General features: G+C 48.5%; 6 protein-coding genes, 12 non-coding genes and 1 pseudogene across 18 annotated transcripts; 9 read left to right on the top strand and 10 right to left on the bottom strand.

Annotated features, from left to right (window-relative positions):
• Positions 1-14239: 14239 nt before the first annotated feature.
• Positions 14240-14411, bottom strand: LOC137309396 (U2 spliceosomal RNA; annotated as a pseudogene).
• An 8964-nt stretch (positions 14412-23375) lies between these two features.
• Positions 23376-24347, bottom strand: LOC137309369 (probable G-protein coupled receptor 139; the record flags this gene model as incomplete). Its single annotated transcript, XM_067977618.1, has 1 exon — positions 23376-24347. A coding segment is annotated over one exon (972 nt), but the record flags the coding sequence as incomplete, so codon positions are not given.
• A 15405-nt stretch (positions 24348-39752) lies between these two features.
• trnad-guc (transfer RNA aspartic acid (anticodon GUC)) lies at positions 39753-39824 on the top strand. Its single transcript has one exon. It is a non-coding gene; the product is annotated as a tRNA-Asp (tRNA).
• A 1001-nt stretch (positions 39825-40825) lies between these two features.
• On the bottom strand, positions 40826-40897 carry trnad-guc (transfer RNA aspartic acid (anticodon GUC)). The gene has a single exon. It is a non-coding gene; the product is annotated as a tRNA-Asp (tRNA).
• A 972-nt stretch (positions 40898-41869) lies between these two features.
• trnad-guc (transfer RNA aspartic acid (anticodon GUC)) lies at positions 41870-41941 on the top strand. Its single transcript has one exon. It is a non-coding gene; the product is annotated as a tRNA-Asp (tRNA).
• A 1001-nt stretch (positions 41942-42942) lies between these two features.
• Positions 42943-43014, bottom strand: trnad-guc (transfer RNA aspartic acid (anticodon GUC)). Its single transcript has one exon. It is a non-coding gene; the product is annotated as a tRNA-Asp (tRNA).
• Positions 43015-43986: 972 nt separating this feature from the next.
• Positions 43987-44058, top strand: trnad-guc (transfer RNA aspartic acid (anticodon GUC)). The gene has a single exon. It is a non-coding gene; the product is annotated as a tRNA-Asp (tRNA).
• A 2045-nt stretch (positions 44059-46103) lies between these two features.
• trnad-guc (transfer RNA aspartic acid (anticodon GUC)) lies at positions 46104-46175 on the top strand. Its single transcript has one exon. It is a non-coding gene; the product is annotated as a tRNA-Asp (tRNA).
• Positions 46176-47176: 1001 nt separating this feature from the next.
• On the bottom strand, positions 47177-47248 carry trnad-guc (transfer RNA aspartic acid (anticodon GUC)). The gene has a single exon. It is a non-coding gene; the product is annotated as a tRNA-Asp (tRNA).
• Positions 47249-48220: 972 nt separating this feature from the next.
• Positions 48221-48292, top strand: trnad-guc (transfer RNA aspartic acid (anticodon GUC)). The gene has a single exon. It is a non-coding gene; the product is annotated as a tRNA-Asp (tRNA).
• Positions 48293-49293: 1001 nt separating this feature from the next.
• Positions 49294-49365, bottom strand: trnad-guc (transfer RNA aspartic acid (anticodon GUC)). The gene has a single exon. It is a non-coding gene; the product is annotated as a tRNA-Asp (tRNA).
• Positions 49366-50337: 972 nt separating this feature from the next.
• Positions 50338-50409, top strand: trnad-guc (transfer RNA aspartic acid (anticodon GUC)). The gene has a single exon. It is a non-coding gene; the product is annotated as a tRNA-Asp (tRNA).
• Positions 50410-51410: 1001 nt separating this feature from the next.
• trnad-guc (transfer RNA aspartic acid (anticodon GUC)) lies at positions 51411-51482 on the bottom strand. Its single transcript has one exon. It is a non-coding gene; the product is annotated as a tRNA-Asp (tRNA).
• A 972-nt stretch (positions 51483-52454) lies between these two features.
• Positions 52455-52526, top strand: trnad-guc (transfer RNA aspartic acid (anticodon GUC)). Its single transcript has one exon. It is a non-coding gene; the product is annotated as a tRNA-Asp (tRNA).
• A 10905-nt stretch (positions 52527-63431) lies between these two features.
• On the bottom strand, positions 63432-66090 carry LOC137309370 (zona pellucida sperm-binding protein 3-like). Its single transcript, XM_067977619.1, has 8 exons — positions 65916-66090; positions 64920-65017; positions 64729-64832; positions 64460-64637; positions 64247-64373; positions 64087-64166; positions 63679-64005; positions 63432-63600 (listed from the first exon to the last, which is right to left on the bottom strand). The coding sequence occupies exons 2-7, from the start codon at positions 65015-65017 to the stop codon at positions 63822-63824; spliced, it is 771 nt and encodes a 256-aa protein (XP_067833720.1). The 5' UTR covers positions 65916-66090; the 3' UTR covers positions 63432-63600; positions 63679-63821.
• Positions 66091-70336: 4246 nt separating this feature from the next.
• Positions 70337-73729, bottom strand: LOC137309359 (ferritin heavy chain B-like). The gene is made up of 4 exons (XM_067977610.1): positions 73597-73729; positions 72191-72337; positions 71653-71778; positions 70337-71299 (listed from the first exon to the last, which is right to left on the bottom strand). Exons 1-4 carry the CDS (start codon positions 73696-73698, stop codon positions 71144-71146), a joined length of 531 nt encoding a protein of 176 aa, XP_067833711.1. The 5' UTR covers positions 73699-73729; the 3' UTR covers positions 70337-71143.
• Positions 73730-76381: 2652 nt separating this feature from the next.
• Positions 76382-79653, bottom strand: LOC137309355 (ferritin heavy chain B-like). The gene is made up of 4 exons (XM_067977607.1): positions 79497-79653; positions 77859-78005; positions 77121-77246; positions 76382-76690 (listed from the first exon to the last, which is right to left on the bottom strand). The coding sequence occupies exons 1-4, from the start codon at positions 79650-79652 to the stop codon at positions 76538-76540; spliced, it is 582 nt and encodes a 193-aa protein (XP_067833708.1). The 5' UTR covers position 79653; the 3' UTR covers positions 76382-76537.
• Positions 79654-101454: 21801 nt separating this feature from the next.
• Positions 101455-105029, top strand: LOC137309374 (zona pellucida sperm-binding protein 3-like). Its single transcript, XM_067977622.1, has 9 exons — positions 101455-101844; positions 102736-102851; positions 102939-103042; positions 103134-103311; positions 103397-103523; positions 103605-103684; positions 103767-103888; positions 103960-104094; positions 104181-105029. The coding sequence occupies exons 1-9, from the start codon at positions 101554-101556 to the stop codon at positions 104297-104299; spliced, it is 1272 nt and encodes a 423-aa protein (XP_067833723.1). The 5' UTR covers positions 101455-101553; the 3' UTR covers positions 104300-105029.
• Positions 105030-109850: 4821 nt separating this feature from the next.
• Positions 109851-114309, top strand: LOC137309377 (probable G-protein coupled receptor 139). Its single transcript, XM_067977627.1, has 2 exons — positions 109851-109920; positions 113402-114309. Exons 1-2 carry the CDS (start codon positions 109851-109853, stop codon positions 114307-114309), a joined length of 978 nt encoding a protein of 325 aa, XP_067833728.1.
• The last annotated feature ends 8429 nt before the right edge of the window (positions 114310-122738 follow it).

The following is a 122738-nucleotide window of genomic DNA, read 5'->3' as shown; positions in this document are numbered from 1 at the left end:
TGGACAGCACTGGGGCATCGGTCCGACGGACCCTGACAGTCACTGGGCACGGTCCGACGGACCCTGACAGTCACTGGGGCACGGTCCGACGGACCCTGACAGTCACTGGGCACGGTCCGACGGACCCTGACAGTCACTGGGGCACGGTCCGACTTGTGGACCCTGACAGTCACCTGGGGGCCGACGGTCCGACGCTGACCCCTGACAGTCACTGGGGCACGGTCCGACGGACCCTGACAGTCACTGGGGCACGGTCCGACGGACCCTGACAGTCACTGGGGCACGGTCCGACGGACCCTGACAGTCACTGGGGCACGGTCCGACGGACCCTGACAGTCACTGGGGCACGGTCCGACGGACCCTGACAGTCACTGGGGCACGGTCCGACGGACCCTGACAGTCACTGGGGCACGGTCCGACGGACCCTGACAGTCACTGGGGCACGGTCCGACGGACCCTGACAGTCACTGGGGCACGGTCCGACGGACCCTGACAGTCACTGGGGCACGGTCCGACGGACCCTGACAGTCACTGGGGCACGGTCCGACGGACCCTGACAGTCACTGGGGCACGGTCCGACGGACCCTGACAGTCACTGGGGCACGGTCCGACGGACCCTGACAGTCACTGGGGCACGGTCCGACGGACCCTGACAGTCACTGGGGCACGGTCCGACGGACCCTGACAGTCACTGGGGCACGGTCCGACGGACCCTGACAGTCACTGGGGCACGGTCCGACGGACCCTGACAGTCACTGGGGCACGGTCCGACGGACCCTGACAGTCACTGGGGCAACGGTCCGACGGACCCTGACAGTCACTGGGGCACGGTCCGACGGACCCTGACAGTCACTGGGGCACGGTCCGACGGACCCTGACAGTCACTGGGGCACGGTCCGACGGACCCTGACAGTCACTGGGGCACGGTCCGACGGACCCTGACAGTCACTGGGGCACGGTCCGACGGACCCTGACAGTCACTGGGGCACGGTCCGACGGACCCTGACAGTCACTGGGGCACGGTCCGACGGACCCTGACAGTCACTGGGGCACGGTCCGACGGACCCTGACAGTCACTGGGGCACGGTCCGACGGACCCTGACAGTCACTGGGGCACGGTCCGACGGACCCTGACAGTCACTGGGGCACGGTCCGACGGACCCTGACAGTCACTGGGGCACGGTCGACGGACCTGACAGTCACTGGGGCACGGTCCGACGGACCCTGACAGTCACTGGGGCACGGTCCGACGGACCCTGACAGTCACTGGGGCACGGTCCGACGGACCCTGACAGTCACTGGGGCACGGTCCGACGGACCCTGACAGTCACTGGGGCACGGTCCGACGGACCCTGACAGTCACTGGGGCACGGTCCGACGGACCCTGACAGTCACTGGGGCACGGTCCGACGGACCCTGACAGTCACTGGGGCACGGTCCGACGGACCCTGACAGTCACTGGGGCACGGTCCGACGGACCCTGACAGTCACTGGGGCACGGTCCGACGGACCCTGACAGTCACTGGGGCACGGTCCGACGGACCCTGACAGTCACTGGGGCACGGTCCGACGGACCCTGACAGTCACTGGGGCACGGTCCGACGGACCCTGACAGTCACTGGGGCACGGTCCGACGGACCCTGACAGTCACTGGGGCACGGTCCGACGGACCCTGACAGTCACTGGGGCACGGTCCGACGGACCCTGACAGTCACTGGGGCACGGTCCGACGGACCCTGACAGTCACTGGGGCACGGTCCGACGGACCCTGACAGTCACTGGGGCACGGTCCGACGGACCCTGACAGTCACTGGGGCACGGTCCGACGGACCCTGACAGTCACTGGGGCACGGTCCGACGGACCCTGACAGTCACTGGGGCACGGTCCGACGGACCCTGACAGTCACTGGGGCACGGTCCGACGGACCCTGACAGTCACTGGGGCACGGTCCGACGGACCCTGACAGTCACTGGGGCACGGTCCGACGGACCCTGACAGTCACTGGGGCACGGTCCGACGGACCCTGACAGTCACTGGGGCACGGTCCGACGGACCCTGACAGTCACTGGGGCACGGTCCGACGGACCCTGACAGTCACTGGGGCACGGTCCGACGGACCCTGACAGTCACTGGGGCACGGTCCGACGGACCCTGACAGTCACTGGGGCACGGTCCGACGGACCCTGACAGTCACTGGGGCACGGTCCGACGGACCCTGACAGTCACTGGGGCACGGTCCGACGGACCCTGACAGTCACTGGGGCACGGTCCGACGGACCCTGACAGTCACTGGGGCACGGTCCGACGGACCCTGACAGTCACTGGGGCACGGTCCGACGGACCCTGACAGTCACTGGGGCACGGTCCGACGGACCCTGACAGTCACTGGGGCACGGTCCGACGGACCCTGACAGTCACTGGGGCACGGTCCGACGGACCCTGACAGTCACTGGGGCACGGTCCGACGGACCCTGACAGTCACTGGGGCACGGTCCGACGGACCCTGACAGTCACTGGGGCACGGTCCGACGGACCCTGACAGTCACTGGGGCACGGTCCGACGGACCCTGACAGTCACTGGGGCACGGTCCGACGGACCCTGACAGTCACTGGGGCACGGTCCGACGGACCCTGACAGTCACTGGGGCACGGTCCGACGGACCCTGACAGTCACTGGGGCACGGTCCGACGGACCCTGACAGTCACTGGGGCACGGTCCGACGGACCCTGACAGTCACTGGGGCACGGTCCGACGGACCCTGACAGTCACTGGGGCACGGTCCGACGGACCCTGACAGTCACTGGGGCACGGTCCGACGGACCCTGACAGTCACTGGGGCACGGTCCGACGGACCCTGACAGTCACTGGGGCACGGTCCGACGGACCCTGACAGTCACTGGGGCACGGTCCGACGGACCCTGACAGTCACTGGGGCACGGTCCGACGGACCCTGACAGTCACTGGGGCACGGTCCGACGGACCCTGACAGTCACTGGGGCACGGTCCGACGGACCCTGACAGTCACTGGGGCACGGTCCGACGGACCCTGACAGTCACTGGGGCACGGTCCGACGGACCCTGACAGTCACTGGGGCACGGTCCGACGGACCCTGACAGTCACTGGGGCACGGTCCGACGGACCCTGACAGTCACTGGGGCACGGTCCGACGGACCCTGACAGTCACTGGGGCACGGTCCGACGGACCCTGACAGTCACTGGGGCACGGTCCGACGGACCCTGACAGTCACTGGGGCACGGTCCGACGGACCCTGACAGTCACTGGGGCACGGTCCGACGGACCCTGACAGTCACTGGGGCACGGTCCGACGGACCCTGACAGTCACTGGGGCACGGTCCGACGGACCCTGACAGTCACTGGGGCACGGTCCGACGGACCCTGACAGTCACTGGGGCACGGTCCGACGGACCCTGACAGTCACTGGGGCACGGTCCGACGGACCCTGACAGTCACTGGGGCACGGTCCGACGGACCCTGACAGTCACTGGGGCACGGTCCGACGGACCCTGACAGTCACTGGGGCACGGTCCGACGGACCCTGACAGTCACTGGGGCACGGTCCGACGGACCCTGACAGTCACTGGGGCACGGTCCGACGGACCCTGACAGTCACTGGGGCACGGTCCGACGGACCCTGACAGTCACTGGGGCACGGTCCGACGGACCCTGACAGTCACTGGGGCACGGTCCGACGGACCCTGACAGTCACTGGGGCACGGTCCGACGGACCCTGACAGTCACTGGGGCACGGTCCGACGGACCCTGACAGTCACTGGGGCACGGTCCGACGGACCCTGACAGTCACTGGGGCACGGTCCGACGGACCCTGACAGTCACTGGGGCACGGTCCGACGGACCCTGACAGTCACTGGGGCACGGTCCGACGGACCCTGACAGTCACTGGGGCACGGTCCGACGGACCCTGACAGTCACTGGGGCACGGTCCGACGGACCCTGACAGTCACTGGGGCACGGTCCGACGGACCCTGACAGTCACTGGGGCACGGTCCGACGGACCCTGACAGTCACTGGGGCACGGTCCGACGGACCCTGACAGTCACTGGGGCACGGTCCGACGGACCCTGACAGTCACTGGGGCACGGTCCGACGGACCCTGACAGTCACTGGGGCACGGTCCGACGGACCCTGACAGTCACTGGGGCACGGTCCGACGGACCCTGACAGTCACTGGGGCACGGTCCGACGGACCCTGACAGTCACTGGGGCACGGTCCGACGGACCCTGACAGTCACTGGGGCACGGTCCGACGGACCCTGACAGTCACTGGGGCACGGTCCGACGGACCCTGACAGTCACTGGGGCACGGTCCGACGGACCCTGACAGTCACTGGGGCACGGTCCGACGGACCCTGACAGTCACTGGGGCACGGTCCGACGGACCCTGACAGTCACTGGGGCACGGTCCGACGGACCCTGACAGTCACTGGGGCACGGTCCGACGGACCCTGACAGTCACTGGGGCACGGTCCGACGGACCCTGACAGTCACTGGGGCACGGTCCGACGGACCCTGACAGTCACTGGGGCACGGTCCGACGGACCCTGACAGTCACTGGGGCACGGTCCGACGGACCCTGACAGTCACTGGGGCACGGTCCGACGGACCCTGACAGTCACTGGGGCACGGTCCGACGGACCCTGACAGTCACTGGGGCACGGTCCGACGGACCCTGACAGTCACTGGGGCACGGTCCGACGGACCCTGACAGTCACTGGGGCACGGTCCGACGGACCCTGACAGTCACTGGGGCACGGTCCGACGGACCCTGACAGTCACTGGGGCACGGTCCGACGGACCCTGACAGTCACTGGGGCACGGTCCGACGGACCCTGACAGTCACTGGGGCACGGTCCGACGGACCCTGACAGTCACTGGGGCACGGTCCGACGGACCCTGACAGTCACTGGGGCACGGTCCGACGGACCCTGACAGTCACTGGGGCACGGTCCGACGGACCCTGACAGTCACTGGGGCACGGTCCGACGGACCCTGACAGTCACTGGGGCACGGTCCGACGGACCCTGACAGTCACTGGGGCACGGTCCGACGGACCCTGACAGTCACTGGGGCACGGTCCGACGGACCCTGACAGTCACTGGGGCACGGTCCGACGGACCCTGACAGTCACTGGGGCACGGTCCGACGGACCCTGACAGTCACTGGGGCACGGTCCGACGGACCCTGACAGTCACTGGGGCACGGTCCGACGGACCCTGACAGTCACTGGGGCACGGTCCGACGGACCCTGACAGTCACTGGGGCACGGTCCGACGGACCCTGACAGTCACTGGGGCACGGTCCGACGGACCCTGACAGTCACTGGGGCACGGTCCGACGGACCCTGACAGTCACTGGGGCACGGTCCGACGGACCCTGACAGTCACTGGGGCACGGTCCGACGGACCCTGACAGTCACTGGGGCACGGTCCGACGGACCCTGACAGTCACTGGGGCACGGTCCGACGGACCCTGACAGTCACTGGGGCACGGTCCGACGGACCCTGACAGTCACTGGGGCACGGTCCGACGGACCCTGACAGTCACTGGGGCACGGTCCGACGGACCCTGACAGTCACTGGGGCACGGTCCGACGGACCCTGACAGTCACTGGGGCACGGTCCGACGGACCCTGACAGTCACTGGGGCACGGTCCGACGGACCCTGACAGTCACTGGGGCACGGTCCGACGGACCCTGACAGTCACTGGGGCACGGTCCGACGGACCCTGACAGTCACTGGGGCACGGTCCGACGGACCCTGACAGTCACTGGGGCACGGTCCGACGGACCCTGACAGTCACTGGGGCACGGTCCGACGGACCCTGACAGTCACTGGGGCACGGTCCGACGGACCCTGACAGTCACTGGGGCACGGTCCGACGGACCCTGACAGTCACTGGGGCACGGTCCGACGGACCCTGACAGTCACTGGGGCACGGTCCGACGGACCCTGACAGTCACTGGGGCACGGTCCGACGGACCCTGACAGTCACTGGGGCACGGTCCGACGGACCCTGACAGTCACTGGGGCACGGTCCGACGGACCCTGACAGTCACTGGGGCACGGTCCGACGGACCCTGACAGTCACTGGGGCACGGTCCGACGGACCCTGACAGTCACTGGGGCACGGTCCGACGGACCCTGACAGTCACTGGGGCACGGTCCGACGGACCCTGACAGTCACTGGGGCACGGTCCGACGGACCCTGACAGTCACTGGGGCACGGTCCGACGGACCCTGACAGTCACTGGGGCACGGTCCGACGGACCCTGACAGTCACTGGGGCACGGTCCGACGGACCCTGACAGTCACTGGGGCACGGTCCGACGGACCCTGACAGTCACTGGGGCACGGTCCGACGGACCCTGACAGTCACTGGGGCACGGTCCGACGGACCCTGACAGTCACTGGGGCACGGTCCGACGGACCCTGACAGTCACTGGGGCACGGTCCGACGGACCCTGACAGTCACTGGGGCACGGTCCGACGGACCCTGACAGTCACTGGGGCACGGTCCGACGGACCCTGACAGTCACTGGGGCACGGTCCGACGGACCCTGACAGTCACTGGGGCACGGTCCGACGGACCCTGACAGTCACTGGGGCACGGTCCGACGGACCCTGACAGTCACTGGGGCACGGTCCGACGGACCCTGACAGTCACTGGGGCACGGTCCGACGGACCCTGACAGTCACTGGGGCACGGTCCGACGGACCCTGACAGTCACTGGGGCACGGTCCGACGGACCCTGACAGTCACTGGGGCACGGTCCGACGGACCCTGACAGTCACTGGGGCACGGTCCGACGGACCCTGACAGTCACTGGGGCACGGTCCGACGGACCCTGACAGTCACTGGGGCACGGTCCGACGGACCCTGACAGTCACTGGCGCACGGTCCGACGGACCCTGACAGTCACTGGGCACGGTCCGACGGACCCTGACAGTCACTGGGGCACGGTCCGACGGACCCTGACAGTCACTGGGGCACGGTCCGACGGACCCTGACAGTCACTGGGGCACGGTCCGACGGACCCTGACAGTCACTGGGGCACGGTCCGACGGACCCTGACAGTCACTGGGGCACGGTCCGACGGACCCTGACAGTCACTGGGGCACGGTCCGACGGACCCTGACAGTCACTGGGGCACGGTCCGACGGACCCTGACAGTCACTGGGGCACGGTCCGACGGACCCTGACAGTCACTGGGGCACGGTCCGACGGACCCTGACAGTCACTGGGGCACGGTCCGACGGACCCTGACAGTCACTGGGGCACGGTCCGACGGACCCTGACAGTCACTGGGGCACGGTCCGACGGACCCTGACAGTCACTGGGGCACGGTCCGACGGACCCTGACAGTCACTGGGGCACGGTCCGACGGACCCTGACAGTCACTGGGGCACGGTCCGACGGACCCTGACAGTCACTGGGGCACGGTCCGACGGACCCTGACAGTCACTGGGGCACGGTCCGACGGACCCTGACAGTCACTGGGGCACGGTCCGACGGACCCTGACAGTCACTGGGGCACGGTCCGACGGACCCTGACAGTCACTGGGGCACGGTCCGACGGACCCTGACAGTCACTGGGGCACGGTCCGACGGACCCTGACAGTCACTGGGGCACGGTCCGACGGACCCTGACAGTCACTGGGGCACGGTCCGACGGACCCTGACAGTCACTGGGGCACGGTCCGACGGACCCTGACAGTCACTGGGGCACGGTCCGACGGACCCTGACAGTCACTGGGGCACGGTCCGACGGACCCTGACAGTCACTGGGGCACGGTCCGACGGACCCTGACAGTCACTGGGGCACGGTCCGACGGACCCTGACAGTCACTGGGGCACGGTCCGACGGACCCTGACAGTCACTGGGGCACGGTCCGACGGACCCTGACAGTCACTGGGGCACGGTCCGACGGACCCTGACAGTCACTGGGGCACGGTCCGACGGACCCTGACAGTCACTGGGGCACGGTCCGACGGACCCTGACAGTCACTGGGGCACGGTCCGACGGACCCTGACAGTCACTGGGGCACGGTCCGACGGACCCTGACAGTCACTGGGGCACGGTCCGACGGACCCTGACAGTCACTGGGGCACGGTCCGACGGACCCTGACAGTCACTGGGGCACGGTCCGACGGACCCTGACAGTCACTGGGGCACGGTCCGACGGACCCTGACAGTCACTGGGGCACGGTCCGACGGACCCTGACAGTCACTGGCGCACGGTCCGACGGACCCTGACAGTCACTGGCGCACGGTCCGACGGACCCTGACAGTCACTGGCGCACGGTCCGACGGACCCTGACAGTCACTGGGGCACGGTCCGACGGACCCTGACAGTCACTGGGGCACGGTCCGACGGACCCTGACAGTCACTGGGGCACGGTCCGACGGACCCTGACAGTCACTGGGGCACGGTCCGACGGACCCTGACAGTCACTGGGGCACGGTCCGACGGACCCTGACAGTCACTGGGGCACGGTCCGACGGACCCTGACAGTCACTGGGGCACGGTCCGACGGACCCTGACAGTCACTGGGGCACGGTCCGACGGACCCTGACAGTCACTGGCGCACGGTCCGACGGACCCTGACAGTCACTGGCGCACGGTCCGACGGACCCTGACAGTCACTGGCGCACGGTCCGACGGACCCTGACAGTCACTGGCGCACGGTCCGACGGACCCTGACAGTCACTGGCGCACGGTCCGACGGACCCTGACAGTCACTGGCGCACGGTCCGACGGACCCTGACAGTCACTGGCGCACGGTCCGACGGACCCTGACAGTCACTGGCGCACGGTCCGACGGACCCTGACAGTCACTGGCGCACGGTCCGACGGACCCTGACAGTCACTGGCGCACGGTCCGACGGACCCTGACAGTCACTGGCGCACGGTCCGACGGACCCTGACAGTCACTGGCGCACGGTCCGACGGACCCTGACAGTCACTGGCGCACGGTCCGACGGACCCTGACAGTCACTGGCGCACGGTCCGACGGACCCTGACAGTCACTGGCGCACGGTCCGACGGACCCTGACAGTCACTGGCGCACGGTCCGACGGACCCTGACAGTCACTGGCGCACGGTCCGACGGACCCTGACAGTCACTGGCGCACGGTCCGACGGACCCTGACAGTCACTGGCGCACGGTCCGACGGACCCTGACAGTCACTGGCGCACGGTCCGACGGACCCTGACAGTCACTGGCGCACGGTCCGACGGACCCTGACAGTCACTGGCGCACGGTCCGACGGACCCTGACAGTCACTGGCGCACGGTCCGACGGACCCTGACAGTCACTGGCGCACGGTCCGACGGACCCTAAAGAAGAGGTTGACAAAAGGGAATACGAAGCGGTTAGGAAATAAGTAAAAAAAAACAATTAAGAAGGCAAAGAGGAATTACAAAATTAAATTATTAAAAAATATTTTTTAAAAAGTGAAGTATTCTACAGACACATAAATAACAAAAGGAAAATCATGATAGGGGTAGGGACACTAAGGGATGCACAAGGTAAACTAACAGGTAATGGCAGAAATGTTGAATCATTACTTTACATCAATATTTACCAGGGACACTAACAAGATGGATACGACATTGGAAGCAGAAATCAAAAAAAGATATAAAGACATTTATGATAGAAAAGGGGAGATAATTGATAAATGAGTCAAAAGTAGAAAAGATAAAACCCCTGGTCCAGGTAGATTGCGTCCATGCATATTAAAAGAAGTGTTGGAAGAAATAGCAGAGGCACTATTACATATATATATAATCAATTCATTGGAGAAGGGAATGCTGCCAGAGGCCTGGCGGACAGCTAATGTTATTCCTATGTTTAAAATAGACGATGCAGCGACTATAAAGAACTATACCCCAGTTCGCTTAAATTCGGTGGTAGGAAAGATAATTGAATCTTTCCTCACAGATGTAATGGAAATACATCTAGCAACTGAAAATATAATAAAGAATTGTCAGCACAGATTTCAAAAGGGAAGGTCATGCTTGACAAGCCTTATTGAATTCTTTGAAGAAGTAACAGAAAGAGTAGATAAGGGATTTTCAAAAGGCCTTTGATAAGGTACCACATAGTAGAATCATGACTGTGGGTAGAGCAGGTGGAGTCAGGGAACAAGTAGCAGAATGGATAGCAAACTGGCTACAAAACAGAGAACAGAGAGTAGTGGTTAAAGGTGTTTACTCAGACTGACAGAAGGTGGGAAACAGTGTTCCACAGGGATCGATGCTGGGACCACTGTTGTTTATCATTTACATAAATGATTTGGACTCGGGAATCCAAAGTACAATTTCAAAATTTGTGGATGACACTAAATTTGGGGGCATCGTTAATACTGAAGAAAACTGTGATAAAATTCAAGAAGACTTTAATAAACTTGCAGAATGGGTGTGTAAATGGTTAGTGAATTTCAATGTAGATAAGTGTGAGGTGGTGCATTTTGGTAGGAGGAATAAAGAGGCCACATAATCCTCGGGAAATAAGAGTCGAAATGGGTAGAGGAGCAAAGGGATCTCGGCATACAGATTCACAAATCATTCAAACTAATAACGCAGGTTAACAAGATCGTACAAATGTAAACAAAGCAGTGGGTTCATTTCTTGAAGACTAGAATTGAAAAGCCGAGCAGATATATTAAACTTGTACAGAACCTTGTATAGAGCACACTTAGAGTACCATGCACAGTTCTGGTCTACATATTACCAGAAGGATATAGAGGCACTGGGGAAGGTGCAAACAAGATTTCCAAGAATAATGTGAGAACTAAGAAATTTTAACTATTGGGAAAGACTGAACAGGATTGCTGTATTTTGTCTAGATAAGAGAAGGCAGAGGGGTGATCTAATAGAGATCTTTAAAATTATGAAGGGTTTTGATAGGGTAGAGTTTGAGAAGGTGTTACCGCTTTTGAAGAGTCCAAAACGAGGCAACATAAATATAAGTTAGTCACTAAAAATCAATAAAGAATTCAGGAGAAACTTCTTTACCTAGACACGGGTTAGAATGTAGAACTTACTATTATTTGCAGTAGTTGAGGCGAATAGCATAGATGCAATTAAGGGGAAGCTAGATAAATACATAAGGAAGAAAGGGTTAGATGAAGTACCTGAACTATCTCCTCCTTGAAGGCCTCCCTTTGCTCTTTAACTGTTTTACCTGATAATCTTTGTTCCCATTCCACAAGGGACAGATCCCTTTTCAACTCACTGAAATTAACCCTCTTCCAGTTAAGTATCTTCAACTTTCATTGTCCTTGTACTTTTCCATAATTACTCTAAACCTAATCATATTGTGATCACTGTTTCCAAAACACTCTCCCATTGAAACTTGCCCCACTTCATTCCCCAGAATGAGATCCAGCACTGCTTCCTTCCTCGTTAGGCTGGAAACATGCTGATCAAGAACCTCAGACATTTACAAAAGCTGAAACTATCCCAGCAGCTCAATCTAATACAGCACCTCCAACTAACGCAGTAATTTAAGCTGAAACTGCACTTGCAGTAAATAGATTACCTCAAACTAAAGCTGCCGCCCTGAGTAATCCAGCACCTCAACATAATCTAATACCTCAAGAAAAAACAGCACCTCAAAAAGGCAGTACCTCAGACCAGCCCTGAACCTCAAAATAACCTAATACTTCAAAATAATACAGCCTCCAAACTAATCCAACACCTCAAGCTAACCTAGCACCTCAAGTTAGTCCAGCACCTTAACCTAACCTAGCTCTTCAAGTAGTACAGTACCTCTAACTGGCCCAGCACCTCCAGCTAATACAGCACCTCAAGCTTAAGACCATGTATCTCTGAAACTGACTCTGGCACTGCAAACTGGGTTCAGGGACCATAACTGAGGCAGTGTTCAATGACTGACTATCCCATCTCCCCAAATGAGTCAGCATCCTAAAGCTGTCCACAATACGCCCCAAACCGATCACATCATCCGCAAAAAAACACAATACCCAGAAACTGACCCAGTCCCCACACACTTACCTCACCATCCACACATTGATCAAACACCCAAAGCTAACGATGGCATCACACGATGGGCTTCTGCATCCTGTAAAATGATAACTGCACTTTCACAGCAAACCACAGCATCTGTAAACGGACCTTAAACAGTGCACATTACCCCAATACTGAGCAGAGAAACCCCAAACCACAACACCCACGAACTGACACAGAACAACAAACATAGACAACGATCTCTGATGATTCAACACGCCCAGACTGATGCCAACACTGAGGGATTGTAGAAACCCCTGACGCTCAGCCTTCGGTGTCAGCCTCGTCATGTGGGTTCATTCTGGGTTTGAGATATGTTTCGTGCATTGAGTATTTTTAGGCTTATGAATCGGTGCAAGACTTGGATTCAGTCTTGGATTCTGGGCTTGTTTTGAGTTTCAACACAAATTTGGGTTCTTGGCTTTTCTTTATGTTTATAATTCATTTTACATTAGTTGGTCACTTTAGAATTGGGATTGGTTAGTGGTCCCAGTTCAGTTTTATATTCTGGGTCAGTTTGGTCAATTTGAGATTCTGTGTTGTTTTGAGTTTCTGGCTCAGTATCTGGTTGCAACATACTCCACACAAACTGACCACAAGAGCTCCAATTAACTCAGGACCCTCAAGACTAACATTCTCCACGCATCCAAAAACACCCAGCACTGCAAAATATTCCACAGGACCCCAGCAAAGACTGATCCTCACAGACTGATCTCAATGACCCCTAACATACATCATACCTAAAAACAGCAGAAGAGCCTTAAACAAACTACAGAACTAACAAGTGAACCAGTGGAGTCAGCGAGGGTTCTGGGCCAGGTCGGGTTTCCAGGTCTGCTTGGTGTTTCGGGTCTGTTTCGGGTTTGCCATATTTTAATATTCTGAGTCCGTTTAGGATAATGGATCAGTTTAGGGTTTAGATCAGCTTGTGATTCTGAGTTGGTTGCAGTTTTGCTTTGGTTCCGGGTTCCAGGTCGGTTGAGGATTCTGGAACAGTTGAACGTTCTTCCGCTCCGAGAGGGGAAACTAGAGGGCCGGAGCTCTTGGATTGACTCGGGTTCCTTTGGAGCTTTAACAATTTAGGCCACGGAAAGTGTCAGTATGAGGGTCTGGGTCAGTTTATGTTTCTGTACAGGTTTAGAGTTTTATGTCGATTTAGGGCTCTGGATCACTCTGTTTTGGGATGTTTTGGGTATCCAGTCATTTCAATTTACATTTTCATTTGGGACTTAATGTGAGTTTGGAATTGTGGGTTACTTTGTAGTTATGTTGAGTGTAAGATTCTGGGTCAATTTAAGGTTCTGACTCAGTATTCCGTTGATGGTCAGTTTAGGGTACCTGTCACTTTTGGGATTCTGGATCAGTTTAGGGTTCCAGGTCAGTTTAAGTTTCTGGGTCACTCGGGATTTGTGAGCTGATTTAGGGTTTTGTGCAGCTTAGTGTTTTTGGTCTCTAAAGTACTTTGGATCAGAGGGTCTCAAGAAGGGCAGAGGGCTCTTGTTCATAGAGAGTTCTGTGTATGTTCAGGATTCCAGGGCACTTTTAAGTTCCAGATCAGGTTGAGGTTGTTCAGAAGTTTGGGTGTTCATGTTCAGTTCAGTTCAGTTTGGGTTCAGGTAGGGTTTGTGTCTCTGGGTCATTTTACAGTTCCTGGTTTATTTGAGGTTTGTATGTGAGTTTAGGGTCTTCCAGTGTTGGGCTCCGTGTTGTTAAGGTTTGAGGATCAGATTGAGAGTTGTTGCTTGTTTTGTTCAGTCATTGTTGGGTTCTGGTTAAGTTTAGGTTTGTGACTCGCTCTGGTTCTGCTTCAGTTTGCGGAAATGGTTCAGTGTCTGATTAAGGGTTAGTTTGGGGATTTAAGTCAATTTATGTTTCAGTGTCAGTTTTGGATTGTAACATTGTGTGTTTGCCTTGTCGTGCAAGTGTCTGCAGGAGATTGGGGTTCTGGGTCACTTTGTAATTCTGGTCAGTTTAGGTTTCAGGTTCAGTTTGGAAATCTTCAATATCATTTCCACCTCAATATTTATCTAATTAATCTTCACAGCTTTAATTGAGGATTTATTCCACATTTTTTTAAGTGCAATATATCAACTTTATTCTCAGTAATAATACATACCGAGACACTGGAAAAACCTGTTTTTCATTTTGAATATCTCCCCACAGGGAGGTGCACCGTTCCCAGAGACACTGCAATACTGGGTCGATGCGTGGAGTGGACGGAGCAAGCCCCTATTCCATCTCCCTGTTCCAAAAATCAAATTAATATACGGTCCCCAGATAAGGGACGTATCAGATATTAAACTGATAAGAACAGATTTTTTTTTCAAAAAATATACTTTATTCATAAAATTTGTAACAATACATACAATACAGTTGTCATCACATTTCAAACATACACAATACAGATTATACAATTTAAGATACATGATGTACAGTTCAAATATGATTCCAACAATACAGGTACACATTGTACATAATTACAGTTCATGACACTCTCGGGTGCCTCATTGCATTACAATCAATAAGCTTATTGATTACAGATTATTTCACCGAGTTGATGATCTTCCAGCAGCAGTTGATATCTGTCTCAGAGTGGGTCCCTGGGAACAGCCCGTACAGCACAGAGTCCTGTGTTACGGAACTGCTTGGGATGAATCTGGACAGATACCACTGCATCTCTCTCCAAACCTTCTTTGCAAAGGCACATTCCAGAAGGAGATGGGTGACTGTCTCATCTCCACCGCAATTTCCTCGGGGGCAGCGCGCGGCGGCACCGAGACTTCAGGAGTGCATGAAGGATCTGGCGGGAAGGGCCCTTCTCACCACCAGCCAAGCTATGTCTTCGTGCTTGTTTAAAAGCTCTGGCGATGAGGTGTTCTGCCAGATGACTTTGGCAGAAAGCCTCATTGCTGCACAATGGGGAAATCCTTCCACTCGAACACGAAGGATTGTTAATGTTGTATCCACGTTACGTACTTCTGTTCCCCAATAGTTTGTTGTGACACACAATCCATTTCTCTTGTATTTTATACTATTACTGTGTGAGTTTCTGTCCTTATGGAGGTGTCTGTGGGTTCCTGTGGGCTAGATGTTGGTAATTTCAGCCTCTAATGCCTGTGTTTGGACACAGCCCACACTGACAGGAGGCAAATCTGTTCCACCTGCTGCTTGTAAGGATCCCACATTAAACAGTCTGGACAGCATCAATCCATTATTTACTGGGAATGGGCCCACTGCAAATATTGTGTTTAATTAATGATCTCACTCAGATAAGATCAGAGCAGGTGGAGTCGGGACAAAGAGCAGAATTAATAGCAAGCTGGGTACAAAACAGAAAACAGAGAGTAAGTGTTAAAGGTAGTTACTCGGACTGGCAAAAGGTCTGAGTGGTGAATCACAGGGATTGGTGCTGGGACCACTGTTCTTCACCATTTATATAAATTATTTGGACTTGGGAATTGGAAGTATAATTTCAAAATTTGCGGACAACACTAAACACGGAGGTATAGTTAATACTGAGGAGGCAGGGGGTTGGGAACCTGAGCAGGGAGAGAGAGGAAAGCGTAACAGGAAGGGACAGAAGGTATGGAGTAATAGGTAAAGTGTTAAAAAAGGAAAAAGCAGGAACTAAGCGTCACAAAACAGATTTGAAAGTTCTTTATCTGAATGCACGTAGCATTCGTAATAAAATGGACGAGTTAACGGCACAAATAACTACGTATGGGTATGATCTTGTGGCCATTACAGAAACATGGCTGCAGGGTGACAACGACTGGGAATTAAATATGCCAGGGTATTTAACAATCAGGAAGGACAGGCAGGAAGGAAGGGGAGGTGGGGTGGCTATGTTAATAAAGGAAGGAATCACTGTAATACAGAGAAATGATATTGGGACAAAGCATCAAGATAATGAAACAGTTTGGGTGGAGATAAGGAATAATAAGGGAAAAAAAACATTAGTGGGCGTAGTATATAGGCCTCCTAATAGTTGCAACTCTGCTGGAAGAAGTATTAATCAGGAGATAGTCGGGGCATGTAATAAGGGAACAGCCATAATTATGGGGGATTTTAATTATCATATTAACTGGACAAATCAAATTGGGCAGAGCAGCCTTGAGGACGAGTTCATTGAGTGCATCAGGGATGGATTTCTTGAGCAGTATGTAACTGATCCAACAAGGGGGCAGGCAACCTTGGACCTGGTCCTGTGTAATGAGTCAGGATTAATTAATAATGTCCTAGTTAAGGATCCCCTTGGAACGAGCGACCACAACATGGTTGAATTCCATATCCAATTAGAGGGTGAGAAGGTTGATTCTCAAACAAGCGTACTGAGCTTGAATAAAGGAGACTATGATGGTATGAGAGCGGAATTGATTAAAGTGGACTGGGAAAATAGATTAAAGGGTAAGACGGTACATGAGCAGTGGTGTTCATTTAGGGAGTTATTTTACAACTTTCAAAATAAATATATTCCACTGAGGAAAAAAGGGTGTAAAAGAAATGACAGCCACCCGTGGCTAAGTAAAGAAATCAAGGATAGTATCCGACTAAAAACAAGGACATATAAGGTAGCCAAACTTAGTGGGAGGATAGAAGATTGGGAATTCTTCAAAAGACAGCAAAAAGTAACTAAAGGATTGATTAAGAAAGGGAAGTTAGATTATGAAAAGAAATTAGCAAAAAATATAAAAACAGATAGCAAGAGTTTCTATAGTTATATAAAAAGAAAAAGGGTGGCTAAGGCAAACATAGGTCCCTTAGAGGATGAGACCGGGAAATTAATGGTGGGAAACATGGAGATGGCAAAAATGCTGAACAAATATTTTGTTTCAGTCTTCACAGTAGAGGACACTAAGAATATCCCAACACTGGACAAACAGGGGACTCTCGGGGGGGAGGAGCTAAATACGATTAAAATCACTCAAGAGATGGTACTCAGTAAAATAATGGGACTCAAGGCGGATAAATCCCCTGGACCTGATGGCTTCCATCCTAGGGTCTTGAGGGAAGTGGCAGTAGGGATTGTGGATGCTTTGGTGATAGTTTTCCAAAATTCCCTGGACTCAGGAGAGGTCCCGGCAGATTGGAAAACTGCTAATGTAACACCGTTATTTAAAAAGGGTAGTAGGCAGAAGGCTGGAAATTATAGGCCAGTTAGCTTAACATCTGTGGTGGGTAAAATTTTGGAGTCTATTATTAAGGAGACAGTAACGGAACATTTAGATAAGCATAATTTAATAGGACAAAGTCAGCATGGCTTTATGAAGGGGAAGTCATGTCTGACAAATTTGCTTGAGTTCTTCGAGGATATAACGTATAGGGTGGATAAAGGGGAACCAGTGGACGTAGTGTATTTAGACTTCCAGAAGGCATTCGACAAGGTGCCACATAAAAGATTATTACTTAAGATAAAAAATCACGGGATTGGGGGTAATATTCTGGCATGGGTGGAGGATTGGTTATCAAACAGGAAGCAGAGAGTTGGGATAAATGGTTCATTTTCGGACTGGCAACCAGTAACCAGTGGTGTTCCACAGGGGTCGGTGCTGGGTCCCCAACTCTTTACAATCTATATTAACGATTTGGAGGAGGGGACCGAGTGCAACATATCAAAATTTGCAGATGATACAAAGATGGGAGGGAAAGTAGAGAGTGAGGAGGACATAAAAAACCTGCAAGGGGATATAGACAGGCTGGGTGAGTGGGCGGAGATTTGGCAGATGCAATATAATATTGGAAAATGTGAGGTTATGCACTTTGGCAGGAAAAATCAGAGAGCAAGTTATTTTCTTAATGGCGAGAGACTGGAAAGTACTGCAGTACAAAGGGATCTGGGGGTCCTCGTGCAAGAAAATCAAAAAGTTGGTATGCAGGTGCAGCAGGTGATCAAGAAAGCCAACGGAATGTTGGCTTTTATTGCTAGTGGGATAGAATATAAAAACAAGGAGGTATTGCTGCAGTTATATAAGGTATTGGTGAGACCGCACCTGGAATACTGCATACAGTTTTGGTCTCCATACTTAAGAAAAGACATACTTGCTCTCGAGGCAGTACAAAGAAGGTTCACTCGGTTAATCCCGGGGATGAGGGGGCGGACATATGAGGAGAGGTTGAGTAGATTGGGACTCTACTCATTGGAGTTCAGAAGAATGAGAGGCGATCTTATTGAAACATATAAGATTGTGAAGGGTCTTGATCGGGTGGATGCAGTAAGGATGTTCCCAAAGATGGGTGAAACTAGAACTAGGGGGCATAATCTTAGAATAAGGGGCTGCTCTTTCAAAACTGAGATGAGGAGAAACTTCTTCACTCAGAGGGTGGTAGGTCTGTGGAATTTGCTGCCCCAGGAAGCTGTGGAAGCTACATCATCAGATAAATTTAAAACAGAAATAGACAGTTTCCTAGAAGTAAAGGGAATTAGGGGTTATGGGGAGCGGGCAGGAAATTGGACATGAAGCTGAGTTCGGATCGGTCAATGCCCTGTGGGTGGCGGAGAGGGCCCAGGGGCTATGTGGCCGGGTCCTGCTCCGACTTCTTGTGTTCTTTAGATTTGTGGTTGGGATCAGATCAGCCATGATCTTATTGAATGGCGGAGCAGGCTCGAGGGGCCGATTGGCCTACTCCTGCTCCAATTTCTTATGTTCTTATGTTCTTATGTTGACTGCGACAAAATACAGGAAGATATAAATAAATTTGCACAATGGGCGTGTAATTGGCAAATGAATCTCAATATAGATAAGTGTGAGGTTTTAAATTATGATGGGAAGAATAAGTGGGCCACTGCTTCAATAATGGGGTAAAGGAGCAGAGGCGTCTCGGGGTACAGATACACAAATCACTAAAAGTAGCGACACAGGTTAATAAGGCCATTTTAAAAAAGCAAACCAGCACTGGGGTTCATTTCCAGAGGGATAGAATTGAAAAGCAGAGAAGTTGTGTTAAACTTGTGCAGAACCTTGGTTAGACCACACTTGGAGTACTGTGAACAGTTCTGGTCTCCATATTATAAAAAGAATATAGAGGCACTCTATAGAGTAGGTGAAAAAAAGATTTACGAGGATGATACCAAAACCGAGAGGTTATACTTAACAGGAAAGATTGAACAGGCTGGGGCTCTTTTCTCTGGACTGAGAGGTGACCCGATAGAGATCTTTAAGATTATGAGAGGGTTTGATAGAGGAGTCGTAAAGAAGATATTTCCACTTGCGGGGGAGACCAGAACTAGGGGCCATAAATATAAGATAGTCACTAATAAATCTAATCGGGAATTCAGGAGAAACTTATTTACTCAGAGAGTGATCAGAATGTGGAACTCGCTACCACAAGGAGTAGTTGAGGTGACTAGCAGAGATGCATTTAAGGAGAAGCTAGATAAGTAGATGAGGGAGAGAAGAATAGAAGAATATGCTGATAGGGTTAGATGAAGCAGGGAGGGAGGGGGCTTGTGTGGAGCATAAACACCGGCATGGACCTGTTGTGGGGAATGGCCTATTTCTGTGCCGTACATTCTATGTAAGATAGGCTACACCATGGCTGGTGTTAAAAGTGAATAAGTGTCAAACTGGTGAAAATGTCGGGGCTACTGGGGTGTTGGGGCCGCATCACCTTCCTTAGAATTAATAATAATAGTAACAAAACTTCACTCATTTAATCTTCTAATATGCAGAGCATATCTTTGCTTAGTTCGTGAATAATGAACCTAGGCCCTGTGAGTACAATTACAACTGACTGTGCACTAAGTTTAACGGAAACTGAGCAACTTGTGTTGATGTATCACCAGCCTGAAAATATAGGGCTCGATTTTAAAAGTAAAGAACAGGTGGGTTGGGGGCGGGGGTGCATTGAAAATTGCCACCATTTCAGACCTGCCTCCAACCCGCCCATTTCCCGTTTTCACGGGGCCGGACGACCAACCTGCTCCCAGGGGGCGGGTCGGGCCTCATAACCTTTCAAGGAGGCTTCAGGCATCCATTTTTTACTAATTCCCGATTTCCACCCTGGGTGGCCAGGATTCCTGGGCCTTCTGTTTTACTCCTCGTGAAAGGAGGTGAGAAGGCCCGAGAGTAACAGGTAGGTGCCTAGAAAGGCACAGCTTGTGGGCCCGGAGGAGCAGGAGTGCTTCCCCCAGGCCCAACAAGCCTACCTGCACCGACACCCCTCCCACGATCCTGGACCCCCGACTCCGATCGTTTCCCTCCAACCCCGATCGTCCCCCTCCGACCCCGATCGTCCCCCTCCGACCCCCGACCTTCCCCCTCAACGATCGCTGACCCCTGCAATGACCCCTGATCCCAGCCCCCCATGACTGACCCCCGATCCCATCCCACATGACTTGCGACCCCCGTGCCCACCTATGCCCATCCATGCCCCGTGCTCACCCGTGCCCCCCATCCATGCAAACAAAGACTTACCTGAAGACGTCCTCTCCCTGGCTGGTTTCCCGTCCCACTGGGGTCAGTCAGACGGGAAACAAAAAAAATAAAAGATGTCCTTACGTCAAAATCTTAAGGACGTCCAGGAAACCCGTACTAATGGGTTTCCTGACCTCAAATTGACCCCCGCCCCTTTCCCGCCCCCATTTTAAAATCACCCTCATAATCTCTGAACATCAACCACGGAGTGGAGTGAACAAATAGGTGGCAGCTGCAGTTAAAGGCAGAGAAATGGAATATATAGAGAGAGATGGGTAGGGAGAGGGAGGGATGTGGAGAGAGAGTAAAGGAAATTCAGAAAGAGGGAGGGTGAATAAAGAAGGGGAGCGACTTAAACAGAGAGGGGTGGACGGCAGACAGAGAGATCCAGGAACGGGGCAAAATGAGGGGTTGTGTCGAAAACGGGTCTGCAAAATTGCAGAGAATAGAGCCAGGCACAGAGAGAAAGTGGATAGGGACAGAGTGGGAGGGAAGAGAGAGGGTAAAGAGTGATTGATGGGGATGATAGAGAGGGATGAAAATGAAGTGAGAGAGTGAGGGGTAGGGAAACAGTGAGGTGGACTCAGAGGTGAGAACTCGGTTGGGAGAGAATGGGAGATGGGGAGCAAGGTCGGGAGGGGTGCGGATCGAGTGAAAGGGACAGGGAGGAAGAGAGATACACTAGTGTGCAAGGAGTTGGAGGCAAATACGCAGGGGAACAGGAATAGTGAGATAGGCAATGGGAGATAGAGAGGGATGAAGACAGATACAGACCGTGTCAGAGAGAGAGAGAGAGAGATACGAACGGGAAGGTGGGAGACAGAGAGACAGGCCCACGGACAGCTGTGTTCATGCTGCAGGTCAGCCATTCTTTAAGATGATCTCAGCTATTTAGATTCACAGATTATTCATTTAATGGAGATTTCTTACAGTAAAGAGAGAGCAGGTCCCCAGTGACACCAGGACCAGAGTTTTATTAACACAGCACATGGAGATTCCTGACAAAGTCCAACCCCTTACCGGCAAAGTCACACATTGTACAAAAGGGATCCAACAAACTCCTGAAATTTGTCACTTAGTTACAAAGAGGGTTATTCATATATCAGTGATGACGCCCTGTGTGCAACTTGCTGTCTGCAGGAACTGAGCTAACTAGAGCCATGTTTACTTTTAAAATTCTGTGTCCGACCCTGTCTCCCTGTGTGTCCCTGACATTGTGACCCTGACCCTGTCTCCCTGTGTGTCCCTCACCCTGTATTTGGCGTTTTCCCCTTTCACTGTCTCTTTCTTTGACTGAAACTTGGCTGATGAGTGGTAACACTGTCAAACAAGTTACTTCTGAATCCTCACTGCCTGTCTGTACAATTCACCTTCTCCCCCTAACCTCTGTGGTGTTGCCGTGGATTTCTTCCAAACACACATTGGCCTCACCGCTTCCTGCTTTGTCAACGTCTCTTCCTTTGAGCATTATTTCTGGACTCCACCTCTTCAATCACCTCCCTGCCGATCTCCATACCCCGCCCTCCCATTCCTCCATTTGTCAGATCTCATAGGTAATATGTTGAGGGACAGGAAACAAATCAGTCCCTCCAAGGTTTGCCCTGTCCGACCTCTGCAAACGCCTCCATCTCCATGTCCCACACTCTTTGGCCCTCCAACACTGGCCTTCTGTGCATTCACTCGTTCCTCGGTTCCCCTTCTGCGGCAGTGCCTGCAGCTAACCCGGCTTTACTCTCTGTTAAACCCTTCCGCCTGGCGGCCTCTCTCCTCCCATTATAGAAAATAAATATACTGACTAACGGAAACTGCATCTCCTCCTGTGAAATTCCTCTATCGACTATTCTAACTGAGTCATCAGCCTGATAATTTTGTTTAAAAGACTTAACGGCCGTTTTAAAACAGCAACGGACCTTCTGCGACCTGGAGGAGTCCGTGTTTCATGTCTACAAGGAGTGTGAGAGGTTGCAGCCCCTGTTCCACTATTTAAAGGGGCTGCTCCTCAACTTCTGGCTGCGCTTCAGTCCCACGCTCCTCGTCTTTGGCCACCGACTGAGGAGGAGGGCGGGTCAGTCGAAAGATCTCCTCCTGGGTCTGGCCAAGGTGGCCATCCACAGGTCCAGGTTAGACCTGGCCCGAGGGGGTGGTAGCTCCGACTGCCGGCCTCTCTTCCGTGGCCTTGTCCGCCCCGGGTGGCCCTGGAGAAGGAGCACTCGGTGTCCGCCGGTTGCTGGAGGCTTTCCGAGACCGGTGGGCACCGCAGGGGCTGGACCGTACAGTCGACATCAGCAACAACTTAATGATTTAATTAAATAAGTTTCTTTTGTCCTTCTTTGTACGATTTGGGTTTAATTAGTTGTGCCCCTTAAAAAGAACAGCGACTGAATGTGGAAACATTCCTTCACTGTGATCAACACCAGTCATTCCCAGACTATTGAGGACCAACGGCTGTTAAAATATCACAGACACGGAATTACAGGAATGTTTTAAGGGGGCCCAGAAATAGTTAAGAGTGAATTAACCCCACAGATGCTGTAGGCGGGGCTCGATTATTAGTCCGGTCCGGTGGAAACTAATATCCAGTCGCTAATTCACAGCCCTTCCTCCGGACAATTACATTTCGGGTCAGACTCCCTGAGGACGTGTTTAAAAAATTATCTGAATACAGGAACATGTTTTGATGATGTTACTGTCTGTTGCTTTTGCTCATTTTATGTCGGGTGCTGTCAAATTTAACTTTGATCTAACTTTTGACAACAAATGTCTTGAAAGGAGATATCGTTAACCCTGTTGCTGAGTCCCTGTGGTAAATTGAGGTGATAATTGTGATCTGGAATTGAGTTGTGATGTTGGGAAGTCAGTTCCCGCTTCACTTCAACCGTTTTCCTCATTTGACCAATTCACCAATTAGAGTAAACGGATATTTAATCGCATTGAGCAGCTCCTCTCTGAACTTACTCTGGGTCACTGTGTAAATGGCCGTGTTCGTGCAGGAACTCAGAAGCTGAAGCATAATTCCCGCTTGTTCGAAGGTTGCAAAAGGGTTAAACAAAGATCGGCGGTTAAAGACACCTGAAATTCGATAATATAAAAAATATACCACCGTTGTCATCCAGAGCAGGATAAAACTTCCGGATATGGCAAAAAGTAAAACGATGGACCTTCTGCGGTTCTTCATCTCAGGGTCCTTGTCATTCTCACTATTGCTGAGGTCCCGGAGGCTCCTTCGGGCCCGACTGGCCACTAAAATGCGTCTGACGGTGAGAGCATTAAACAATAAAATCAAACAGAATGGAAGCAACGGGGTTAACAGCTGTTCAATCCAGGAAAATGCGATCCATGCGGGTCGAATATAAAACTGTGATGATACACGACAACCCCACGGTATATTGTTAATTGTTACATACGCATACGGAACATACACGAAGAGCCGGGGAATGTTCTTTAAACCAAACAGCGCGCTCAAAGTCACGATAATCACAAGTGAACTTTTCTCAGTGCAATATTTTGTTTTCAGCTTCTGACAACTAATGGCTACAAAACGATCAAAGGTAAAAGCGACCGTTAACCAAACAGAACTGTCTGTGGCAGTAGGAGCCAGGAAGAGAATGAATCTGCAAACACGAGTGTAGAGCAGGAAAGTGTCCCCCCAATAAAGATGAGCAATCCGATATAAGATCACATTACAGACAATCACCAGGAGATCCGCCGTCGCCATGGCCACCAGGTAGCGAGTGATACATTTGGAGAGACCGCACTTTCCACGGGACAGGATCACAATCGCCAGCAAGTTCACTGAGAGAAAGAGAGAAACAGAAACAGTGAAATCACTAACCGGGCTGATCAATGAGCTCTCAGTTTAACCGATGTACATGGGCTATGATTGTGTTTATTTATTGGTTTTTCCCCTTGGCTTCTGCCTCCTGTTCCGAAGGAGCAGCTGATTCTGGGAGGTTCCTTTCGGGTGACGGTGGCCCCGGGATCCCTCACCCAACAGCTGAGTCCTCACTTGTGATCCTTGAGATTAAGTTTATTCAGTCGATTCCGACACTGGGAGGTCCGCGGGGCAGGACGTCAACAAATTTGAAAGCAAATGCGACAAGATAATTTCCCGTAAATTAGGCAGACAGGCTGGTGGAATGGGCGGGACATGGCAGATGAAATTTAATGCAGAGAATTGCGAAGTGATACATTTTGGCAGGAAGCATAAGGAGAGGAAATATAAGCTAAATGGTACAATTCTAAAGGTGGTGCAGGAACGGAGAGATCTGGGGATATATGTGCACAATTCTTTCAAAAAGGAATTGGATAAATACTTGAAAGGAAAGAAAATTGCAGGGCTGCGGGGAAATGGGACTAACTGGATTGCTCTGACAAAGAGCCGGCACCGGCTCGATGGGCCGAATGGCCGCCTCTGTGCTGTAACTACTCTATGATTCTAAGAGATGGATCCCAGAAGCCGCGCTATATAAGAACAAATGACCGCCAACTCTCATTCATGTTCTCCAGCTGAACCCCTCTTGAATTAATGCCAAGTCTAGTTTCCCCCACTCTCCACAATAACATGCATGGGCAGCAGCATGCAGTCATTAGTACATAAGAACATAAGAACATAAGCAATAGAAGCAGGAGTAGGCCATCCAGCCCCTTGATCCTGCTCCGACATTCAATAAGATCATGGCTGATCTTCGACCTCAACTCCACTTTCCCGCCCGGTTCATTCTCTTGGAATCTAAAAATCTATCGATCTCAGTTTTGAATATATTCAATGACTCAGCATCCACAGCCTACTGGGGTAGAGAATTCCAAAGATTCACAACCCTTGGAGTGAAGAAATTCCTCCTCATCTCAGTCTTAAATGTCTGACTCCTTATCCTGAGACAATTCTCTCTAGTTCTAGACTCTTCAGCCAGGGGAAACAGCCTCTCAGCATCTACCCTGTCAAGCCCTCTCAGAATCTTACATATTTCAATGAGATCACCTCTCAATCTTCTAAACTCCAGAGAGTATAGGTCCATTCTACTCAATCGCTCCTCACAACCCTCTGATCCCAGGAATTAATCGAGCGAACCTTCTATTTATAAGCTGTAGTTCAGTTGGTCGCACTCTCGCCTCTGAGTCAAATGGTGGTGGGTTCAAAGCCCCATTCCACGAAAGTTGCACCAACAATCTGGGCCGATCTTCCAGTGTCGGACTGAGGGTGTTGCTCTGTCAGTAGATACTGTCTTTCAACCAACATCACTAAAAAATCAAATCATTTGGTGATTATCACATGGCTATTTGTGGGACTGTACTATGAGTAAATGAGCTGCTGTAGTTCCTACATTACAACAGCAACGACACTTCAAAAGTACTTTATTGGTTGTAAAGCGCTTTGGCAGGTCGGGAAAGGCGTTAGGTAAATGCAAGACTTTCTTTCTTTTCTTCATTGCATCCCCTCGAAGACAAGTATATCCTTCCTTAGGTAAGGAGACCAAAACTGTACACAGTATCCAGGTGTGGTCTCACCAAAGCCTTGCACAATTGCAGCAAGACTTCCTTACTCTTGTACTCCAACCCCTTGCAATAAAGGCCAACATTCCATTTGCCTTCCCAATTGCTTGCTGTAACTGCATGTTAACTTTCTGTGTTTTGTGTACAAGGACACACAAATCTCTCTGAACATCTACATTTAATAGTTTCTTATCATTTAAAAAAAATCTGTTTTTCTATTCTTCCTACCAAAGTGAATAACCTCACATTTCCCCACATTATACTCCATCTACCACCTTCTTGCCCACTCACTTAACCTGTCCATCTCCCTTTGCTCACTCTTTGTGTCCTCCTCACAGCTTACTTTCCCACCTAGCTTTGTATCGTCAGCAAACTTGGATACATTACACTCGGTCCCTTTATCTAAGTCATTCAAATAGATTGAAAATAGCTGTGGCCCAAGCACTGATCCTTGTGACACCCTACAAGTTACAGCCTGCTAACCTGAGAATGATCCGTTTATTCCTGCAGTCACCTTTTTTCAACTAGCCCTTACAATACTTTAAACATCAAATGCATAAAAATCCTGTAAAGTCATTGCAGGAATATAATTATGAACTGAGAGGAACATTTGACGGGAACACAAGATTGTACCTTCGAGTGAGGAGGACAGTTTCTGTCACATGTTTTATTTATCTGATGCGTATTCCATTTGTTCCCTGTCCTTCTATCCTGAAGACACTGACTCATGCCGGGATACACAGCCGCAATCTGCTCTCCGGAACCCCAGGCGATCGGTCCTCGGGAAACACGACAATCTCACCCGGTCCTTCCTCACCCGATCTCCACAACAGGCGCGCTTTCCTCCAGGAGGCAGTGGATTACACTCAGGACTGTGCGCCCTGCCTGTTTTACCCCTGCCTGGCCAGGGAGCACCAAGGACACATTTAGACCTCAGACTCGACAGTTCAGCACAGAGCGAGGGTGAGTTACTCGGTGCATTGACCAATGGGATAAGAATGAAAGTTTTAGCTGTATCACAAAACTTTGCAAAATAACATTCTATGTTTACCAGACTCAGCATTGAAATAGTTCAATGTTCTGTTACTTACACCATACGTGCTGATAATGACCTACCAGGTAACCCAATTGCTGCGAGAATAGGGTAATAAACTGCTTCTGTCTCCGCAATTGCAGGCACATGCATTTCTCTGTGGAGACGATTAATTTCGATGCTGTCAAGAGGTATGCGGACTTCAATGTCAGGTAACGAAGTTAAAGCAGCGAGATACTTATAGTTCAAGTAAACCTCTCATGAGACAATTAGATCGCATATCTGCTGATATTACTTACAGACTCTTGAACAAACAGGTTTTGGTCCCATCTGACCTTTGACTATCACAATCATTAAGGTGACGGAACATTACACATCGACCAGCTGAGTAACCTTTTGGAACAATGAATTGTACAAAGGCAGAGCCACAATTTCTAAGTTAAATATATTAAATGAAGATTGAAACCACAAGCACACCGTGCAAGAAATATCGAAACTCAGTTCACCAATGTGAAAGTTCTACTTGAATTTTCTGCACTCCCATTGCCAGCCTGGTCCGACTATTCCCTCTATCGCCACCGGTAGTTTGTGAATTGTAATTCAGTTTAAATGGAAAAAAACAAAATTAACCTGGAACAAAAAGTGACCACGAAGCTGTCAGGTTATCCTAAGTGGTTCACTATTGTCGTTTAAGGCAGGAAACCTGCCGTGCTTACCGGTCTGGCCTATACGTGATGATGAACTGCCCTCTGAAATGGCCAAGCAAGACACTCAGTTGAATCAAACCGCTATAAAAAAGGTTAAGGAGAATAAAATCGGACGGACCACTTGGCTGCCTCCCAAGCATCGAATTCGGACATGACAAAGGCACACCCAGCCCAGTCGACCATGAAAACTCTTCCAACATCTGGGGACTGGCGCCAAAGTTGGGACAGCAGTCCCACATTCTAGTCAATCTTACAGAATCAAAGCTATCAGCAAAAGTCCCACCATCATCCTTGGGTACATCCTCTCCCACCGGCAGGCCTGACCCACCAGAAGTGGATATACAGTGTGGTGCGAGTGACCCTGGAATTCTTCAACATTGACTCTGGACCACATGAAGTCTCAAGGCCTCAGGTCAAACATGGGCAAGGAAACCTCTTGCTGATTATCACCTATCACCTCGCCTCAACTGATGAATCAGTTCTCCTCCATGTTGAACACCACTTGGAGGAAGCACAGAATATACTTTGGGTGGGGATTTCAATGTCAGTCACCAAAAGTGGCTCAGTAAAACCACCATTGACAGAGCTGGCAGAATCCTGAAGGATATAGCTACTAGACTGGGCTTGTGACAGATAGTGACAGAAACAACATAAGGTAACAATCTACTTGACACCGTCCTCACCAATCCACCTGTCGCCAATGCATCTGTTCATGACAGTATTGGTGGGAGTGACCACCGCACAGTCCTTGTGGAGACCAGGTCCCAACGAGGAAGCCCTCTATCGTGTCATGTGACATTCTCAACTTGCTAAATAGGAAAGATTAAGAACAGATCTAGCAGCTCATAACTGGGCATTCACGAGGCACTGTTTTGCCATTGGCAGCAGCAGAATTTTAATCCACCACAATCCGTAACCTCATGTCCCGGCATATCTCTCACTCCTCCATCACCATCAAGCCAACCCTGGTTCAATGAGTAGTGTAGAAGTGCATCTCTGGATCAGCATCAGGTGTAGCTGAAAATGAGATGTCAACCTGGTGAAGCTTCAACACAGGACTACATGCTAAACAGCGGAATCAGTAGGCGATAGACAGAGCTAAATGATCCCATAACCAACGTATCTGGTCCAAATTCTGCAGTCCTGCCATATCCAGTCAAAAATGGTGGCGGAGAATTAAGAAATTAACGGGACGCAGAGGCTCCCTGAACATCCCCATCCTCAAAGGTGGTGGAGCGCAGTATGTGAGTGCAAAAGACAAGGCTGAAGTGTTCGCAGCCATCTTCAGCAAGAAGCACCAAAGGGATGATCCTTCTCGGCCTCCTCCTGAGGTCCCCACCATCACAAATGCCAGTCTTCAGCCAATTCGATTCACTCAACAAGATATCAAGTCACGGATGAACGCACTAGACACAGTAAAACTATGTGCCCCAACAACATCCCAGCTGTAGTGCTGAAAACATATGTTGCAGAACCAGCCAAGCTGTTCCACTACATCGACAACACTGGCATCTACCAGTAGGAAGAATAAGGAGGCCTCACACTACTTGGATAATAAAAGTCCAAATTGGATGGAGGACCAAATGGTCTAGGGGTACAGATACACAAATGACTAAAAGTAGCGACGCAGATTAATAAGGCCATAAAAAGGCAAATCAAGCACTGGGGTTCATCTCTAGAGGGAAAGAATTCAAAAGCTGAGAAGTTATGTTAAACGCTTATAGAACACATGGAGTACTGGTCACAGTTCTGGTCTCCATATTATAGAAAGGATATAGAGGCATTGGAGAGGATGCAAAAAAGATTCACAAGTATGATACCAGAACTGAAAGAATATATGATGTGGAGATGCCGGTGATGGACTGGGGTGGACAAATGTAAGGAATCTTACAACACCAGGTTATAGTCCAACAGTTTTAATTGAATATCACAAGCTTTCGGAGCTTTCCTCCTTCGTCAGGTGTGTGAAGGTTTCCATAAAAGCTCCGCATATATAGTAACAGAACAATGCCTGGTGATTACAGATAATCTTTCCAACTGCCTGTTATCACACCTCTGCATGGATGGTGTTCAGACAGGGGAACATTGCACCCAAGACCACTGAATACGCAAGCGGTCAGATTACAAAGACATAAGAACATAAGAAATAGGAGCAGGAGTAGGCCAATCGGCCCCTCGAGCCTGCTCCGCCATTCAATAAGATCATGGCTGATCTGATCCTAACCTCAAATCTAAATTCATATCCAATTTCCTGTCCGCTCCCCATAACCCCTAATTCCCTTTACTTCTAGGAAACCCTCCATTTCTGTTTTAAATTTATTTAATGATGTAGCTTCCACAGCTTCCTGGGGCAGCAAATTCCACAGACCTACTACCCTCTGAGTGAAGAAGTTTCTCCTCATCTCAGTTTTGAAAGAGCAGCCCCTGATGCTAAGATTGTGCCCCCTCGTTCTAGTTTCACCCATCCTTGGGAACATCCCTACCGCATCCACCCGATCAAGCCCCTTCACAATCTTATATGTTTCAATAAGATCGCCTCTCATTCTTCTGAACTCCAATGAGTAGAGTCCCAATCTACTCAACCTCTCCTCATATGTCCGCCCCCTCATCCCCGGGAAAAAAAGAGACAGAGAGAGAGACAAAGAATGGCCAGTTGTATTAAAAACAGATAAGTTTTTTTTTTTCTCTCCGCCCCCCCCCCCGCCGCGGTGGGGTTACATGTAGCGCGACATGAACCCAAGATCCCGGTTGAGGCCGTCCTCATGGGTGCGGAACTTGGCTATCAATTTCTGCTCGACGATTTTGCGTTGTCGTGTGTCTCGAAGGCCGCCTTGGAGTACGCTTACCCGAAGATCGGAGGCTGAATGTCCTTGACTGCTGAAGTGTTCCCCGACTGGGAGGGAACCCTCCTGTCTGGCGATTGTTGTGCGGTGTCCGTTCATCCGTTGTCGCAGTGTCTGCATGGTCTCGCCAATGTACCATGCTCCGGGGCATCCTTTCCTGCAACATATGAGGTAGACAGGCACCTTAGCCAGTGCGTGCAGTTTCTCCTTATTTACTCTATCAAAACCCCTCTTAATTTTGAACACGTGGATTACTTCTACCCTTAACCTTCATTGCTCGAAGCAGAACAATCCCAGGTTCTCGATTCTCTCCACACAACTAAACCCCATCCCTGGTATAATTCTGAAAATCTCCTCTCCATCCTCTCCAAGACCTTGACCTCCTTAATAAATTATAGTGAGATGAACTAACATATCACAGGCCGGGGATCCAACTTGCCCTGTGGGGCTCAGTACCACACGGGTGAATCCAGGTAACTTAGCTCAGGCCGAGGACTGAGCCTCGGCTTTTCTTGCTCCGGGGCTCAGTAGCACACCTCGTGAGATCAGCTAACTCAGTACAGGCTGGAGATTGAACATGTGCCCATCCTGCTTTGTGTGGGACTCAGTACCACACCAGTTGAGATCAGCTCACTCAGTACAGGCCGGGATGGCGGAGAGAGACAGAGACACGGGTTGTGGTCTGTAACTTTTTATAAACACTTCAGTTTATTTCACTCCGTGTCCAACACCGTGCGATCTCCCCTGGTGTGTCAGCTTTCTGTGTTCATACAGTGTAATGTATTGAATTGTCTCTTGGATCACACGGGGTGGTAGACGGGGGTCTGTGTTCAGGGGGTGAGCTCTGATTCCCGCCCTCTTCTGGATTGAAAGGAGAAAAGAATGAATGAGAGAGAGAAGCGATGTGGGAGAAGGGATGATGGAAGAATTTGTCCGTGAACCTGATTAAAGTGGCCCAAAAACAAGATAATATTAAGATATCATCAGCAGAACATTAATACAAGCTGCAAAACAAAAGCAAAATGCTGCAGATGCTGGAAATCTGAAGTAAAAACAGAAAATGCTGGAAATACTCAGCAGGTCAGGCAGCATCTGTGGAGAGAGTTCTGATGAAAGGTCATCGGCCTGAAAGGATGTTTCTCTCTCCACAGATGCTGCCTGAGCTGCTGAGTGTTTCCCGCATTTTCTGTTTTTATTATTAATATAACCTGAGCTCTCTCGAGCGTTTGTTGGTCGATTCACTGATAAAGCTGGGAATTGAGGGGAAGCTGGTTCATGGCGAACCCCAGCTCTGAATCCCCCCGGCAGAGAGTTCAAGGAATGTTTAATATAAATGAGATTCACCGACAGGATCAGAAAATCTCTCCTTGATGGTCGGTCTCATTCTCCCGAAGTGAGGAATGAGCGGGAGGGGCAATTCCACCCGGGGTTATATTTTATTCCAAGAGAATGACCCAAAGTCTAGCTTTCTGGGGGGCCGAAATAGTTCAGTTGGGAGAGCGAATCTAAAGGTTCCTGGTTCGATCCCGGGTTTCAGTAGTTTTGGGTTATTTTGTTTCTTCTTCTTTGGGCCGATTCTCGAACATTTATTTGCACTGACATTTTTACCCGACACTGAACGGTTGGGGATGGAACAGAGAGACATCAAGGATGTCTGTATTTAGCTTTTATTTCTCTATTTCCTTCCGACTTTCTCTTTGGTTTTTGTCTCTCTCGGTGCTCGATGAGCATTTGATTTGATGCCTTTGTCCTAAACTGATGCCTTTTCCACATCTCAGGCGGTCAGACACGCTCTGTCTGTCTGTTACTGCTTGTGACCATTAACGGGAACAGGCCGCGAGTTGAACATTTATCAGCAAACCGCCAGAGAGATAACACAGCGGGAATAAAACACATTGCCTCACATTGTTAGACACCGAGTGACACAGATTGTAATGTGTGTCAGTAAACAGACCCGGAAAACAAAGTCCGAGAAAGGAAAGAAATAGAGAGATAGAAAAGAGTGATAAAAAGAAAGAAAACCCTTTCTCCACCCCAACAACAACAACAACTTGCATTTATATCGCGCCTTTAACGGAGTAAAACGTCCCAAGGCGTTTCACAGGAGCGATTATCAAACAAAATGTGACACGGAGCCACATAAGGAGATATTGGGACAGGTGAGGTAGGTTTTAAGTGTCTTAAGGGAGGAGAGAGAGGTCGAGAGGCGGGAGGTTTAGGGAGGGAAATCCAGAGCTTTGGGCCCAGTCGGTTGAAGGCACGGCCGCCAATGGTGGAGCGATGAAAATCGTGGATGCGCAAGAGGCCTGAATTGGAGGAGCTCAGAGATCTCAGAGGGTTGTCGGGGTGGAGGAGGTTTCAGAGATCGGGAGGGGCGAGGTCATGGAAGGATTTGAACACGAGGATGAGAATTTAAAATTTGAGATGTTGGTGGACTGGGAGCCAATGTCGGTCAGCGAGCAGAGGGGTTCTCCTCCTGAACGGTGGTTTGAATGTTCGGGGGGCGGGGCTGTGATAAATATCTTGATTTAATATAATGATCCCACTTTTCATCTACCCCGAATTATTACAATGCTGACCTGGAACAATCTTGAACATACCGCAAAACAAGACATTAAGATCAATGGTCACTTTAGCAAGGAGTTTAGAAGATTCTTCGAAGAAGGAGAAGGCTCAAGAAATGGACTGTGACCATTTCATGACGGCCTATTTATTTGTGTCCAGGGAGAGGGATGAGGCACATGAAATGTTTCACACATTTCAAATCTCCGCGGTCAGACTGCCGATTGTTTATTGATCAGGAAGATGGCTGGTAATAATCTGAGACCCAGTGAAGAGGTGAGAACAGAGCAGCAGGGAATGATCCCAGAACAATAGGAGCCAGCAGCTCACCGTCTGGTCCCTGTGTCAGGGACAATACACAACACCTCAGCTCCAGACCAGGAACAGAGAGCTGCTGTTAACGTGGCCCAGCCCTCGCTAACTGCTGGAACTGTGGGATGGAAATCAGACTTTGGGTCTCGGAGGCTGCTTTAGGGGCTCAGTGGCTCATCGAAAGAATGATTTCTATTAAAGAGCAGGGCTCTGCTCCATCACAGACTGATACTGTACAGTACATGGCAGAGTAAAGCTCCCTCTACACTGTGCCATCAAACACTCCGGGGGCAGGTGCATCAAGGGTTAGATCAAGATTAAATCTCCCTCTACACAGTCACAGAGGATGTCATTTGTGACTTTGACAAGGGCCGTTTCAGTACTGTGGCAGGAGTGGAAACCTGATTGGAGGGATTCAAACATGGTGTTGTGGGAAAGATGGACATGGATTTGGGAGGCGACAACACTTTGGAGAGGAAAGGGAGGTGGGAGATGGGGTGGTAGTTTGCAAGGACACAGGGGTCAAGGGTGGGTCTTTTATGAAAGGAGGGTGATAATGGATGATTTGATGGGGAGGGGGACAGTACCTGAGGAGAGGAGACCATTAACAATGTCAGCTAACATGCGGCCAGGAAGGGAGGTTGGGTGGTCAGCAGTTTGGTGGGAATAGGGTCGAGGGAGCAGGAGTTGGGTCTCATGGTCAAGAGAGCTCAGAGAGGGCATGAGGGGAGATAGGAGAGAAACTTGGTGGGCTAGGGGAATGGAGGGGAGCGGCAGAGGCAGCTGAATGGATGGTCTCAATCTTAGTCACATCCCCCCATGACTGTCTTTCAATTGATCTGAAATCTTTCTCTTCTGGTTATTAACCCTTCCATCACTGGAAACAATTTCTCCTTACATACTCTGTCAAAACCTTTCATAATTGTGAATACCTCCTTTGAATCGTCTGTTAACTTTCCGGTTGTAGTCTCAGTGCCCTTCCTGCTAGTTTGTTTTTCAGTTCCCATATGGTTTTGCGATGAGGATTCCTGGTTTTCACCCAGGTGGCCCGGGTTCGACTCCCGGTGTGGGAATAGTAAACTTGCGTCCCAGCCTCCCAATTTGCTTGCAGTCCGGGCTGTGGCTGCTCCTTCTGAGTTTGCACCACAGCCACACTGAGAAAGGAGGCAAACCACAGCACTTAAAGGGACAGTGCACCAAAAACCCAGTCCCACAAGCTGAAGGGAAACAAGCAACAATGTCCCGACAGGTCACTCAGCAGCTCATGGCCAAGTGTTTGACTACAATCAATTTATCGTTTACTGCAAAACCCGAGTCTGAATGAAACACTCACAGAACATTCTGGAAATACTCAGCGGGTCGGGCCCCATCTGTGGAGAGAACGGACCAATTAACTGAGAGTCTCAATGAGACGAGGAAAGAGACACGGCCCACTGTTTTGCACCTTGCACATCCTCAGGACATCCCAACGCACTTCACTAGAAGTTCAGTCACGATCGTTTTATAAGAGAACGTAGCAGCCAAGTTGTGCACAGCAAGATCCCACAAACAGTGATGATATATTGAGCAGACCTCCTGTTTGTTGGGTGCTGATGGTTGTGGAAAGAATATTGGCCAGGACACCGGGAGAACTCCCTGCTCTTCACAAATTGCCACGGGACATTAAAAACCTCGGAGCAGAAAGAAGGGACCCCCATTAAACACCTCATTCAAAGGACAGCACCTCTCACGATGCAGCTCCCTCTCAGAACGACACAGTCAGTCTGGATCATGTGTCCCAGTCCTGGAACGGGAGCTGGAACCCACACCCTTCTAAACACCAGCCTGACTCCCTGTGGTTACTCTCACCCTTGGCTGGTGATGAAACAGACTGTGCCACTCCCAGAGTAACTGATGACCACAGCCTCAGCCCTGGGTTCCGGTCTGCATCATAACCGCAGCCTGTTACATCTCATAGAAAGTGGCGTGGGATTCCTGAGTTCATTCTGTGATCTGCATTGGGGGAGTGGGACTACATGGATTGATCTTGCATAGAGCCGGTAAGGACTCGATGGGCCGAATGGCCTCCTTCCGTGCTGTACCTTTCTATGATTCCAGGATTCGATGTGGGTGGAGAGGGATATAAGGAAGTGATCAGAGATGGCCTTATCCATGATTGACACAATCGGGAGTAAAGAGGCCACGTGAGATGGCAAGGTCGAGGGGGTGGCCATGAATATGGGTCGGGGAGTTTTTATGCAGGGAGAGATTAAGGGAGGATAAAGTATCACACAATAGACTTGTTGGCAAAATTGAAGCCCATTGGATTAAATGGACAATGGCAGCGTGGATCCAAATTTGGCCAAGGGGCAGAAAACAGAAGTGAACGGTTGTTTTTCAGACTGGAGGCAAGTTTTTTTTTATTTGTTCACGGGATGTGGGCATCACTGGCAAGGCTGGCATTTATTGCCCATCCCAAAGAGGGCAATTAAGAATCAACCACCTTGCTGTGGGTCTGGAGTCACATATGAGCCAGACCAGGTAAGGACAGCAGGTTTCCTTCCTGAAAGGGCATTAGTGAACCAGATGGGTTTTTACAACAATCTGGTAGTTTCATGGTTATCATTACTGATACTAGTATTCTAATTCCAGATTTTTTATTTAATTAATTGAATTGTTAAATTCACCAGCTGCTGTGGTGAGATTTGAACTTGTGACTCTGGATTTTAGTCCAGGCCTCTGGATTATTAGCCGAGTAACATAACCACTACGCTACCGTACCCTGTATACAGGGGTGTCCCCCAGGGCTCGGTATTAGGACCACTGCTCTTTTTGATATATATTAATGATTGGGACTTGGGAGTACAGGGTATAATTTCAAAGTTTGCACATGACACGAAACTCGAAAATGTAATTAACAATGTGGAGGATAGTAACAGACTTCAGGAGGACATAGACAGACTGGTGAAATGGGCAGAAACATGGCAGATAAAATTTAATGCAGAGAATTGTGAAGTGATACATTTGGTAGGAAGATTGAGGAGAGACAATATAAACTAAATGGTGCAATTTTAAAGGGAGTGGATGAATAGAGAGACCTGGGGGTGTCGTTACACAAATCTTTGAAGGTGCAGGATAAGTTGAGAAGGCTGTTTAAAAAAGCAAATGGGGCCCTTGGCTTTATTAATTGAGGCACAGAATACAAAAGCAAGGAATTGATACGAAACCTTTATAAAACACTGGTTGGGCCTCAGCTGGAGTATTGTGTTCAATTCTGGACACCAAACATTGGGAAGGATGTCAAGGCCTTAGAGAGGGTGCAGAGGAGATTTACTAGAATGGTGCCATGGATGAGGGACTTCAGTTCTGTGGAGAGACTGATTAAAGTTCACTCTGAACTGCCCCATCAAACACTCCCAAGACAGGTACAGCACGGGTTATATGCAGAATGAAGCTCCCTCTACACTGTCAAATCAAACATTCCCAGGGCAGGTACAACACGGGTTAGATACACAGTAATGCTTCCTCTACTCTGTGCAGTTTAGATCTCGCCTCAGATTTCAGATAAAAGGTTGCTTTGCTGCGCAGTCTGCTGGTGTCTCTCTCTTTGTACTCAGTTACACAGCTCTCTACCTCCCTCTGCTGGTGTCTCTTTGTATCTCTGTACTCAGTTACACCGCTCTCTACCTCCCTCTGCTGGTGTCTCTCTCTTTCTCTGAACTCAGTTACACCGCTCTCTACCTCCCTCTGCTGGTGTCTCTCTGTCTCTCTGTACTCAGTTACACCGCTCTCTACCTCCCTCTGCTGGTGTCTCTCTGTATCTCTATACTAAGTTACACCGCTCTCTACCTCCCTCTGCTGGTGTCTCTCTGTATCTCTGTACCCAGTTACACCGCTCTCTACCTCCCTCTGCTGGTGTCTCTCTGTATCTCTGTACTCAGTTACACCGCTCTCTACCTCCCTCTGCTGGTGTCTCTCTGTATCTCTATACTAAGTTACACCGTTCTCTACCTCCCTCTGCTGGTGTCTCTCTGTATCTCTGTACTCAGTTACACCGCTCTCTACCTCCCTCTGCTGGTGTCTCTCTGTATCACTGTACACAGTTGCACCGCTCTCTACCTCCCTCCTCTGGTGTCTCTCTGTATCTCTGTGCTCAGTTGCACCGCTCAGTCTGTCCCCGCAGCTCCTTCGGGAGTTTCATGATTTTGGAATGAAGACTTTTTCCTGTGTGACTTGTGAAGTTTTGATCAGTGAAATGTTTGTGAAAGAGAAGGATTGTGAGCTTGTAGTGTGGGACAGATGTTGTTTAACAGAGAAGCCACACGATGCCATAAATTGCGCAATGGTTTCTGTCGTGCAGCGATTGTCACATTTATCTCACACGCGAAAAGTCCCCGGTTCGATCTTGGGTGGGAACGTTATTTGGGAATTTCCTCCGCTTGAATCTCCAGGTTGAGCTTTTTCTTCTGTGGAAAGCGGGCGATAATTCGCTTTTCCTGTTCAATTTGGCCACGGCTGCACCACATTCCTTCGGGGAAGAAGCGATTTGGGAGAAGGGATGATGGAAGAAAGTGCCCATGAACCTGATTAAATGAGGCCAAACACAAGATAAAATTAAGATATCATCAGCTGAACATGAACATAACCTGAGCTCCGGGATCTGAGCGGGTCCCATTCCCCCAGAGGGAGGAATGAGCGGGAGGGGAAATTCCACCCGGTTTATATTTTCCTCCAAGGTGATGTCACAAAGTCCAATTTCCAGTGGAGCCGAAATAGTTGAGTTTGGAGAGCGTGAGATTGAAGATCTGAAGGTCTCTGGGTTTGATTCTGTGTTCGGTGATTTTTGTTGCTTTGTTCTCGTTCTTTGAGTCGATTGTCGCATTTATTTACACTGAAATTTTAACCGGCACAGAAAGGTTGGGGAAGAAATAGACAGGCATCAAGAATGGGAAATATTGATAGTGTCTTTATTGAGCTTTTATTTCTCTTTTCTCTTCTGCCTTTTTCTCTGGAATTTGTCTCTCTCGGTGCCGGGAGACCATTTGATTTGAGGCATTTGTCCTGAACTGATGTCTTTTCCACATCTCGGGGCGGTCAGACCCGCTCTGTCTGTTACTACTTGTGATCATTGACGGGAACAGGCCGCGAGTTAAACGTTTATCAGCAAACCGACAGAGAGAAAACACAACGGGAATCAAACTCATTGGGCATGATTCTATCGGAGGGTCATGGGAGGTCGTCAGGGGTCATGGGTGGGTCAATCATCGGAGGGAGGGCTCAGTCATCGGGGTTGGGGGCCATCGCGGGGGTCGGAGATCATGGGGTTCGTAGCTCGTGCAGGGGTGTCGGTGATTTGGAGGGGGTCGTCCGATCGCCTGTGTGGGATCACGGCAGGTTGGCTTGTTGGGCCAGGGGGAAGCACTCCTGCTCCTTCGGGCCCACAAGCTGTGCAATAAAGGCACTTAACTGCTGTTTCGGGCCTTCTCGCCTCCTCTCATGTGGTGTGAAGGAGAAGGCCCAGGAATCCTGGCCCCAAGAGTTTAAAATAAAATAGCTGTAAAAATGGAGGCCCACATGCCAGCTACATAAACACTCACACACAGACATATACACACAAACATACACACACCAATAACATAAAGTACTTGACAAACAGTGGAAGCAGCATGCTGCAGATGGAGCTCAGCGATCCTACAAAAAACGGACCCGATCAAAGCTCTGCAGTCCTGCCGCACCCATTTGTGAATGATGGTGGATAATTAAGAGACAATTTGAGGACTGGATGCAGAGCAATTGTGATTTTTACTAACTGGTGGTTAAGGTGACAGATTAGAAATTCATTCATTTCCCCCGCGCAGGTTCAAATCTGACAGACTTCAGATCCCGTCATTCATCAACCTGTTTCATCTCTGCGTTTCAAAATTCAAATTCAAATTCCCCAGCATTGAGTACCTCGAGTTTTATGCTTATTTTAATTGATCTGCAAGATTTCACGAAATCTACGACAGAAATGGAACAAAAATCAGCCAAATTATCCATATTCTGACTCTCAGTATTTCTGAGTCAATCCATGTGTATGTGTGTCTGTGTCTGTCTGTCTGTGTATGTGCCTCATATTTTCTATATTTTCCTGAGAAGATCTGTCTCTTTCTGTCTCACTCTCTCCCGCGTTACCCACATCATGATCCAACATGTGATGCAAAAGTGGTCGGTAATTTTTCTTTCAACAGTGGTTCGTGGAAAGTGAAACAAACTGTCATCAAATGAACAGTTCAAACAGATTCACTGAAAAGTGAAGCATCTTTGGTGAATATACGGTAAATGTCTGTACCAATTCCTCGTTAGTATAGTGGTGAGTATCCCCGCCTGTCACGCGGGAGACCGGGGTTCAATTCCCCGACGAGGAGGTTATTGCTGCTTTCGAAGCTTCACTTTCATTTATCTGAAATATTGGATGTTGAAAATACAATGAAAAACTGACTCGGCCTTTCCCACTTCTGCAATTTGATTTCACAGCGATTTTAAATATCTGCTCTCTGCCTCACGCTTCAGCTCGATGTGAGAACCACAATGATGGGCAAGAAATAAAATGCAGAATCGCGCTGTCACCAGCCCGAAACAGAGAGAGACAGGTCTTGGAACAGGCGCAGACATGAAAGATCTTACATACAGCAATGAAAAGGATGCACGTTTCAGTGAATCTATTTTAACGACTTCTTTGATGACAATTTGTTTAACTTTCCACATGCCACTGTTGAAAGAAGACTTACTTTCTATCTCTTTATTAGTCAAGGTCCAGAGAAAAATTATTTGGGGAGCAGGGAAAAAGTGACAGATAGAAAGAAAGAGAGAGACACTCAGAAACGCATATAACAAGTGAGACAGACATAGTCATATTCACACATACACAAACACACACATTCCTAGCTACATAAACACACCAATAACCTGAAAGTAACACAGGACTACTTGACAAACAGTGGAAGCAGCATGCTGTTGAGAGAGCTTAGCGATCCCACAAACAACGGATCAGATCAAAGCTCTGCAGTCCTGCCACACCCATTTGTGAATGATGGTGGATAATTAAACAACTAACGGGAAGAGGCTCTATGAACATCCCCATCCTCAATGATGGTAAAGCCCAGCACGTGAGTGCAAAGTTTTAGAAACCGTCTTCAGCCAGAAGTGCCGAGTGGATGATCCATCTCGACCTCCTCCCGAAATCCCCACCATCACAGAAGCCAGTCGAACATCGAGGTGAAGAGTGACGCTGAGAGCAGATTTTAAAACCGCTGGAAAATCAGTGAAATTAAATTGGGGAAAGTGGGAAACTCCGAGTCAGTTTTTCACTGTATATTCCGCATCCAATATTGGAGATAAAAGCTTTTGAAGGCGGCGAAAATTTAATCTCCTCGTCGGGGAATTGAACCCCGGTCTCCCGCGTGACAGGCGGGGATACTCACCACTATACTAACGAGGAGCTGCTACATTGACCGTGCACTCATCCCAGATGGCGTTAGACATGCTTCATGTATCAGTGCATTTCTTTTAACTATTTATTTGATGATAGTTTGCTTCATTTTCCACGGGCCACTCTTGAAAGAACCTTTTACATTTCCTTCTCTTTGTTAGACAACGACAACTGACTCTGTCTTTCTTTCATTCTTTCTTTCTCTCTTATCGTGGTGAGTTGCCCCGCCTTAGTCCGGGGTTTCATTCCCCGACGGGGAGGAAGCATTTATCAGACGCCAACTTTTAATTTTATGTCTTCGCCGAGCTTCTTCCTGAACAAAAACTGCAGAGCAACAAAACAGGTGATTGTCACTTTCAGAATATTATTGTACGGAGACTATTTGAGGACTGGATGCAGAGCAATTGTGATTTTTACTAACTGGTGATTAAGGTGACAGATTAGAAATTCATTCATTGGTTCAAATCTGACAGACTTCAGATCCCGTCATTCATCAACCTGTTTCATCTCTGCGTTTCAAAATTCAACAAGTTTCTTGTAGAATTAATAATTCTTAAGTGAATTAAAATTCCACAGCATTGAGTACCTCGAGTTTTATGCTCATTTTAATTGATCTGCAAGATTTCACGAAATCTACGACAGAAATAGAACAAAAATCAGCCAAATTATCCATATTCTGACTCTCAGTATTTCTGAGTCAATCCATGTGCATGTGTGTCTGTTTCTGCGTGTCTGTCTGTCTGTCTGTGTATGTGCCTCATATTTTCTATATTTTCCTGAGAAGATCTGTCTCTTTCTGTCTCACTCTCTCCCGCGTTACCCACATCATGATCCAACATGTGATGCAAAAGTGGTCGGTAATTTTTCTTTCAACAGTGGTTCGTGGAAAGTGAAACAAACTGTCATCAAATGAACAGTTCAAACAGATTCACTGAAAAGTGAAGCATCTTTGGTGAATATACGGTAAATGTCTGTACCAATTCCTCGTTAGTATAGTGGTGAGTATCCCCGCCTGTCACGCGGGAGACCGGGGTTCAATTCCCCGACGAGGAGGTTATTGCTGCTTTCGAAGCTTCACTTTCATTTATCTGAAATATTGGATGTTGAAAATACAATGAAAAACTGACTCGGCCTTTCCCACTTCTGCAATTTGATTTCACAGCGATTTTAAATATCTGCTCTCTGCCTCACGCTTCAGCTCGATGTGAGAACCACAATGATGGGCAAGAAATAAAACGCAGAATCGCGCTGTCACCAGCCCGAAACAGAGAGAGACAGGTCTTGGAACAGGCGCAGACATGAAAGATCTTACATACAGCAATGAAAAGGATGCACGTTTCAGTGAATCTATTTTAACGACTTCTTTGATGACAATTTGTTTAACTTTCCACATGCCACTGTTGAAAGAAGACTTACTTTCTATCTCTTTATTAGTCAAGGTCCAGAGAAAAATTATTTGGGGAGCAGGGAAAAAGTGACAGATAGAAAGAAAGAGAGAGACACTCAGAAACGCATATAACAAGTGAGACAGACATAGTCATATTCACACATACACAAACACACACATTCCTAGCTACATAAACACACCAATAACCTGAAAGTAACACAGGACTACTTGACAAACAGTGGAAGCAGCATGCTGTTGAGAGAGCTTAGCGATCCCACAAACAACGGATCAGATCAAAGCTCTGCAGTCCTGCCACACCCATTTGTGAATGATGGTGGATAATTAAACAACTAACGGGAAGAGGCTCTATGAACATCCCCATCCTCAATGATGGTAAAGCCCAGCACGTGAGTGCAAAGTTTTAGAAACCGTCTTCAGCCAGAAGTGCCGAGTGGATGATCCATCTCGACCTCCTCCCGAAATCCCCACCATCACAGAAGCCAGTCGAACATCGAGGTGAAGAGTGACGCTGAGAGCAGATTTTAAAACCGCTGGAAAATCAGTGAAATTAAATTGGGGAAAGTGGGAAACTCCGAGTCAGTTTTTCACTGTATATTCCGCATCCAATATTGGAGATAAAAGCTTTTGAAGGCGGCGAAAATTTAATCTCCTCGTCGGGGAATTGAACCCCGGTCTCCCGCGTGACAGGCGGGGATACTCACCACTATACTAACGAGGAGCTGCTACATTGACCGTGCACTCATCCCAGATGGCGTTAGACATGCTTCATGTATCAGTGCATTTCTTTTAACTATTTATTTGATGATAGTTTGCTTCATTTTCCACGGGCCACTCTTGAAAGAACCTTTTACATTTCCTTCTCTTTGTTAGACAACGACAACTGACTCAGTCTTTCTTTCGTTCTTTCTTTCTCTCTTATCGTGGTGAGTTGCCCCGCCTTAGTCCGGGGTTTCATTCCCCGACGGGGAGGAAGCATTTATCAGACGCCAACTTTTAATTTTATGTCTTCGCCGAGCTTCTTCCTGAACAAAAACTGCAGAGCAACAAAACAGGTGATTGTCACTTTCAGAATATTATTGTATGGAGACTATTTGAGGACTGGATGCAGAGCAATTGTGATTTTTACTAACTGGTGATTAAGGTGACAGATTAGAAATTCATTCATTGGTTCAAATCTGACAGACTTCAGATCCCGTCATTCATCAACCTGTTTCATCTCTGCGTTTCAAAATTCAACAAGTTTCTTGTAGAATTAATAATTCTTAAGTGAATTAAAATTCCACAGCATTGAGTACCTCGAGTTTTATGCTCATTTTAATTGATCTGCAAGATTTCACGAAATCTACGACAGAAATAGAACAAAAATCAGCCAAATTATCCATATTCTGACTCTCAGTATTTCTGAGTCAATCCATGTGCATGTGTGTCTGTTTCTGCGTGTCTGTCTGTCTGTCTGTGTATGTGCCTCATATTTTCTATATTTTCCTGAGAAGATCTGTCTCTTTCTGTCTCACTCTCTCCCGCGTTACCCACATCATGATCCAACATGTGATGCAAAAGTGGTCGGTAATTTTTCTTTCAACAGTGGTTCGTGGAAAGTGAAACAAACTGTCATCAAATGAACAGTTCAAACAGATTCACTGAAAAGTGAAGCATCTTTGGTGAATATACGGTAAATGTCTGTACCAATTCCTCGTTAGTATAGTGGTGAGTATCCCCGCCTGTCACGCGGGAGACCGGGGTTCAATTCCCCGACGAGGAGGTTATTGCTGCTTTCGAAGCTTCACTTTCATTTATCTGAAATATTGGATGTTGAAAATACAATGAAAAACTGACTCGGCCTTTCCCACTTCTGCAATTTGATTTCACAGCGATTTTAAATATCTGCTCTCTGCCTCACGCTTCAGCTCGATGTGAGAACCACAATGATGGGCAAGAAATAAAACGCAGAATCGCGCTGTCACCAGCCCGAAACAGAGAGAGACAGGTCTCGGAACAGGCGCAGACATGAAAGATCTTACATACAGCAATGAAAAGGATGCACGTTTCAGTGAATCTATTTTAACGACTTCTTTGATGACAATTTGTTTAACTTTCCACATGCCACTGTTGAAAGAAGACTTACTTTCTATCTCTTTATTAGTCAAGGTCCAGAGAAAAATTATTTGGGGAGCAGGGAAAAAGTGACAGATAGAAAGAAAGAGAGAGACACTCAGAAACGCATATAACAAGTGAGACAGACATAGTCATATTCACACATACACAAACACACACATTCCTAGCTACATAAACACACCAATAACCTGAAAGTAACACAGGACTACTTGACAAACAGTGGAAGCAGCATGCTGTTGAGAGAGCTTAGCGATCCCACAAACAACGGATCAGATCAAAGCTCTGCAGTCCTGCCACACCCATTTGTGAATGATGGTGGATAATTAAACAACTAACGGGAAGAGGCTCTATGAACATCCCCATCCTCAATGATGGTAAAGCCCAGCACGTGAGTGCAAAGTTTTAGAAACCGTCTTCAGCCAGAAGTGCCGAGTGGATGATCCATCTCGACCTCCTCCCGAAATCCCCACCATCACAGAAGCCAGTCGAACATCGAGGTGAAGAGTGACGCTGAGAGCAGATTTTAAAACCGCTGGAAAATCAGTGAAATTAAATTGGGGAAAGTGGGAAACTCCGAGTCAGTTTTTCACTGTATATTCCGCATCCAATATTGGAGATAAAAGCTTTTGAAGGCGGCGAAAATTTAATCTCCTCGCCGGGGAATTGAACCCCGGTCTCCCGCGTGACAGGCGGGGATACTCACCACTATACTAACGAGGAGCTGCTACATTGACCGTGCACTCATCCCAGATGGCGTTAGACATGCTTCATGTATCAGTGCATTTCTTTTAACTATTTATTTGATGATAGTTTGTTTCATTTTCCACGGGCCACTCTTGAAAGAACCTTTTACATTTCCTTCTCTTTGTTAGACAACGACAACTGACTCTGTCTTTCTTTCGTTCTTTCTTTCTCTCTTATCGTGGTGAGTTGCCCCGCCTTAGTCCGGGGTTTCATTCCCCGACGGGGAGGAAGCATTTATCAGACGCCAACTTTTAATTTTATGTCTTCGCCGAGCTTCTTCCTGAACAAAAACTGCAGAGCAACAAAACAGGTGATTGTCACTTTCAGAATATTATTGTACGGAGACTATTTGAGGACTGGATGCGGAGCAATTGTGATTTTTACTAACTGGTGATTAAGGTGACAGATTAGAAATTCATTCATTGGTTCAAATCTGACAGACTTCAGATCCCGTCATTCATCAACCTGTTTCATCTCTGCGTTTCAAAATTCAACAAGTTTCTTGTAGAATTAATAATTCTTAAGTGAATTAAAATTCCACAGCATTGAGTACCTCGAGTTTTATGCTCATTTTAATTGATCTGCAAGATTTCACGAAATCTACGACAGAAATAGAACAAAAATCAGCCAAATTATCCATATTCTGACTCTCAGTATTTCTGAGTCAATCCATGTGCATGTGTGTCTGTTTCTGCGTGTCTGTCTGTCTGTCTGTGTATGTGCCTCATATTTTCTATATTTTCCTGAGAAGATCTGTCTCTTTCTGTCTCACTCTCTCCCGCGTTACCCACATCATGATCCAACATGTGATGCAAAAGTGGTCGGTAATTTTTCTTTCAACAGTGGTTCGTGGAAAGTGAAACAAACTGTCATCAAATGAACAGTTCAAACAGATTCACTGAAAAGTGAAGCATCTTTGGTGAATATACGGTAAATGTCTGTACCAATTCCTCGTTAGTATAGTGGTGAGTATCCCCGCCTGTCACGCGGGAGACCGGGGTTCAATTCCCCGACGAGGAGGTTATTGCTGCTTTCGAAGCTTCACTTTCATTTATCTGAAATATTGGATGTTGAAAATACAATGAAAAACTGACTCGGCCTTTCCCACTTCTGCAATTTGATTTCACAGCGATTTTAAATATCTGCTCTCTGCCTCACGCTTCAGCTCGATGTGAGAACCACAATGATGGGCAAGAAATAAAACGCAGAATCGCGCTGTCACCAGCCCGAAACAGAGAGAGACAGGTCTCGGAACAGGCGCAGACATGAAAGATCTTACATACAGCAATGAAAAGGATGCACGTTTCAGTGAATCTATTTTAACGACTTCTTTGATGACAATTTGTTTAACTTTCCACATGCCACTGTTGAAAGAAGACTTACTTTCTATCTCTTTATTAGTCAAGGTCCAGAGAAAAATTATTTGGGGAGCAGGGAAAAAGTGACAGATAGAAAGAAAGAGAGAGACACTCAGAAACGCATATAACAAGTGAGACAGACATAGTCATATTCACACATACACAAACACACACATTCCTAGCGACATAAACACACCAATAACCTGAAAGTAACACAGGACTACTTGACAAACAGTGGAAGCAGCATGCTGTTGAGAGAGCTTAGCGATCCCACAAACAACGGATCAGATCAAAGCTCTGCAGTCCTGCCACACCCATTTGTGAATGATGGTGGATAATTAAACAACTAACGGGAAGAGGCTCTATGAACATCCCCATCCTCAATGATGGTAAAGCCCAGCACGTGAGTGCAAAGTTTTAGAAACCGTCTTCAGCCAGAAGTGCCGAGTGGATGATCCATCTCGACCTCCTCCCGAAATCCCCACCATCACAGAAGCCAGTCGAACATCGAGGTGAAGAGTGACGCTGAGAGCAGATTTTAAAACCGCTGGAAAATCAGTGAAATTAAATTGGGGAAAGTGGGAAACTCCGAGTCAGTTTTTCACTGTATATTCCGCATCCAATATTGGAGATAAAAGCTTTTGAAGGCGGCGAAAATTTAATCTCCTCGTCGGGGAATTGAACCCCGGTCTCCCGCGTGACAGGCGGGGATACTCACCACTATACTAACGAGGAGCTGCTACATTGACCGTGCACTCATCCCAGATGGCGTTAGACATGCTTCATGTATCAGTGCATTTCTTTTAACTATTTATTTGATGATAGTTTGCTTCATTTTCCACGGGCCACTCTTGAAAGAACCTTTTACATTTCCTTCTCTTTGTTAGACAACGACAACTGACTCAGTCTTTCTTTCGTTCTTTCTTTCTCTCTTATCGTGGTGAGTTGCCCCGCCTTAGTCCGGGGTTTCATTCCCCGACGGGGAGGAAGCATTTATCAGACGCCAACTTTTAATTTTATGTCTTCGCCGAGCTTCTTCCTGAACAAAAACTGCAGAGCAACAAAACAGGTGATTGTCACTTTCAGAATATTATTGTACGGAGACTATTTGAGGACTGGATGCAGAGCAATTGTGATTTTTACTAACTGGTGATTAAGGTGACAGAGTAGAAATTCATTCATTGGTTCAAATCTGACAGACTTCAGATCCCGTCATTCATCAACCTGTTTCATCTCTGCGTTTCAAAATTCAACAAGTTTCTTGTAGAATTAATAATTCTTAAGTGAATTAAAATTCCACAGCATTGAGTACCTCGAGTTTTATGCTCATTTTAATTGATCTGCAAGATTTCACGAAATCTACGACAGAAATAGAACAAAAATCAGCCAAATTATCCATATTCTGACTCTCAGTATTTCTGAGTCAATCCATGTGCATGTGTGTCTGTTTCTGCGTGTCTGTCTGTCTGTCTGTGTATGTGCCTCATATTTTCTATATTTTCCTGAGAAGATCTGTCTCTTTCTGTCTCACTCTCTCCCGCGTTACCCACATCATGATCCAACATGTGATGCAAAAGTGGTCGGTAATTTTTCTTTCAACAGTGGTTCGTGGAAAGTGAAACAAACTGTCATCAAATGAACAGTTCAAACAGATTCACTGAAAAGTGAAGCATCTTTGGTGAATATACGGTAAATGTCTGTACCAATTCCTCGTTAGTATAGTGGTGAGTATCCCCGCCTGTCACGCGGGAGACCGGGGTTCAATTCCCCGACGAGGAGGTTATTGCTGCTTTCGAAGCTTCACTTTCATTTATCTGAAATATTGGATGTTGAAAATACAATGAAAAACTGACTCGGCCTTTCCCACTTCTGCAATTTGATTTCACAGCGATTTTAAATATCTGCTCTCTGCCTCACGCTTCAGCTCGATGTGAGAACCACAATGATGGGCAAGAAATAAAACGCAGAATCGCGCTGTCACCAGCCCGAAACAGAGAGAGACAGGTCTCGGAACAGGCGCAGACATGAAAGATCTTACATACAGCAATGAAAAGGATGCACGTTTCAGTGAATCTATTTTAACGACTTCTTTGATGACAATTTGTTTAACTTTCCACATGCCACTGTTGAAAGAAGACTTACTTTCTATCTCTTTATTAGTCAAGGTCCAGAGAAAAATTATTTGGGGAGCAGGGAAAAAGTGACAGATAGAAAGAAAGAGAGAGACACTCAGAAACGCATATAACAAGTGAGACAGACATAGTCATATTCACACATACACAAACACACACATTCCTAGCGACATAAACACACCAATAACCTGAAAGTAACACAGGACTACTTGACAAACAGTGGAAGCAGCATGCTGTTGAGAGAGCTTAGCGATCCCACAAACAACGGATCAGATCAAAGCTCTGCAGTCCTGCCACACCCATTTGTGAATGATGGTGGATAATTAAACAACTAACGGGAAGAGGCTCTATGAACATCCCCATCCTCAATGATGGTAAAGCCCAGCACGTGAGTGCAAAGTTTTAGAAACCGTCTTCAGCCAGAAGTGCCGAGTGGATGATCCATCTCGACCTCCTCCCGAAATCCCCACCATCACAGAAGCCAGTCGAACATCGAGGTGAAGAGTGACGCTGAGAGCAGATTTTAAAACCGCTGGAAAATCAGTGAAATTAAATTGGGGAAAGTGGGAAACTCCGAGTCAGTTTTTCACTGTATATTCCGCATCCAATATTGGAGATAAAAGCTTTTGAAGGCGGCGAAAATTTAATCTCCTCGTCGGGGAATTGAACCCCGGTCTCCCGCGTGACAGGCGGGGATACTCACCACTATACTAACGAGGAGCTGCTACATTGACCGTGCACTCATCCCAGATGGCGTTAGACATGCTTCATGTATCAGTGCATTTCTTTTAACTATTTATTTGATGATAGTTTGTTTCATTTTCCACGGGCCACTCTTGAAAGAACCTTTTACATTTCCTTCTCTTTGTTAGACAACGACAACTGACTCTGTCTTTCTTTCGTTCTTTCTTTCTCTCTTATCGTGGTGAGTTGCCCCGCCTTAGTCCGGGGTTTCATTCCCCGACGGGGAGGAAGCATTTATCAGACGCCAACTTTTAATTTTATGTCTTCGCCGAGCTTCTTCCTGAACAAAAACTGCAGAGCAACAAAACAGGTGATTGTCACTTTCAGAATATTATTGTACGGAGACTATTTGAGGACTGGATGCAGAGCAATTGTGATTTTTACTAACTGGTGATTAAGGTGACAGATTAGAAATTCATTCATTGGTTCAAATCTGACAGACTTCAGATCCCGTCATTCATCAACCTGTTTCATCTCTGCGTTTCAAAATTCAACAAGTTTCTTGTAGAATTAATAATTCTTAAGTGAATTAAAATTCCACAGCATTGAGTACCTCGAGTTTTATGCTCATTTTAATTGATCTGCAAGATTTCACGAAATCTACGACAGAAATAGAACAAAAATCAGCCAAATTATCCATATTCTGACTCTCAGTATTTCTGAGTCAATCCATGTGCATGTGTGTCTGTTTCTGTGTGTCTGTCTGTCTGTCTGTGTATGTGCCTCATATTTTCTATATTTTCCTGAGAAGATCTGTCTCTTTCTGTCTCACTCTCTCCCGCGTTACCCACATCATGATCCAACATGTGATGCAAAAGTGGTCGGTAATTTTTCTTTCAACAGTGGTTCGTGGAAAGTGAAACAAACTGTCATCAAATGAACAGTTCAAACAGATTCACTGAAAAGTGAAGCATCTTTGGTGAATATACGGTAAATGTCTGTACCAATTCCTCGTTAGTATAGTGGTGAGTATCCCCGCCTGTCACGCGGGAGACCGGGGTTCAATTCCCCGACGAGGAGGTTATTGCTGCTTTCGAAGCTTCACTTTCATTTATCTGAAATATTGGATGTTGAAAATACAATGAAAAACTGACTCGGCCTTTCCCACTTCTGCAATTTGATTTCACAGCGATTTTAAATATCTGCTCTCTGCCTCACGCTTCAGCTCGATGTGAGAACCACAATGATGGGCAAGAAATAAAACGCAGAATCGCGCTGTCACCAGCCCGAAACAGAGAGAGACGGGTCTCGGAACAGGCGCAGACATGAAAGATCTTACATACAGCAATGAAAAGGATGCACGTTTCAGTGAATCTATTTTAACGACTTCTTTGATGACAATTTGTTTAACTTTCCACATGCTACTGTTGAAAGAAGACTTACTTTCTATCTCTTTATTAGTCAAGGTCCAGAGAAAAATTATTTGGGGAGCAGGGAAAAAGTGACAGATAGAAAGAAAGAGAGAGACACTCAGAAACGCATATAACAAGTGAGACAGACATAGTCATATTCACACATACACAAACACACACATTCCTAGCTACATAAACACACCAATAACCTGAAAGTAACACAGGACTACTTGACAAACAGTGGAAGCAGCATGCTGTTGAGAGAGCTTAGCGATCCCACAAACAACGGATCAGATCAAAGCTCTGCAGTCCTGCCACACCCATTTGTGAATGATGGTGGATAATTAAACAACTAACGGGAAGAGGCTCTATGAACATCCCCATCCTCAATGATGGTAAAGCCCAGCACGTGAGTGCAAAGTTTTAGAAACCGTCTTCAGCCAGAAGTGCCGAGTGGATGATCCATCTCGGCCTCCTCCCGAAATCCCCACCATCACAGAAGCCAGTCGAACATCGAGGTGAAGAGTGACGCTGAGAGCAGATTTTAAAACCGCTGGAAAATCAGTGAAATTAAATTGGGGAAAGTGGGAAACTCCGAGTCAGTTTTTCACTGTATATTCCGCATCCAATATTGGAGATAAAAGCTTTTGAAGGCGGCGAAAATTTAATCTCCTCGTCGGGGAATTGAACCCCGGTCTCCCGCGTGACAGGCGGGGATACTCACCACTATACTAACGAGGAGCTGCTACATTGACCGTGCACTCATCCCAGATGGCGTTAGACATGCTTCATGTATCAGTGCATTTCTTTTAACTATTTATTTGATGATAGTTTGTTTCATTTTCCACGGGCCACTCTTGAAAGAACCTTTTACATTTCCTTCTCTTTGTTAGACAACGACAACTGACTCTGTCTTTCTTTCGTTCTTTCTTTCTCTCTTATCGTGGTGAGTTGCCCCGCCTTAGTCCGGGGTTTCATTCCCCGACGGGGAGGAAGCATTTATCAGACGCCAACTTTTAATTTTATGTCTTCGCCGAGCTTCTTCCTGAACAAAAACTGCAGAGCAACAAAACAGGTGATTGTCACTTTCAGAATATTATTGTACGGAGACTATTTGAGGACTGGATGCAGAGCAATTGTGATTTTTACTAACTGGTGATTAAGGTGACAGATTAGAAATTCATTCATTGGTTCAAATCTGACAGACTTCAGATCCCGTCATTCATCAACCTGTTTCATCTCTGCGTTTCAAAATTCAACAAGTTTCTTGTAGAATTAATAATTCTTAAGTGAATTAAAATTCCACAGCATTGAGTACCTCGAGTTTTATGCTCATTTTAATTGATCTGCAAGATTTCACGAAATCTACGACAGAAATAGAACAAAAATCAGCCAAATTATCCATATTCTGACTCTCAGTATTTCTGAGTCAATCCATGTGCATGTGTGTCTGTTTCTGCGTGTCTGTCTGTCTGTCTGTGTATGTGCCTCATATTTTCTATATTTTCCTGAGAAGATCTGTCTCTTTCTGTCTCACTCTCTCCCGCGTTACCCACATCATGATCCAACATGTGATGCAAAAGTGGTCGGTAATTTTTCTTTCAACAGTGGTTCGTGGAAAGTGAAACAAACTGTCATCAAATGAACAGTTCAAACAGATTCACTGAAAAGTGAAGCATCTTTGGTGAATATACGGTAAATGTCTGTACCAATTCCTCGTTAGTATAGTGGTGAGTATCCCCGCCTGTCACGCGGGAGACCGGGGTTCAATTCCCCGACGAGGAGGTTATTGCTGCTTTCGAAGCTTCACTTTCATTTATCTGAAATATTGGATGTTGAAAATACAATGAAAAACTGACTCGGCCTTTCCCACTTCTGCAATTTGATTTCACAGCGATTTTAAATATCTGCTCTCTGCCTCACGCTTCAGCTCGATGTGAGAACCACAATGATGGGCAAGAAATAAAACGCAGAATCGCGCTGTCACCAGCCCGAAACAGAGAGAGACAGGTCTCGGAACAGGCGCAGACATGAAAGATCTTACATACAGCAATGAAAAGGATGCACGTTTCAGTGAATCTATTTTAACGACTTCTTTGATGACAATTTGTTTAACTTTCCACATGCCACTGTTGAAAGAAGACTTACTTTCTATCTCTTTATTAGTCAAGGTCCAGAGAAAAATTATTTGGGGAGCAGGTTAAAAGTGACAGATAGAAAGAAAGAGAGAGACACTCAGAAACGCATATAACAAGTGAGACAGACATAGTCATATTCACACATACACAAACACACACATTCCGAGCTACATAAACACTCGCACACAGACATATACACACACCAATAACCTGAAAGTAACACAGGACTACTTGCCAAACAGTGGAAGCAGCATGCTGTCGACAGAGCTAAACGATCCCACAAACAACGGATCAGATCAAAGCTCTGCAGTCCTGCCACACCCATTTGTGAATGATGGTGGATAATTAAACAACTAATGGGAAGAGGCTCTATGAACATCCCCATCCTCAATGATGGTAAAGCCCAGCGTGTGAGTGCAAAGTTTTAGAAACCGTCTTCAGCCAGAAGTGCCGAGTGGATGATCCATCTCGGCCTCCTCCCGAAATCCCCACCATCACAGAATCCAGTCGAACATCGAGGTGAAGAGTGAAGCTGAGAGCAGATTTTAAAACCGCTGGAATATCAGTGAAATTAAATTGGGGAAAGTGGGACACTCCGAATCAGTTTGACACTGTCCATTCCGCATCCAATATTGGAAATGAATGAGAGAAAAGCTTCGAAAGGCGGCGGAAGTTTAATCCCCCCGTCGGGAAATTGAACCCCGGTCGCCCGCGTGACAGGCGGGGATACTCACCACTATACCAACGAGGAACTGCTGCACCCACCGTGCACTCATCCCAGATGGTGTTAGACATGCTTCATGTATCAGTGCATTTCTTTTAACTATTTATTTGATGACAGTTTGTTTCATTTTCCACGGGCCACTCTTGAAAGAACCTTTTGCATTTCCATCTCTTTGTTGGACAACGACAACTGACTCTGTCTTTCTTTCGTTCTTTCTTTCTCTCTTCTCGTGGTGAGTTGCCCCGCCTCAGTCCGGGGTTTAATTCCCCGACGGGGAGGAAGCATTTATCAGACGCCAACTTTTAATTTTATGTCTTCGCCGAGCTTCTTCCTAAAAAAAAACTACAGAGAAAAAAAACAGGTGATTGTCACTTTCAGAATATTAATGTACGGAGACTATTTGAGGACTGGATGCAGAGCAATTGTGATTTTGACTTCCTCGTGGTTCAGGTGACAGATTAAAATTTCATTCATTTCCCTCGCGCAGGTTCAAATCTGACAGACTTCAGATCCCGTCATTTATCAACGTGTTCATCTCTGCGTTTCAAAATTCAACAAGTTTCTTGTAGAATTAATAATTCTGAAGTGAATTAAAATTCCACGGCATTGAACACCTCGAGTTTTGTGCTCATTTTCATTGATCTTTGAGATTCCTCGAAATCTACGACAGAAATAGAACAAAAATCAGCCAAATTATCCATGTTCTGTCTCTCCATATTTCTGAGTCACTCCATGCGTATGCGTGCCTGTGTCTCTCTGTCTGTGTATGTGCCTCATATTTTCTTTGTTTTCTTGAGTCGGTCTTTCTCTGTCTCACTCTGTCCCGCGCTCCCCACATCATGATCCAACATGAGATGGAAAAGTGGTCGGTAATTCTTCTTTCAACAGTGGTCCGTGGAAATTTAAACAAACTGTCACCAAAAGAATAGCTCAAACAGATTTCCTGAAACGTGAAGCATCTGTGGTGAACGTACATCCCCTTCCGGCACCAGTTCCTCGTTAGTATCGTGGTGAGTATCAGTGTCTATCACCCTGGAGACTGGGGTCAATTCCCCGACGGGAAGGTCTGCCTTTAGAAGCTTCACTTTCATTTATCAGCAACATCGAATGAAGAAAATACAGTGAAAAACTGACTCGGACTTTTTCACTTTCTACGATTTAATTTCACTGATCTCCGAGCAGATTTTAAAATCCTCACCTCGATATCAGAACCACAATAATGAGGAAGAAATAAAACGCAGAATCGCCCTGTGAACAGACCCGGGCTAATTCACCAGCCCTAAACAGAGAGAGACAGAAAACTGCTCATTATTCCAGGATTATCCAGGAATCCAAAGATACCCCCGGTATCTCTTCTCGACCACAAACCGACTTCTTGCACCCCGTGCCTCCTCCACCCTCACCACAAAAATTGCGAGGAGCTCCTGGACTATTTTGTCACAAAGATTGAGACCATCCGTTCAGCTGCCGCTTCAGTGGAAAACTCTCCAGTGGCTGGAGTCAGAAGGAGCACAAAAGAAGATGGTAGTGGTTGTTGGAGGCCAATCATCTCAGCCCCAGGACATTGCTGCAGGAGTTCCTCAGGGCAGTGTCTTTGGCCCAACCATATTCAGCTGCTTCATCAATGAGCTTTCCCCCATCATAAGGTCAGAAATGGGGATGTTCGCTGATGATTGCGCAGTGTTCAGTTCCATTCGCAACCCCACAGATAAGAAGCAGTCCGTGCCCACATGCAGCAAGACCTGGACAATATCCAGGCTTGGGCTCATAAGTGGCAAGTAACATTCATGCCAGACAATTGCCAGGCAATGACAATCTCCAACAAGAGAGAGTCTGACCACCTCCCCTTGACATTCAACGGCACTACCATCGCCGAATCCCCCATCATCAACATCCTGGGGGTCACCATTGACCAGAAACTTAACTGGACCAGCCATATAAATACTGTGGCTACACGAGTAGGCCAGAAGCTGGGTATTCTGTGGTGAGTGACCCACCTCCGGACTCCCCAAAGCCTTTCCACCATCTACAAGGCACAAGTCAGGAGTGTGATAGAATACTCTCCACTTGCCTGGATGAGTGCAGCTCCAACAACACTCAAGAAGCTCGACACCATCCAGGACAAAGTAGCCCACTTGTTCGGCACCCCATCCACCACCTTAAACATTCACTCCCTTCACCACCGGCGCACTGTGGCTGCAGTGTGTACCATCCACAGGATGCACTGCAGCAACTCGCCAAGGCTTCTTCGACAGCACCTCCCAAACCCACGACCTCTAACATATAGAAGGACAAGGGCAGCAGGCACATGGGAACAACACCACCTGCACGTTCCCCTCCAAGTCACACACCATCCCGACTTGGAAATATATCACCGTTCCTTCATCGTCGCTGGGTCAAAATCCTGGAACTTCCTTCCTAACAGCACTGTGGGAGAACCTTCACCACATGGACTGCAACAGTTCAAGAAGGCGGCTCATCACCACCTTCTCAAGGGTAATTAGGGATGGGCAATAAATGGTGGCCTCGCCAGCGACGCCCACATCCCATGAACGATTAAAAAAAGGCAGTAATGGCGCGGCTGGGATACAAAACCATGCTGGCAAAGCTCAATGGATTAGCAGTCCATCACCTCAACCACTCAGCCACCTGGTCGCAAGAACAATGCAAAGAAATCCCTTTTATTTGATTCTTTCAAGGCAAAAATCTTGGACTCAAAGGTCAGAGTCGGAAAGCCGCTTTTCAATCACCAGTTCCGAGATTCTGGAGATCCTTGTGAAATGGTAGCGTGGCCGAGCGGTCTAAAGCGCTGGATTTAGGCTCCAGTCTCTGCGCTGCCATAATCTGAGCTGTTGAACATTTTAGCCTCATCACCAAAATCTTTCTTTTCTCAGCAGTGTCATGCGTGCCATTAATGTTGTTGGGGCACAACTGCCACACCTCATGTGCTGCGTCGTGATCGTTTTGTGGTTAACACTCTGCGTTGTGGTCGCAGTAACATCGGAGCGAATCCGAGTCTCCACAGAGTGTCATTTACCGATTTTCTCCATTGCCACATGTGCTGAGAGGATGCAGCAAGAAATCAATCTTTAGCACAAGAAATAATATTATTTTGGTGAAAACCTTTCAATTCCGTCAAATCCCACCTCTCTCACATGCCTGTACTTGATGTTCCACAGTTCAAACCCGCCTCTTCTCCCAACTTTTTCTAACTTCCACAGTCAATGGGCCGCCTTTATTTCCCTCCTTCTATTTCATGGACACTTTCCTGCTCCATTGCCGACTCTAACATTCACTTTCACGATCGCACGCCTTTAAGTTTGTTCTGCTCCGACCGCTGTTTCTATTGGGCACATGTCCCATTCACACCAATGTTCATTTGTGCCTTGAAACCAGTCGATACATTTCGATCTGCGTGACCGCTCGACAGACAAACACGACGAAAGCAGGGCTGGTCTCTGGAAAGACAGCCGCCCGAATGTTCACGAAATTTACTTGGGGAAACTTGTGATCCAGGGGATGGTAACTGAAGAACTGGTTTTTGTTTTGATGCTTGTTGGCTCTTTTCTCTCAGCAGTTGAGTTGCATGAGCGACGGGCAGCGTTACAGAGCTGCGAATGGCGGTTGAAAGGTGCACATTTGGCAAGTTGGGGCGGTGCAGTAAGATCGGAAGTGTTCCGCCTTGATCTTAATAGTTCTGTTGAAACCTGTGATTGAATCGAGTAGAGGATAAATGTAAAGAGCGCCTGTGGGGAAAAAGGAGCGATTACAGGTCATGAGCGGAAGGTCTTTCAAATTCTCGTGGCGCAGGACGCTGTGTGCGGAAACGGCAGATTTTAAACGCATGTGTCGGAAAGTAAAGTGTGATCTTGTGTGTGAGAAGAGCACAAGAAAGTTGTGCTTGAAGCTGCGCCCTTGAGGCAAGTTGCAGGTTGTCAGGAAAACTGCTATCGTGAAAGCTCAAAAATAAACCCAGAAACTGCTGGCAACACTCAGCAGGTCAGGTAGTATCTGTGGGGAGATACTCGCTTTACCGGGGGCGTCATTGTGCACTTTGATTAATACTAAAGACCTGTCGAAGATGGACGGGTTGCACCTCAACAAGGCTGGGACCAATGTCCTCGTAGGGATTTTACCCTTGACTTATCAGCGAGCGATACCGGCCTTTACTGGGCCTCAGCGATTTACAATGTATATGAGTGTAAAAAGATCTCTGACGCTAGCTACGTGGGAAAGTAAGCTGTGAGGAGGACACAAAGTGTCTGCAAAGGGATACAGACAGGTTACGTGAGTGGACAAGGTGGCAGGTGGAGTACAATGTGGGGAAATGAGGTTATTCACTTTGATAGGAAGAATAGAAAAACAAAATGTTTTAAAATGATGAGCAACTATTGAATATTCATGTTCAGAGAGACTTGGGTGTCCTGGTGCAAGAAACACAGAAAGTCAACATGTTGGTACAGCAAGCAATTAGGAAGGCAAATGGCATGTTGGCCTTTATTGCAAGGGGGCTGGAATACAAGAGTAAGGAAGTCTTGTTGCAATTGTACGGGGCTTTGGTGAGACCACACCTGGAGTACTGTGTACAGTTTTGGTCTCCTTATCTAAGCAAGGATAAACTTGCCTGAGAGGCGATGTAAGAAAGCTTCACTTGGAGATGAGGGTGATGATGCCTTTCCTCGTGGACTCTGCCATGCTGTCTGCCAGAAGCATATCCCCGTACACTTCCAGTCGGTCTGGGTCTATCCAGTCCCACAGAGCCAACGGCAGTTTCATGCCAGAGCGCCAGTAACGAATCTGCCCCGGTGACGAGGAGATGTCGACATATGTCTTCACCGCCTGGAGGTCATTTGGTGGGCGGATCGCCCGCCGTTTATAGAAACCGCGGGAATTTCCCTGCCGTTCATTTCAATGGGAATCAGAATGGTCTTGGGCTGTAGCACAAAGTGGGTGATAGCGGATAGGCCGCCCATCACACATCCCACCTGATATTCAGTTCCCTTGACTTCAGTGGGACTTGACTGAATATCAGGAGGAAGCTTCAGCGAGCGATACCGGCCGTCAGGCGGTACCGTCCAGGAAGAATTCCTGCCCCAGGTGGTTTTAATAACGAGCGGTCAATCTGCAAGGCCAGTTTTACACCAGATCACCAAGCGGAAAATGTACCCCAGAGAGTCTGTAATTATTCGTTCTGGGAACTGAAGTATATAGAAATTCAAGACAATAAATTTTCTGAATTTGTACATTTCCTGTGACCAGAACCCCGACCATCTCCTGTGGAACAAATGGATTTGTGTTAACATTGCAGAGAATCCATTGGAAATCCACATTGTGAATTGAAACATTCAGCATTGTACAAATTCCGGATTGGTGTCGGTCATTCAAACATTATCACAGACACTCGCTTTATTTCATCTTATTCATCTCTCTCCCACCGTGAGAAAAATATCTAACCCTCTGACACCAAAATCAACGAGCGACATATGTTTTCATCACGTTCATCGCGAAAAACTAATGGATCATCTTTAGTACAGCTGATTCAGACACTCTAAGAGGTCTCTTTTGGGCCTCTGTGAATGATCAATAAATGGATTGAAAAGGGCAGGTCAGTTAAAATCTGATTTTTTACCGTATTAACAAACAGCCAAGTGATTAGGAGATTCTAATTGCCAGTTTAGTGCAGACACCATGTGATGAGTTCAGCACTCACTCGAAAGCAAACTGAGAGCTGGTCTGTTTCTGTCTCTGTGATATTGGAAGGAGTGACTGGTTGTGTTTCAGGGGTCTGTGCTGTGCTGATGACTGGAGCAGAAAAAACATCTTTGGGCTGAAATCTACACCTGATTCTTTGATGCCTCGTGTGTTTGGACCTTTTGAACATCTGCTTTGCTCAGACAGCCTGTCATTGTCCTTCTTACAGAAACAAATATATGGAAAATATACAATCCTAGAATCTCACAGCACAAGAGGCCATTCGACCCATCGTGCAGTGGCCAGCTCTTTGAAGGATGTACCCGATTACTCCCATTCCCGTGCTCTTTACCCATAAACTTTGTAATTTTTACCTTTTCAAGTATTTATCCAATTTTCCTTTTAAAGTTACGATTGAATCGAGCTCCACCATCCTTTGAGGCAGTGCGTTCCAGATCATAACAATTCGCTGTGTAAAAAATCTCCTTATTTCCCTTCTAGTTCTTTTGCCAATCATCTTAAATCTGCGTCCGTTGGTTGCCGACCCTCCCGCCAGTGGGTGAAGTTTCTCCTTATTTACTCGATCAAAACCCCTCTTAATTTTGAACACGTGGATTACTTCTACCCTTAACCTTCATTGCTCGAAGCAGAACAATCCCAGGTTCTCGAGTCTCTCCACACAACTAAACCCCATCCCTGGTATAATTCTGGGAAATCTCCTCGCCATCCTCTCCAAGACCTTGACATCGTTAATAAATTATAGTGCCCAGAATTGGACACAATACTTCAGATGAGGCCTGAACAATGATTTATAAACGTTTAACATAACTTCCTTGCCTTTGTACTCTATTTCTCGATTATTAAGCCAAGGAACCGGATGCTGTTTTAACGGTTTCACCAACTTGTGCTGCCGCCCTCCGCTCTAATCCCATTGCCCGTCTCTCGGTCCTGACCCCGGGCTCGGGGACTCTCGGCCGGTCCAGGGCCCTTTAAGAGGGACGCGCCACACTGCGCATGTGCGCCGTTTATTTAAATCAAACCGCGCGATTCAAAGGAAAAGTGACGTCAGTTTCCGTCACAATAAAAACCGCTCGTTCTCAACCGAAAAAACGGAAAGTTTGTCTCGCGACACAACAGGAAGCGGCCGCTGATCCGGCGGGTGATGTGCGCATGTGCGAACATTCTCCCAGAGTGCAGCGCGGCCCGTCTCAGAGATGGGGCCTTTTCTCTGCCGCTCTGCATTGTGGGAGATTCGGCCGCCATGACGGGCCCGGGTCACCGAGTTCATCCAATCACAGGTGAAGCTTCCCGGATTGGTGGAACCGACAGAGTGCAGGTGGTCTGTGGAGCGAGAGAATCTCTGAGAAGAGGGGCAGCCAATTGGGGAAATCACAGGAGGTGGTGACCGGTCATAAACCCAATCGGTGAATGACGGATTGAACCAAGGAAAGGAATGAAGAAACTCGACTGGGACCTGTGGGAACAGGCGGACTAATAAATTTAACCCGTGTCCAGTTCAGGTCACCACATTACAGGAAAGATGGGATTGCACCAGAGAGGGTCCAGAGGAGATTTACAAGGATGGTCCAGGACTGGAGAATTTTAGCTATGAGGAAGGATTGGATCGGCTGGAGTTGTTTTCATTGAAACAGAGGAGGCTGAGGGGGGATTTAATTGAGGTGTATAAAATTATTGGGGGCCACGCGGACTGCGTCACTTCAAGGCGGCAACTCACCCCCACCTTCTCAAAGGCAAATGGGATGGGCAATAAATGCTGCCCTTGCCAGTAACACCCACATCCCATGAACAAATAAAAAAAGAATATGAAGGTCCTATATCCCTTCGCAGAGAGGCCAATAACCAGGGGGCATATATTTCAAATAATTGGAAGAATTCGAGGGGATCTGGGGATAATTTTTTTCACCCAGAGGGTGGTGTGGGTTTGAACCTGACTCGCTGAAAGGGTGGAAGAGGCAGAAACCAACATCACTTTTTATAAGTACTTGGATGCGCACTTGAAGTCCCGTCACCTGCAAGGCTGCGGACCAAGACCAAGAGTGCGATTAGGCTGGATAGCTTTTTCAGCTGGCACAGACAATGGGCCGAATAGCCTCCTTCTGTGCTGTAAATTTCTATGATTCTATAACCCCTAGGTTCAAATGTAACATGGCAAAAGATACATGTCTACGGTTCAAAAAAATATCTTTATAGGGAGGGGACAATGTAGAGTTCTGCCCGAAAATGTTGTTCACACAGACTCCATGAATTATTTTAAATGGGAATAATAGTGGAGGCACCTTGGAACAGAGGAACATTAAATTGGATGAGGGGGCGAGAGGAAAGTCACCTGTTTCTGTCCTGTAAGATCCTAAGCTTCATTGAGAATGAATTCATGAAGCATTTCTACATGGTATTTTGTTGCAACATTTTAAAAATACCCCAAAGTAGTTCTCCTGGTGTCCTGACCAGTATATCCAGTTTGTAAAGCCTCCCTGAAATGTTTACATGTAAATCAGACAACAGTCAGAAGAGGGTAGGATGGCCCTACACGACACTACAATGTATTGTCATCTATTGGGTTTAATGTTTCCTAACATTATTCATCAATAGTGTGAGGAAGCTCAGAGTGAAAGTGAGGAGGGGCCGTCTGACTGCAGTTTCCACTGGAAGAAAAATCACCTTGTGTGCAGTGAGCAGAAATGAATTGCTATTGTTAAAAGTTCCCACTAACTTATTGTGATTCTACTGCAACAGAGCGAGCCTGGATCTCCTGCTATGTTTAAACACTAAACTTCAGTGATTATAGCTCAAGTAAAATAATACTATGATTTGATTTAAATGGAGAAGTGGTTTCCACCTGCCAAAGAATGTTGTCTGAAGCGAGGGTGTTTACTGCTAACAGCTCCCATCCTGTTTAATAGACCCCCTGAATGACTGATTTACCAAAAAGAAAAACCCAGCTCAGTAAAGATAAACAAATATGCTCTTATTAAATCTGAAGAACATTTTATGAACAAATTTCAGTATTACAAAGGCAAGGTTGTCCCAGACATGGATTGTACCCAATTCACTGTAAAGTTATAAAGACACAGCCAGTTTAACGACCAGGGGACATAACCTCGAAGTTCGAATTAGGACTTCCAGGAACGAAGTTAAGAGACACTTCTACACACAACGAGTGGGAGAAGTTAGGAACACTCTTCCACAAATGGCAGTTGATGCTAGCTCAATTGTTAAATCTATTATCTCAGGTTAAAATTTTGTTAATCAAAAAGGTAAGGGATATGACTAAGGCAGGTATATGGAGTTATGTCACAGATCAACCATGATCTCATTGAATGGTGGACCAGGCGAGAGGGGCTAAATGGCCAACTCCTGTTCCTATTGCCACCCCTCAAATATAGTGAATGATAAACAATAACGTAATCTGAAAAATAGCACTAACTACTTACAATACAATCCTGAGGGCCTGCCGTGAGGGGAAGCTGAGGATAACGAAACTTCAGTCTGTGCTCACGAGAAGACAGGTGAAATTCAAATCCAACAGAGGTAAATCACAACCGCTGGGCTCCCCGTCCCTCGCACTCTGTGCCTGTACCCAATGAGCACAACATTGCCCCCTGTGAACATTAATCTTAACACTGGGCATTGGAAATTTACTTGGAGCCCCAGCCCAACAAAACAAAGATCTTCACACCAGGGGCAGAGATCTTCAATCTTGGAAGAGAGTTCAAGTCCACCCACTTTCAATCCTATTGGTGTTTGGACAATTAGCTCCAAATGGGAAAGTTTAGGAGTTTGGAGCCCATGTGCGGATTCGAGTGATCAATGGCCAGAGAGCACCAAGGGAATGATTGGGCAGTCAACCACCCGGCACCAGGACTTCAGGCCAGTCCCACTGTCCCTTCAGAGCTCATTGACCTGCACAATGAGGGCCTGGCAAGCCTTCACCCATTGCTGCAGCCATCCCTGGACTGGGCCTGGATACACTATTACCAGCCATTCTGCCACAAGTTACATGGACCCATTTCAACCCATTTCACTAACAGGAGGAACTGACGGAGGAGTGCAGTGTGTTACTAACACGGTATTGAGCACTCATTGTGTCGTTGACTGGAGACAGTGAGAAATGAGCAACCAGCCATGAGAAGATACAAGTGGTCACTGCTTTATTGGTCATTTGATAACTAGTTAAACTGGGTTTGCTTGTGTTTCCTGTTCAGGAACAAGGCAATCCAAGAAGCAGAGATCAGAGAGACAGCGCTCACAGTCAGGGCCAAGATCAGGACCACCTCAGACGCCACACCTATAAAGCAACAAGAAACCAATGGTTAGTGAAGGAAATACTGAGAGGAAAATGGAAACTAGCAGTCGGCCAACTCACCACCTGGAGACCTCTCCTGCATCCTTTGCTCAACATCATTAAGGGGCTCAGTTGCCAGGTCTGTCACATGAGGATCCAGAATGACCAAGGGTCCAAGTGAGGCCTCACCCTCCCACTTCAACTCAGCATCACTCTCTGCAATATCAAACATTCCAGTTAGAGGGTAAAGGGTGACCTCCAACAATCAAGAGGATCAATGTCCTACCAGGTCCAGATACAAGATCCCTCCTTCCTCTGGAATCAACGAGGAAATCCCTTGTGGCACTGCAGTTGCCCAGATGACAACAGGCACACACGTCATTGGTCGATTCTTCCAATGGGGTCCAGCTCAACCAGAGAATCAGTTTATCAACCAGGTTGTCCATCACCCTTCAATCAACACATCCCTGAACGAGAGAGGGAACTTACATATTCTGGAAAGTACAAGCTTTGTTCATGGAATCTCTCCGATCCACTGCAGCAACTTTCAGGTGACAGGTGATGAAAATCTGAGGGACACATTCAATACAAGTTGTTATTTAGTGACCTCCTCCCAACACGGGGAACCCAATGTTTGGCTTCCTCTTACCAAGGAACGGTCATCTCCAAAGAAGCGGAACGCATCCAGATCAAACTGGAGTTTGTCCAGCTTACGTTCACCTCTTGGCAACACAAAGGTTGAAAAGGAGTCCTCAGCTTTGCTGTCCAGGAGGCAACTGAAGAAAGATTTATAAAACAGACAAAGTGAATTAAGTGAACCTATTGAGACAGAACCAGCTGGAGAAAGCAGAGAGCTCCTTACCCATGGGAGTCAATGATGTTGTATCTTGGGGTGGAATCCTTGTCTGGGCTCAATGCAGCTGTACAGCTGTCAATGTAGAGCTTCAAGGGCATGTGGTTGGTCATTGAAACAGAGGCCTCAATGTGAATGAGGTCACCCAGGTAGTAGACAGTCGAGGTGCGCTCTGGAAGCCAGTCATCTGAAGTACAAGAGGACAAGGGTTGGAGACAGTGGGTGTAACTCCCAGTGGGAGACGACAGAAAAGCACTCGCCATCCACCCATCACATACCGTTCATAAGACGCAGTGAGAATGACAGAAGCCCTTCTCCAGACTTGGTCGAGCTGAATGGGATCCAGGTGGGCTTGATAGGGTCACTGCTCACATTGCCCTTCCTGAAAGGAGAGTACAGTAATTTCAGGACAACTTCACAGAACTGCACCTGCTGTGGACCTTATTTGCAATAGAGTAAAGATTCTTACCTAAAATAGTGGCACTCAATGGGAATGACAATAACAGATCCACGAGCATTTGGGGTGTGGTTCAGGTGGGTGGTGTCGACCAGGAAATCGCCAGCCATCTGAAAGACATCAGGTTGAGGAATGAAGAGCTGGTCTCATTGGACAAAAGCTATTTCTGGTCATTTTCCTACCCTGTTAAGCAGCAGTTTGAGGGGTTTCAGCTGCTCCTCAATGACACATGATTGAAGCAGCTCCACCATTGGTAGAAGTTGCCTGGAGCAGCCTCTGTTACTCTGCTCAGTCCACCTTCTATTACAGGGGACTTCAGGCCTGCAGTCAGAAACCCCTGAAATGATTGGCACTGCCAGATTTGATGAGCATTCTTTCCCATATAGATTCGAGCTTTCACCTTAAGGGGCTCAAGTTACCCCTGATATGGAGCACAAAACACAACACCACTTTTAAATCTCATCTGTGTCCGTGGAATCAGTGGTATTGGCAGGTGTCAGAACCAAAAGTGGAGTTCCCCTTTAATACACTGTATCCCAATTATTGTTCCACTTGTTTCATCTTTCAAGGGAAGTCTCAACAGGAACTTCCACACTGAACATTCATTGACCACAAGTTGAGGCAACAGGCCTGAATATCCACAGGAAGGAACGGAAAAGATAAATCAATTGAGGCACAAAAGAACAGAGTGGTTTGGAGAAATGCAGGTGAAGGTTCAAGGTCAATAGAATTGAATCTCAGAGTTAGAGAGTAGCAATGACCCATTTAAGAAAGATGCAGTCCCTCAGTGACAAGTTGAATTTCTTTTTAAATATAAAGCGAAGATTGACATGTCAACATAAAGAAGTAGTTTCACACAGGGTGATACTTCACAGTGGGCAAAAATTTATACACAGATTTCATTCAGGGATCTCCTCAGTGGCTGGAGTTTCCCCCGATGTTAATGAGTTCAGAGTGGGCAGTAATCCACACAGTGAAATTGGAACAAGAGTTGAGGAATCACATTACCTGCAATCTGCTGCCACATTCATGGAGCCCATAGTCAAAGAGGACAGTGTGGTTCTGAGAGTAGATCCCAGTTGGCCGACAACCTGCTGTCCCCAGGGTCAGGTCAGCAGCTTTAATCAGGTGCCTGGTTCTAAATAAATCCAAGTTTACCCTCACCAGCAGGTTCTGCTCTCCACACTGCACCATCACAGTCTGCAGTGGAGAGAGACTTCTCCCCTCAGACACACTGAAATGGGAACCAAAGGGATGCAGAGGGGGAGGGACTCTCTGGGGCACAGGGGTGGGTTTTACTCTTCTCCATGGAAATCTCTGGCCTCTAAACTATTGCCAAATATCAGAGCAACAAACCACTCCAACTAACACCAGCACTGGGAACAAACCTCTCACTACAAAATCCCCCATGATACCAAATAACTCAACTATCACTTTACCCACCAACCAGCACCCTTGTTTTTCTCTTTTTTTTTGTGTTTTTTAGGCCCCCCTTTTATAAGAAGTGGGGGGTGCAGGGTGTGCTTAAGTACTAAAAACCAAATAAAACGAAACCAGGCATCAAATTAAAATTTTATTTTCCTCGTCCAGGATGCACTCCAGCCCCTGCGGTGCCCACCGTTCGCGGAAAGCCTCAAGCGTAACGGCAGACACCGCGTGCTCCATCTCCAGGGCCACCCGGGCGCGGAGCAACCCGCGAAAGAGAGGCAGACAGGACGAGCGACCGCCCCCACGGACCGCGAGCATCCTGGACCTGTGGATATCCAGGATGCACTCCAGTTTCGTCTAGTTTTCTGGTGGGTCAGTGGCGGGTTGACTCCCTGCCGGAGGAGCTCAGGCCTTTCGCCTGGAGTACCACGCACCTCCGGTACCTGGGAGTCTACCTCGGCCCTGCCGAGGAAGCCTGGCCGGCGAACTGGGAAGAGCTGGAGGCCAAGGTCGCCGCTCGCCTGGCGCGCTGGACAGGACTGCTCCGAGTGTTATCCTACAGGGGTCGAGTGCTGGTCATAAACCAGCTGGTGGCCGCCATGTTGTGGTACCGGTTGGTCACTTTGACCCCACCCCCCGAGTTTGTCGCCAAGATTCAGAGGAAGTTCGTCGACTTCTTCTGGGCCAGAGGGATACACTGGGTCGCTGCCGCGGTCCTGAGTCTCCCGCTTAGGGAGGGCGGTCAGGGGCTGGTGTGCGTCCGCACCCTGGTGGCAACTTTCCGCCTTCGGACGCTGCGGCGATACCTGTACGTTGAGCGTCCTCTTAGATGCCGTGCGCTGGCGACGTATTTTTTCCGCCAGCTGCACGGCCTGAACTACGACACGCAGCTCCTGTTCATCTCGCTGGTGGGCGGCCGCATGTCTTTGCAGGAGCTGCCTGTCTTTTACCAGGATCTGCTCAGGGTCTGGAGCACGGTCGCCTCCGGTCGGAGCTCTCGCCCGTCAGGGGTAGCGGCCGTCCTGCAGGAGCCGCTACTCGGGAATCCGTTCCTCCGCGATATCGGCTTCGGCCACTCGCGGCTGTCGGTGCGGAGGGCCGTGGCCGGTCGGGTGACCAGAGTCAGGGACGGCCTGGATGGCGGTGGGTCGGGTTGGTTGGAGCCGTGGGCGCTCGCCGCACGGATGTCCTCGTGGCGTGCCGGGGACGCGGCCATCGCCATCCAGGCATTGAAATCGGCGCTCGGCCCTGACTCCACTCGGGATGTGGAGGCGGCTCAGGCGTGAGGAGCCATCCCGTCCGACCTGACCCCCGTTCGGACGGAGTTCCTCCTCGGCGCCAAACCCCGGAACCTCCCTCGGGGGGTCGCGCCTCACAACTTGAGCCGTCTCTCGGAAATTCCCTCCGTGCCGTTTCACACCGCGCAGAGGGAATTCCTGTACGGGCTGCTCCTGCACACCATCCACTTCCTCGCCCTCGTCTCTCGGCCGGACACGCCCTGGCGTACCATCCTGCCGTCCGGCGGAGACGGGGGTGCCCAGTGTGGGGCTTTCTACTCAGGGATCCTCCCGTGTTCCATCGGGGATCTGGGGTGGAGGGTGGCGCACGGAGCAGTCGCGTGCAACCGGCGGTTACGCCATTTCACGGACACCCAGGCCGCTTGTGATTTCTGCGGCATGGAGGAGTCCGTGTTTCTTCTGTACACGGGGTGTGCGAGACTGCAGCCCCTGTTCCATTATTTGGAGGGGCTGCTCCTCAAGTTCTGGCTGCATTTCAGTCCCACGCTCCTGATCTTTGGCCGCCCGGTGAGGAGGGGGGCGGGCAGGTCGGTGGACGTTCTCGTGGGCCTGCTCCTGGGCCTGTCCAAGGTGGCCATCCACAGGTCTAGGATGATCGTGGTCCGTGGGGGCGGTCGCTCGGCCTGTCTGCCTCTCTTCCGCGGAATGCTCCGCGCCCGGGTGGACCTGGAGATGGAGCACGCGGTGTCTGCCGGTACGCTCGAGGCTTTCCGCGACCGGTGGGCACCGCAGGGGCTGGAGTGTATCCTGGACGAGGAGAATAAAATTTTAATTTGAACACTTGGTTTTGGTTTGTTTGGTTTTAGTATTTAAGCACACCCCACACCCCCCTTCTTATAAAAGGGGGGCCTATCAAAATTAAAAAAAAGAAAAAAGGAAAAAAAAAACCTGAAAGTGAAAAAAAAAAGAAAAAAAAAAATCTGAAAGTTTCTCTTTGTTTCAATCTCTTGGAATCATAACTTTGAATTATTTGATAATAATTTGATATTTTCACTGAAGTGGCTTTTCGTAATCTGGTCAAGTTTATTACTTGTTGGTGATTGTGATGTTGAGACAATATTCAAAGCAATCAAGTTGTCTTGAGTGAATTTGCAAACCATCCATTGGTGAGAGAAATGGAAATTCCATCCCATGGATGGTGTGAATCGTCCCCAGTTCTAATATAGAGAATGGGTGTGTCTGAGGATTGGCAGCATGGGGGCATCAACTGGGCAAAGCATTGTGGGATGCATCATTTTTAGTTTTGATTCTCATGAAATGTTGTTTGGTAAAATTCAGGATATTCAGCGAGAATGAGAGGCAGTGAAGATTACGGAATGCAATGTCACCCACACAAACATCTCCATTTGTGTCAGCTGTGGCTCAGTGGCAGCACTCTCACCTCAGAGTCAGAAGGTTGTGGGTTCAAGTCATCATCTCGAGACTTGAGCACATATTCTAGGCTGACTAAGGGAGTGCTGCACTGTCGGAGGTGCCGTCTTTTGGATGTGATATTAAATCGAGGCCTCATCTGCTCTCTCAGGTGGACGTAAAATATCCCACAGCACTATTTCGAGGAAGAGCAGCGGAGTTCTCCCCAATATCTGGACCAATATTTATCCCTCAACTAACATCACTAAAACAGATTATCAGGTCAATATTTCATTGCTGTTTTTGGGTCCTTGCTGGAGGCAAATTGACTGCCGCATTTCTTACCTTACAACAGTGACTACACCTCAAAGGTGCGAACTATGCAGCAGTCAAAGCTACCAGATAATCCACACTGACTCGTAAAATTATGGCTCAACAACGTCTGAAATGTGGTGACATTGATATCCCAAAAGTGCCTTTAGAGATCATAATATCCTACTATTACAGCACAGAAAGAAGCCATTCAGCCCATTGTGCCGATGCTGCCTCTTTGAAAGAGCTATCCAATTAGTCCCACTCCCCTGCTCTTTCCCCCTTCAAGTATTTATCCAATTTCCTTTTGAAAGTTATTAAATCTGCTTCCACCACCCGATGAGGCAATGCATTCCAGATCAGAACACTGAAAAAAGTTTCGTGTCACTTCTGGTTCTTTTACCAATCACCTTAAATCTGTGTTTGCTGGTTACTAACCGGTCTGCTACTGGAATCAGTTTCCCCTTATTTACTCCATCAATATAAAGATATTAACATGGACTGACTGAAGACGGCAATTCTATCACACCCAGTGCAAGTCACAAGTTCCTAAACTTCACTTGGAAACACTGGATAATTACAGCTACAGCATCAACATTTGAATCCATTCATAGGGGTGAAGGAGATGAATGGAGAACCCATAGGATTTGGAAAGGTTGATTACAATTTGGTATGGAACACACAATAGGACTATAGGCAAATCGACACATTTATGGAGGAGCTGATTGTATTGTGTTCATGAATTGATGGCATTGGGATGTGGAGTTTCAGGCAAAATATCTATTTAACTTGGTTTAAATGAAATGGTGATCCAGTAGAATTTAGAATTGTAATCTAGTATTAACTGCACAATGGGATAAATACAAATTGATAGATTTATGGATGAGCTGCTTATATTGGGTTTATGAATTGATGGAACAGTAGTGGTATGGAAGAGTTTAGGAGCCTTATCTATTTAACTTAATGGTTCAAGTTAGTTGTTTAGTGCATTTACTACGTCTACCAGAAGGAAGATTTTGTTTGCTGGAGTTTAGTTCGAGATATTTTTTCTGTACCATACCCAATTTATTATTCATGGGGGAGATTAACAGGGGGTTGGGGGGCAGAAGATGAAAATGAAGGGAAATAGACAAACAGGGAACCTTCACTCCCCCATATGAGACCTATTTGACTCCAAACAAACAGTTTATTAGGAGTAATAGTGAGTGATTTCATAAGCTACCCCAACTACCTACTGAGGTCTGTAGCATCTTTGAAAAAAAAGCATCTGGATTGTTCTTCCCCAGGCAGATACTATTCTTTAAAAAATTGCCTATTGGACTAAAATTACTAGTTCACTTTCCTTGTGTTTTATTGGAACAAAATGTTACAGCAGCTGATTTTGCATCATTAATGAGTTAAACAGTTGATAATATGCAGTACTAATAGGAACAGTAACTCATTACTGTATTGTTCTTTGCATTGAAATCAGCAGTAATCATTTTACTGCATAAATACAATTTACACTCAAGGCAGACACATTGGCCCTCAACACCCAAGTCACTACATTGAGATGACCCCAGAAGAAAAAATGTCATAGGGCAGAATCTCACCCTAAAGCCAATACATAGCCCAATGTAATTTGTTACAACAGCTGAATTATGTTAATCTGAAAAATAAGCAATCACTCAATTTGCAAGGAGCCAAAACCCAGTCTTCTGTAACAGTTTATTTCCAGTTACTATTACATTTCACATCAAGAGCCCAGGTCTCACAGCTCTTCGTACAAAGTCACCATTGCTACAGGATAGGGGTTCTTCAGACTATAAACAGGAGTACTGAACAATAAGCTTTATCCCTGCAGTCAGTTCAATCACTCTCCCCCAGGGTGAGCTTGTCAAACAGGTACACTCCCATGCCATTCTCAGGGGCTCCCAGTCTCTTCAGGTTGGTGATGTGATCTCCAAGCTTCTTGATCATTTTCACTTGTTCATCCAAGTAGTGGGTCTCCAGGAAGTCACACAACTGGAAGAAAAGATGGAAAATAGTTATGTCCAGCAAGAGATGGAGGAAGATCTGAGCTTCTCCAAGGGTTTGGATTTTAATCTTCTTGGTCTGGAGGATCGTCAAGTGGTGCACTTTAGATTGATGCATTTTATACAGTAACTTTGCTCTATTAAGTGCTTAGATCCTGGGATCAGATACATTTACTTCTAATGCAGACAGTAGGGCAATCTCCCTTTCCTGTCTCCCCTCCCCAATAAAATTTGAGCATGACACCAACAAAGCTATTGGGTATGAAGATCTTTTGAATAGGCTCAAGGACAGTAAATTACCACCACCTCGAACTTACCCAAAGGCCCACATTAAAAACTTACATGAGGGTCTGTCCTCTCAGTGGAGAGTTTGTGCAGATCCAGCAGACTCTGGTTCACATTCTTCTCCATCTGCAGAGCTCTCTGCATCGCCTCCAGACCATTGCTCCACTCATCCTGCTCTGGCTTCTGAAAAGGGAATCAGGTCTCAGCCAGTTCACTTAATGGATTAAACAAAATACACAAGAAAGTACTGAAGGAAAATAGGGGTGAAAAGCAATCAGATGTCAATGTTGCCATGAACCAATTGTCCCAAGAATATAGAATTACACCACCACAACCATGAGTCAAATAGTATAAATGTCTTTAAGGAGAAGTACTGAGGGAGACAGTAATAGATGGATGTGATGATAGGGCAAGATGAAGGTGGGAGGCAGCTCATGTGGAGCATAAACACCAGCATAGACCAGTTGGGCGAAATGTCCTGATTCTGTGCTGGACATTCTATGTAATTATGTGCATTAGAACAAATTGCTTTAGAAATATTTAAAATTGTCCATTTAAGGGGAGCCATTCAGAAGGCCACTCCATTAAATCTAACCTTGATATCCTCCAAGATGACTCGGCCCCCACGCTGATTCTGGAATTTCAGCAGTTTCTCAGCGTGCTCCCATTCCTCATGCGACTGCTCCTTGAAGAACTCAGCAAAGTGACGCAGGGCAACATCATCCCGGTCAAAGTAATAGGACTGGTGAGATCAAAAGTAGTTGGGTATCAGAATTATCATCATGGGTATTGTACATAAAGCCAACCTCAATATTTTGCTTTCTGTCAAGGGTTCAAGTCTCACTGAGCTTGTAGGCAGATGGTTCTGAAAACTAGCACAGGCTGACTTGCTTCACTAACCTGGTGGTGAGATAATCTCACTCCTAGCAATAGGGAAGCTGGCCAATGGAAAATTACCAATTCAGCTTTGAACATGCTCAACACAATATTTCACTTTAATCTTCACACCCAAGACTGAATTATATGTCTAGAAATTAGTGAAGGAACATAAAAGCTTACATCCTTTTCATGACTGAAATTTGAAACAAACCCCTTTCTACAACTACCACAAACAGCATTAACTTAGCACCTTCAACACTAAACATCAAGGCATTTCAGAGGAGAAACAGATACCAAGCAGTAAGAGTTGCATGACTAGAAACTGTTAGCATTTGAATGCTTTGAGAGACAGACAGAGGTAGGAAGGCAAAGGGATTAACAGTTACACTGAGTAGGACCAAAATGGCTGAAGGCCCTACCACCAATAGAGCAAAGGCAGAGAGAGAAGACAGACAGGGACAAGCTGGTACTTAAAAAGTGAAGGTTCAGAGCATAGAAACAGAAGTGGGACATACAGCCATTTGAGCCAACTCAATGATTTAATTAGAACATGGATCTGTACATCAACTCATCCTTCAGTACCCTGACCCAACAAAAGATTTCAGTCTTGAAAGCACCAATTAATCCCCAACATCCACAGACTTTCAAGGGAGAGAGTTCTAGATTTCCAGTACCTTTGAGGGGAAAAGTGCTTCCTCACTTACCTCCTAAATGGACTCGCTCTAATTTAAGATTGTGACCCCCCCCCATTGCAAGGAGAATGTGGGGAAAGACTGTGGAGAGATGTAGAATAGAGGGTAAGAAATATGAATCCCAGGCATTGAATGCAGAGTGTATTGCAAAACACAACTTCAATAGAAAGCTCAGACACCAGGAAAGTGAACAATTGAGATTTAAGATATAGAATGTGGTGCAACTACTGCAAGGAAGAGGGAGACATTTTGATAATGACTGTACAATAAATCACATTATATTACAGCTTTAAAAAGACACTCACCATCCATCAATTGGGGGGAGGGGGTGCGGATTAGAGAAAAGGCAATAGATGAGTTGGAGAAAACAGAATTTTGTAATGTCACATTAGAATCTCCAGTGTGAAGGGGTCAAAGAAACAAAACTCACCATAGAAAGATAAACATAGGAGGAATAGAGCTCCATATTGATCTGCTTGTTGACACCATCCTCACACTCCTTGTGATAGTTCTGACACACTTGGGAAGCCATCTTTAAATTAACTTTAACAAAACTAAACAACTCTATTGAAGCAAGAAACTGAAAAACAGCCACCCAAAGCTCCATATTTATACTGCTGGTTAATCCTGGGCGTGGCAGCCTAGATGATGAGTGACAGTTGGCAATACCCAATCAGAAATTACATCCTCTCTCAGAACACCAATCAAGAAAAGGGAGGAGGGGAGATGACACCCAGAGCCAGTCAGAACTTTGAAGGAGGAGCATCATTGGCTGACAATTCAATAAAGATCCAATTGCGTTGACTTTCCTCAAACTGTAAAATCTGTTTCCGTGACCGGTGGGCACCGCAGGGACTGGAGTGCATCCTGGATCGATGTAATAAAATTATAATTTGACACTTATTTTGGGTTTATTGATTTACTGCACATAAACACAACCAACCCCCCTCCCCTTCTTATAAAAGGGGGGCCTAAAACACAAAAAAAGGAAAAGCAAAAAAACCATGGCTGCTCTTCCATCCCACACTCCAAAGAAAAAAAAATCTGATCGTGACCATATTCTTGACCATAATCGACCTTTCTTTGATGGACCAATAAGGGAGACTCTGGGTTGCCCCAGGGTCACCAAACATAAACCATCACAAGTGGCCCTCTCAGGGCACCACTAATATTGGATGGTCCAATCAAACTGAAAAGATACCAAAATAAGCATCAAGTGCCACCAAAAACAACAGGATACTTTCCCAATTAAATCAGGATTCTATTATTGATGTCTGAAAGACAGTCTATACCCTGCGGTGCCCAGCGGTCGCGGAAGGCATCAAGCGTAACGGTGGACACCACATGCTCCCTCTCCGGGGCCACCCGGGCACTTGACCATAATGGACCAAATTGTCAATTGGTGGATCGGCCCCCATCCCATCGGTTATGGTCACTGATCGTGACGGTTCAAAGATCCAGAACCACAGGTTTAATTGTTGTTTGCGGGTCAGTGTCTTTGAATAATTCTGGATGGATCCGTGAGTTGGTTATTTGGCAAGTAGCTGCGGGTTTGAGGCAACATCCAAACAGATCAGAGCCTGTGAACAACAACCAACAGCGAGTCAGGCGAATGGAAAGTGGGTGTGATGAACGTGTTAAACACAAGTCCTTCAATACTCCATCAATTCTAGGGTCAGTGAGCATCTGTACACACATCGGCTGGAAAGTGAAGGGGGCCACGGCATGTTGAGTTCTTTTTTGGTCATCATGACATTTTACAAACAATAAAATGCAGAGCACTCCACGGGGAAGAGACTGTGGACCATTGACTGAAGGGATTTGGGGGGGGGGGGCGGGTTTGGTGTTGGGAGGGATTGCGGTGAGAGGCAAACACTGTGTGTAGTGTTGGTTGTATATACAGTGAGCGACAGTGGTGAACAGACTATCTGGTATTTCCTGGGTTTGGTAATCCCTTGTTTCAATGATTAATCTCTTGTACTTTTTGGACAGTCAAACACCAAGTGGAAAGAGTCGAGTGGTGAATTTTCTCATTAGAAAGGGGAGTTACTGATATTTCCCTAAATCCGGTCAGGGAAGGATGGGGCCCCGTGGATATTTTGTGTTCCAGAGCACATCAGAATACTGTCGGATCAACAACAAACAGCAGGCTAAAAAAAAAATCAAAGGTGGAACCTAGTGAAGGAAAGATGAAGCAACGAAAAGTGGGGTCGATGGACTGATCTGATCATATGATCCCTGTGTGAGAATAACCTGAACATCACTGGTGCAAACTCAGTTAAAGCTTTAAACAGACCAAGTAGTTGGTGGTTTAGCCTTTAATTAGATGGCTCTATTCTCCAACTCTGCAGTAGACTTATAAGTGGCAGTTTTGGCAATTGGGATCTAGTGTTATTTGGTTCCAGGCCAAATAAGATTACACAAAGATTGTATTCGCAAGGAGAGGGGAATGGGGCAAGAACTGTTTAATGAAACAGAATCCAGCAAGGGAAACTTAGAGGGGCTCTTAGATTTGCAACAGCAAATGGAAGTATTTTAGAGGCTATGGGGTCCAGGATATAAAAGGTGCATGAGGTGAACAGAGACTGGAAAATAAAAATTGAGATTGAAACAAATAGCAGGAGCTGGACCAAAGTTCTGCACAGGAAGAAAAAGATGGGCTGAAGAGAAGGAGGAAAGAGCCAGGTAACCCTAGCAGGAACAATTGGAGATTTGGTCTTACTTTGCTCCAGGATTTTTGTAACTACTTAAATTTGAATACCTGCTTCAGGGAACACTTCCCTCATGTCCTACAATGGACAAGTCAGCAGCAATGTGTGGGGTTGTTTATTCAGAAGGTTAACTACTGTAATCACCATTGATGCCCACATCCCATGAACAAATAGTAATAAAAAAATGCACACTCTCCAAAAGGGATTCAAGCCTATGTGGAGGAAGAGGTCTTACTGTAATCAGATTACACTTTAATCTCTACTACAGAACACCAAATATTGAAAGCTGTTAGGTACAAATCTAATTTTGGCCTGATGGCCATCCTCGGCTGCTACAAAACCAAATTAAGCCTTCTGGAGGGGAAGGGGTTAAAACATCCATGTGCCCAAACAAATCAGATTTGATCACGGTGACAACCTATTTCTTAGAATTTTTTTTTGTTTGACTCAAGGCCACGTGCATTGGTGTTAGAATGTGCTCAATTACTGAAGAAAAGGAACCAGTTCAACATCAAAATGTTTTATTTCAGCTGCAAGAACACTCAACTACAATGTTTGGAAGTTAATCTTAGACTTTGAATTCCATTCCCAGTTCAGAGAGATGGCAACATAAAACTTCAATACACAAGTTGAATATCTGCAACATGGACAACAGTCCAGTCACTCCTCCCCCAGGGTGTGCTTGTCAAACAGGTACACTCCCATGCCATTCTCAGGGGCTCCCAGTCTCTTCAGGTTGGTGATGTGATCTCCAAGCTTCTTGATCATCTTCACTTGTTCATCCAAGTAGTGGGTCTCCAGGAAGTCACACAACTGGAAAGGGAAAAATAAAAATCAAGCTAGCTACTTGAATCATTAGGTTCCTTTAATCTCACTTCCCTACTGGGGAATACTCAAGGTCTCATTACAAAATATGGCCAAGAGACTACTAGATCTAACTCCTTGTCCTCCCAGCCACTGGTTTTGAAAATAAATGCTGCCATGCCCCAGTCCCTCACCTAAAGTCAGTATCCATTTGAAGGTTCCCTTCAAGCCCAAGATATCTCAACCCTTGAAACAGATTGATTTCAAGGACAGATTTTAATGCTCACCTTCAGTAGATTTAAAAAATCTCAGATTTAGAAATGGAAAGTATTGAGCTGCATTCAGTCTGATGAGATTTTAAAGGACAGTGCTAAATTACACAATCCCAAATTAAAAATAAACCCAAAAGCTAAATGCCACTGATGCATTAAGGACTTACATGAGGGTCTGTCCTCTCAGTGGACAGTTTGTGCAGATCCAGCAGACTCTGGTTCACATCCTTCTCCATCTGCAGAGCTCTCTGCATCGCCTCCAGACCATTGCCCCACTCATCCTGCTCTGGCTTCTGAAAAGGGAAGTCTTTCAAGTCACAAAATGCTCAAGCTCCCATCTGCATCCCATGCAGTATTAATCTCAAACTAGCCTGAAACAAGAGGATGACTGGAGAGTGGAAGAAAATTGATTTTTGCCCTGATGTTAGCAACAAGTACTCTGTTCAGTTATAATGTAGAACATGTGGCTCATTAATGAGAAAACATCTTCTCTGCTGTGGAGAAATTTTCCACATTCTGAAAGCTGGATAGAGGCTGCACTGGGGACCAATCATTCAATATGAAAATAAGCCTCAATAAATTACATTTGGTCCAGTCATGATCTCAACAACTGGCAGGTGGGTCATTAACCAGAGGACACACATTGAAGATAATGGGCAAAAGAACCAGAGGGAAGATAGAGATTTCATATATAAACAGTGAATTGTTACAATCTGGAATGAAATGCCTGAAAGGGAAGCTGATTCAATAGCAACTGTCAGAACAGATTTTTATGTATAGAATCATGAAAAGGAATAATTTACAGCTCTATGGGGAAAGAGCAGGGCACGAGGGACTAATTGGATATTCTTTCAAAGAGCCAGCACAGACACTATGAGCCAAGTGGCCTGATTCTATGAACAAACCTTGATGTCCTCTAAGATGATTCGGCCTCCACGCTGATTCTGGAATTTCAGCAGTTTCTCAGCGTGCTCCCGTTCCTCATGTGACTGCTCCTTGAAGAACTCAGCAAAGTGACGCAGGGCAACATCATCCCGGTCAAAGTAATAGGACTGTAGGCACAAGAGTCAATTAAACAATCATACCAAATTAAGATAGAGAACAAACATCAGTACAGTGATTTCACCATGGATCAGGGAACCAAGGAGTTTGATCATTTTTAAAGAGTACTCATATTTCCTAACTCAGTTCACCTGGTGAAAGTAGACAACAGGTGGCCAGTGGAGAATGGAATCACCTCAGTCTTTGACCACACTGAGCAACTCAACTTAAACCCAAGCTTGAGCTACTTGGCCATTCAGGTACCTCCTGCCCACATCTCAATTTATACAAAGCATTAAGCAGGAAGTCACATGACAGGTCCTCCTTCAGTGTTGGATACTGTGACCAAGGTGCCAAAAGCTACCTGTTCCACCACAAGTGATTCAGAAAGACCAGGGTGCACAATTAGTCAATTAACTCATGCAATGAGTCTCCTCCTTTTAGAGGGTCTGTGTACTAGATCAGAACTTGTGACATTCCAAGAAAATAAGTTGAAACAGAGACAAACAATGTGAGAGGATAAAACTCAAATTAGTTCAGATCACTAAATTAGGGAAAATTTAGATGTACATTTGACATCTGAAAAACTTTTCCAAATCAATAATCTGAACTCACCACAAACCCCCACCCCCTATTCACATGTCAAGGATCAGCACAGCCCAAGGAGAGCTGACCTGCTTCATTCATGATCTTGCCCAGTCCCATGTGGTCCAGGAGAGGGAGCATGCAGTGTCCACCAGTACACTCATTTGAGGCCATGACCAGTAGGCACCAGTGAAGAGTGAGATATAAATTTTCTTTTGCTCAAATTAGGCTTTATGTTCATTGCTTTGTAGCAATTGGGCACTTTCCTGATAACAGAGAGCAACCCAATGTCAGCCTTACTTGATTAAAAAAGGCACACATTTCTCCACTGTGTTCTATACATTCCATCAATTACAAGTTTCTTGCTATTGTACAGACAAGGGTTACACTCCATCCCAAACCTGAACAAAACTCCCTTCATTAAGCAAGAAACTCCACCCATTTTGAAAATTCCCAATTTGATTTTAGAAACTTTGAGAAGTTCAATTAAGCTTTTGGCTGGAAAAGACAGGTTACAAGATCAAGAGTATGGAGCTATGGCTAAGAATGGCCATGGATTTGTGTTTTGACTAAAGATTTCACCACAGGTGTTTCAAAGACCCCAACTATGGGCAAGTCACCTGCAACTCAAAAGACACTCACTGGCCAATGTACTGAATAGGCTTTTTTTGGGGGGGGGGGGGGGCAGGGGGGTGGGGAATGCATTTCACAGTCTCAATGTAAACTCCAACATGGAAACTATATAAAAAAGGACCCAGACAATCCATTTGAAAGGATAATGAAACATCACAACTATAAAGATACTTAAAAGAAATATTAGAACAGCAAATTCAATTATTTTACTGAATTTAAAAGGTTAATTCACTAGAATTCAGTAAGTCTACATTAGTTAATAAGACAAAATACCCAAAGCTCACCATAGAAAGATAAACATAGGAGGAATAGAGCTCCATATTTATCTGCTTGTTGACACCATCCTCACACTCCTTCTGGTAATTCTGACACACTTGAGAAGCCATCCAAACTACTTTTTTTTTAATAGACCAGCAACTGACTATAAACAATATGAACATAAGGACCTCAAACCTAAGCTGCTATATTTATTCTTTCAGACCCAACCCATCTTTAACTACAGGATGTGACATCACTGATGATAAATGTTTGGCAGCCAATCAAATAGCTGCTTTCTCATCACACGAACGGAAAAAAACCCTAACCCCTCCCCCTGAAAAAAGTTGGGGGGGGCCTAAAAACACCAAAAAAAAAGGAAAAACACACAAAAACCCAATATCTTCAGGATCCTCCTTTCATTCAATCACTTCTCTTGTTCTACTTCATAAGTTTCTTCACTTCATTTTAACCTGCTGTTTGTTTTTATTCTATGACCTGTCTGTTTTTTAACCTCTCTTTCGAATGATTTCTCCCCCTGCTCCTCATTTGTTCTGTTCTTTTCTCCCCATCTCCCCCATTCCCCTGAATCCCACCCATTCCCATGTCCCCTTGTAACACTGTGCAGTCTGCAGCCTGTGTGTCTATGTCCCTGTGCATCAGTCAGCCTGAGTCACTCTCTTCAATAAAAAATATTCCTTCCACTACGAGCATGCTATCCAGTCCCTCAGTGCCATTGTCTCAATGTTACTCTTTTAATTGAACAAGAAGGAGACACTGAGTTTCTCTTTTTTTCTAATGGGTCTTTGAGCCCCAGTGTCAGGAACCCCGAAAACCTATTCAAGTGCTGTAAGAATTTTTTCTTGTGGCACACCCAATCATAGCAATGAAACCGAATGAAACCAAAATGTCACTGTCGTAATCAACTATCCACTCCAGTCCCCGGTCTCAAACATAACGGCAGACACTCCGTGCTCCTTCTCCAGGGCCACCCGGGCACGGAGAATGCTGCGGAAGAGAGACAGACAGTCGGAGCGACCGCCCCCCCCATAGGCCATGTCTAGCCTGTACCAGTAGATGGCTACCTTGGACAGGCCCAGGACCAGACCCACGAGGACTTCAGTCCCACGCTCCTGATCTTTGGCCACCCGTTGAGGGGAGTGGGGAGTTTGGGGGTGGGGGGCGCAGGCAAGTCGGAGGACATTCTCATGGGTCTGGCCCTAGGCCTGTCCAAAGTGGTCATCTACAGGTCCAGGCTCGACCCGCCCCATGGGGACGGTCGCTCCGACCGTCTGCCTCTCTTCCGCAGCATTCTTCGCACCGCGATGGCCCTGGAGAGGGAGCACGCGGTGTCTGCCGGTACGTTTGAGGCTTTCCGCGACGGATGGGCACCGCAGGGATTGGAGTGCATCCTGGACCGAGATAATAAAATTATAATTTGACACTTATTTTTTTTTTGGATTTACTGCACATGAACACACCCTAACCCCCCCTTCTTATAAAAGGGGGGCCTAAAACACACAAAAAAAGCTGACTGCCCATAAAAAAAAAATTAAAATTATTATTTGACTCTGTTATCATTTAGTTTTTGGATTTAAAAAAATAAATAAAGTTACATCCTGAACCTCCCTCCCTCAATCTCATAAAAGGGGATCGAAACATACAAAAAAAGTCAACCTGATTCAAAACAAATCTACTTAATTAAAAAAAAAAAGTTCTGGAACTATTTTCTTCTGATCCAAGCTCTTGTATTTCTACTACTGGGACAGCCTGCATTGAAACCAGGAATGGACAGCACCAATGATGATTGACAATCCCTGATAGCCAATCAGGAATCTTCCATGAATCCAGGCACCAATTAACAAAGGACAGGGCTCTGGGGGAGAGATTGATATCCAGAGCCAATCAGAGCTTTGCAATACAGACCAGCAAGGCCTTGGAGGTGTTTGTGGCTGGACTGCCACTGAGTGGAGTGGAGAGCAGAGAGAGCAGGCCCTTGCCTGGGTCCCTTGGGGAGAAGGAGAAGGAGAAGGAGAAAGAAGGAGAAACCACCATCAACAAGGAGGGAGGGAGAAGGAGAAAAAGAGCACCAACCAGTGGGAGGAAGAGGTGGTCGGTGCAGTGAGGTGTGTCGGCTGAAGGTAGGGGGAGGAAGAAGACTTCAGAGGACAGGGGTCCCCCCCAAGTGTCTGGCCCGGGACAGCTGGAGCTGCCTGGGTGAAGTTACTTTCTTTTTCAAATCTTTGGAGGACTGAGCCTAGGCAGCTCCAGCTGTCTAGGGGAAGACATCTCCTCCCCCTGCCCACCGGGAGACAGGCAGAAGAGGATCCACCTTTTAAGGTGCAACCCCGCCCCTCTTCCACCCACTTCTGCAGCAGCCTACCCCTGCAGACTCCCTCCTTCCCATTCTGCCATCCATCCCTCCCACCTTCTCCTGCTCTCTGGGATATTCCCTTGCTCTCCGGGGTATTCTGGGAATATATAAAAACAACAAAGGGGCCCTCTCCCAACCAAGCACTGGGATTCGGGGAGAGAGGTTTTCCTCAAGAATTCTTTTTTTTTTTTTTTTTTTTTTTTTTTTTTTTAAAAAAAAAGGCCAATTTCAATCCAAAGGCCTGAGACTTGGGGTGGGTGTGGCTCTTTGAGTCATGGCGTCACCATCTTCGCCGGTGCCGGGACCCAGCAGGACGTATGCGGCGGTTACCTCGGGGGCCGCTCCTACAGTTCGTGCCGCTCCTGCTGGGCCGGCGCCTTTCCGCTTCATTACGAGGAAGCATGGGGTGAAGAGCTACGCCCACCCCAACATGACCATTGAGGCCTGCGTAAAGGCCATGGCCGAGGTTGTCGGCCCCTCGGCCATCGTCGCGGCCTCAAAAATGTACGGGAGGGCGGTGTTCTTCCTGAGGTCCGAGCGGGCGGTGTCCCTGGCCCTTAGTAAGGGGCTCACGGTGGGCGGGACCTTCCTGCCGGTGGACCCGCTGGAGGCCACCGCGCAGCGGGTCATTTTATCTAACGTCCCGCCTTTCCTGTCGGACGAGCTCCTCCTCCCCCACCTACGTCAACTGGGGGAGGTGAGGTCGGGGGTAACGCCGCTGCCGCTCGGACTCAGGGAGAACAGCCTCCGGCATGTTTACTCCTTCCGTCGCCAGGCATTCGTCAAGCTGGCACGGGAGGAGGTTACGGAGGGGGGCTTTAACGCCCTCCACGAGGGGACCCCTTACCGCGTCTTTTGGACGGCAGAGGGTGGGCGGTGCCATGCCTGTAAGGAGGTGGGGCACCTGAAGAGGAACTGCCCTGCCTCTCAGGCCGCCAAAACAGCTACGGCGGCCGGGGCTGGCGCCGCCACCGCTCCTCCCCCCAACCCCGCCCCCGCGTCGGGAGAGTCAACTGCGCGGGTGGAGGTTGGCGTCGAGGCCTCCGCCAGGGGGGAGGAGGGGAACCCTCGCCAGAGAAAGGCGCGGAGAAAGAGGAAGAATCTAGAGGCTGGTCCCCGGGACAGAGAAGATCTCAGTCAGCCCGAGGCCGTGACCGCGGCCAGTCAACATCTCGCGGTCGCGACAGAGCCCGGGCTGGCGGGTGATCAGGAGGGAGCGGAGGCGGGGGTCCCAGCAGACATGGAGTCCCCCCTCCCTCCGCGACCCTCCTGGAAGAAAAAGAGGCACCACTCCCCGGAAGCGAACGGGCTCCCTGCTAAGGGACGGCCCCCCGTGGAAGGGGAGTCGGTGCCGGTCGCGGATCCTGCGGCCCCGCCCGTGACATCCGAACAGCGGCGGGGGTCATCCACCTCTCGGGGGGAGGAGATCGTGCCCGTGCCTCCCGGGGGGGATGGAGAGACCCCGCCGATAGGGGGGGTCGCGGATCCGCATTTACCCGACACTACCCTGTTCACCGGGTCGGGCGTCCTGGGTGCCGGGGTGGGCGAGGCCGAAGAGGCCGGATTCGTCTGCCCCCGGCTCGACCTCTCCCAGGACCTGCTCGACCTGGTGGCGGGGTTTAATAAAAACATCTCACCGGCCGGGTCGGTCGGTGGCGACGTGGGTGGGGGGACCCCCTCCTCCCAGTATCTGGGCACGGAGCCGGGGTAGGTGGGAGAACTGGAGTATACGTTCTCCCCGGTTTCCCCGGTTTGCCCCTATATCCGGGTGCCTGTTTTTCACCGCCCGGAGAATGGGGAGGGTCCCCGCCCGGCGCCGCCCTCTGACCCGGAGCCCCCGGTAGAGCCCGGGGGGGACTCCTCTGCCGACGATCCGGGGGGTGGGATCGTGACAGAGGCGGGGCCGGCCGGCGCGGCCGTCTCGTTCTCCGCACCCTGTGCGGGGAGTGGGTCGGCCGCGGGCGACGATGATCCGGAGGAGGACGGGGACTCGGTGGTGGGCACTGGGGAGGATTTGGAGTTCGCCACCAGTGAGGTGGTGGACGCCCTCGTGCCCGACACCGAGTCTCCCCTCATCCCCGTTGAGGAGCTCCGGGATTTTGTGTCCGTTTGGAGCCATCGTCGCGATGGCGTCCGGCTGGCCCTCGACCGTTGGTCGGAGCCGGCGCAGTTAATCCGCTCGGTCCGGGCCGCCGTCGCGTCCGTGGCCGCGGAAGGGGACGACGGCGGGGTCGGGCTGCGTCGGCTCAGATCCCTCCTCACCGGGCTCTTGAGGGAGTGGCGGTCGACTAGCGGCCCCGCTCCCTCCGCGCGTTAGGTTTAAGTAGGTTGCGCTGTGCTCTTGCCATGGAGATAACCATAGCCAGCCTCAACATCAACGGCGGCAGAGACGCCCGCCGTAGATTTGACAAGTTCTCGGTCCTGCGGGACGGGAAGTATGCGGTGTGCTTTCTGCAGGAAACCCACACCGTTCCGGGAGACGAGGCCACGTGGATCCTGGAATGGGGAGGGGGGGTCTACTTGAGTCACCTCGCCAGCGTTTCGAGCGGGGTGGCCATCTTGTTGGCCCCGACTTTTCAGCCGGAGATCTTGGGGGTCAAGGAGCCGGTGCCGGGCCGCTTGCTCCACGTAGCCCTTCGCCACGGGGACGTGCCGCTTCACCTGGTGAACGTGTACGCCCCCTGGTCCGAGGGCGAGCAAGTGAGCTTCTTTGAAGAAGTGTCCACTTACCTAAACTCCGTCGACGCCGGCGAGTGCATTATCCTCGGGGGGGATTTTAACCGTACCCTCGAGGCGAGGGACCGCTCCGGTCCCGCGCGTGCCCGAACGGCGACGGAGAAGTTGAGGGACCTGGTCGGGTCCTTCGACTTGGTGGACGTCTGGCGGAATCTCCATCCCGACTCCGGCCAGTTCACCTTTGTGAGGGCCGGAGGGGGGAGCACCAGAATCGACCGCCTGTACGTTTCGCGGGCGTACGCCTCCTGCGTCCCGTCGGCCTCCATCCGGCCGGTGTCGTGCTCGGACCACCACCTGGTGTGGATGGAGCTCGCTCTGCTCCGCGCCCGGTCGGGGTCCGCGTACTGGCACTTTAACAACCGGCTGCTGGAGGACGCGCGGTTCCGGGACTCGTTCCGTCTGTTCTGGAGCGACTGGAGAGGGAAGCGGGGAGGCTTCTCCTCCTTGAGGCTATGGTGGGACGTGGGCAAGGCTCACGTCCGCCTCTTCTGTCAAGAGTATGCGAGGGGGTCGACTAAGAGGCGGGAGTCCGAGGTCAGGCGGTTGGAGCAGGAGGTGCTTGGCCTGGAGTCCCGTCTCGGTCAGGCCGCCGAGGATCCGGCCCTGCGGCAGGTGTACGAGGAGAGGAAGGACGCTCTGAGGGACCTGCAACTGGTCGGGTCCCGAGGAGCGTACGTGAGGTCGCGGCTCCAGCTCCTGCGGGACCTGGACCGCGGCTCTCCCTTCTTCTACTCGCTGGAAAAGCGGCGGGGGGCTCGTAAGCAGCTCCTTACGCTGCTGGCCGACGACGGGTCCCTCGTCTCGGACCCGGAGGGAGTCAGGGCCCGTGCTCGATCTTACTACGAGGCTCTGTTCTCTCCGGATCCGTCCAGCGAGGAGGCGCGCAGAGTTTTGTGGGAGGACCTGCCGAAGGTCGGCCCGGAGGACGCTGAGCGTCTGGACGCTCCGCTCAGTTTGGCGGAGCTGACGGGCGCCCTCCACCAGCTCTCTAGGGGCAAATCCCCGGGGCTGGACGGGCTGACCGTGGAGTTCCTCAGGGCCTTCTGGGACGTCCTGGGGGGCGACTACGCGTGGGTCCTGGGGGAATGTCTGGCGACCGGGGAGATGCCCCTTTCGTGGCGCAGGGCGGTCGTGGTCCTGCTGCCTAAGAAGGGGGATCTCCGCAACCTTAAAAACTGGCGCCCGGTCTCCCTCCTCAGCACGGATTATAAGGTCTTCGCCAGGGCGATGTCTGCTCGCCTCGGCACCGTGCTGGACGACATGATCCACCCCGACCAGTCCTACACGGTCCCGGGCCGGACGATCCACGATAACATCCACCTGGTCCGGGACCTGATCCACCATTCCCAGAGGGCTGGTCTGTCGGTCGCCTTCCTTTCCTTAGATCAGGAGAAGGCGTTCGACAGGGTGGATCACGAGTATCTATTCGGGACTCTGCGCGCTTTCGGATTCGGGTCGCATTTCGTCGCCCGGATCCGACTTTTGTACGCCGCCGCGGAGTGTCTGATTAAGGTTAACGGATCCTTGACGGCGCCCCTTCGCTTCGGGAGAGGAGTGCGTCAGGGGTGCCCCATGTCCGGCCAATTATATACCATCTGCGTAGAGCCTTTCCTGCACCTCTTGCGAAAGAGGCTGTCGGGACTGGCTCTGCGCGAGCCGGGCGTGGAGGTCGTCCTTTCGGCTTACGCCGACGACGTGCTCCTCATGGTCACCGATCCCCTTGACTTGCGGAGAATGCGCGAGTGCCAAGAGGTCTACTCTGCCGCGTCCTCCGCAAGAATCAACTGGGAGAAATGTTCCGGACTCCTGGTGGGTCAGTGGCGGGTGGACTCCATGCCGGAGGAGCTCAGGGCTTTCGCCTGGAGTACCACGCACCTCCGGTACCTGGGAGTCTACCTCGGCCCTGCCGAGGAAGCCTGGCCGGCGAACTGGGAAGAGTTGGAGGCCAAAGTCACCGCTCGCCTGGCGCGCTGGACAGGACTGCTCCGAGTGTTATCCTACAGGGGTCGAGTGCTGGTCATAAACCAGCTGGTGGCCGCCATGTTGTGGTACCGGTTGGTTCCTTTGACCCCCCCCCCTGATTTTGTCGCCAAGATTCAGAGGAAGTTCGTCGACGACTTCTGGGCCAAAGGGATGCACTGGGTCGCTGCCGCGGTCCTGAGTCTCCCGCTTAGGGAGGGCGGTCAGGGGCTGGTGTGCGTCCGCACCCAGGTGGCAACTTTCCGCCTTCGGATGCTGCAGCGATACCTGTACGCGGAGCGTCCTCTTAGATGGCGTGCGCTGGCGACGTATTTTTTCCGCCAGCTGCACGGCCTGAACTACGACACGCAGCTCCTGTTCGTCTCGCTGGTGGGCGGCCGCACGTCTTTGCAGGAGCTGCCTGTCTTGTACCAGGATCTGCTCAGGGTCTGGACCATGGTCGCCTCCGGTCGGAGCTCTCGCCCGTCGGGGGTAGCGGCCGTCCTGCAGGAGCCGCTGCTCGGGAATCCGTTCCTCCGCGATGTCGGCTTCAGCCGCTCGTGGCTGACGGAGCGGAGGGCTGTGGCCGGTCGGGTAACCAGAGTCAGGGACGTCCTGGATGGCGGAGGGTCGGGTTGGCTCGAGCCGTGGGCGCTCGCCGCTCGCATGTCCTCGTGGCGTGCCGGGGACGCGGCCGCCGCCATCCAGGCGTTGAAATCGGCGCTCGGCCCTGACTCCACTCGGGGTGTGGAGGCGGCTCAGGCGTGCGGAGCCATCCCGTCCGACCTGACCCCCGTTTGGACGGAATTCCTCCTCGGCGCCAAACCCCGGAACCTCCCTCGGAGGGCCGCGCCTCACAACTTGAGCCGTCTCTCGGAAATTCCCTCCGTGCCGTTTCACACCGCGCGGAGGGATTTCCTGTACGGGCTGCTCCTGCACACCATCCACTTCCTCGCCCTCGTCTCTCGCCCGGACACGCCCTGGCGTACCATCCTGCCGTCCGGCGGAGACGGGGGTCCCCAGTGGGAGGCTCTCTATACAGGGGTCCTCCCGTGTTACTTTGGGGATCTGGGGTGGAGGGTGTTGCACGGAGCAGTCCCGTGCAACAGGCGTTTACGCCATTTTACGGACACCCAGGCCGCTTGCATTTTCTGCGGCCTGGAGGAGTCCGTTTTTCATTTGTACACTGGGTGTGCGAGACTGCAGCCCCTGTTCCATTATTTGGAGGGGCTGCTCCTCAAGTTCTGGCTGCACTTCAGTCCCACGCTCCTGATCTTTGGCCGCCCGGTGAGGAGGGGGGCGGGCAGGTCGGTGGACGTCCTCGTGGGCCTGCTCCTGGGCCTGTCCAAGGTGGCTATCCACAGGTCCAGGATGCTCGCGGTCCGTGGGGGTGGGCGCTCGGCCTGTCTGCCTCTCTTTCGCGGGTTGCTCCGCGCCCGGGTGGCCCTGGAGATGGAGCACGCGGTGTCTGCCGGTACGCTTGAGGCTTTCCGCGACCGGTGGGCACCGCAGGGGCTGGAGTGCATCCTGAACGAGGATAATAAAATTTTGATTTGAACTCTTGGTTTTGGTTTGTTTGGTTTTTAGTTGTTAAGCACACCCCACACCCCCCAAGAAAAAAGAAAAAAAAAAAAAGGAAAAAAGAGAAAAAAAAAAAAAAAAAAAAACCTCCCTCCCTCAATCTCATAAAAGGGGATCGAAACATACAAAAAAAGTCAACCTGATTCAAAACAAATCTACTTAATTGAAAAAAAAATGTTCTGATTGGCCTTAAATACAATCTCGACTACGCCTCTTTCTTGATTGGTGTCCTCAGTGGGCGTAGAGCTCTGAATGGCTAGTGTGAGTTTTTACTCATCATCGGGAATGCCACGCCTTGTATTACAGGCAGGCTGTCCCCAGACATATAAATAGAAGAGTTTGGGAATGCTCTGCGCCCGGGTGGCCCTGGAGATGGAGCACGCGGTGTCTGCCGGTACGCTCGAGGCTTTCCGCGACCGGGGGGCACGGCAGGGGCTGGAGTGCATCCTGGACGAGGATAATAAAGTTTTAATTTGAACACTTGGTTTTGGTTTGTTTGGGTTTTTAGTATTTAAGCACACCCCAAACCCCCCTTCTTATAAAAGGGGGGCCTAATAGGAAAAAGAAAAAAAAAGAGTTTGGGAAGACGTTAGCCTGGTTCAGCTAGTTAAAATACCTTCTTAGACAGTTAGAATGGATTCCCAGGTGTGTTAGAACTATCACAAGGAGTGAGGATGGTGTCAACAAGCAGATCAATATGGAGCTCTATTCCTCCTATGTTTATCTCTCCATAGTGAGTCTTTTTTTTGGACCCTATTCAATCCCTCAATCTATGTACAGTGGGTGTATTTTTGAAACCTGTAATTGTGCAAGTTAAATTGAATTGTTATAAACAAACTGTCTCCCTGTTCCTTACAGTAATTGTACTATAGGCTGAGTTTCTTCAATCTCTGACTCACGTTTCGGGCTCTGAGCTTCTTCAAATTTACTTTTGGAATACACTGCATTCAATGGGGGCATGATCCTGGTGAAAGGAATGTTATTATTGGTCCTTCACTAATTTCCAGATATACTATTGAGTGTCATAATTTCAAGTTAAGCAAGTATTGATTTGTGAGCATATTCAAGTAAAATTTTAATTAAAGCTGAATTGGTGATTATTTTCCATTGGCTGGCTTCCCAATTGCTGGGAATGAAATTATCCACCATCTTTACCAGATTAGTGAAGCAAGTTGGCCTGTGCTAGTTTTCATAACAATCTGCAGACCAGTTGAGTGAGCCAGAAAGCAAAATATTGAAGTTGGCTTCATGTACAATACCCATGATTGGTCTTTGAGATATCCAACTACTTTTGATCTCTCCACAGTCCTATTACTTTGACCGGGATGATGTTGCCCTGCATCACTTTGTCAAGTTCTTCAAGGAGCAGTCACAGGAGAAACATGAGGATGCTGAGAAATTGCTGAAATTCCAGAATCATCTTGGAGGATATCCAGGTTGGGTTCAGCAAACAAGTGGTCTTTTACATGGCACCACTTTGATTGTTCCAATTTATATGGAATTTGCTTCACAGAAACAGGTCATTTGGTCCAACTGGTCTATGTTTATGTCCATGCTCCAGAAAAGCCTCCTCCCACTTTACTTGATCGAATGTGATCAGCATATCTTTCTATTTCTTTTGCACTCATGGACATGTCGAGCTCCCCTTTAAATGCATCGATACTAATTGTCATTAATTTGACTCTTGTGGTTGTGATGGCTTAATTCAGTAATTCTATATTCTTAACACAATTGGTTCATGGTAACATGGACTTTTACTTTTTCCACCCTATTTTCCTTCAATGCTTTCTGGTGTATTGTTCGTTTGTTTAATCCATTAAGTGAACTGGCTGAGACTTCCTTTTCAGAAGCCAGAGCAGGATGAGTGGAGCAATGGTCTGGAGGCGATGCAGAGAGCTCTGCAGATGGAGAAGGATGTGAACCAGAGTCTGCTGGATCTGCACAAACTGTCCACTGAGGACAGACCCTCATGTAAGTTCCTAATGCTGTTAATGTGGACTTTTGGGTAAGTTAGAGGTGGAGGAACCTTGCTGTCCTTGAGCGTATTCAAAAGATCTTCATTCCTAATCGGTTTGTTTGTTTGTGTCTTTCTTGGAATTTTTTGGGGAGGGGGGAGACAGGCAAGTTGGCCTATTGTGTACATTAGCAGTAAGTGTGTCCCAGTGACCCCAGGATCTAAGCACTTACTGTACAGTAAGTTTGCTCCAATGATGCAAAAAATGCATCAATCTGAAGTGCAACACTTGCCAATCCTCCAGACCAAGAGGATTAAAATCCAAACGCTCGAGGGGAAACTTAGATGTTCCACGATATCTCCTGCTGGACATAACTATTCTCCATCTTTTCTTCCAGTTGTGAAGCTTGGAGATCACATCACCAACCTGAAGAGACTGGGAGCCCCTGAGAATGGCATGGGAGTGTACCTGTTTGACAAGCACACATTGGGGGAGAGTGATTAAACTGACTGCAGGGATAACGCCTATTGTGTTTAGTACTCCTGTTTATAGTCTAGTCAGACCCCCATCCTGTAGGATTGATAGCTTTTGACTTTCTACAAAGAGGTGAGATCTGGACTCTTGATGTGTAATTGTCATTAACTGGAAATAAACTGTTTCTAACATTGCACTGGGTTTTGTCTCTTAAATTGAGTAGTAGCTTTTTCAGATTAATGACATTTAACAGCTCCAGTGTCGGGTTCATTTCTGAGTTGTTTTTCTTCCCTTTTGGAGTAATTCTGAAGAATTAGATGTTCAGGGCCACGTGTTGAAGGTCACATTTCAATTCTGTGTAAACCTTGAATGCAAATTTCATTCATGCATTTGAATGATTGTGTTGAAAGCAGAAGTAAAGAGCAATGCTGTAATAGAAGTTACTGTTGTCACTGGTGTTGTGTGTTGTCTTTGATGTAACAAAATATTAGATATTGTAACTTTTTTGTTGTTCCACACCACTCATCCATCAATTCATAAAGTCAATACAATCGCTCCTCCATAAATCTATCATCCTTTCCAAATCCTACCAGCTCTCCCTTTGTCTCCTTCACACTTAGGAGTGGATTCAAAGACTCTGGATGCAATAGCTGTAATTATCCAGAATTTTGCAACTGAAGTTAAGAATGTAGTAGAGGATTGCAGTTTTGTGAACCCCAAAAAAACTTTTGAACTGTCTGGATACGTTAGAAGTATATGATGTCATATTAAACATTTCATATGTTGCTGAGCAGCAACCGAGTTGGGTTGGATTTGCTGGTGGGTTTGATGGCTTCATTGTTCAGACAAACCAGTCTTTAATGTGCTGAACTTCCATGTGCATCAGCTGCAAGTATTCCCTCCACAGATTTCAACTGGGCTAACACTGGTTAACTGTTCACACCATACAGACTATTAGGTTAATAATCACCCCGTGCCCGACTGATGTTTCCTACAGTCTGCCTACAACGAGGCAGAGCTCTGCTTCTTTGTAGGTAGACTCCCTACAAGTATTCCATACATAATTTAAAGGTCCTGTGCAAAGCATAAATCAAGTACTCGCAGAGCCAGGAATCAAAGGACTTCATTGAAGTCTCTGGTGTGCACCTGCCTGGCTGTTGAGGATGAACTTGTGGTGTCCATCCATTTGGTCGAAGCTCTGCATGACTGCAGGTCATTCGCTACATCTTGGATCCTTTCTGGCCAATACAGGTATAAATACCAGCTATATTTCCAGTTCATGTGGGTCAACGATGCTCATGGGTTGCATCTCCCAAAAGACTAGTGTTTGTACAATGATTGGTGGCTCCAGCTGTGAATCACTTCCATCCCCTCCAGCCCATCTAAAAAAAAAAGTTTTATTCCAAGGCAACATATCTCATCACATAATCCAGGACTGAAAACCTCAACCATTTTGCAATGAAACCAGCTGTCAAGACTTTGGATCTCAGAGAAACACCAATGTGATGAGCCAGACTGTTAGAGAACATCAGAGTCTCATTTCGATCAGATTTAAATATTCTTTAGCCTCATTGAACGCTGATCATAAAAGGAACACGATGGAGAAAATAGAAAGAAAGAAAGACTCCCATTTCTATAGCACCTTTAACAACCTCAGGACGCCCCAAAGTGCTTCACAGCCAATGAAGTACTTTTGAAGTCGAGTCACTGTTGTAATGTTGGGAACGGGGCAGCCAAGTTGTGCACAGCAAGGTTCCACAAACAGCAATGTGATAATGACCAGATAATCTGCTTTAGTGATGTAGGTTGAGGGATAAATATTGGCCACTTGAGAGAATTCCCCTGCTCTTCCTCAAATTAGTGCCATGGGATCTTTTACAGGCAACTGAGAGAGCAGAGAGGGCCTCAGTATAATGTCTCATCTGAAAGATGGCACATCTGATGTGGGGAAATATGAGGTTATTCACTTTGGTAGGAAGAATAGAGAAACAGAATATTTTTTAAATGGTGAGAAACTAGTAAATGTTGGTGTTCAGAGAAATGTTGGGTGTCCTCGTACAAAGAAATACAAAAAGTTAGCATGCAGGTACAGCAAGCAATTTGGAAAGCAAATGGCATGTTGGCCTTTATTGCAAGGGGGTTGGAGTGCAAGACTAAGGAAGTCTTACTACAGTTATACAGGGCTTTGGTGAGACCTCACCTGGAGGACTACGTACAGTTTTGGTCTCCTTATCTAAGGAAGGATATACTTGCCTTCGAGGTGAAGGTTCACTCAATTATTTCCTGTGATGAGAGGGTTGTCCTCTGAGGAGAGGTTGAGTAGAATGGGCCCAAACTCTCTAGAGTTTGGAAGAATGAGAGATGATCTCATTGAAACATATAAGGTTCTGTGGGGGCTTGACAGGCCTGAGAGATTGTTTTCCCTGGTTGGAGAGTCTAGAACTAGGGGGCATAGTCGCAGTATAAGGGGTCGGCCGTTCAGAGTGAGACAAGGAGGAATTTCTTCACTCAGACAGTTGTGAATCTTTGGAATTCTCTACCCCAGAGGGCCATGGAAGCTGAGTTGTTGAGTATGTTCAAGGCTGAGACAGATAGATGTTTGAACTCAAGGGGAAATCAAGGGATATGGGTATTGGGCAGGAAAGTGGATTTGAGGTCGATGATCAGCCATGATCTGATTGAATGGCGGAACAGGCTCGAGGGGCCATATGGCCGACTCCTGCTCCTATTTCTTATGTTTTTATGTCTGACAGTGCAGCACTCCCTCAGTGTTGCACTGAAGTATCAGTCTAGACTTTGTGCTCCAGTCCCTGGAGTGGGACTTGAACCCACAACCTTCTGACTCTGAGATGAGAGTGCTGCCACTGAGCCACAGCTGACACAAATGGAGATGTTTGTGTGGGTGACATTGCATTGAGTAATCTTCACTCCCTCTCATTCTCGCTGAATATCCTGAATTTTACCAAACAACATTTCATGAGAATCAAAACTAAAAATGACACATCCCACAATGCTTTGCCCAGTTGATGCCCCCATGCTGCCAATCCTCAGACACACCCATTCTCTATATTAGAACTGGGGGCGATTCACACCATCCATGGGATGGAATTTCCATTTCTCTGTCCAATGGTTGGTTTGCAAATTCACTCAAGGCTACTTGATTGCTTTGAATATTGTCTCAGCATCACAGTTAATTGAATTTTGCACTTCAGTCCTGCGCTCCTGATCTTTAGCTGCCCGGTGCGGAGTGGGGGAGGCAAGTCGGAGGACCTCCTCATGAGTCTGCTCCTGGGCCTGGCCAAGGTGACCAGCCACGGGTCCAGGTTGGATATGGCCCATGGGGGCTGTCGCTCTGGCTGCGAACCTCTCTGCCGCGGCTTTCTCCATGCCTGGTTGGCCCTGGAGAAGGAGCACGCGTTGTCTGCAGGTACACTTGAGGCCTTCCACGACCGATGGGCACAGCAGGGACTGGAGTGTATGGTAGACACTGCCAATAATATTATGAGTTAATTTGCTAAGTTTTCTTTGTCTTTTGTTTGATTTTGGTGTTTATTAGTTGTGCCCCTTTGTTCGATATCCTTTATTTTGGGTTGATGACACGAGGGCAAACCCAGTGTCTCCTAAACGGGTTTATTTATATATTTCTTTTGCTTTTGATTTTATTTAAGCCCCTTTGGCTGGGGGTAGGTTTAGGATGACAACTTTATTTTTAATACAAATCAATAACCAGAGTCAAATAAGAATTTTAATTTTCCTGATCAACTCTGTTCTCCAGTCCTTGCAGAAACGGGCATATTCAAAGAGGCAAAAGTGGAGACATCACCGAGACCAATCACCCAAACCTGCCTGTATTGCAAAGCTCTGATTGGCTCTGGATATCAATCTCTCCCCCAGAGCCCTGTCCTTTGTTAATTGGTGCCTGGATTTAGGGAAGATTCCTGATTGGCTATCAGGGATTGTCAATCTTCATTGGTGCTGTCTTTTTTTTTCTTCTTTTTCTTTTTTTTTGTGTATTAGGCCCCCCTTTTATAAGAAGGGGGGGTGTGGGGTGTGCTTAAATACTAAAACCAAACAAACCAAAACCAAGTGTTTAAATTAAAATGTTATTCTCCTCGTCCAGGATGCACTCCAGCCCCTGCGGTGCCCACCGGTCGCGGAAAGCCTCGAGCGTACCGGCAGACACCGCGTGCTCCATCTCCAGGGCCACCCGGGCGCGGAGCAACCCGCGGAAGAGAAGCAGACAGGCCGAGCGACCGCCCCCACGGACCACGATCATCCTAGACCTGTGGATGGCCACCTTGGACAGGCCCAGGAGCAGGCCCACGAGAACGTCCACCGACCTGCCCGCCCCCCTCCTCACCGGGCGGCCAAAGATCAGGAGCGTGGGACTGAAATGCAGCCAGAACTTGAGGAGCAGCCCCTTCAAATAATGGAACAGGGGCTGCAGTCTCCCACACCCAGTGTACAGATGGAACACGGACTCCTCCAGGCCGCAGAAATCACAAGCGGCCTGGGTGTCCGTGAAATGGCGTAACCGCCGGTTGCACGCGACTGCTCCGTGCGCCACCCTCCACCCCAGATCCCCAAAGTAACACGGGAGGACCCCTGTATAGAGAGCCTCCCACTGGGGACCCCCGTCTCCGCCGGACGGCAGGATGGCACGCCAGGGCGTGTCCGGCCGAGAGACGAGGGCGAGGAAGTGGATGGTGTGCAGGAGCAGCCCGTACAGGAAATCCCTCCGCGCGGTGTGAAACGGCACGGAGGGAATTTCCGAGAGACGACTCAAGTTGTGAGGCGCGGCCCCCCGAGGGAGGTTCCGGGGTTTGGCGCCGAGGAGGAACTCCGTCCGAACGGGGGTCAGGTCGGACGGGATGGCTCCGCACGCCTGAGCCGCCTCCACATCCCGAGTGGAGTCAGGGCCGAGCGCCGATTTCAACGCCCGGATGGCGATGGCCGCGTCCCCGGCACGCCACGAGGACATGCGAGCGGCGAGCGCCCACGGCTCCAACCAACGCGACCCACCGCCATCCAGGACGTCCCTGACTCTGGTCACCTGACCGGCCACGGCCCTCCGCACCGACAGCCGCGAGTGGCCGAAGCCGATATCGCGGAGGAACGGATTCCCGAGCAGCGGCTCCTGCAGGACGGCCGCTACCCCTGACGGGCGAGAGCTCCGACCGGAGGCGACCATGTTCCAGACCCTGAGCAGATCCTGGTAAAAGACAGGCAGCTCCTGCAAAGACATGCGGCCGCCCACCAGCGAGATGAACAGGAGCTGCGTGTCGTAGTTCAGGCCGTGCAGCTGGCGGAAAAAATACGTCGCCAGCGCACGCCATCTAAGAGGACGCTCAACGTACAGGTATCGCCGCAGCGTCCGAAGGCGGAAAGTTGCCACCTGGGTGCGGACGCACACCAGCCCCTGACCGCCCTCCCTAAGCGGGAGACTCAGGACCGCGGCAGCGACCCAGTGTATCCCTCTGGCCCAGAAGAAGTCGACAAACTTCTTCTGAATCTTGGCGACAAACTCAGGGGGGGGGGGGGTCAAAGTGACCAACCGGTACCACAACATGGCGGCCACCAGCTGGTTTATGACCAGCACACGACCCCTGTAGGATAACACTCGGAGCAGTCCTGTCCAGCGCGCCAGGCGAGCGGCGACTTTGGCCTCCAGCTCTCCCCAGTTCGCCGGCCAGGCTTCCTCGGCAGGGCCGAGATAGACTCCCAGGTACAGGAGGTGCGTGGTACTCCAGGCGAAAGGCCTGAGCTCCTCCGGCAGGGAGTCCACCCGCCACTGACCCACCAGGAGTCCGGAACATTTCTCCCAGTTGATCCTTGCGGAGGACGCCGCAGAGTAGACCTCTTGGCACTCGCGCATCCTCCGCAAGTCAAGGGGATCCGTGACCACGAGGAGCACGTCGTCGGCGTAAGCCGAAAGGACGACCTCCACGGCCGGCTCGCGCAGAGCCAGTCCCGACAACCTCTTGCGCAAGAGGCGCAGGAAAGGCTCCACGCAGACGGTGTATAATTGGCCGGACATGGGGCACCCCTGACGCACTCCTCTCCCGAAGCGAAGGGGCGCCGTCAAGGATCCGTTAACCTTAATCAGACACTCCGCGGCGGCGTACAGAAGTCGGATCCGAGCGACGAAATGCGACCCGAACCCGAAAGCGCGCAGAGTCCCGAATAGGTACTCGTGATCCACCCTGTCGAACGCCTTCTCCTGATCTAAGGAAAGGAAGGCGACCGACAGACCAGCCCTCTGGGAATGGTGGATCAGGTCCCGGACCAGATGGATGTTATCGTGGATCTTCCGGCCCGGGACCGTGTAGGACTGGTCGGGGTGGATCATGTGGGCCAGCACGGTGCCCAGGCGAGCAGACATCGCCTTGGCAAAGACCTTATAATCCGTGCTGAGGAGGGAGACCGGGCGCCAGTTTTTAAGGTTGCGGAGATCCCCCTTCTTAGGCAGCAGGACCACGACCGCCCTGCGCCACGAAAGGGGCATCTCCCCGGTCGCCAGACATTCCCCCAGGACCCGCGCGTATTCGCCCCCCAGGACGTCCCAGAAGGCCCTGAGGAACTCCACGGTCAGCCCATCCAGCCCCGGGGATTTGCCCCTAGAGAGCTGGTGGAGGGCGCCCGTCAGCTCCGCCAAACTGAGCGGAGCGTCCAGACGCTCGGCGTCCTCCGGGCCGACCTTCGGCAAGTCCTCCCACAAAACTCTGCGCGCCTCCTCGCTGGACGGATCCGGAGAGAACAGAGCCTCGTAGAAAGATCGAGCACGGGCCCTGACTCCCTCCGGGCCCGAGACGAGGGACCCGTCGTCGGCCAGCAGCGTAAGGAGCTGCTTACGAGCCCCCCGCCGCTTTTCCAGCGAGTAGAAGAAGGGAGAGCCGCGGTCCAGGTCCCGCAGGAGCTGGAGCCGCGACCTCACGTACGCTCCTCGGGACCCGACCAGTTGCAGGTCCCTCAGAGCGTCCTTCCTCTCCTCGTACACCTGCCGCAGGGCCGGATCCTCGGCGGCCTGACCGAGACGGGACTCCAGGCCAAGCACCTCCTGCTCCAACCGCCTGACCTCGGACTCCCGCCTCTTAGTCGACCCCCTCGCGTACTCTTGACAGAAGAGGCGGACGTGAGCCTTGCCCACGTCCCACCAGAGCCTCAAGGAGGAGAAGCCTCCCCGCTTCCCTCTCCAGTCGCTCCAGAACAGACGGAACGAGTCCCGGAACCGCGCGTCCTCCAGCAGCCGGTTGTTAAAGTGCCAGTACGCGGACCCCGACCGGGCGCGGAACAGAGCGAGCTCCATCCACACCAGGTGGTGGTCCGAGCACGACACCGGCCGGATGGAGGCCGACGGGACGCAGGAGGCGTACGCCCGCGAAACGTATAGGCGGTCGATTCTGGTGCTCCCTCCTGCAGCCCTCACAAAGGTGAACTGGCCGGAGTCGGGATGGAGATTCCGCCAGACGTCCACCAAGTCGAAGGACCCGACCAGGTCCCTCAACTTCTCCGTCGCCGTTCGGGCACGCGCGGGACCGGAGCGGTCCCTCGCCTCGAGGGTACGGTTAAAATCCCCCCCGAGGATAATGCACTCGCCGGCGTCGACGGAGTTTAGGTAAGTGGACACTTCTTCAAAGAAGCTCACTTGCTCGGCTCCGGACCAGGGGGCGTACACGTTCACCAGGTGAAGCGGCACGTCCCCGTGGCGAAGGGCCACGTGGAGCAAGCGGCCCGGCACCGGCTCCTTGACCCCCAAGATCTCCGGCTGAAAAGTCGGGGCCAACAAGATGGCCACCCCGCTCGAAACGCTGGCGAGGTGACTCAAGTAGACCCCCCCTCCCCATTCCAGGATCCACGTGGCCTCGTCTCCCGGAACGGTGTGGGTTTCCTGCAGAAAGCACACCGCATACTTCCCGTCCCGAAGGACCGAGAACTTGTCAAATCTACGGCGGGCGTCTCTGCCGCCGTTGATGTTGAGGCTGGCTATGGTTATCTCCATGGCAAGAGCACAGCGCAACCTACTTAAACCTAACGCGCGGAGGGAGCGGGGCCGCTAGTCGACCGCCACTCCCTCAAGAGCCCGGTGAGGAGGGATCTGAGCCGACGCAGCCCGACCCTGCCGCCGCCCTCCTCCGCGGCCACGGACGCGACGGCGGCCCGGACCGAGCAGATTAATTGCGCCGGCTCCGACCAACGGTCGAGGGCCAGCCGGACGCCATCGCGACGATGGCTCCAAACGGACACAAAATCCCGGAGCTCCTCAACGGGGATGAGGGGAGACTCGGTGTCGGGCACGAGGGCGTCCACCACCTCACTGGTGGCGAACTCTAAATCCTCCCCAGTGCCCACCACCGAGTCCCCGTCCTCCTCCGGGCCATCGTCGCCCGCGGCCGACCCGCTCCCCGCACAGCGTGCGGAGAACGAGACGGCCGCGCCGGCCGGCCCCGCCCCTGTCACGATCCCACCCCCCGGATCGTCGGCAGAGGAGTCCCCCCCGGGCTCTACCGGGGGCTCCGGGTCAGAGGGCGGCGCCGGGCGGGGACCCTCCCCATCCTCCGGGCGGTGAAAAACAGGCACCCGGATATAGGGGCAAACCGGGGAAACCGGGGAGAACGTATACTCCAGTTCTCCCACCTCCCCCAGCTCCGTGCCCAGATACTGGGAGGAGGGGGTCCCCCCACCCACATCGCCACCGACCGACCCGGCCCGTGAGATATTTTTATTAAACCCCGCCACCAGGTCGAGCAGGTCCTGGGAGAGGTCGAGCCGAGGGCAGACGAATCCGGCCTCTTCGGCCTCGCCCGCCCCGGCACCCAGGACACCCGACCCGGTGAATGGGGTACGTATGTCTATGGGCGGATCCGCGACCCCCCCTATCAGCAGGGTCTCTCCATCCCCCCCGGGCGGCACGGGCACGATCTCCTCCCCCCGAGAGGCAGAAGACCCCCGCCGCTGTTTAGATGTAGCGGGTGGGGCCGCAGGATCCGCGAGTGGCGCCAACTCCCCATCCACGGGGGGCCGTCCCTTAGCAGGTTTCCCCCCCGCTTCCAGGGAGTGGCGCCTTTTCTTCTTGCCGGAGGGTCGCGGAGGGAGGGGGAGCCCCATGTCTGCTGGGGCCCCCACCTCCGCTCCCTCCTGACTACCCGCCAGCCCGGGCTCTGTCGCGACCGCGAGATGTTGATCAGCCGCGGTCACGACCACGGCCTTGGGCTGGCTAGACCCGTTAACGTCCCGGGGACCAGCCTCCTGGTGCCTCGTCTTCTTCAGCGCTTTTCGCGGCCGAGGGTGCCCTCCTTCCCCCCCGGCGGAGGCCTCGTCGGCAACCTCCGCCCGCGCAGTTGACTCTCCCGACGCGGGGGCGGGGTTAGGGGGAGGAGCGGTGGCGGCGCCAGCCTTGGCCGCCGTAGCTTGTTTGGCGGCCTGGGAGGCGGGGCAGTTCTTCTTTAGGTGCCCCACCTCCTTACAGGCATGGCACCGCCCACCCTCCGCCGTCCAGAAGACACGGTAGGCTGTCCCGTCATGGAGGGCGTTAAAGCCCCCCTCCGTCACCTCCTCCCGTGCCAGTGTAATAAAGGCTTGGCGACGGAAGGAGTAAACATGCCGGAGGCTGTTATCCTTGAGGCCGAGCGTCAGCGGCGTTATCCCCGACCTCACCTCCCCCAGTTGACGCAGGTGGGGGAGGAGGAGCTCATCCGGAAGGAAGGGCGGGACGTTGGAGATGACAACCCGCTGCGCGGTGGCCTCCAGCGGGTCCACCGGCAGGAAAGTCCCGCCCACCGTGAGCCCCTTGCTCAGGGCCAGGGACACCGCCCGCTCGGACCTCAAAAAGACAACAGCCTTCCCGTAGACCTTGGAGGCCGCAACGATGGCCGAGGGGCCGACAACCTCGGCCATGGCCTTTACGCAGGCCTCAATGGTCATGTTGGGGTGGGCATAGGCCTTGACCCCATTCTTCCTCGTCAAGAGGCGAAACGGCGCCGGCCCAGCAGGAGCGGCAGAAACAGCAGGAGCGGCCGCCGCGGCAACTCCCGCATACGTCCTGCTGGGTCCCGGCACCGGCGAAGATGGTGACGCCATAGTCTCAGGCCGATGGATGGAGACGGCCTTAATGGACGTCGGGATAACCGCCTCTCCCACGTCTGCCAATATTAATTTGGGAGAGGGGCTCCTTTGTCCGATGTTTATGTCTTAAAAGGTATAGCTCACAAGAGCAGGAGAGCAAGTGAGGGAGGGATGGCGCCCAGAGAAAGGAGAGAGTCCGCAGGGGTGGGCTGCCGCTGAAGTGGGTCGAAGAGGGGCGGGGCTGCACCTTCTTCCTTCTGGTGGGCAGTGGGGAGGAGATGTCTTACCCTAGACAGCCGAAGCTGCCTCGGCTCAGTCCTCCAAGGATGGAAACAAAAGAAAAGTAACTTCACCCAGGCAGCTCCAGCTGTCCCGGGCCAGACACTTGGGGGCGGAATCCCCTGGTCGAAAAAGATCTTCTTACCTCCCCCTACCTTCAGTCGGCCACCCCGATCGCCGCCGACCTCCTCTTCCTGCTGTTTGAGGCTGACAGCAGCAGCAGCAGCACACCCCTCGCAGCTGCCTGATGTTTTTCGCCTCCTTCTTTCTTTCTCCCTCCTTCCCTCTCGATGGCTCTCCTCTCCTCTGTGCTCTGCACCTGCTTGCAGCACTTCCGCAGGGCCACACTCGATTGGCCGGCAAGTGGCTCGCCAATACCGACCGGCCCCAGCACTCTCCTCACAGGCTGGGAAGTTCAGTCAGGATGATCATGATTGCTTCCATGATCAGTCTGAAAGACATCCAATCGTATCACAACAGCGACTCATTGAATTGGAGTCAGGTGACTGCAGTGTATAAAAGGTGTTGGTTGGTGGGTAAAAGAATAGTTGAGTTGTTTGGTATCATGGGGGATTTTGTAGTGAGAGCTTTGTTCTCGGTGCTGGTGTTCGTTGGAGTGGTTTGTTGCTCTGATATTTGGGAACAGTTTAGAGGCCAGAGATTTCCATGGAGAAGAGTAAAACCCACCCCTGTGCCCCAGAGAGTCCCTCTCCCTTTGGTTCCCATTTCAGTGTGTCTGAGGGGAGAAGTCTGTCTCCACTGCAGACTGTGATGGTGCAGTGTGGAGAGCAGAACCTGCTGGTGAGGGTCGACATGGATTTATTTGGAACCAGGCACCTGATTAAAGCTACTGACCTCACCCTAGGGACAGCAGGTTGTCGGCCAACTGGGATCCACTCTCAGAACCACACTGTCCTCTTTGACTATGGGCTCCATGAATGTGGCAGCAGATTGCAGGTAATGTGATTCCTCAATTCTTGCTCCAATTTCACTGTGTCGTTTACTGCCCACTCTGAATTCATTAACGTCGGCTGAAACTCCAGCCACTGAGGAGATCCCTGAATGAAATCTGTGTATAAATTCTTGCCCACTGTTAAATATCACCCTGTGTGAAACAACTACTTTATATTGACCTGTTAATCTCAGCTTTATATTTAAAAAGAACTTCAACTTGTCACTGAGGGACTGCATCTTTCTTAAATGGGTCATTACTACTCTCTAGCTCTGAGATTCAATTCTATTGACCTTGAACCTTTACCGACATTCTTCCAAACCAGTCTGTTCTTTTGTGCCTCAATTGATTTATCTTTTCCTTGCCTTCTCGTGGATATTCAGGCCTGTTGCCTCAACTTGTGGTCAATGAATGTTCAATGTGGAAGTTCCTGTTGAGACTTCTCTTGAAAAATGAAACAAGTGGAATAATAATTGGGATACAATGTATTAAAGGGGAACTCCACTTTTGGTTATTTCTCCTGCCAATCCCCTTGATTCCACGGACACAGATGAGATTTAAGTGATGTTTTGTGCTCCATATCAGGGTTAACTTGAAGCCCCTTAAGGTGAAAGCTCTATTCTATATGGGAAAGAATGCTCATCAAATCTGGCAGTGCCAATCATTTCAGGGTTTCTGACTGCAGGCCTGAAGTCCCCTATGATAGAAAGTGGACTGAGCAGAGCAACAGAGGCTGCTCGAGGCAACTTCAACCAATGGTGGAGCTGCTTCAATCATGTGTCATTGAGGAACAGCTCAAACCCCTCAAACTGCTGCTTAACAGGGCAGGAAAATGACCAGAAATAGCTTTTGTCCAATGAGACCAGCTCTTCATTCCTTAACCTGATGTCTTTCAGATGGCTGGAGATTTCCTGGTCTACACCACCCACCTGAACCACACCCCAAATGCTCATGGATCTGTCATTGTGAGAACGAATGGAGCTATCATTCCCATTGAGTGCCATTATTTTAGGTAAGAAACTTTACTCTGTGGCAAATAAGGTCTACAGCAGGTGCAGTTCTCTGAAGTTGTCCTGAAATTACACTCCTGTCCTTCCAGGAAGCGCAATGTGAGCAGTGACCCTATCAAGCCCACCTGGATCCCATTCAGCTCTACCAAGTCTGGAGAAGGGCTTCTGTCATTCTCACTGCGTCTTATGAACGGTATGTGATGGGTGGATGGGGAGTGCTTTTCTGTGGTCTCCCACTGGGAGTTTCACCCACTGTCTCCAACCCTTGTCCTCTTGTACTTCAGATGACTGGCTTACAGAGCGCACCTCGACTGTCTACTACCTGGGTGACCTCATTCACATTGAGGCCTCTGTTTCAATGACCAACCACATGCCCTTGAAGCTCTACATTGACAGCTGTGCAGCTACATTGAGCCCAGACAAGGATTCCACCCCAAGATACAACATCATTGACTACCATGGGTAAGGAGCTCTCTGCTTTCTCCAGCTGGTTATGTCTCAATGGGTTCACTAAATTCACTTTGTCCCTTTTTTAATCTATCTTCAGTTGCCTCCTGGACAGCAAAGCTGAGGACTCCTTTTCAACCTTTGTGTTGCCAAGAGGTGAACGTGAGCTGGACAAACTCCAGTTTGACCTGGATGCGTTCCGCTTTTTTGGAGATGACCGTTCCTTGGTAAGAGGAAGCCAAACATTGGGGTTCCCCATGTTGGGAGGAGGTCACTAAACAACAACTTGTATTGAATGTGTCCCTCAGATTTTCATCACCTGTCACCTGAAAGTAGCTGCAGTGGATCGGAGAGATTCCATGAACAAAGCTTGTACTTTCCAGAATATGTAAGTTCCCTCTCTTGCTCAGGGATGTGTTGTATTAAAGGGTGATGGACAACCTGGTTGATAAACGGATTCTCTGGTTTAGCTGGACCCCATTGGAAGAATCCAACAATGACGTGTGTGCCTGTTGTCATCTGGGTAACTGCAGTGCCACGAGGGAATTCCGACTTGATTCCAGAGGAAGGAGGGATCTTGTATCTGGACCTGGTAGGACATTGATCCTCTATATGTTGGAGGTCACCCTTTACCCTCTCTAACTGGAATGTTTGATATTGCAGAGAGTGATGCTGAATTGAAGTGGGAGGCTGAGGCCTTACTTGGACCCCTAGTCATTCTGGATCCTGATGTGACAGACCTGGCAATTGAGCCCCTTAATGAGGTTGAGCAAAGGATGCAGCAGAGGTCTCCGGGTGGTGAGTTGGCTGACTGCTGGTTTCCATTTTCCCCTCAGTATTTCCTTCACTCACTCTGACCTTTGGTTTCTTGTTCTATTTTTTAGGTGTGGAGTCTGAGGTGGTCCTGATTTTGGCCCTGACTGTGACCGCTGTCTCTCTGATCTCTGCTTCTTTGATCGCCTTGTTCCTGTACAGGAAACACAAGCAAACCCAGTTCAACTAGTTATCAAATGACCAATAAAGCAGTGACTACTGGTATCTTCTAATGGCTGGTTGCTCATTTTTCATTATCTGGCTCCAATCAGCATGCAATGAGTGCTCAATACTGTTCGTAACACTCCACACTCCTCCACAGTTCCTCCTGTTCGTGAAATTGTTTTTAATGGGTCCATGTAAGTCGTGGCAGACTGGCTGGTAATAATGTATCCAGGCCCAGTCCAGGGATGGCTGCAGCAATGGGTGAAGGCTTGCCAGGCCCTCATTGTGCAGGTCAATGAGCTCTGAAGGAACAGTGGGACTGGCCTGAGGGACTGGTGCCGGCTGGTTGACGGCCCAATCTCTCCCTTGGTGCTCCGCAGCCATTGATAACTCGAATCCCCACACGGGCTCAAAACTCCAGTTAAACTCTCCCTTTTGGAGCTAATTGTCCAAACACCAATCGGATTGAGAGTCGGTGGACTTGGAACTCTCTTCCAAGATTGAAGATCCCTGCCCCTGATGTGAAGATTCTTGTTTAGTGGGGGTGGGGCTCCAGGTAGATTTCAAATGCTCAGTGTAAAGGTTAATGTACACAGGGGGCAATGATGTGCCTATTGGGTACAGGCACAGTGAGAGGGCGAGGGATGGGGAGCCCAGAGGTTGTGACTTAACTCTGTTGGATTTGAATTTCACCTGTCTTCTTGTGAGCAGACAGAAGTTTCTCATCTTCAGCTTCCCCTCACGACAGGTCCTGAAGATTTTATTGCAATTTGAAAATAGGATGAACTATTGACATTATTATCATTCACTGTATTTGAAGAGTGATCATAGGAACAGGAGAAGGTCATTTAGCCCCTCGATCCTGGTCCACCATTCAAAGAGATCATGGTTGATCTATGACATAACTCCATATACCTGCCTTCGTCATATCCCTTACCTTTTGGGTCACAATTTTAATCTGAGATAATAGATTTAACAATTGAGCTAGCATCAACTGCCATTTGTGGAAGAATGTTCCTAACTTCTCCCACTCTTTGCGTGTCGAAGTGTCTCTTCACTTCACTCCTGAAAGTCCTAATTCTAACTTTAAGGTTATGTCCCCTGGTCGCTAAACTGGCTGTGGTTTTCATAACTTTACAGTGAATTGGGTACAATCCATATCTGGGCCACCCTTGCCTAATGAAATACTGAAATTTGTTCATAAAATGTTCTTCCGATTAATGAGAATGTTTAAATTTACAAAGCTGGCTTTCTTTTTGGTAAATCAGACATTCAGGGGGTCTATTAAACAGGATGTTAGCAGCAAACACCCTCGCTTCAGGCAACATTCTTTGGCAGGTGGAAACCACGCCTCCATTTAAATCAAATCATAGTAATATTTTACTTAAGCTATAATCACTGAAGTTTAGTGTTTAAACATAGCAGATCCAGGCTCATTCTGTTAAAGTAGAATAACAATAAGTTAGTGGGAACTTTTAACAATAGCAATTCATTTCTGCTCACTGTACACACTGAAGGTGAATTTTCTTCCAGTGGAAACTGCAGTCAGACGGCCCCTCCTCACTTTCACTCTGAGCTTCCTCACACTATTGACAAATAGTGTTCGGAAACTTTAAACCCAATAGATGACAATACATTCAAGTGTAGTGTATGTCCATCCTACCCTCTTCTGACTGTTTGATTTACATGTAAATATTTCAGGGAGATTTTACAAACTGGATATACTGGGCAAGAGAACTACTTTGGGCTATTTTACAATGTTGCAAAAAATACCATGTAGAAATGCTTCATGAATTCATTCTCAATGAAGCTTAGGATCTTACAGGACAGAAACAGGTGACTTTCCTCTTGCTCCTCGTCCACTTTAATGTTCCTCTGTTCCAAGTTCCCTGTGCACGACCCAAAGCTGGGGTGAAATGTGAGCTGTGAGGAGGATGCAAAGAGGTTCCAATATGATTGATATAAGTTGGGTGAGTGGGCAAAAACATGGCAGATGCAGTATAACGTGGTTAAATGTGAAGTTATTCACTTTGGTTGTAAAATCAGATTATTATCTGAATGGTGATAGATTGGGAAAAGGGGAGGTGCAACGAAACCTGGGTGTCTTTGCACACCAGTCGCTGAAAGCGAGCATTCAGGTACAGCAAGCAGTTCGGAAGGCGAATGGTATGTTGGCCTTCATTGCAAGAGGATTTGAGTATAGGAGCAGGGATGTTTTACTGCAGTTATGCAGGGCCTTGGTGAGACCACATCTGGAGTATTGTGTGCAGTTTTAGTCTCCTTATCTGAGGAATGAAGTCCTTGCCAGGAGGAAGTGCAACAAAGTTTTACTGGACTGATTCCTGGGATGGCAGGACTGACTTATGAGGAGAGATTGGGTTGACTAGACCTGTATTCACTCGAGTTTAGAATAATGAGAGGTGATCTCAGTGAAACATATAAAATTCGAACAGGACTGGACAGACTAGATGCAGGGAGGATGTTCCCAATGGCTGAGGAGCCCAAAACCAGGGGTCACAGTCTCAGGATAAATCCAATCCAGCCAATTACTGCCCCATTAGTCTACTCTCAATCATCAGCAAAGTGATGGAAGGTGTCGTCGACAGTGCTATCAAGCGGCACTTACTCACCAATAACCTGCTCATCAATGCTCAGTTTGGGTTCCGCCAGGACCACTCGGCTCCAGGCCTCATTGCAGCCTTGGTCCAAACATGGACAAAAGAGCTGAATTCCTGAGGTGAGGTGAGAATAACTGCACTTGACATTAAGGCAGCATTTGACCAAGTGTGGCACCAAGGAGCCCTAGTAAAATTGAAGTCAATGGGAATCGGGGAAAACTCTCCAGTGGCTGGAGTCATACCGAGAACAAAAGAAGATGGTAGTGGTTGTTGTAGACAAATCATTTCAGCCCCAGGACATTGCTGCAGGAGTTCCTCAGGGCAGTGTCCTAGGCCCAACCATTTTCAGCTGCTTCATCAATGACCTTCCCTCTATCATAAGGTCAGAAATGGGGATGTTCGCTGATGATTGCACAGTGTTCAGTTCCATTCGCAACCCCTCAAATAATGAAGCAGTCCGAGCCCGCATGCAGCAAGACCTGGACAACATCCAGTCTTGGGCTGATAAGTGGCAAGTAACACTCGTGCCAGACAAGTGCCAGGCAATGAACATCACCAATAAGAGAGAGTCTAACCACCTCCCCTTGCCATTCAACGTCATTACCATCACCGAAGCCCCACCATCAACATCCTGGGGGTCACCATTGACCAGAAACTTAACTGGACCAGCCATACAAATACTGTGGCTACAAGAGCAGGTCAGAGGCTGGGTGTTCTGCGGCGAGTGACTCACGTTCTGACTCCCAAAACCTTTCCACCATCTACAAGGCACAAATCAGGAGTGTGATGGAATACCCTCCACTTGCCTGGATGAGTGCAGCTCCAAAAACACTCAAGAAGCTCGACACCATCCAGGACAAAGCAGCCTGCTTGATTGGCACCCCATCCACCACCCTGAACATTCACTCCCTTCACCAGCGGTGCACAGTGGCTGCAGTGTGTACCATCCACAGGATGCACTGCAGCAACTCGCCAAGGCTTCTTTGACAGCACCTCCCAAATCCGCGACCTCTACCACCTAGAATGACAAGGGCAGCAGGCACATGGGAACAACACCACCTGCACGTTCCCTTCCAAGTCACACACCATCCCGACTTGGAAATATATCGCCGTTCCTTCATTGTCGCTGGGTCAAAATCCTGGAACTCCCTTCCTAACAGCACTGTGGGAGAACCTTCACCACACGGACTGCAGCGGTTCAAGAAGGCGGCTCACCACCACCTTCTCGAGGGCAATTAGGGATGGGCAATAAATGCCGGCCTCGCCAGCGACGCCCACATTCGATGACCGAATAAAAAAAAACTGACCTTGACCATTTCCATTGTAAGGCAAGGCAGCTATGGACAATGACTCAGGAAAAGCAGCAGGGATGGTGATACGAACACGATGCGGGCAGGCAGCTCGATGTATGAGGAGCAATCAGTGGTCACTTGGCCTCTGTGAGAAACCATTTTGCAGAGGATTTCGTGACAAGATGAGTTAAGCTGACCACTTAAATTCTGTTTAAAAAAAAGTTTCCTTCGGAGGATTTTGTGAACGGATGGGTCAAGCTGGCAACATTATATTTTGTGGTCAAATAACTTCATAAATCTAGAAGAGTTTTATGAATAAGAACGCCGTATATGTTGTGAGGCTCCTGCCACGGAGCTTTAAAAACCCAACATCTTTTGAGCTCAGGGTAGAGGACGGTGCAGAGCAATTAGCGAAGTTCACCCAGCTGTCAGAAGACTAGAACCTCTGTCCAGAGATCGACCAAGCTGTAAAAAGACTTCGAAACTGTCAGAAGACTTGAGAGGATTACACCGCCAACTTAATTACAAACTCTGCCCAGAGACCAAACGATGTGATATTGTTTTAATATCTGTATGATAAGTGACTTCACTCTATTATTACTGTCTTATAATATTGGATACTTTCACATGTTTGATTTGACTATTAAAAAAGAAGACATTGATTACCATTTGGCGTCACATCCGAATCTGTTCGAATGGCTGAGCACTAATTTATAAAATTGTGTCTCCTCGTTCTTCATTCCGCCATCAGAGGAAATTGATTCTCAATCTAATCTATCAAATAATTTTAACATTTTAAACACCTCAATTAGATCACCCCTCAAACTTCTATATCAACGCAATACAAGCCACGTTTATGCAACCTGCCCTCATAACTTAACCCTCTCAGCCCGGGTATCATTATCGTGAATCTGCATTGCACCACCTCCAAGGCCAACACATCATTCCGAGGATGTGGTGCCCAAAACTGAATGCAGTACTCCAGATGGGGTCTGACCAAAGCTCCATACAGCCTGTGAAAGTAGCTGGGAGGGGAATAGAAATGGTGGTGAGGATACGCGTTGGTGGCGGGGCTGAACACGATGGCTTCAGTCTTCGCAATGTTAAACTGGAGGAAATTGCGGCTCATCCAAGATTGGATGTCGGACAAGTATCCTGACCACACACAGGTAGTGGAGGTAGAGTTAATGCACATGGCTCGGGCTGAATTGGGCACGTTCCACACTGAATGTAACCGTGCTGAACTGGACCTGTCCACATAATACGCAGAGATGTGGGTTAAAGTGGGTGTACGGCCAGGATCGAGAAATTGGCTGCGTTTTCCGGTTGCAGAAGGAGAGTGTCTCTGATCAGTTATACCTTGTGCTGAGATCTGTTAATTCAGCATTAAGAGGTGTTTAAACCCGGGGTCTTCCTCGTGTACAAGGCTCACCCTCACCAATGGTAACTGCCTGTCAAGCTTTTCATTATCTTTTCTGAAGGAATGTAATCGGGATCATACATTTCATCAAAACAAAAACACGAGCCTGGCAACGGCTGCACTAATCTGTTTGTATCAATTACTGTAATTAATATAAAAGACCAAAGCACCGAATTGTCTCCCTGGAGGCTGACATCAGGTATAAATGTGTCAACCCTTGAATGTAGAGCAGAGCTTTTTATAGAAATGCACGGTTCACCTAAAGGACTATTATTTGCCATTTATTATCCCATCCTTGCAGCTATCAGTGTTCCAGGTAAAGTATTGTAGTTAATTATTAGTTATGGAAATCGTTGTTTAACTGTATCACTGCTCTTGTTTACTGGTATCGTTTCTCCCTTTTAATTGTATAATTTCTCCCCTTTAATGATATAATTTATCCCCATGACCAATATTTCTCCCCTTTAATAGTGTAATCTCTCCCCTTTAAATGTATAAATTCGCCACTTTTACTATCACTTCTCCTCTGTGACTGTGTAATTTCTCCCGTTTTTCAGTATAATTTCTGCCTTTTATGTGTCATCTTTAACGATATCATTTCTGCTCTTTACCAGTGTAATTTCTCCCCTTCAATGGTATAATTTCTCGCCTTAAACGGTATCATTTCTCTGCTTTAACGGTATCGTTTCTCCCCTTTAACTGTACACTTCTCGGCTTTACTAGTATTTCTACCTGATGTGTTATTGGCCCTGTTACTGTGGGCGAATTATCACCAACAGCAATAATTTGCATTTATATAGCGCCTTTAATGTAGTAAAACGAACCAAGGCGCTTCATAGGACCGTTATCAAATACAGTTTGACACAGAACCGCATCGGGAGATATTAAAACAAATGACCAAAAGCTTGGTCAAGAAGTTAGGTTTTAAGGAGCGTCTTAAAGGAAGAGAGAGAGGTGGAGAGGCGGAGAGGTTTAGGGCCGAGACAGCTGAAGGCACGTCCGCCAATGGAGGGTCACAAGAGGCCATAATTGGAGGAGTGCAGAGATCTCGGAGGATTGGAGGGCTGGAGGAGGCTACAGAGATAGGGAGGAGTGAGGCTGAGTATTTGAGCACAAGGATAAAAATTTTAAAATGGAGGCGTTGTTGGAAAGGGAGCCAATGTAGATCAGTGAGCCCAGGGGTGATGGGTGAACATGACTTGTTGCGAGTTATGATCCGAGCAGCAAAATTTTGGATGCGCTCAAGTTTACGGAGGGTGCAAGGCAGGAGGCCAGCCAGGAGAGCATTGGAATAGTCGAGTTTAGAGGTCACAACAGCATGGATGAAGGTTTCAGCAGCAGATGAGCTGAGGCAGGGGCGGAGAACAGTAGTTACAGAGGTGGAAGGAGGTGATCTTGGTGGTGGAGAGGATATGGGGTCCGAAACTCCACTCAGAGTCAAAAAGGACGCCGAGGTTGTGAACAGTCTGGTTCGGCCTCAGAAAATGGCCAGGAACAGGGATGGAGTCGATGGCGAGGGAATGGAGTTTGTGGCGGGACGGAAGACAATGTTTTCATCTGTTATCATGGTGTACATGTAGGTCTATTGTGTTATTGTAAGTGAATTGTCACACTGTTCTCACCGTGTAGATGTAGTTCTATTGTGTTATGAACATTATTACTGTGGGTGAATTATCCCACTGTTATTCCGGTGTATATGTAGTTATGTTGTGTTTATTGGTGCTGCACTGTGGAAGGTGTACTCTGTTATATCAGAGAATATATTGTATTGCTGCCGTTGTGTTGTGAATGGTATTATCACGTTATTATAAGATATGTCGGAAATTATTTTGTTCCTTGCTGCAGACTGACTGGTGGTGGGGTTCGGTTCGACAGACGCTCTCAACCCTCGGGTACCGTGACCATTCCTTTTTACTCAGGGCATTTCCACTCTAATTGTGAAGTTGCCCCTGAAGATATATCGGAGCCTCTACAGATGAATAAGAAGTGGAACCGCTGGCGATCCGCTAAACAGCAACATCAGGGTGAAAATTCTCTGCGTTTGATGCCAGCATTCCAGGCACCAATACGGGATGGTTCATTGATAGTTACGGCTACATTAATTAAAGCAAATTAAATCAAAAATATGTAACACTGATTGGATTTATTAATAATTCAACCAATTACAGACATAACTGTATAATCGTGAAGGTGCTGGTTGAATTTAATCTCTGGATTTATTCATTACTGACTGGGTTTATTAAATGATTCATTTACTTGTCATCGTTTTGATAATTATTTGCAGCACGGAGTAATATCAACAAGTGCTTTATCGATTCAGATTATTCAGTGATTAAATAATTCCCGACTGAATTTAATAACTGACTTGATTGAAGGGACATTATTGGGCAGCTAATTATTGACAAAAATATAAACAATGTAACAAGTGTCCGTTTTATGAATGAATCTGGATTTGCTCCAAACTCAGACCGCGCTGTGTTTGTGTTTCCAGTCTCTGACTCCATTCACTGGTTCAGTTTGACGCTGCTCTTCCACATCAGCTGCTGCTGACGGTTCTACAGTGACCGCTGCTGAGTCCGGGGGTTCGTTCCGCTCCTTGCACCTGCCAATGACCCGGACTGTTCCCCTCTTCACTCTTTTCTCCACATTGAATGAGGCAGCATAACTGGTGGTAACTCTCGTACCTGAGCCACAAAGTTGTAAATTCAATATCTACTTTCGGACTAAGTCTATTATTTATCCTGACAGCGCAGTGCATTACTGAGGGAGCACTGCATTGTAGGGAGGACCTTTCTCTGAATGAGACCTTGTTCTCTGCTGGACATTGACGATTCCAGGTGACTATTATCAGAAGAGCTGGGAGTTATCACTGTGTCCTCGCCAACATTTCCTCCGCAAATTCTGAAAACATCAATTGTCAGTTCACCCTCCGCTCTTTGGGGATCTTCTTGTACAAGTTGACTGCTGAATTTTCCAACAGTGAATAATTCGACAGCTTGGATTATAAGTAATTGGTAGAAGGGCTAGACGGGAGCTGAGGAGAATTTTTTTTTCACCCAGAGGGTGATGGGGGTGTGGAACTCAGTGCCTGAAAGGGTGGGAGAGGCAGAAACCCTCAACTCATTTAAAAAGTCCTTGGATGTGCACTTGAAGTGCTGTAACCCACAGGGCTACGGACCGAGTGCTGGAAAGGGGGACAAAGCTGGATAGCTCTTTTTCAGCCGGCACGAACACGATGGGCCGAACGGCCTCCTTCTGTGCCGTAACTTTCTATGATTCCATGGTTTCATCGGATGGGAGCGATTTGGGCTCCGACAGGACATGGTCGGTTTTAAATGCAAGTTTTTTGTATTTTATTGGTTGTTTCCAGTTTCATTGTCAATTCTTATATTGTTTATTCTCTTAAAAATCTTCGGTAAACGTTTATCTTCTTGTCACCTAATCTTCGCATTTATTATTAACCATTTTACTGATTCTTTAAGATTTGTTTCTGTTCTTGTCTATTTGACGTTCCCGCATTGGTTTTAATGGGTTTCTTGTTCCCATTATGTTTTATTACATTAATTTACATTCTGAAGTCTTTGGCCTGTCTGATTTCAATGCGGATGATTATTTTAGCACAGATACAGGTGTCCAGAGGGTAAAGATCGGTTTTCAACTCAGGATCAAGTGTCAAAGCTATAAGTTTCACACAGAATCCTGTCAATTGGATTATTTTGCTGGGAGTCGGATCATTAACGCTCCTGTTCTCTCTCACACACGTACACATGCTCTGTCTCTCTCCTTCTCTCTTACAGCTAACTTGGCGGTGATTGTGATCCTGTCCCGAGGAAGGTGCGGTCTCTCCAGATGTATCACTTCCTACCTGGTGTCCATGGCGGTGACGGATCTCCTGGTCATTATCACGGCTGTGATATTAAACCGCATTGTTGGTATTTATTTCCCATTCAGTTTCCTGTCCATCACTCCGGTCTGTTCTCTCAGTTTTGTGTTAATTTATGCAATCAGAGACAGTTCTGTCTGGGTCACGGTCGTGTTCACCTTTGATCGATTTGTAGCCATTTGTTGTCAGAAGCTGAAAACAAAATATTGCACCGAGAAAACGGCGGCTGTGGTTATCGGAACGGTCTGTGTCCTGAGCTGTTTAAAAAATACATTCTGGTATTTTATATATGAACCTTTGTATACAATTAACAACATACCCTGGTTCTGCAACATCAAGTTAATATTTTACACCTCACCCGCATGGGCTGCATTTGACTGGATTCACCGCATTTTAACCCCTTGTCTCCCATTCATTGTGATTTTATTGCTCAATGCTCAGACCGTCAGACACATTTTAGCGGCCATTAGAATCCGCAGAAGACTCCAGGTCCGCAGCAACGTTGAGAATCAGAGTGACCCAGAGATGGAGAACCGGAGGAAATCCATCGTTTTGCTCTTCTGTATCTCGGGCAGTCTCATCCTGTTATGGTTGTTGTTTCTTATAACTTTCCTCTATGTGCGAATTGCGAACGTTAGTTATTTCTCAGGTTCCAATTTCGATGATTCAAATTTTATTCTGGAGGAAAGCGGATTTATGTTTCAGCTTTTGAGTTCCTGCCTAAACCCGTTTATTTCTGCAGGGACCCAGAGTAAATTCAGAGACGAGTTAAAGAATGTGGTGAAATATCCACTGACTCTAATTGTTAAATTATTTAAATAATGAAAATAGTAAAATCCAGCCTCAATTGCTCCTTATATTCCATCCTGTACACCTCTCGTTCCTCTCACACACTGCCTGCCCTCTCAGATACACAGTCACTCACTCTGAGATCCTTTCCCACTGTAAATTTACGAAAGTATAAGGAAAACTACATCATTGCACAATTCAGTGTTGTTTCCTGTTCTGTTAGTTTCCAGTTCTCTTGTCGGTGCTGACTCAGGCCTGGTGCATTCCCACCAGCCCCGAGGGCCCTCGAGTATCTCCACATTCATGTGGGAGACAGAGTCCGAGCTCTGATCTGTTGTTGGATATCAAGTTTAACTGTTTAATGAAGGGACTTCAATATCCCCCCTGGGAATGGTTTGGATTTTGAGGATAGTATACTCTCTGAAATGGCAGCACACACTGTGCCCACCCATTGTTCTCCACTCACTGGGCACCGCCCCACAGCCACACTCGTGTGTCCATAAACATAAGAATTGCTGGATGGAAAAAAGACCAAGGTCCATCCAGCTCGCCTTCCACTATCCGGTTAGTCACATGATACAACGACAATGGGGTTGTTGACTAATCGTTGCAATCAATCTCTATCAATGAATCCACAACAGACCCAGACACGAGGCCAGGAATCCCCCAGTCATCGAGAGCATTGGGAACCATAGGCCCAAAGGCACCTGTTCCTCCCAAACATGTGACACTTACCAAATGTCATGTCTCAAATTACTCAGATACTGAAATGAGAAATGTTATTTTCTGTAAGATTCTATCTAATTTGCATTTGAATGATTCAATATGAACTGCTTTCACCACCTCCCTGGGGAACCTGTTCTATAGAGTGACCACTTGCTCAGTGAAATATTCTTTATGGAGCTTAGTTTTGAATTTACCTGGCTTCAAGTGCAGGCCGTCTCCTCTGGTTCTACTCTTCTGGACATGGTGAAATATTTTGTCACAGTCTACATTATCCAGTCGATTTAGAAACCTAAAAACAGCAATAGTATCACCTCTAAACATTCCCGTTTCCAGTGAGAACATGCACAATTTACATAATCACTCAACATAATTCAATCCTTCCACCCGCTCAATCATTCTGATTGCTCTCTTCTCTATCCTCTCAATAGCTGCATTATGCTTTTTGTACTGTGGTGACCAGAACTGTACACAGCATTGTAAGTGCGGTTGCACCTATAATTTTACAGTAGCAGGATTCCCAAACTCTTTCGGCTCAATATTGACCTTTAAATGCATCTCAGCATCTGATTTGCTTTACTCACTGCCGCCGAGCATTGATGCGACAGCTTCAATTTATTATCAATCTACTCCCCCCGATCTTTTTCATTGCCATGGAAATTATTTTCTTTCCAGTTAAGTAATGGATTCCCCCAGTGATCTACGCTTGGCCCCCTCCTATTCTTCATTTACATGCTGCCCTTCGCCAACATCATCCTAAAACACGACATCAGATTCTACATGTACACTGATGACACACAGCTCCACCTCACCATCACCTCTCTCCACCCCTCCACTGCCTCTGAGTTGTCATATTGCTTGTCCATCATCGAGCAGTGGATGAGGAGAAAATTCCTCCAATTAATTATTGGGAAGACCGAATCCATTATCTTCAGTCCCTGTCACAAACTCCGTTTCCTCCCCACCAAATCCATCTCTCTCCGTGGCCACTCTCTGAGGATGAACGAGACTGTTAGCAACCCAGGCGTCCTATTTGACCCTAAGCTGAACTTCTGACCACATATCTTCTCCATCACTAAGACCGCCTGTTTCCACCTCCTGTAAAATTGTCCGTCTCCGCCCCTGCCTCAGCTCATCTGCTATTAAATCCTCATCCATGCCTTAGTTATATCTGGGCTCCACTATTCCAATGCTATCACTGCTGTCCTTCCAGCTTCCACCCTCCGTAATTTTGAGCTCATCCAAAACTTTGTTGCCCATATCCTAACTCGCACCAACTCCCATTCACTCATCACCCCTGTGCTCGCTGTCCTCCATCGGCTCCTGGTCCGGCAACACCTCGAATTTAAAATTCTCACCTTTATGTTCAAATCCCTCCATGGCCTCGCCCCTTCCTATCTTTAGCCCTACAGCCCACCAAGAACTCTGCGTTCATCCAACTCTGGTCTCGTGTGCAGCCCGATTTCCATTGCACCACAATTGGTGGCCGTGGCTTCAGTTGTCTCAGCCCTAAGCTCTGGAACTTCCTCCCTAAACCTCTCCACTTCTCTCTCCTCCCATCTAACACGCTTCGTAAAACCTACCTCTTTGACCAAGTTTTTGGTCACCTGTCCTAATATCTCATTATGTAGCTTGGTGTCAAATTTTGTCTGATAACCATCACATGAAGCATTTTATTGTGTTAAATGTGATCTATAAATGGACGTTGTTTTTATTGTTGTTGCAATAGTTCATTCCTGTTTTTTTTGTCCCCGTGTGAAGCACTTTGCATTCCTCTACATTAAATTTCATCTGCTACCTGTCTGTCCGATGCCCAAGTATTTAAATCCTCCTGTAGCTTATCCTGTTCAGTTTTGCAGTCTACCATCTTCATCAGCTTTGCATCATCTGTAAATTTACGCTTAGTTCCAGATCACTTATGAAGATATTAAACAAAAGAGGTCCAAAACAGATCACTGTGGAACCCCACTGGTAACATTCTCGCACGCTGATGACAATCCCTCACCACTGCCCTCTGGATTCTATCGGTGAACAAATTACACACCCACTGAAAAACATTTCCACTCATTTCCGCATTCTTTGTTTTCAGTACCAGACTTTCGAGAGGAACTGTATCAAAGGCCTTCCTGAAATCCATGTACACCACATCCACTACCTTACCAATATCACACTCCTTTGCCACACATTCAAAGAAAACTAGTGAGCTAGATTGGCAAGACTTCCCCTTTCATGAACGCAAATTGTCTATCTTTTAAGGTTATATTTCTATTCACAAGCTCCTTGAACTTACCTTTAATAAGCATTTCCATAACTTTACCCACAATGGACGTTAAACTCACTGGTCAGTAGTTTCCTTGGTGAATTTTGCTGCCTTTTTAACAATAGGAGTAACATCTGCCTTTCTCCAGTCCCCATCATATTGGAAATTAGCAAATGTAACTCCTCTGTTCAAGAAAGAATGGCGACAGAAAGCAGGAAACTACAGGCCAGTTAGCTTAACATCTATCTTAGGGAAAATGTTAGAATTTGTTATTAAGGAGGTTGTAGCAGGGCACTTAGACAATCTCAATGCAATCAGGCAGAGTTAATACGGCTTTGTGAAAGGGAAATCGTGTTTGACTAATTAATTAGAGTTCTTTGAGGAAGTAACAAGCAACGTGGATAAAGGGGATCCTGTGGATGTGGTGTACTTTGATTTCCAGAAGGCTTTTGACAAGGTGCCACATCAAAGGCTACCACACAAAATAAGAGCTCATGGTGTAGGGGTAATATATTAGTATGGATAAAGGATTGGTTAGCTAACAGGAAACAGAGAGTAGGCATAAATGGGTCATTTTCAGGTTGGCAAGGTGTAACGAGTGGAGTGCCACAGGGATAAGTGCTTGGAACTCAACTATTTACAATCTATATCAATGACTTGGATGAAGGGACCGAATGTATGATTGCTAAATTTGCTGATGACACAAAGGCAGATAGGAAAGTAAGTTGTGAAGAGGACATAAGGGGTCTGCAAAAGGATACAGATAGGTTAAGTAAGTGGTCAAAAATTTGACAGATGGAGTCCAATGTGGGAGAATGTGAACTTGCCCACTTGGCAGGAGGAATTCAAAAGCAGTATATTATTTAAATGGAGAGAGATTGCAGAACTCTGAGGTACAGAGGGATCTGGGTGTCCTAGTACATGAATCACAAAAAGTTGGATTGCAGGTATAGCAAGTGATTGGGAAGGTAAATGGAATGTTGTCATTTATTGCAAGGGGAATGGAATATAAAAATAGAGATGTTTTGCGACAGTTGTACAGAGCATTGGTGAGATCACATCTGGAATGCTGTATGCAATTTTGGTCTCCTTATTTAAGAAAGGACAATAATTGCTTTGGAGGCGGTTCAAAGAAAGTTCACTCCATTAATTCCTGGGATGACGGAGTTATTTTATGAGGAAAGGTTGGATAAGTTGGGCCTGTTGGAGTTGGCGCTTAGAAGAATGAGAGGTGATCTCAGGGGACTAGAAGGGGTAGATGCTGAGGTGATGTCTCCCCTTGTGGGAGAGTCTAGAACGAGGGCCCTCAGTTTAAGAATAAGGGGTCTCCATTTAAGACGGAGATGAGGACACATTTTTTTCTCTCACAGGATCGTAAATCTGTGGAACTCCCTTCCCCAAAGAGCGGTGGGGGCAGGATCATTGAATATTTTTAAGGCTGAGTAAGATAGATTCCTGCTTAACAAGGGAGTCAAAGGATCTGGTAGGTAGACGGGAAAGTAAGGTTGAGATCACAATCAGATCGCCATGAGCTTATCAAATGGCAGAGCAGGCTCGAGGGTCTGAATGGCCTACTCGTATGTTCGTAAAGGATGGTGGAGCTAGATTCAATCGTAACTTTAAAAGGATAATTCGATAAATACTTGAAAAGGAAAAAAATTGCAGAGTTTATGGGTAAAGAGCACGGGAATGGGAGTAATTGGTACCTCCTTCAAAGAGCTGGCATTGGCACGATGGGTCGAATGGCCTCCTTCCATGCTGTGAGATTCTAGGATTGTATATTTTCCATATATTTGTTTCTCTAAGAAGAACAATGACAGGCTGTCTGAGCAAAGCAGATGGTCAAAAGGCCCAAACGCACGAGGCACCAAAGAATCAGGCGTAGATTTCAGCACAAGGATGTTTTTTCTGCTCCAGTCATCAGCACAACACAGACCCCTGAAACACAACCAGTCACTCCTTCCAATATCACAGAGCCAGAAGCAGACCAGCTCTCAGTTTGCTTAAGAGTGAGTGCTGAACTCATCACATGGTGTCTGCACTAAACTGGCAATTAGAATCTCCTAATCACTTGGCTGTTTGTTAATACGGGAAAAAAAATCAGATTTTAACTGACCTGCCCTTTTCAATCCATCTATTGATCATTCACAGAGGCCCAAAAGAGACCTCTCAGAGTGTCTGAATCAGCTGTACTAATGATGATCTCTTAGTTCTTAGCGATGAACGTGATGAAAACATATGTCGCTCATTGATTTTGGTGTCAGAGGGTTAGATATTTATCTCACGGTGGGGGAGAGATGAATAAGATGAAATAAAGCGAGTGTCTGTGGTAATGTTTGAATGACCGACACCAATCCGTAATTTGTACAATGCTGAATGTGTCAATTCAAAATGTGGATTTCCAATGGATATTCTGCAATGTTAACACAAATCCGTTTGTTCCACAGGAGGTGGTCGGGGTTCTGGTCACTGGAAATGTTTGAATTCAGAAAAGTTATTCTCTTGAATTTCTATATACTTCAGTTCCCAGAACGAATAATTGCAGACTCTCTGGGTACATTTTCTGCTTGGCGAGCTGGCATATGACTGGCCTTGCAGATTGACCGCTCGTTATTAAATTCACTTCAACTGCTCCGACCAGCAGTCGGTCCACACACTGATGGGCATCTGCATCCATTTCGAGCTGGCCTCGGGGGCCAGGGTGAGCCAAAGTAAGAGTGAGGCCATGTTCTTTGGCAGTTGGGAGACCCGGTCCTTTGTCCCCTTCACTGTCAGATCCGACTACCTGAAGGTTTTGGGGATCTGGTTCGAGGGGCCCCTGGCCGGCAGAAAGAACTGGGAGGAGCGGATCGCTAAGGCCAAACAGAAGCTTGACATGTGGGTGGGGCGATCCCTCTCCATAACCGACAGGAACCTGGTGATAAGGTGTGAGGTACTCACCGTGTTGCTCTCCGTGACCCAGCTCTGGCCCATTCCCCAAAACTCCGCCGTCACAGTCACCCGAGATATCCTCCACTTTCCCTGGAGGTCCAAGGTAGAATGTGTCCGCAGGGTCACCATGTACAAGCTTCCAGACAAATGGGGAAAGAGCGTCTACAATGCTGCTCTGATCCTGACAGCCACCTTTGTGTGTGGCTGCCTCAGGATATGTGTAGAGCCCCAGTACGCAGATACCAAGTGTCATTACGTGCTGAGTTTCTACCTGGCCAACACATTTAGAAGGCTGGGTCTGGCTGTGCTGGCCGAGCAGGTGCAGGATGTCCCATCGAGCTGGTCCGCACCCCCCCACTATCTATCCCAGGTGTAGAAGTTCCTCAGGAGTAACCCCTTCGAACACAAGGCCGTCAGACCGTGGTGAACGCGAAACATCCTGAGAACCCTTTCTTAAATAAGGAGACCAAAACTGCAATTCCAGTTGTGGTCTCACCAAAGCCCTGTACAATTGCAACAAAATACTTACTCATGTATTCCAAACACTTGAAATAAAGACCAACATTTCATTTGCCTTCCTGTGGATGGTACACACTGCAGCCATGGTGCGCCTGTGGTGAAGGGAGTTAATGTTTAAGGTGGTAGATGTGGTGCCAATCAATTGGGCTGCTTTGTCCTGGATGGTGTCGAGCTTCTTGAGTGTTGTTGGAGCTGCACTCATCCAGGCAAGTGGAGAGTATACCATCTATAAAGAGTACTTTATAGATGGTAGAAAGGCTTTGGGGGGGTCAGGAGGTGAGTCACTCACCACAGAATACCCAGCCTCTATCTGCTCTTGTAGCCACAGTATCTATGTGGCTGGTCCAGTTATGTTTCTGGTCAATGGTGACCTCCAGGATGTTGATAGTGGGGGACTCGTCGATAGTAATGCCATTGAATGTCAAGGGGATGTGGTTGGACTCTCTCTTGTTGGAGATTGTCATTGCCTGGCACTTGTACAGCCTAAATGTTACTTGCGACTTATCAGCCCAAGCCTGGATGTTGTCCAGGTCGTGCTGCATGTGGGCACGGACTGCTTCTTATCTGTGGGGTTGCGAATGGAACTGAACACTGCGCAATCGTCAGCGAGCATCCCCATTTCTGACCTTATGATGGAGGGAATGTCATTGATGAAGCAGCTGAAGATGGTTGGGCCAAAGACACTGCCTTGAGGAACTCCTGCAGCAATGTCCTGGGGCTGAGATGATTGGCCTCCAACAACCACTACCATCTTCTTTTGTGCTCAGTATGACTCCAGAAACTGGAGAGTTTTCAACTGGAGCGGCAGCTGAACGGATGGTCTCAATCTTAGTGACAAAATAGTCCATGAGCTCATGGCAATTTTTGTGGTGAGGGTGGAGGAGGCAGGGGGTGCAAGAAGTCGGTTTGGAGTCGAGAAGAGATACCGGGGGCATCTTTACATTCCAGGATGATCCTGGAATAGTGAGCAGTTTTCTGTCTCTCTCTGTTTAGGGCTGGTGAATTAGCCCGGGTCTGTTCACAGAGCGATTCTGCGTTTTATTTCTTCCTCATTATTGTGGTTCTGACATCGAGGTGAAGAGTGAGGCAGAGAACAGATTTTAAAATTGCTGGAATATCAGTGAAATTAAATCGTGGAAAGTGGAAAAGTCCGAGTCAGTTTTTCACTGTATTTTCCTCATCCGATGTTGCAGATAAATGAAAGTAAAGCTTCGAAAGGCAGACCTTCCCGTCGGGGAATTGACCCCAGTCTCCAGGGTGATAGACACTGATACTCACCATGATACTAACGAGGAACTGGAGCCGGAAGGGGATGTACGTTCACCACAGATGCTTCAGGTTTCAGTGAATCTGTTTGAACTGTTCATTTGATGACAGTTTGTTTAACTTTCCACGGACCACTGTTGAAAGAAAAATTACCGACCACTTTTCCATCTCATGTTGGATCATGATGTGGGGAGTGCGGGAGAGAGTGAGACAGAGGAAGAGACAGAGACCTTCTCAGGAAAACATAGAAAATATGAGGCACATACACAGACAGACAGACAGACACAGACACACAGAAACAGACACACAAACACATGGGGTGACTCAGAAATACGGAAAGTCAGAATATGGATAATTTGGCTGATTTTTGTTCTATTTCTGTGGTAGATTTCGTGAAATCTCACAGATCAATGAGCATAAAACTCGAGGTGCTCAATGCTGTGGAATTTTAATTCACTTCAGAATTATTAATTCTACAAGAAACTTGTTGAATTTTGAAACGCAGAGATGAAACGGGTTGATAAATGACGGGATCTGAAGTCTGTCAGATTCGAACCTGCGCGGAGGAAATAAATGAATTTCTAATCTGTCACCTTCATTACCAGTTTGTAAAAATTGCAATTGCTCTGCATCCAGTCCTCAAATAGTCTCCGTACAATAATATTCTGAAAGTGACAATCACCTGTTTTTTTTCTCTAGTTTTTTTTAGGAAGAAGCTTGGCGAAGACATAAAATTAAAGTTGGCGTCTGATAAATGCTTCCT

The sequence above is a fragment of the Heptranchias perlo genome, unplaced genomic scaffold, assembly GCF_035084215.1.
Source record: "Heptranchias perlo isolate sHepPer1 unplaced genomic scaffold, sHepPer1.hap1 HAP1_SCAFFOLD_163, whole genome shotgun sequence".
Lineage (NCBI taxonomy): Eukaryota > Metazoa > Chordata > Chondrichthyes > Hexanchiformes > Hexanchidae > Heptranchias > Heptranchias perlo.
The sequence above is the reverse complement of the archived record's forward strand: the minus strand, read 5'-3'. Positions and strand labels throughout refer to the sequence as shown.

Bases quoted from the DNA above. Each gene is read 5' to 3' on its own strand.
- LOC137309377 (XM_067977627.1), top strand. From the start codon at position 109,851: ATGCACGGTTCACCTAAAGGACTATTATTTGCCATTTATTATCCCATC. The intron at 109,921-113,401 runs GTAAAGTATTGT...TCTCTCTTACAG, and splicing joins TGCAGCTATCAGTGTTCCAG to CTAACTTGGCGGTGATTGTG.
- LOC137309359 (XM_067977610.1), bottom strand. From the start codon at position 73,698: ATGGCTTCCCAAGTGTGTCAGAACTATCACAAGGAGTGTGAGGATGGT. The intron at 72,338-73,596 runs GTGAGTTTTGTT...TGATCTCACCAG, and splicing joins CCTATGTTTATCTTTCTATG to TCCTATTACTTTGACCGGGA. The intron at 71,300-71,652 runs GTAAGTTTTTAA...CTTTTCTTCCAG, and splicing joins CTGAGAGGACAGACCCTCAT to TTGTGTGACTTCCTGGAGAC.
- LOC137309355 (XM_067977607.1), bottom strand. From the start codon at position 79,652: ATGTTCATATTGTTTATAGTCAGTTGCTGGTCTATTAAAAAAAAAGTA. The intron at 78,006-79,496 runs GTGAGCTTTGGG...TTGTGCCTACAG, and splicing joins CCTATGTTTATCTTTCTATG to TCCTATTACTTTGACCGGGA. The intron at 77,247-77,858 runs GTTTGTTCATAG...TTCCCTTTTCAG, and splicing joins TCATCTTAGAGGACATCAAG to AAGCCAGAGCAGGATGAGTG.
- LOC137309370 (XM_067977619.1), bottom strand. From the start codon at position 65,017: ATGGCTGGCGATTTCCTGGTCGACACCACCCACCTGAACCACACCCCA. The intron at 64,374-64,459 runs GTAAGGAGCTCT...ATCTTTCTTCAG, and splicing joins AACATCATTGACTCCCATGG to TTGCCTCCTGGACAGCAAAG. The intron at 64,006-64,086 runs GTAAGTTCCCTC...TCTCTGGTTGAG, and splicing joins GCTTGTACTTTCCAGAATAT to CTGGACCCCATTGGAAGAAT.
- LOC137309374 (XM_067977622.1), top strand. From the start codon at position 101,554: ATGGAGAAGAGTAAAACCCACCCCTGTGCCCCAGAGAGTCCCTCTCCC. The intron at 102,852-102,938 runs GTAAGAAACTTT...CTGTCCTTCCAG, and splicing joins ATTGAGTGCCATTATTTTAG to GAAGCGCAATGTGAGCAGTG. The intron at 103,043-103,133 runs GTATGTGATGGG...CTTGTACTTCAG, and splicing joins CTCACTGCGTCTTATGAACG to ATGACTGGCTTACAGAGCGC.